The sequence below is a fragment of the Bemisia tabaci genome, chromosome 1 (assembly GCF_918797505.1).
Source record: "Bemisia tabaci chromosome 1, PGI_BMITA_v3".
NCBI lineage: Eukaryota > Metazoa > Arthropoda > Insecta > Hemiptera > Aleyrodidae > Bemisia > Bemisia tabaci.
The window spans coordinates 27997812-28113649 of NC_092793.1; the positions used below are offsets into that span (position 1 = coordinate 27997812).

The 115838-nt window shown below is 38.1% G+C and overlaps 6 protein-coding genes across 10 annotated transcripts; 3 read left to right on the plus strand and 3 right to left on the minus strand.

Moving 5' to 3' along the window:
- Positions 1-1224: 1224 nt before the first annotated feature.
- Sas10 (UTP3 small subunit processome component Sas10) lies at positions 1225-11393 on the minus strand. The gene is made up of 9 exons (XM_072299167.1): positions 11111-11393; positions 10060-10213; positions 8720-8903; positions 7740-7861; positions 6452-6596; positions 4999-5116; positions 3822-4031; positions 2448-2793; positions 1225-1415 (listed from the first exon to the last, which is right to left on the minus strand). Exons 1-9 carry the CDS (start codon positions 11125-11127, stop codon positions 1323-1325), a joined length of 1389 nt encoding a protein of 462 aa, XP_072155268.1. The 5' UTR covers positions 11128-11393; the 3' UTR covers positions 1225-1322.
- A 1019-nt stretch (positions 11394-12412) lies between these two features.
- On the plus strand, positions 12413-34802 carry Su(z)12 (Polycomb protein Su(z)12). The gene is made up of 12 exons (XM_019057524.2): positions 12413-12591; positions 14599-14645; positions 15521-15710; positions 17047-17138; positions 18386-18563; positions 19916-20175; positions 21973-22147; positions 22743-22987; positions 24074-24318; positions 25901-26086; positions 28329-28654; positions 29371-34802. Exons 1-12 carry the CDS (start codon positions 12492-12494, stop codon positions 29403-29405), a joined length of 2079 nt encoding a protein of 692 aa, XP_018913069.1. The 5' UTR covers positions 12413-12491; the 3' UTR covers positions 29406-34802.
- A 3609-nt stretch (positions 34803-38411) lies between these two features.
- On the plus strand, positions 38412-66676 carry LOC109041275 (uncharacterized). Of its 5 annotated transcripts, XR_011899682.1 has the most exons (13): positions 38412-38564; positions 39974-40267; positions 41693-45456; positions 46525-46605; positions 47772-47979; positions 48433-48485; positions 52006-52074; positions 52987-53083; positions 54006-54145; positions 54913-55015; positions 56909-57081; positions 57712-62971; positions 63022-66676. XR_011899682.1 is itself a non-coding variant. In XM_019057558.2 (12 exons), exons 2-12 carry the CDS (start codon positions 40063-40065, stop codon positions 57808-57810), a joined length of 4992 nt encoding a protein of 1663 aa, XP_018913103.2. In that variant the 5' UTR covers positions 38412-38564; positions 39974-40062; the 3' UTR covers positions 57811-66676. The 5 variants fall into 5 exon arrangements, 4 of the variants coding, with proteins under 4 accessions (XP_018913103.2, XP_018913106.2, XP_018913105.2 ...); XM_019057558.2 differs by having other exon boundaries at positions 57712-66676; XM_019057561.2 differs by having other exon boundaries at positions 52990-53083; positions 57712-66676.
- A 458-nt stretch (positions 66677-67134) lies between these two features.
- On the minus strand, positions 67135-80159 carry LOC109041149 (DNA-directed RNA polymerase I subunit RPA1). The gene is made up of 8 exons (XM_019057360.2): positions 76531-80159; positions 75647-75766; positions 73886-74170; positions 72852-73185; positions 71585-71694; positions 70109-70270; positions 69195-69522; positions 67135-67418 (listed from the first exon to the last, which is right to left on the minus strand). The coding sequence occupies exons 1-8, from the start codon at positions 79914-79916 to the stop codon at positions 67149-67151; spliced, it is 4995 nt and encodes a 1664-aa protein (XP_018912905.2). The 5' UTR covers positions 79917-80159; the 3' UTR covers positions 67135-67148.
- Positions 80160-80345: 186 nt separating this feature from the next.
- Positions 80346-85158, plus strand: ubl (Ubiquitin-like protein 5). Its single transcript, XM_019057361.2, has 2 exons — positions 80346-80729; positions 84091-85158. Exon 2 carries the CDS (start codon positions 84281-84283, stop codon positions 84500-84502), a length of 222 nt encoding a protein of 73 aa, XP_018912906.1. The 5' UTR covers positions 80346-80729; positions 84091-84280; the 3' UTR covers positions 84503-85158.
- Positions 85159-87808: 2650 nt separating this feature from the next.
- Positions 87809-114893, minus strand: LOC109041148 (uncharacterized). The gene is made up of 10 exons (XM_019057359.2): positions 114573-114893; positions 111861-112405; positions 105847-105960; positions 96662-96756; positions 95570-95726; positions 94686-94831; positions 92997-93108; positions 90329-90568; positions 88898-88959; positions 87809-88553 (listed from the first exon to the last, which is right to left on the minus strand). Exons 2-10 carry the CDS (start codon positions 112324-112326, stop codon positions 88431-88433), a joined length of 1515 nt encoding a protein of 504 aa, XP_018912904.2. The 5' UTR covers positions 112327-112405; positions 114573-114893; the 3' UTR covers positions 87809-88430.
- Between the last annotated feature and the right edge of the window lie 945 nt (positions 114894-115838).

Consider the following 115838-nt stretch of genomic DNA (forward strand, 5'->3'; position numbering starts at 1 on the left):
TTTTCGGCTATAATCAGTATATCATCAGTGAAACTCCTAAACGACGTATCTCCTTGGCGGTGTTTCAAATTCTCTATTTCGATTTTATTTTTTTACAAGGGAACAAATCAATATCTGTCCTTGAAGTTTTCACCGAATTTTTTTCGAACAGAGAAGAAAAAGGACAAATTTCTTGAGTGGTTTCTCATTTTAAAAATAAATTATGACAGGGAGTCCGCAACGTTGCAAACCAAGATATGTGGTTTGGGAGTTTCACTGCCGATATGTCTCTTTTTTTCTCTCTATAAGAGTGTATTTACTTTCCTGATGATGAAACTTTTGGATCCTTTGCTCTCAAAAGTCTACCCTCATCCCACTTATTCTTTCGACACACCATAATCCTAAACCATAGATTCTTTTTGAAGCCCTTCAGTTCTAATCCTTCAAATCATACTACATACTAGAATTTATTATAATCCCTTGTAAAAAATCGTTTTATTTACCCTGTAATTGTCATTAAAATACTATTTACTTCCTCCATTTCTTGTACTATTCACAAATTCCTACTCAATATTAGATCAAGAACTAGAAGAGCCTTTTCACCCTGCCGTTGGTATCCATTTTTGAAAGGATTAAATACCTATACCCTGTATGACGGCCTTATGGGTCCAAATGACATGCTCCCATAACATGGCCTTAGTAGACCCATGAACATCGATAGCCCTGAAACTTCTTTAAAAATCATTGGAAGCGATATTAAATATTCAGCCATTCAGTTGGTCTACAAACTACCCTTTAACCTAAAGCTCTTGTTCAAAAATTCGGATTCAGTGTCATTTATCTCTTCTCTCCTTTGTTTTTTCCTTTTTAAGCAAAGGGCAACATTAATAAATTTCTGGAGGAAAAAAATTAGCTATTTCCATTTGGCATCATTCACATTCTCTCTCTCATTCAGATCTCTGCCATCTTTGTTTAGTCATTCACAGAACCTTATATATGACTTATGCCATAGGTGCTCTGCGGCTGCAATGTACCAATTTGCAAATGAATAATAATTGATAATAAAAAATCTCACCACATAAGACCTACTCCATACCTGCTGCAGTTTTATACAATAGGAATGCTCCAATTGTTCAAAGTTTTTTTTTAGCATTGCACACAATTCTGAATATAATGATCTTGCATTCTCTGCACTCCAAAATATTATTTACCAGAGGAAAGTGAGAAATTTCTTATAACAACTGATTTGAAAAATCATTATCTTTTATTGTAACAGAGCTTAATAAATAGACCAAAGAAAGACGCAACAACCAGCGAAAACTATCAAGGATAACAGTTGCACTTTAGTATTTAATTTTGATGCTCTTGGTGACTGATGCTTTGATTCCTGACGCCTCACCACCATATCTTTTGATTTCTCGTTTGACTTCTCGGACCTGTAGATAAATTTGAGAAAAACATTAAAAATCTTTTAGTTCGCAGAAAAAAAAAAGCTATGCTGCAGTTTAGGATAGAATTCCGTCATCAGATGGAATAAAGTGGAGCTCTTACAGCTCCCCAATTTCAGCTAGCTTCACCAGGCGCCTGCGCTTGGATTTATGGCAGACACAAATTTCCCAGATTTATTTAAATTATATTGATCAACGAAAAATACCTCAAAGTTGCATGTAATGAGCTCCTGTTTAAATGGGAACTGTTGAGAAAGTCAAAATGACATTAAAAATACTGTGGCACTACTTTTGATCATACAGTGCCACTGCATGGTCCATACTGCAGTTGTCAATGCACAGCTTCACAAACCATGAATCGCAGTTGAAAGTGACAGCATGGTGGCAGGGATATTTTCAGACACTATATGGCTCTCTGGATAATGCGCCCTTACATGAGAGGTCAAAATGCTTGAACAACTTTGAACTCGTTCTTTTGTGGATTATTATAGTTCAAACAAATTTGGAAAAACTCATTTACACTAGGTGCCTTCTTTACTTTTTAAAAATGCAAGATTTAAGAGTTACTGTTATCAGGATAATTTAGCTTAGAAAATGAGAGGTTCAAAACTTTGCACAGTTTTTGCTATTTCCGAATCATTTTTCGATTCAAATCAAAGTTTTGAAAAGAACATGATGATCTCAGCTTACACGAAAACAAGACAAAGCATACAACAGTTATGAATTCAAGTGAATTTATCTTGCTCTTAAGTAAGAAGTTCACATCCTAGAATTCCATAACTGCTGCATTCCTAGTTGGGTATTACTGGCAAGATAGTGCCGCTCTGACAAGATTTCATGGAAAAGTTAACTCCCGATACACCTATTGCCTCTAATTCCCTATGCTGAGGGCTTGAACACTTGCATAAATAAAATTAAACCTAGTATGATTTTCCTTTTCAGGTAATAATTGTTGTTGAGGAAAATCGAAATTATTTGAATTAGTTAGATGATCAACAGGGAGATTAGAGAGTAATTTACCTGTCCTTTCCTCCTGATTTTTGCTTTACGAAACTTATTCTTCAGCTTGACCCTGGGATTCCTATTTTCTTTCTTCCTGTGAGGTGTCAGTCCTTTATTTTTAGCAATTTGATAGGTGATTCCTCGTTTGTCATCGGTGCTGTTCATTTCTTCGTTGTTCGTCTCTTCAGTTCTGATTCCTTCATCTGCTGAATCTCTACCACTTTCAGCCTCACTTTCTTCAGAGTTCAGTGAATCATCGGCTGTTTCTGCTTCCACTGAATTCTCTCCTTCCTCCAGTTTTTTCTTCTTACTTCTAGAGCTAGTCAGAGGAAGTAGGTTCAGGAGCTTCCGTTTCTTTTTAGATCTATGAATAAAAAAAATCATTTACATCAGAAACAGAATACTTCAGAACATTTAGATACTTAAGATGCCTTATGACATGAGGGATTTTTACTAAGCAGTAGAAACCGCTTATAACGACACACCTTTATAAAAGAATCCCGCTTGTATCGTAATTTTTGCAAGATCCCGTTTTTCTGCCCATAAGGACAATGTAAAATAATCCCGCATACATCGGAAACGCTTATATTGGAAACCTGCTTATAACAGAGAGAATTTTCGTCCCAAATCGAAAAAATTCCGACATAAACGAGATTTTCCCAAAAAATTTCTGTGCCGAGTTTCAGAACATTACGCAGAATCGCAAACTTCAATCTTATCAGATAAGCAGAGGGTCAAAGGTTATGTTAATGAGCCAGCGATACATGGTTCATTGGCCGGTGCATCAATCATCTGTTGACACAGCGGGTGCATTGTTGTTTGATTGGCTATTGTGTTTACGTCACGCGTGAAATCGCAGACGCTAGTGCTGCTTCCTAGGCACGCGACGTAAACAATACCGATGAACCCTGAGAGATTTTAACCGTCCATCATTGTCGTATTCACCTAAAATTTATTAACATTATTTCACGTCAGTTTTAAAAAAAATGACAGCTTGTTGCATGGATTAGTTTTACTGTTTTGTATTTGATAAGAACAAATTTATATCTTCCGCTTATCATAAAATTAAGTACTGCTCGCGATAAAATTCAAATCGATCCCAAAAAATCGGGTATGTAGCGTCACGACACGGCATCGGGCAGTGTGAAGACGGACCAGACGGACCCAGTTATCGCGGAGAGGGGCGGGCCGCGCTGTAGGACTCAATATTTATGCGAAAACCGCTTGTGCCAGAATCCTGCTTAAAACGTAACATTTAGCCGATCCCGATGCGTTGTTATATGCGGATTCTACTGTATTTACATCTGAATTTAAGAATCTCAGAAGCAAGCAAGGGAATTAAAAGGAATTAGAAGAAGTCAATAAAGGAACCAACACATAATGACAACTTACACATCACTGAAACAAGAAATATTCTCCATTGACATTTCTGAAATTTTCGTCATAACTAATTCCAGTTCGGGCTGAATTTGATTCTTGTACATGGGCTCCATTTCCTTGATCAATTCTCTGCATTGCAATAAATGTTTCATGACAGGATGATTTTTGATGGTTGAATTTTGAGCTTTCAATAACAAATAAAAACTAATGTTTGTAACATAACTGAAAATAAAAAAAAAGAGAAAGAGTGAGATTGGAAGAGCATGATTAGACAGTTTTAGAGCGAAGTTAGTTTCACACAAAAGTAAGCCATGATGGGAGCTTCTAAATTGTTTGACAAATAAGATGGTTTCTTCAATGAGATGTAAACATAATCAAAAGAAGAATTGGTCAGTTACGCTGGTCAAAGAATCGTGTTTGTATGCTTTATTCTTGTAGATTAGATAAAAATTATAAGGTCTGTTTAAACAGCTACTTCCTACGTTCAATGTTAACAGAGATATCACATTTTAAAAAGTCAGGTTTTTGGCGTCATCCACCGTGGTAGTGACACCCTTGGTTTCTTCCTCTTTTGTTTGATCAGTGATTCAGAAGGTGCAACGCAAAACTTAAACAGCATAGAATATAATCAAACTGTGGTGAACTGACTGACCGGCTAACCTATCTGTGTCGTGTGCATCATCTCTTGATACAAAGATCCTTGGAGTGCGAATCCGTCTGTTTCTGGAGTTTGCTAATGTTTGGTGCTGCTGAAGTTTTGCGTTGCGCCTACTGCATCACTGATCAAACAAAAGAGGAAGAAACCAAGAATGTCACTACCGCGGTGGATGACATCAAAAATCCGATTTTTTAAAGCGTCATATCTCTGTTCATATTGAAAGTAGGAAGTTGCTGTTTCCTTACTATTTCTAGCTTGTCTACACGAATAAAGAATCAAAACTTGATTCTGTGACCGACGCAACTGACCAATTTGAATTCATCCACAATAAAGAGGAGAAAAATTAAAAATAAAGATCACTCAATCATAAACTTATATCACACACATTAATTAACACTCTGTCAGATTTTCACATGAATGCACTGGATTGTGAAAACTGTTGTGTTCAAAGATGTTTTTTAATCATTTTACCTCTATGCTTTTAGTTTAATTTCTCATTTTAATCATCTCTCATTGTGCCTAATTACTTACTTCATGATTAACTGAGTCATCGACAAAACAAATTGGGTGGCAGGAGTTGAAGGTAATTGATTGGCTTTCAAGGATGTGACTACACTGAGCAGGTTGTCTTGAATGCAATCTAAATAACCTTGAAAAGACAAACAAACGCATTACATATTTGTAAATAGAATTGACTTAGACCCGAGGCATAACTAAGAGCAAATGACCCTCTGGAATGCAGATTATTTAAGAAACAATGACTATAGGGCTATGAGAGCTTGTTTAGTGTAGGAAATGGTTAACATTTACAGAAAATATAATCTAGTTGTCTTTATTTTCTGTAAAATTTTGTTAAACATTTTACTGTATTTTCTATTTTTTTGTGGAAAATTTGATCTTAGGTGGAAAAAAAAGTTTCTCTTTTCTCGGAAAAAATGTATTTTTCTTTCAGACTGAGAATTTGTGGTTGCAATGACAAGAGGCAGTGATACAAAATAGACTTTATTTTCTACAAGTTCCTTTTACCTGAATGATCAGTATGGGGAGAAGAATGAAAAATTGCGTTTGTGCTTTTAACGACCACTTGTTAATAATCATTTTACTTGAACATAGAATAATACTAGCTTTGCTACAACAGGTGCCCTGGCAGCTGAGCTGAAATAGGCCAACAAAAAACCTTCAATGCTTGCATGCAGGGATCGGGAATCGAGTTTGGGGACAAATTTGATGGTTAGAGCAATCTCATGTCGGTGAGTCTGGGTGCACACCTTGCCGCGGCAGACCAGCACCTCGAGTTCAAGTCTGCCCATGTCTCGACTGCTGATCTCACTCTTTGAGTCTCAAGACTGAGCAAATCACTGCTTACATGTCAACCCTCTTCGTGATATTCGCGATTTGTGAATGGTTCAAAGATTTAGTCAATGAAAGCAAAGAATGCGGAGATTGTACACTAGACCAACAAATTCAAAACAAACAAAAATAACATGCTTAGCCTAGTTCCCTGAATTTCTCCAAGGTTAACTGAGACTAAACACTTTTGAAAAGATTGCCCTCACATTTCTTGGAGCAAATTTTTCATTGAAATGTAAATAAAAGTATTGTTTCAAGACTTCAATCGAGCTTAAATGACCATAAAAGTATTCTATTCTAATGGCATAAGTACCTCTACCTCTGATTGCCAAAGAGACAGACCTCAGTTCATGCTTTCCCAAAAATGTACTTGAAAATTTATTTGGTTAAATTTTCCCCAATGAAAAATAAAAGGTAACTGGAAAATTCTCTTATTCTCAGAATTACTTGAGGTAACCTATTTCAATTTCAGAGAAAAAAGCAGGATTGCTCCATTAAAACTTATGAACAATTTGCTCCACCCTATTGGCAGTACTTTGCCACTCATGCTTTACAGTTTCCAATACTGGTCAGTCCTAAGATACAGCAGTGAAAAAACATTAACAAAAAACATTCGGTAAATGAGAGAACATACTTTTAAAATCAGCGATGAAACCTAGAAACTCGGGAGATTCTTTTTGTAATAAAGTTATTCGATCTCTCTTGTTCATTTGACTAAAGTCAGTCTCAATGATTTCTTTCTTGTCATCAGCATCATCAACTACTTTTGTTAAGTCACCCTGTAAAAAAATCAATTCAACCGTGAATTAAACTTAGTGATATGCACTGCATTTTGACTGAAGTTCAAGATTAGTTTAGTTAGGTAGTTTCAGACCTCATGGAGAGGGGCAAGTAGCAAAAAATGGCAGACTTTTCATCTACAACCCCCCCCCACACTCACACACAGTATAGGGATAGCAAAGTGAAATCCTTGGGGGCCCTGAAAAATCGGGGGAGCTGGGCCATTTTGGCGCCTAAAAGTTTATTTACCCTGTCAATTTTTTTAAATTTGCAATTTCATGTACCATACCATGATGCATTATGCAAAAAGAAAATTTGGCTCCATAAACCAGGGCTTTCTGGCCAAAGGGGCTCCTAAAATTTTAGGGAAAAGACAGATCACTGCTTCATAGGGTGCTCATGTAGTACCATAAAGCCAGTAACCATGACTTACTCTTCTCAATCAGTTGGATCCATAATGTAAATTTTTATTTCTCAAATAGGCCTTTGCTGCTTTTTTTAAAAAATGAAACATTAGACTTCACTTTAACCAATATCTTGTACATGCAAAAAAACATTTCTACAGCACAACCCTCTTTTTTCATAATGAATGTATGTAGAGAAAATAGTTTTATGTACTCATTATTTTTTTGCATAAGTTTTTGGTAGGAATGCGTAAAGGTCAACCTATCTTGGTTGATCCCCCACCAATTTCTCCTCTTCTCTCATCTTTGATTGATCTGGCCCTGCCTTTTTTCTCCCCTTCTTTGACTATCTTCAGAATGGAAGACTAATTGAAACACCTTTGGATGAGCAACTACACTCCTGCACCACTCACTGCACATTCACGCTTCTTCCTGATTTTTCTTCTGAAAATAAGACCATGCTTAGAGCCTTCATATTTTGCTTCATTTTGCTGGTGCAATTTCTACCTTTTTTCCATGCTCCTTTTTATGCTTTGTACTAGTCCTGTATGTACCTTTATGGTCTTTCTGTACCATTGTTCTGAGTTCATGTGCATGTGTATGCAGTGGAAACAAGAAAGAACTCATAAGAACAAATAATGAGATTTAGATAAAGCCAAATCACTTTATTTGACGTACACGGTCCTCCTGCACACTTACTTGCATTCAGTAAAGGTATCTGTAAATTTAAACACTTACCAAGGTGGCAAAAGTGAGGACAGGGTCAAGGTCATCTAATTGTTCAGCAAGCCTTCGCTGAATTGCTCGAGCCTCTTCTTCCTCCATCAATGCTGCTTCCTCATCTTTCTCATTCTGGAACCCTGCAAAAAAATCAAATATGTACTTATTTGTATCCATGAATAATTTCATTTTGAGGTTTGTGGTTATCTGTGCCTATCTTTTCAATAATGTAGAAGTGACGCTGTATAATATTTTCATATCCACCTATTCTCAACCTGACTTTCTGGTTTTACGGTCCTGGTTAGTTGAGCTCCATAGATGTTTTCTTGGAGCTGTCAGCTGGTCATCGTTAGTACTTATGCAATTGATTGGAGTTTATAGGATTATGAGCTGAGATGCCATACTCAGTCTCCTGCTGGACACAAATCTCGCTTAACCCTGCCCCCTGCTGGATGCAAGTCTTATTTTTACTTGTATATTTTATTACTATATTATTATTTTCTCATGTTGCTAACTTCAAGAACTAGTTATAACTAAACTCAAGCTGGATATTCACTTGAGCATTTCTGACCTACGAGGCAAAGGAGCGGTTGCATATGGGTATACGGTTAGTGGGTACCCCTTCAAGCACAACTTGAGCGCCTGTCTTGCACAAACTGCATGAGCCGAACATAATTGAAAGCTTTCAGTGGTATTTGACAGATTCATGCGCCTTTGAAAGCAAACAAAAACTTCAAATGTTCATTTACAACTTTAAAATGCAACTTCTGCTATGCCACATGATGCATCTGTCCCTAGTAAATGATGATCCATCATTAACTATATTTTCAAGTTTTTGGTGCTTGGGTTTTTGCATAAGAAAGAAACACTAAAGTCCACTGAGAAAAAAAAAAGGTATAGTATTAGGGGCTACAGAAATAAATAACCTGTGAACATGTGAAAGTACTGTAAGTCCAGTGTTAAGTCGGTAATTTTTTTAACTGAGATGGTGCACTCACCGCCAAAATCTTGATCTACGTAATCGGTGTCATAGTAATTTTTCCGTTTCCGTCCCCATGCTTTTGGGTCAGGCAAGTCCCCTTCATCATCCCCAAGGACATCTTTGTCCTCATCTTCAGAATTTTCTTCATCATCGGAATCATCACTGTCTTCTGAAGATGACTGTAAAGGCAGAACTTCTTCCTGCAAAAGAAATTTTGATTGAGTTAGTGTTACGGACATTTTATGTTATTCCAATGTAGAAGTGTAACTGCTTGTGAATATGATCAAGTAAAATTTTGGCTTTTTAACATTTAAGAAATTGACCTATGATAGAATTGATTACAGTGATCTTATAGTGTGGTCGCTTAGTTCAAGAATGCACCATGATACATGGTTTCCAGCTATCAGTATAATTTTAGTTTTCAAAAGACCATTCTCTCCTATTTCAGAAACCATTAGGAACCACCAACTTTGATGATTATCTTTATCACAAACAGCAATAGGTCCGTTACTTTGTAAATACAGAGACCATGGGAAATTTTAGAGCTGGGCTTTTAGGAAATCATAAACCTTAGCAATCACCTCCATTGCTAGACAATGATACAATTTTTGAGTGCTGCTCCACTACACGTGTAATAGCTTGAAATAAAAATTAGACCCAAAATCTTATAAAGCAACCTCCAATTTAATTGGATACTTACTTTTAGCATTTTTTTGCCTTGAAAAATGCAACTGTGATTTGAATTTAATTGTAATTGATTAAAAATTCAATTACTTTTTGGTAAAACGTACTACACAGTAACGTTCAAGAAAAAAAAATTTCATTAGGAGGAAAATTTGTACATTGCTCTTAGTGACGGACATAGTTAAGCGCATTTAGTTTTGGTGAGGAAATTGAAGATGTTCTTGAGCACAGGTTTATCAGGCGCATCAATTTATGTGGGGAAAACTGTCAAGCCAATTACTTTAAGCGCATTAAGTCCTTCAGTGCCCTGCCTTTTTCTTGTGAAGAACACTATTGAGCACACTCTTTGATCCACAACTCTGTCATGAAATGGGCACTTAATGCAAAAGCAAAGAACTTTCTGGTCCCTGGTTTGGAGAGAAAAGGAAGAAAAAAAAGAGTTCTTGTAAACGTGATGCGTTTGGGTCTACAATCCATGTTTAAAAATTTGCAAAAAATGCGGCATGGAGTATTACTTACATTCAACTTGGAAATAAATTTGTTACCCAGTTTTCGAAAGTATCCACAAAACTGCTCACGCCACGCAAAGATTGAGGAAAAAAGTTAGATAGGTAACAAAACTGAATTTATGAACTTCAATGTGAACAAAAAAGCCGAAACAATTTGACATACCTCGCTGTCAGAATCAGTATCATTTGCTCCATGCAACTGCTGTCTTGTTTTCTTTAAGATTGCTTTGTCATCTTCATCCAACTCTTGGTCAGAATCTGGTAGCTGATAATCAATTGATAAATTATCTTCCTCATCCGAGCCTAAAGGCTGTTTTCTGCAAATGACAGAAGAACGAATAAATTAGATGGAAAGCTTCATCATCAAATTCCCAATGATTGAAGGTAGATGTTTTTTTCAGTGACATGAAAAAAGTAATAACAGAGATGTAAACTTGAAAATTAAGGAAAAACAGGGACATTGACATGCTTGACTGGTGACTTCGGCCAGAGATATATTCACGTACATACGAATTTCTTCTTCAGTAAACAACAGTGCAAACGACCTTGCAAACTGCTTGCTGAGATGTGTACTCACACCAATTCCCGGTTTTTGTTGTTGTATTCACCGTACCTATTGATGCTGCTTGAGAGTCATTTTGTGCTAAGTTTCTACAGGCCATTATTTTCGTACAATCTGTCAACAAAGTTTCTGTTATTTTCTTAATGAATAAATGCAGCATGGCAATATGGAGTCGAATAGATCACTTTGCCTTTCAGCACTCGAGAACAGGCTAGCCGTAAACAAGGGAGAACCTAGCATGGGAGGTAAGGAAGTCAAGAGGAGAAAGAAGGAAACTGTTTTGGAAGAAGAAATAAAAAGGCATGCGGAATCCAAGGTGAGACTGCCGCTCAGTGGTTGTGGTTTTTGATCACAGTACACCTAGACGGGCTAGGTTGCTCTTAGTTTACAACCAGGTAACTCAAATGACGTAGTATTTAAAATCAGGTGATTTCTGTTTTAAACAGTTCCATAAAATTTACTTCACTAGTGCACTTAAGATATTTAACGAAATTTTCCAAATTAAATTGTCACATAATCTGTGATGCGAGTCAGAAAATGAGAATAATCGTGGTAGATAGTAGGTTCAGATACACTTGACAGTGTTGATTGTGTTTGCTAAAGAGCACCTTCTTCGCTATCTTATAAAAAAGAGTGCAAAAATGACACTTACCTCCTTGCACCCTTCATACTTGAGGACAAGATCTTCCTTGGGCGTACAATCTGCGATGTGGATTACGATGAAAAATCCTGTAGAATAAGAATGTGTTCACATTATCAATAGGTATAATGCCTGAATACGAGCACTTTCCTCAAGCCATCACTTCATCAATTGACAAGTAAGAGCAATGAGACAGTTTCGAGCAACAAACTTACAAGAATACAGACAGGAATCGAGACCACGACCACGTTGTTTTCACAGGAATATTTCTTGCTTGGTAACCTAGAAATCATCCTAGAAATAACACTTACATAGAGGAGGACCAGACCACGGACTAGAAGTAAAAAGGACTCAAGTCATATGAGCCGTTGTCAAATTTCTCTCAACAAGATGTTTGGAAAACTGACGTACGGTTGATTGGATTCTTTTGGAAACTCATTAGCAGTAGCTCTACGTTAAAGGAAAAATCTTCTAAAATTTTTAAAAGAATCTATCCTACCATTCTGACGGTAATAAAATAAAAGCTGATGAAATTAAGCAACAGCCAATGTGACTTGCTTTCTTTTTGCACTTGCCGCACTTGCGACTTTGCGGGTCTCTTGCAGACTCAGTTACCGCTTAAATTATAGAGAGAAGAGAAGGAGTTGGTGGCATTTCAGGCATCTTGGATTTAGTCGATGACGTAGAGTGGGTACTGGGTACAGACACTTTATGTCATTGTTTTAGTACATATTGAAATTGAATAGACTCTATTAGTGCCACGTCACAGTCGGTATCGATTGTATCGAACTGGATCCAAACAATCAAACATAACCTTACTATTCAATATGAAACTAAAGAATTTCAGAGATAATTCGCCCAGTTTGAGAAAAAAGTTGTGTTAGAGACAGCTCTTTTAATCGCGGAACGTTCCCGCATTGTTAAGTTGACGGGATAAAGCAGTTTCAGAAAGGTGAAAATACCCACGAGGGCCACCATGATTTAGGCCACTCCTATGCCACTCCAGTTTCTTGGCTTTTGACAGTGAAATTCTGGGAGGGAGGTGTCAAGATGAGGTTATGTTTGATTGTTTGGATCCAGTTCGATACAATCGATACCGACTGTGACGTGGCACTAATAGCGTCTATAAAGATTTAGTATGATTTAGCTGCTGGAAACCTTTTCAAAAAGTGTTTTATGAGTTTTTTTTTTTTTAACTTCCAGATTACCACCAAAATAACGGACCATTCCGTTCCGGTTTTGCTTTTGCCGGGTACTCTAGGTTCAGGAGTCCTGAATCCATATTTGTATTCAGCTACGTCACAGTATAAACAAATCAGACACTGTCACCACTGTCTTCTTCTCCTGAATTACCTTACCTGTAAGAGTCAGTCCGTTATCAACAGTAATTAAAATGCCTCACAAAAAACGCGAAAAAGAACTTTCTTGTGCAAAAAATTCCAAAAAGGATAATACCCAAGCGGATCATGAGCTGTTTCTGCAAGCTTTCGAAAGTAAGTCTCGCATCACGTTTGTTTATTCAGGTTCTCTTGAGGTTACCAATGTTTACAACCTCCTCTCGCTTCCGAAGGATTTTTCTGTCATTTTATCACTAAATCCCTCATCTGACTACTTTTATACCTTTAAACAGCTTTTATAACAGTCATTGCAACTCATTAATTTCCAATTGCCTCCGCTGTTCCTGATGAAGATGATGACCGAAGCTTCCATTGTTTACTGAACCGAACATGGTACTTAGGGGCCAGATATCATCGGGGAAAACAGGCATACTTCCAGACACTTTTTATGAGTCGCAACTATACTTAAGTTGCTCTAGAGCCTCTGATTGGCTGACAGTTTAGTTGCAATTCATTGATGTCTGAGTGCTGACAGTATTCGGCCCTGTAGTCATGCCTATGTTTCCGCTTCCTGTAAACCTTCAAATTTTCATTTTGGGTGTGTGCCCATCAGTTATCATCCAAACCAGTTATGACTTCAACGGTCATTCTAATTCAGCTATTGCAGCTAACAGTTACATAACCAAAAGTCATCTTTTAACTTTCGTTCCTGGATACCGTTAACTTACACTGAGTTGTACTGTATGCTGGTCTAACTGAGTGTGTTCAGTTAACCCCTAAATTGTCTATTCTGTATCCTCTCGTTTGATACAGAGGCACAGGAAGCTGATTCTTAAGTCACATTTTCACGACCAATGAGAGATAAGTCAAGAAAAGTGTGGTTAGAAACTCAGCCACAATGTTGGTAACAATTTTGGGGGAAGTTCACTGTCACGTTCCTTTTGAGGCTTAGGCATGTTATGATCTTGCCTCACATCCCAAGATTAGCCTCACACCGTAGATCCGTCTCTTGCTCTTTATGATCTTAGGATTAAGAGATCGGGCATTTGCTACATCCTTTGAACTCTGGATGGCTTGTGAATAATTAGTAGTAGCAAGTACATCAGAGGAATCAATGCCCCAGTCATAACAAACAATTAGCCCTTCGTACAAGTGGAGTATCAAGGCCAAGATACACAATCAGCCTGAGTTGTAGTCTGGCGTCAGTTTGATGATCGGTGCTGAAAATACTGAGATGAAGGCGGACGTCCAGGCTGAGTGTCTCAAGAGATGATCAGTGTGAAACCGTTGCTGGACCTCCTGTATTACTGCTCTATTCACAGACACTCCTATATGGTATTGTGTGTGAGTCATGCACTGGACAACAACTCTGCAGGGCAGACCTGTCAGATTTTAACCGAAGTATAACTTTGGTTGTTTTTGCTTCTCATAGGTAACTCTAATTTATAAATACTGAAGCAGCAAGGAAAGTTCTAGACTTCTGCATTTTTAAAGGTGTAGAGGATGGAACTCAAAAGAAAAATTGAGAGGAATCAGATCAACTGAACAGTGTCATAATGAGCACACTCTGAAGACTTCCTTTTCATCTTACAGTTGGCCCTTGTCATAACAGCTCTCTTTATAGCAGATGAATCGCTATAGCGATAAGATCAACTGGTTCCTTGACGTTCCTATATTAATTAAAATGGATTTTTTTGTCTCCTTTATAACGGCAATTGCTTAATAGCAGCGAAATGCTCTGGTCCCTTGATATCCGCCACAGAGAGGGCCAACTGCACAATAATGTAGGCGGTCAGGGTCTCCCTTTGCCTGGTTAGACTATTTTAGTTTATCCTTTTGTATTTTTTTATATTGTAAAAATAAATAATTGAATCAAATTAAATTGCATAGCCGTTACTGATTTAAGGGTTGTCCATAGTCATTCTGTCAAAAGAGAAAAAAAAGAGAAGGTATGAAAGAAAATTAGGCAACTATGAAATGCAGGTAAATTCGCCTGTGGTTGAATTCGTCCAATTGGTCCGATGTCATACAAATCATACATTTTTGATGGAATTCATGGTCTCATTTTTAGTTTTCACAACTTCAGAAGTCCACTAAAAACTCTAACGTTCATTCTAATCTCTTTGCCACCATTACTAACCTTTGTATTCAAATTGATTTCAGAACCAACGCAGATTTATAGATTCTTGAGGAATAGGCATGCAGAAAAGGTAATTTTATCATTTCGTAACTCATATTTTACATCTACTCTGTATCATGTTTTAAATGTTTGGGAATTATTGCAATTATGAATATCAAATACAATGAATACTGAATTTTTCCCAAGGTATGAAGGTTCTACTCTGGGTCCTGTACCTAATTAAACACCAGTTCTTTTCCTGATTGATGTTACTTTCTTTTCCTTCCCTTAAGATAATGAAGCATTTATTGCAATAAAAGCATTATGCTTTTTTAATGATCTGCTTTTGAACGTTTAAGTTGTCATAGAGTCTATGTACCCTTGAAGGTTTCACCCTCTGATTCCTTTTCATCCAAGATTGTGGAGCCAGCTTAGAGAAATATTTTCTGATAAATTTTTTCTCAGTCAATGAAAGTTCCAGAATTCAACTTTTTTTACAACTTGCATGACCACCTACTTTTTCTAAATTTTCATCGCTGTCAAAAGAATTTGCTCCTCCAAAATTTTTGCCTGCATTTCTGATTTTTTTTTTTTTTTTTTTTTTTTTTTTTTTTTTTTTTTTTTTTTGAAGACCTAAAAAATTGGGAGAATCCTTATTATAACGTAGAAATACATGTAAATGTGCTAATGCCTCATCAGTCCTCTTTTCAAGAAATTCAGGTGGAAATTTCGGCACATCCCCCTCCACAGTCTTTACTGTCAGGTGCCTAGTAATTTTTTCAGTTAAAATTTGATATAAAGGAAAACTTATCAATGATTAAGTCATTAGTTTTCCTAGTTTTTAGCTGCTAAACAATATCTCGTCTGGCATCCTAGGTTTTAAATTTTGTCCTGATTAATAATTGATTACCTCTGTCCTTATCGTCTTTGCAGTCTATCTAATTAATTTTTCTTTCCATTCCTTAGCCTCTGTTTCTGAATCGCACTTTAAGTTATATGAAGCAGCGAATGTCTCGAAGTCATGCTGGACGCAAGAACTTTCGTGTTGACTCCTTACTGAAAATTGTAGAAGCTCGAAACAAGGTTCAGGCCTTGCTGCCCGTAATGACCCCTGGTTTCATGGTCCTCACATTCCTGGGTTTCTCTAATGCTGATGGTGTGTTCTTAGTGTTTCGGTTCATTTTGCAGATCACTGAATTTTCCATCTGAGACAGAAAGAAAGAAGAGGTCTAGGGACCCAAACTTTTTTTCAATATTCTTGAATTGTAGATGTAAAGACGGCCATCCAAGTATTTTTAACTCAGTTTATGGCCCTGAAACTTTGAATTACCTTTTTTCTAAAAAATTTTGATCTGCTCCCTGCCATGTTGATCTATTATTTTTTTTTAAATGAAGACTAATTATTTCCAAATGTGCCTCCAGCCTTTACTTCAAATTTTTGGAATCGATTTTGCAAAATGTCTCTAAATTCAATGGGTCACCATGCAGGGGATGGTATAGAACTAGGTCACATGTGCCCACTTCAAAATCTCACTCAAGAAACCATTCACACAACAGAAAATTCGAAAATTAACTCCTGAATAAGGTATCAAAAAGTTTTTATAGAAGTTAGATCACAGAAATGACATAATTTGTATTTTTGCCATTTAGCTAATGTTTATTGTATTCACTTAGATCTTGTTCAGGAATTGACATTTAGCTTCCCCGTTGTGTGATTCGTTATCCCTGTGAAATTCTGAAGTGAAAGTATGTTGTAACTTGCTTGAATTCATACTTTGTGTTGAGACTCAGTCAGTGCGCTGGACAATGAAAGAGTTAAGTGTGGATACTTTCAAATATCTCTAAAAACAGTCAAGATTTCTTCATACATCGTGAATAAGATTTTTTTAAATGGAAAATCGGAATTATTTGTCTCAAGGAAGGCGTGACATCTTGCTTCCCAGAGAACAGGGGCAGGATTCAACTTCTGTATTTTAAAGAGGATCCTTTTCTTGTTTGATATATCGGTGCAAAGAGCATTAACAAGAAAAAAAATTTGCACACATCTAAGGCTGTTGTTTTGCTCTGATTTTTAAATGGCAGCCGGTTATGATCGAAAATTAAGGATAATCAGTTGTTCACTGGTAGATTTAGCTGGAACTTCGTTTACAGGAGCCCTTTATACCAAAAAGCAACATAGCAGATGTTTTCTTGTCTGAAATGAATAATAAGATTTGTGCAACTCGTCAAATTTCTTGATCCTTCATCTTTGGCTCCACATAAAAGGAGTGTATCTTCGGTATAGTTTGTTTTGGCATTTTTTTTTCTTTCTGAAGGGAAAATTTATTTTTCTTTTAAAGATTTTCTTCTTCTGTACCTAGATCAAAATTTTCTCACAAAAAGTAGAATAACTGTGGATAGCAGTTACCTACTGGAGACATTGACTTGTACATGATCAAGTGCCTCTTGATTTTTCACATGGCTGAATTCTTAATCTCTTTTCTTCTTTGCAGGTATTTTTTCAGAGGAACCTGTAGAAATTGAGACACTGTTATTAAAAATTTGCCACAAGAAAAGAAAGGAAGTGTCCTGCCCAGTAAATACGGTAATAAATTTGAAATATTTTTGTCTCTTGCCCTCCTAGGTAAAATTATTTTAAATGAATCGAAGTCTTTGTGCTAAAATAAGAGGAATACGATAGCTCTTATACTGAACATGTGCGTCTGTCATTTCACACACTTTTAGTAAATGGAATTGCATCTAGCTTATGAGGTGATCTACACATTACACCTTACTAACCAGACAGTCATCAGCTTTAATCGTGAAGTTTTGTTGAATCCTGATCTTTTGTCAGGGCTTATTTTGATCATTGAATTTTTTCTGACCTTATCCTGATTGCTGACTACATGTTATGTTGAAGTTATTGACGATCGTTATTTTGGGAGCTGGACTAGAGTCAGTCAAAAAAAAACTTGTTTTCCAAAATCAAAACACAATAGTGCAGAAAATTTGTATTGGCAACTTTTAAAAGCCTACTAAAGTGTTATTTGTTTAAAACAATTTTTCAGGTTGTGCTCCCCAGGTTTTGTGAGGAATAACTTTTTTAATTCATGTGCTTTCTCTCAATCAAATTTTACTCTTTAAGTAGCTCTTTTTGTCTTTTTCAAATGACGACAAGAGACTTGTGATTTTAATCTCTAACTGGTGCTCCAATGTCTACCTCAAAATATTAAAAGCCATGAAAGCTATCAAACCACATCTTGATTAGTCGAAGATTTTTGACACAGCTACCAAGTTGCTTGGCAAAGAGCAAGGGTGCGGCGGAATTTGGGACTGTGCTAAGTTTCTAGATACCATATTTAGCCAACACGTTATTTCTTCATGTCGTCACCTTCCAGGCAAAGTATCACAAGCGCCATGCGACGTTTAAAAATTTCCGCCGCCATTATATTTTTTTACAGAGAAATTGTTCAACGAAGCTGTCCGAAAATTTCACTGAATTTTCTTTGTGCTGCCGATAAAATTTGGAGAAATTTCCAAACAGATTCAACCAACAATTTCTCAGTAAATAAATAAAATGGCGGCGGAAATTTTTAAACGTCGCATGGCGCTTGTGATACTTTGCCTGGAAGGTGACGATGTACTAAATCTTTATTCTTGGGCCTGTTTTACATCGAATGCCAAGTAAAATCTATCGAAATGCTGTCCTTCACAGTAAGCTGTTCTAAAGTCATTGATGATTAACATATTGTATCACTGATGTTCATTTATGTAACACCACCAGGGTCTTCAGTAGGGAATTTAAGTCCTTGTAGATATATGCAAATAAAACATTATTCTTTCGTTTTTCAGGATCCCTTAGGGACATGCTCAGTTCCTCTGAATGTCTCTTCCTTCAGACCATCCAAGGCTGCAACAGTTTCTATTCCAACCGAAGCTTTCACTTTATCAAACGGTCATGTAGTCAAGTCATATCATGTTTTAATTAGGATAGCCACTAGATTATCTGAGTTGGATACTATGGATATTGGTAAATTTCTTTACATCATATTCCTTGCTTCTTTCTCGCAGGGGTGCAGACACTTCCCGACTACATAACCACCAACTGTAATATGAAATGGAGGTACTCCTGCAAGGAAAGAAACTTTATTGCAGTACTTCAGCGGTGAAAAAGTCAAATTTTTCCCAAAGAAAGGTGTCATTTTTTTCCTAAAATACATATGTAAAAGGAATCGATCATAAATTTTTGTTAAAAATCTGGGAAGGTAAATTATATTTGGGGGAAGGCAAAGAACATTCTGCATCCCTGCTTTCTTGTCTGTATTGAAGTGATTGTTTTTCAATTTGGCACCATCAACTTACTTGTATATATCAGTACTACTTATAAAAATTTGTCCCTGAAGAGCTCTTTTACAGTGCAGGAATTTTAATATCCACCAAGAATTCTTGATCCGAATGGACAAGCAAATGTCACTATACGTTATTGTTATCTGGAGAAGATTTAACCCATTGACTTAAACTGACGGCTCCCAGCCATCTGCGCTGCACTGGGCCAAATCTGAAGAAACGGCTGGGAGCCGTCCATCGATTGTTTCCGTTACTTCAGCGGTTCACTTGTACATTACGTTCTCATCAATGTTTATATGAGTAGCGTGACCAACCTATGTCTTATTGTGTACGGTAATTTCTTGCTTTGTTATAGGATTTTCATGTTATTGTACCTTTGAATATGAAACGGCATCAAAATTGTCTGATTTTTGCTAATTTTGCGATTTTTGTGACTTTGACAGCGATATATATCACTAATCAAATCATTTTATTTCAGGTTTTCACCATTTTCCTCAAATTTTGTATTGAGAATGCTTATTATATCGATGTTTAATCTCAGAGGAGTTTCAGGATTATTTTAATCACTCATTCGGACAGCAAAATTTAATCGATAAGTCAATGGGTTAAACAAAATAGGTAAAAACTGCTTTGTATAGAATGCTGCAGTTATTAGGGTATAACAAATTAGGATTTGTCCCAGCTTTCTTTTTTCTAAATTCCAAAAAACACTTCAAAGTGACCAGTTTCACCTGATTCATACCAGCTTAAAACAAGAGTAAACTCATCATTCTATCCCTCTCTAATCCTGTAGCAAGTGTCATGCAAAAGATTGAGGTAATGGAGGTTAAAAAAGTAGCTTCCATAACGATTTAGTGGTTAACTTTTTTATTTTCCGTCCAAAATATGTAATTCTAGTGAATTAATTTGTATTCAAGAGCATCCTATCATCTTATTCCTAGGTTATTTTGCAGCGTATTGTGTTTTGTCTTTAGAGTTTGTAGTTTTTTTTTTATGCACTTAATTGTTTGTTCTGTTTTGTGGCTGGTTCATCAGGAGAGCCTGCTGAGAAAAAAATAAAACTCTCAAAGCCAGACAATCTGGAAAATGGAGCAACCACAAATGGCAAAGAAAATGGAGAAAAAGGTAGTGAAAGGTGCTACGCCTGGGGTGGAGATCTTACCGTGTACGACAAACAGAATCGTTGTCTGCTTGAGGATGGTGAATATGAGTTACCGCTGGAGCCCCTTGATGATCCCCACAAGCCAAATCTCCAACCAACTACTTGGGAGTTTATTGACCCTCCACTTCAATTGGTAAGTTTTTTTGCCTTTCATTACCTCGTAAAACATTTTCTTAATCAGTGACAGTTGATTTAAAATGCTGTTGATTTTCGCTTTTCTTTTCATTTCTTTAAAAGCCGTTATTTCAAAGTTAGATCAATATAAAAAAATACATAAGTGGAGCATCTGCTTCCTATTCATGCCTATCAAAAATCGCTCTCTTAGGCTTTTTCGAGGCTCTTTTAGCCAATTTTCACTGTCTCAGATCCTGAAATGCTGGATCCATACATGGCTCATCTGAATTAAAGGTAAAAAATAAAGCTTTGTTCAACTCAGTTTTCTTTGAAGTTTGGAAGCGAGATGTAAAGAATAAAATTTAAGCTAATCTTAAAACATACTATTGGCCTCTGAGAACTAAATCAATATTATGTGTTCTGGAGGCTAAAATGGTCTCAACGACTTTTTGATAATTATTAATTTTTGCCATACGCAAATCTGATTCCACATTTTTCTTCAAATAATTGATTAGGTGGTGTCCCAAACAGCTCTGGGGCTTCCTTATGTGAAGCACAGTGTTTTTTGGATGGTTTTGCCCTTTTTTTCTCAATCACGGTGAAAAATATCATCAAAGATATAATGTTCATAGGTAATTTTGGAAGAAGAACCAAATTCACTCTATCCTCAATCATTGTAAATTTGTTTTTGTTGAGATTGGCTATTTTTTGGCTACCTTAGAGCAGGTTAGTCATTTAATGGTCACTCAAAGCTGATTCCTGACTTGTAGATTACACAGATTGCAATTTCCTCTCAAGAACTACGTACTTTGTTCTCCTGAGGTATTTAAAGTTTTGCACTAAAGTCTATAGGAGCTATTTTGATGTTCCTTCCAAAAATGTATCTATGGTATACGTGCCCCTACTTTTTTTTTTCTTTTTTACAATTTTTGTCGTTTTCTGTCATTTTGTGATCATGTAAGGTTAAATATGTCACGTTGGATATCGACTCACAGGTATTTCCTTACAATGAATTTTAAGGCATTGATGCAAAGTTGATTGCTGATATCCTTCGATATTTGTTTTGAGGATTCATCATTTTTTTACTTTCAAAAGATCCTTTCCGCCCAAAATTAACAAGACTTTTTCCAACTTCCTGGTTCAGGAAGATAAAATGAGATCTTTCAAAAAAGAATTCAAATGGAAGCAGTCTCTTAAGAAAAGAAGGTTGTTGGCTTTCATTTTAATTAGAATTTTGATTGAAAGATCTCAGAAGTAGTTGTAAACTTCTTATTAGATCACATGATACATTTTTCAGAGTTGTATTTCAGATCCAATTATAAGTGGTTTTCTCACATTACAGAGATGTTTAGGATGAGATCTGGGGAAAAAAAATTTCTTGATAAGATACATTCGCCTGCCCCAACAATATTCTTTTATTTTTATTTTATGGACACAGTAACCTAAGCCACATTCAGTAGGGCTATTTTCACCCGCTACTCAAAGCGTGTAGTGCATTTTTTTTACCGCTGAAGGCTAGCACATACTTCTTTAGAAATAACTCAAATTAAAATGAATGCGGTGAGAAATTCAATATTTTAAGAAAGTAAATTAATCATAATTATTTTTTCAATTGGATCACGATTATGATTAAGAAAAAATTAATTGGGATCATAATCAATGTTTGATCATTTGTGCAGCTTCTGTGGATACCTTTAACACTCAGACAGAATGAACTGATGCTAAAGTCGATCAAAATTAACTTTCTTTGTGAAGTATATTCTTGAAACTTCATTGGTCCAAAATATTTTCCTCATCTCTATTATCACTTTTATAGGAATTGGACAAAGCCATGGAGATGAGCGGTCATCCGAAACTGAAGTTTCGATTAGAATGGGTCAAAGCCAAAAACAAAGATGGAACAATCGTCTATATGGACAAGGATCTCGAAAAACCATTGGATGATCAAATCTCCTTAGATAATAATAGCAATAAAGAAAACAACAAACCAGGTAAGTTCATAGTTTAGTAGATCTTAGCAATAAATTGGCCTAATCAAAAAGAGAGCTGTTTTTTTGAAGACATAATTCGGTTTCTGCCATTGACCTAAAAGTCATGAACTGAAAAAGCCACCCTTATAGTCCTTGTGTCAAAGGAATTGGGGTGCACACTCTGCAAAGGTTACTATGAGAGAGACGGTAATCTAGCATTTCAAGGTCATTCATTATTCTGTTGTGATTTACTACTCTGGCACTTTTAACAGCAATGTTAATATAATTCCCTGTCAGAAAGCGCACTGATATTATGGCAAAAAAGCTCAGTGAGAAGTATTTTGTTCTCCATGAATGGGCGCAGTATTCAGCTGTCTTTACAATCAGGATTGTCTCTTATAATGTGGGAATGGTATGTAGCCATGAAGACACAATATCTGCGATCGCTGATTTGAAGAAAGGAGTAACTAAAGTAAGCATGTTTGGTTCATCAAGAAATCTAGGCTCATTTTCATTAAGATATATTGTAGTCTAATAATAAGCTAGAAATTATTTATTAAAAAGCTTCCTTCAATACCAAGACTTCTTTTTCTGTTTCATTTGTTCTAATTTCTAGAACGATGTGTTGTCCGCCACCGGAAATCAGAAGACATGAAGGTCACATCACAGCCTTCTCCGGGAGTGGTGCAACCAAAAAGGCTCCAAATCGTTTATCAGTTCCTGTATAACAACAACAGTCGGCAACAAACCGAAGCGAGTGAGGACCTACACTGCCCATGGTGCTCTGTTCACTGCCGTGTTCTCTATGCACTTCTCAAGCACCTTAAACTCTCTCACTCCCGCTTCACTTTCACTTACGTTGTACGTCACTTTTCAACATTTATCATATTTTTACTTTTCTCCATGGTGTCTAGGACTTATTATATTTGGGAATTGCAGCAATTCATCCAGGAACGAAAAGTATCGAGGAAAATTCAGGAAATCATTAGAGAGTGAGGCTGTTGCTTGAATTAAGAATTACCTTGAAAGTAGCAGTTTTCTGAGTACATTTTAGCAAGAAATGCCTTTTTAAAAGCTCAAAACAGCTTCTTTCAACTACAAATAAGAGGCAGAAACTCTTGGTAATGAAAAAAAAAATTTCATTCGCCTGAAATTTATGACATTATATGAAGTGGCAATCCATGATTTCAACCACCGTGAATCCAATAAGACATAGACATGGCTGCTGTATTAGGTCAGGGGTTCTCAGCTTTTTCAGCTTGCAGGCCCCCTAAGCTCTCCCTGCTAGTTTCCTAGCCTCCGTGTGCGGTTAGTCCCTTGTAAGACTTAGTTTTTTCCGATTCAAATCTTAGAATTCTTTTTTTTTCAATCTATTCTACCCTTTTTTCAAGATCCCTCCACTTGTTCTTGGCAGCCTGCAGGTCGAGAATTGCTGCACTAAAGTACCATCTTTACTCTTGATTTTATAGCAAATTAAGAAAAAATTGTTTGTGTTTCGGAATTTGGGGGTTTTTTGCCCCTTTGTAGGTCTTTGCTAGGTCGAATTGTTTGATTTGGTCCAAATGTGTGGGACTATTGCTATTTTTTGCCTAATCTGGCAAGCATATACGTATTTGGAACCTTGAATTTTAGAGACTGTTTGTAGGATTTTAAGAGTTTATGAAAACTATTTAGTGAGAAGATTTTGGGATTGATAGATAGGAGATTGATTTTGTCTCTGTGGAGCCTATGACATAGTCGGAAAACAATTTTTTTTTTGAATATTCAAAGATTTACAGCAACTCTTTTGACTGACTTGCCAAGCATGCCAAAAATAGAACCTTCGATTTTAAAGACACTTTTCATAATAGTTTAGAAAGTTGTAAAAATTCTTGTATTGTGGATCGCTTACATCTTCTGAATATCAAAAAATGATTCTATGTTCATTATTTGATACTTTTGTTGCAGCCTACACCGACAGGAGCCCGAATCGATGTGGCAATTAATGATCAGTATGATGGGTCTTTTTCTGGATCTCCAGCAATTTTAGGGTATGCCTTCTCACGCAGTGGTCCTATCCGTAGAACATCTTGCACGAGTCTAATGGTCTGTCACCCCAAAAGACCTCGCCGCCCCTCTCTGTCTGAGTTTAACAACGAACTTGACGACAATGAGTACGATGGACAACGTTCCTTCATGACAGGTCACAGTAGGTGAGTAGAATAACTATTTCATCTGATGGGCCTACCAGTAAGGTTACAAATTAAGTATATTTTTAGATTCTCTTTATCAAAATAATAGCAAACTCAGCCCTAATTCCAAAATACTACCAATAAGAGCCTAATATTATCCTTGCAAATTAATCTCCTGCATTGTCTGTCATCTTGCTCAATTCAATGATGCTGTGCGCTGTACCGATTGCATTCGTCTTTCCTGCTCAAATGAGGTATACCTTTTAGTTTCAACTTGAGTGCGTTTTTTCATGTCTGAAACCCCAATTATCCTTTCTGTTTCACAAGAGGGAACTTGATGGGGCTGGAGACAAAAATGTGCCTCCTTCGATTTATCGGAAATTTGACTTATGAAAATTCCTTTTCAGTAGAAGTCACTAAGTTTAGGTTTAAATTAATTGTGAAAGACCTAAAGTTTTGATAAGTATCACCTTAATGAAAAATCTCTCTAAAACAAGTACAGTAAAACCTGCTTATATCGGATCGCATCCGGACTGGCCGCAATCTGCGATGTAAGCGGGTTCTGATAAAAGCGGGTTTCGATGTTTTTCGCCCGAAGTTGCGGAAATAATGGGTTTTTACCCAGCCGACCGTTAACTGTGTATCAGGCGTACTCCACCACCTCCACGCACGTGGGAACTGAGTTCCTCTTTCAACACATTACGCTACTCTGTGACGTACTGCACCACGGGACGAGAAAAACAGGTGTGGAATGACGGGAGGGGGAAAACTCGGGAGTCTGTGTGTGTGTGCGTGGTCTCGCTCCTTGTTGTCGCAGATCAGAGAGGGAGGAGGGGGAGGGGAATTGGGCAATGGGCCGCGTGCGCAGAAAGTGCAGCGTCTGCATTTCACGCATGATGTTAACACAATAGCCAATCAGATCGAATGCACCTGTTGTCATTTATGTAAACAGATGATTTACGACATATGACAGATGACATACGAATCAAAAATCTATCACAAAAAACCGTTCCGTCAGATTACTCAACTGACTTTTGAGGCTATGCTTTTGTTTTGAACCAATCGATATCATTACAATCTCACTTGTTTGATGTATCGAATACGATCTATTGAAGTCTTTATCAGTCACGTCTCACATGGCAATGAGGCATGTGACCGATTCGTGTGCCCCCGGTAACGTAATGGCATCTCCATTATCTTGATTCTTTTGAATAATTGTTGACGATAAAACATTGTAAGTTTTGAAACTCTGTGCAGAATTTTGGGGGAAAACCCTGTTTATACCGGATTTGGACCGAAATTTTGTTACGATATAAGCGGGTTCCGATATACCCGGGTTTTTTCTTACATTGTTCTTATGGGCAAAAAAACGGCATCGCGCAAAACTTCCGATATAAGCGGGTTTTACTGTAATGCTTTTCATTTTCAACTAATGTTCCAAACAGAAACAGAAAAAAAACCTCTATTTTCGCCTTACCGATTGACGAAGATGATTTTTTAAAACTATCATCAAATATTAATGGACATTGTAGTGTTGTAATTTTTAATCAAATTTCTCTTGTTCAAAGTAATGACAGCAGTTTTTTTCTTCCTTGAAATCCAGGTGTTACCATCACACAATTACTTGTCAGAAAGTTCAACCGAAAGATCTTGACGTTGACAGTGAGGATGAGACCGATCCCAAGTGGCTTCAAAAGAAAACAATGATGATGATTGATGAATTTACAGATGTAAATGAAGGAGAAAAAGAGCTCATGAAGATGTGGAACCTGCATATTATGAAACATGGGTGAGCATGAATATTTCAGTACCCTAAAAACAAAGTTTTCAAGTTCTCAGATAAAATTTTACCTAACCTGTAACCTTTTCTGAAAAAATCATTTGCAGTCTTTTAGGTGATCATTTTGGAAGAAGGAAAAGAAGTGAAGAGTGTCAAAATCATCACTTTTTAGGGCCTCTTGCAGAATGGGGTGTAATCATAGAGTACATAGAGTCGTAATGTAAGTGGGAGAGCTGGCGCCACCTTTAGGCATTTTCCATGTCCCGAATTCCGAGACTCCTGTGTGACGCCGGGTCACTTTTTCGATACATAATCGATTGTTTGCGATACACGGGTACCCAGCCATCCGATGACAACAACAACAACAACAACAACAGAGGAGATAGGGATTACCACGTATTCCACACCGCCATTTTGGATCGAAAATGTATCGAAAAAGCGACCCGAACTCGGCGCACGCCGGGCTCGGAATGCGTCGAGCAGAACATGGCGCCAGCTCTCCCATTTACATTACAACTTAATGTCCTCTATGGGTGTAATATACAGGTTGTCTTAGACTACTAACACCAGACTTTTTTCTTGGTTAGGTCAAGCTAGGTTAGGAGATCCAAGACCTCATGGACAAATATAGAGAATTGATCCCCAAGAATCCGAATTTAATCTTTCTGAAGCCTATCTTCCCCCTCTCTGAGTATCTCGGGGGGGGGGGGGGTGAGGGAAAGGTTTTGAGTCAGAAAACTGAGGTTTCCATCATAATTTCGAAATTATTTTATAAAAAGCAGAGAGTCCGGAAAAATTTAACCTAAATTGACATCAATACTTCCTAATCGGCCCATTCTAAATCCTGATTCTTGAAGTCGGAGGACTGAGCACTCCATGATAAAATGCTAGGTCGCTCAATTGAAGTAGAAGCCGGAGAAAAAATAAGTTTTCACTAGTAATTTATATCAATGAAACCAAATCGGACAGTCCAGAAGCTGAGGATCGCTTATTTTTGGCTGAACGAAAGTCAGTTTTCTAATTGGCCATCTTATTTCCTAACTAACGAGTGGTCGTGAGTTTTGGGGAATTATGAAGAATTTAAGTTGAGCCCACTGTATTGTCGAACAAAGAACTCAAAAATGCAATCGTGGCAAACAACTGACTGCACCCCAGCTCCCCCTTCTACTTCCTCCTATGCAGTCAGTGACTCTTGCCGATACTTGAGGAGTGTGGAGAATCTCGTACTAAGCTTGTATTTCATTGTTCCTTGTCGAACTGTCATGTAGTCTCAACCTAAATTCTCCATAACACCGGAATCGTTTTCCTTCCAGATCCCTCGACTATTAGATGTAGAATATGATAGCCAATTCAAAAACTGGTTTTGGCTCAGGTAAAAATTTGCAACCTTTGTCTCAATGTATAAGTTCATGAATGGGCAAGATTAAGAGGAGCAAAATAGCTGCCAGTCGGTGCTAGCATGCAAAACTTCAACTATAAGGTGTTCCCTGTATGAGTCCACACCCATCTTTTTCGCCCACTTCTTCCTTAATCTCAACATTAATATTTACGTCTCCTTCAAAGTTAATCCTTGATTAGTCATCTGTAGCATCCACTCAGATTGCTTTGGCAGGAGTGAAAGATGAATTTTTTTCTAAGGATCAGACTATTTGAAGTTTGAGTTGTTAAAGCCTTAACGGCTCATGCTAATCACAAAAAAGTAATGCTTTGAATGATAAATAGAATAATAATTATAATATTATGAATTGCGTAGAAAGTTCCAGAATTTGCTTTTCCTGCTTTCTTCCTTTTGAAGTTCTTGTCCAAGGTGGATGGTTTATCCAATTTCCTCCCAAAAGTTTATCATGAAAAACAGTCCTACTTTTTTCCCTAACTGAAAGAAAGGAAAACACTATTTGAAAATTCTAAAAAAGACAAGTTTACTTTTAAAACACCAGAAAAAATATTAAACATAGATGCAGCATGGAATATTCATGCAAGTGGGAAAGGAAATAAAAGATACACAACTTATGAAACCAAAACCTCCTCTTTTTTAAATTCCAGCAGTATGTCCTATCAGGAAGCTGTTCCATCTCCGATGATTCACTGCTGCCTGCACAAGGCTGCATGTGTATGAAAGTTTTTAAATTCTTTAAGATGCATTTCCTTTATTATAGTGCACTATTTGAAATTTTAATTTGAATGAAAAAAGGGAAGTCTTGTATTTATTAAACGCAGCATATCCATTTTATAAAATCATTTTTTGCTACAGGTTTGTTGGTGATTGCCAGATACCGCTGGCATGCTCGATGTTTCTTGAAGCTCGCGGCAAAGAGCTCCTGATGAAGAATTTGTACCGAAACTTTGTTTTGCATATGTGTAGTTTATTCGATTTTGGTTTAATTAGTCCAGTAACAGTTTATACGACTATCCAAAAACTACAGCAGATGGTGAACAATGATGACAAAGCTAGCAGCAAGCTGTTTGACTCATGCCGAGCTCAGCAGAAATACTGGCTGGAGGAAGGGATTAACAAGCCGTCAACCTCACTTGAACCAAGGAGGCTCCTTCAAAGTCCTCAAAGTCAAGAGTTAAGAGGTAAGTTTTTTCCTTCTTTTTTTTCTGATTAATTTACCGTTTAGAGTTGCACCAGGAGCTCACCAGGGATATTTTGTCAGGAGAATTTATTGAAATTCAAGACAACAAAAGAGGACTTACAACTGGTCTGAAATAAAAACCTGATGGATGTTTTTGAGATTTACTTTTCTCATCTAATAGAAAACGAGCGTGTTGAAAATTTCAGTCCTTTACAACGTTTCTCTTCTATTTAAAAAATACCTGTTGTTTTGTTTGCTACATATTTAATGAACAAGCTGTTAATCAAACAATGTGTGAAAATGTGTGTGGTTTCTGGTTTCTGTTTTGATTTAACACAAGTCTGGCCCAACAGCCAATCAGCTTCATAACAAAAACCAAAGAAAACACAATATACCTGGCCAACCCAGTAGATAAGGGGAAGGAGTTCACCCTCAACATCAATCGCTAATTCTTTCCCTCAAGCATGGGCTTTGAAACAGGAGGTGAGGGGCCGGGAGTGAGGAAAAATTACGGTTCAATTGTGACAGATCTAAGCATTTTAAGAAGTGATGGTGTTCTTTTTTTCTCTCATTGATTCTGAAAGAAATGAGGTAGAACCGCCAGATTGTGGCAAATTTTCGGCATTTTGGAACTTTTTACACCCCTGTTGTCCATGTCTGTTGAAGGCGCAAAATCTCTATTGGTTTTTCCTAACATTTGTGCATTTTTCTTTGCAGAAGGGCGAAGGATGTGTCAGAAGATTTCAAAGTAGAGGAGCTAGGAGATCAGACTTAATATGAGGTATTTTAATTTGTCTCAATTCCCGGCAGACTCCCTGGATCAACCTGTCAGCCTTGAAATGAAAAACAGACAAGATTTTAAGATTTTTATTGGGGGTTTAACATAACGTCTTTGACAATTTTTACGAATTTTAAATTAATTTGCTTGAAGATTTTATATTTTTCTGTTTACTTCCAAGAAGATTACTACATGATTGATCCCTCTCTTGTTCTCCATTTCAATCATTTGTTGTTCCCTTATAAGTTTTTCCCCTTACTTACATTTTAAGTATTTTACTTCTGTTTTATTGTAAGATCAGTTCTCTGTCCATAACTTGTGTTAAATCGATTTTTACTTGTTAGGATCTAGCTAAATAAGTCAGGAAAGTCATCTAGTCTTGGTACCTTAATAACAAGGGATGTTTAAACTGTCCAACCCGGAAGGTGTCAATCAATTACACCAAATGGGTTTTAAATGTCGATTTTTTTCTTGCAAGTACATGTTTATGAGCTTAGCTCATCTATCTAGCTAATCCACTTAAAGGCAACTTTTGCTTGACATTTTACTGTTATGGAAAAGAAAAAATAGCTAGAAGGGGAAGAAAATGTAAGCCCTGTAAAGCTCAAAATGCCAAACCAACCGTATGAAAGTTCTTTGCTTAATATATCAGATAAAAATAGAAAAATAAGTCTTGTATTACTATGTTTGGAGAATATTTTTTCTCTGAAGATCTGTCATGAAGAATTAGAAGAATCTTAGAAAACCGGGGGGTTAAACGCCCTGACTGCTGCGCAGCTCAACTTTCCCTGGGCGCTTTGCGGATTCCTTGTAGGTTAATGTAGCATGCAACAAGACAAAGCTCTAATATTTAACAATTTCTATTGGCTATCATCTTCTTATTAATGATTGTGGGGCAAAGCGGTTCATTCATTTTTGGTAGGTCCTGCAGAAAGAGATGGTAAATAATAAGAATCGATAATAAGCGATCGGAATTGTCAATAATAATGATATGTTACCATGAAATAGAAGACAATTTTGATAAGAGTACCTCACTAATTACTAGAAAAATCACTGGAATCTTCAACAAAAGTAATAATGGAAATCAGTGATCAACATTGAAATTACAGAAGGAATTAATTGAGAGCGCAAGATGGTACTAAAGAACGTGTCGCAAAGTTGCAGAGAAAAATGACCTGAAACGGTCGGAGGAGAAAGTGGCCTCAAGGCAGATAGGAAAGCAGCAAAAAGCCAAAAGGGAAGTGGAAGTAGAGTAAGACCTCTGTATGAGAAGTTAAAGCAGATTGAGAAGGCGCAGGAAAGGGTGATACAGTGAAAGGGGTAGTGGACATGCTCAGCGTTAGGTGTGATGTATTACACCTATGATTTTATATTATCGAATATGATATGATTTGCCGTTTGACCTCTTAAAATAAACAAGAAATACAACACTGCAAGACCTGAAAAAGTTGACTCACTCACATCTCTTCATATAACTCTACAGAAAGTTTCATCTGTAGTATTTGCAGTTGTCAGGGAATATTTTAATGGTCAAGGAAAAGTACTAGTGGCTCTGAGTGGGAACTGAAAACTCAAGGGAACTAGATTGGAAAGCAGATTAGAGAACCTGGAGAGACAAGCATTCTTATATGGTAATCCAAGGCTCATTTGAAAATTTTGAGTGAATGGGATTAACCAATCCTTCCAAATCCCCATGAAAGTCGTCACCACGGTTGTGATTCTCCTATTTTTCTTTGGTTTTTCTGTATTGAATAAAGAGACGCAATTTTCCTGCTTCCGTGTCTCATGTATGATTTTTTCACTGGCTGCTAACTTGCTGTTTGCTATCGTCCTTTTGATTTTTGAGGCAAAAGCTTCCAGTATATTTTCCATCAGAGGATCTTCATTAACCTAATTCAAGATGTGACTGAATACTAGTACCATCGCCAGTGAAGAGGTAGAGAACAATCGAAACTATTCTAGTAATTAACAGAAAAAAATTATTTCTACACAACAAAAAGCGTTGTGAGTAAAAAAGTTGCAGGGCAAAATTTCCATCCAGTTTTCATATGGAACCTCCAACTTAACTTCAGGAAATGATGAAATTGAATCCAGAATTTTTTTTGTGACTGTTGTGGTTAAATTGTTTTCAAAAAAAAAAGACTCTGTCGTAAATATCTCTGAACGAAAGGTGAATTCTGAAAGAATCGTATTTTGTAAAATTGCTCTGTCTTAATGTTGTTATTAGACTAATCATTTTTAAATATCTGACAGATATATACGTTCACAGGGTGATCCAAACCACCTGCATCAGGATTTTTTTTTTTTGGTTATTTCTCATTGGAAAAAAATTGGAATCGGCAAGAACGAATTGAGAACTGACCCCAAGAAATCTAATTTTCATTGCCATGAAGCCTCCTCAGCATGCCTTGGGGGCTGAATTATAGGTTGTGGTTTCTAAATTTGGGATCCCGGCAAAATGTTAATACTATTCTATCAAAATTAGAAAGCTCAGAAAATTTTCACTTGATACTTCATCCAAATGTGCAAAACTGGCTGATTTTTCTCCAAAATACGGATTTCTGAAGGAGAGGAACAGAGCCACCCTCCCCAAAATGCTAGGTCACTAAATAAACGTTAAGGTTTGAGACAAATTTGTCTTTCCAGGCAATGAACCCTTGGAAATTCGACTTCAACGGTCCTGTAGCCCCCTTAAGCTTTGCTGATGCGGTACAGGAGGATTGTAAACTCTTTGAACTTGCAAGTACAGGGTCCCTCTGTGCCTCATCAGGGAAGCCATGAAGGGCTTTTGGACTGTAAAACTCGAATTCTTTGGAGCTAATTACCACAGGAAGCACCTGTTTTTTGAGCCTTACGTCAATGAGTCTGTTGCATGCAGGAGATACGGCCAAGAGGATAAACAATCAACGCTTAAAATCGCTTGAAAATCACGTTAGTCACATCCAAAAAGTCTGAAACGTACCCCTTAGTGTGCTAATTGCTTAGTTATTATCACGCTTTTTCGAATTTACCAAGTCTGCGGGCAGTTTTCTACAGTAGCTGATAGTCAGGGTTGCCCAGGAAGAAACTAACCTAAATAAACAAACAGTTTTGCCAACTTTTCCCAGTTCATGCTTTTATTCGTTTTCTGGTATTTGTTTCCCTCCTCTTCCTTTGTTTTGCAAAATCAAAAGCCCTAAATCAATTGAAATATTGCTCAAGGAAAGTTTTTAACAAATCGCATGACTATTTGTTTATGTAGGTTAGGTTTTCCGAGTCTCTCTCTGGGCAAACCTGAGTGTCTGCCACAATGTAGAGTGCGCACTAGGGAGTAGATTTCACACTTTTTTATGTGCTCAATGTGATTTTTGTGTGGATTTACATGTTGAAAGTCTACTAACTTGGCTGTATCTCTTACACGCAGCAGATCCATTTACAGACCAAGCATTTTGTGGTGGACTGGAAGGGATCTTTGCCCACACCACTAGGAATCAGTATTCCCAACAGGGGTAGGCCAATTTTGGACTACTTTATGCAGTTGATTGTTAAAATTATTCGTACTCTCTGATTTTGATGGAATGATATGAGAAATTATGCTGGGAACTCTAACTTTGAAAATCAGGACCCCTCAGATTCCTCAGACTTGATTCTATAATCATTTCTGCGGTACCCAACTTTGTTTGACCTAAAATAACGAAGGTATAAGCCTGGTGTGGGTGGTCTAAATTACTCTCCCGAATTTGACCCGCTGAATGTGGTTTTTTAATAAATTACTTAAAATAAAGTGGAAAGAAAATTAGCATGAAAGGTTTTCTCCTAAAATAGTATCTTTACACATATGCTTTCTGCCAATAAGTTCACGATTTAAAAGCAGTAACAACTGCTCTTCTCATTGACTAACTGAATTAATTTTGTTCGTGTAGCTATCAAGTCTGGGTATAATTTAAGTTTCAAGTACATTAAATTCAATTTTTTTTTTTTAAACATGCATGAAATGATTTATGCTTGTGACTACTTTCTTTATTCTATAGCTGCTTTCAGACTTTTCTTCACACGGGTAAACAACATATGGTATCTAAGATAAAGTTTAACTTCATTGTATCCCAATGATTAATTTTAAACAAAATGTATGAGGGCCTTTTATTTAAAGATTTCTCCTTTCAAAGATAATAAATATAAAAACTATAAATTTGTTTAGTTGAAATGAGAACTTCATAAGAAGACAAACCATTTAGTGAAATCGTAAGGGAAGAATTTCATAGAGGATTTCTTAGAAAGTGTATTAGAGGAAAGTACTTCAGCTATCTATTTGTCCGAAGAAATGTGTTTTCCTACACTTAGCTCTGGAGTATTTATTTTTTTTTTTTTGTGTAAACTATATTTTTAAGTTTTGTCTTGAAAGCTTATCTCAAATGTATTTTTCCATCAATATCATGATCCACTGACTTACAAAATCTTAACTTAGTTTTTTAATGAGAAGTATGTTTTAATTTTTGATTTGTTTCATCACTTGAGTGACAAATATATTTTTATTTAAATAGTAAAGTAGATTAGGAATTGTTTTATTTAATCGGTTCCTTAGTTTAAGTCAAGTCATTGTCTCTATCATCACATCTGGAGTCACCGCGCCCTGTATTTTGGTGGCAGTTTGAATATCAATTAGTAGAAGTTTTTCTCTTACAGCAACACTGCCAAGTAAAAAATAACTTAATGAACATATTAAACACTAAGTAAACCTAACCAAGTCCAATACACACATGTCAGTCATTGCGCATATCTTTTCAAAATCCACACTCCTGCACAACCCTCACTTGACTGCAGCTAGTATGACACAGTCTTGGTTTCTCCTTTAAAAAATGCATTGCATTTAAAGTTTCTGCCACCAATGTGCATTAGGGATCAACTTAAAAAACATCTACAGGAATGACTGACCTTTGTGAATTGGTCTCGTACTCAACAAACACAGAAAATACACCAAGCACAACTAGCACAGTGAACACATTTATTCTGATTTATAGAAATTCATTCAGATTGAGCATTTATTCCTCAATATATTTTAGTTAACAGTATTTGTCAAAGGACAGAGAATATCCCATTATGAAAAGAAAACATGGTGTGTTCAGTTTCCACAAAGCACTGAAACATACTTGATGCAGAAGTTCCAGCTACGTCCATTTTGAAATTAGAGTACCTCTAATGCCTATTTTGCAGTTGTAGTGTTTTCTTTTAAGCCTTTTATCAACGTTCTTATGTAAAGAGTCAATAATTTGTGTCCTTTGTACTACACCCATGCCACTTATGGAGTTTTCACAGCAAATGTATCACGCACTATGTGAAAGATAATTGTTAGTTATGTCTGTTTTAGAATAAATGCGTCTTTTATGCCAATTTATCACGAAGAATGTTTAATTTATTAACTTGAAATGATAGGCAATTGATGCTCTCCGACAAAAATGAATAAGTACTTATGAATGTAAAAACAGGATAATCGTGCTTTCATGTCTTACAGGTCGTAAATTTCAAAAATGATACAGGAATGAGTCTAATATTTTCTTACAAGCCCAAAAATCCCCAAAAAGAGGCCTCAAAATCTGTACAGTAAAAATTTCTGGGTACTGGTAGCGTAAGTGGTCTTGACCAACGTTAAGGTACATAGGTACCTAAGTTGTTAAAAGCACAGTTGTCACATGATGGGCTTATTGAATGATCATATGGACTACATTTTGCAATATGGAACTATAAATTCTAGCCCGGTTTAAAAACAACGTATGTGCTATTAGTTTCCCTATGCACATAAGTGTTTTCTCCAGAGGAGCCAGAATTTATAGTTCCAGATTGCAAAATGCAGTTCATATGATAGTCGTCTAGTACAATAGAGTCGCCATGTACTGGAGCGCCGCTGAGCTGAAGTTAATCCTTGAACGGTGCATTCCGAGTCTCCTGTTCGCCGAAAGTGGGAACCAAACGGCATTTTTATCATGGGCGGCTTATGGAAGAATCGGGCCGCGAGCAGTGGGGATTTATTAATTGAAATCGACCTGAATTTTCGCGAGTTTTGGCAAATTATGTCGACCGAAATCATAAATAACCAAGAAATGTACGAAACTCCCGATTTCTATGAAATAAATTTTACAATTATATGTACTTCCTGAGCCTGAGCGAAGCCCGGAGCTGGAACCTCGCGATTAAGGCATTATCAATCGCCGCACATTAGTCTAGTCTCAGAAGCCCGGGCCGTAACAGCCTCAAAAAGTGACTTCATCGGCGCCTCCATCTTTATTTATCTAACGGAAACCCCCTTTAATTCCTCGTTGGAAAGAGGATAAGGACAGTAACATTTTCGGGTTCTTCTTCTATTTAAATTATTTGCACTCCTTCCGCCCTGGTGCCTCAGCCTCTGACGGAAGCTGAGAGGAGAATTTCATGAAAAACACGAATTTGAAATTTCGCGCCAAACTCCATGAAATAGGTACTCCAATGAAAGAAGAGGTTGTTCCAGCTCCCTTATCAGATTTGATCCCTTATCAGTTATGATCCGCCTTTTTAGGGACGATACAGCAGCTTATGAAAACGTTCAAATTTTTGGTTTGGGCGGTTCTTAAGAGGGGGGGGGGGGGGGGGAGCGAAATGAAACCGTGCTAAAAAGAATAAGTACGTTATCAGGTCAGAAAATGCGATCTTGTAGTGAAATCTTCCATTTTTAAGCATACATGGTGAAAATAGGATAAAAAAATTGACAAATTAGACGGGAGGGGAGGTGGGAGGGGGTGCTCAGGTTCTCATCAGGGCGCGATACAAGTCGAATCTCCTCTCCGGCCTCCCCATTCGGATCGAAATATTTTGGCCCCTACACCCTCCCTGAGTATTTGTTAGATAAAATATGTAAAAAGAAGGGGGAAAATGCCCGAGAGCCATCATTATTCGGGACTTCGCTGCTCAGAGAATCCTATCATTGACCCCGACCTCAATATATCGTCACCTTCCAGCCGAAGTATTACAAGCGCCATGCGACGTTTAAAAATTTCCGCCGCCATTTTATTTTTTACGGAAGGTGACGCACTGTAAAAAAAAAACGGTCGCAGCAACTTTGACACTGTAGAACTCCTGAGGTCTTAAGTAGAAGCGTTGAAGGGCCCAGCAGGGTGCTAGCGAGTGCACGGGGCCTGGACTTTTGCGGGTTGCATACCGTCTAAATTGAAGGCGGTTTTTGTTTCCCACTAAAATAAAAGCTCCTCTCCCCCGTGCCAGCCCCCGCCGTCATTTTAATTAAGTAAAAACATTAAAATAACCTTCGAATCAGACATGCCATGCATGAAATGTCATTACCTAGCTGACACACACGCATGATGATGAAAATGAATCGGGAGTTCGGGACTCCTAAGTATCGTCTTACTCTGCCCGATTGCCGCATTAAAGAAAACAATAGCATCCACGTGTATGGAGGAGATAACTCTCGGCTGATGTCAGGAGGACTCCAGGTACTAAACCAAATCTTAAAATTTAGGGCCCCACATGGCCAAATCCTAAAACCTTTTGGCCCTAAATCCTAAAACCTAGGGGACCCATCATCCCCGAACCCAAAATCCCAGTCTTAGGGCCTCTCTGAATCTGTCGTTTATACTCCAAGGGCCCCTAGAGAATCTGAAATTAAAATAAAAATCGTCCAGGGGGGGGAGGGGCACTGGGGCCGGGGGCCAATTAACGGGCCCCAAATTCTAAAATCTAGGAGCCCCATTACGCCCGAACCCAAAATACCAGTCTTAGGGCCTCTCTCTGGTCTGAAAGTTTCTTCAACATGCGATCCACTTGAACGATGCCAAAATATGGCAAAATTTAAATTTTTGCACCCTTAGAAATCGAAAAATTATTGCTAAAAATTTGCACTGCAGCGAATTGTTTTCCACTCTCAATGTAGCACGTGCAGATTGATCTTTCTGAGATCTCCTGAAAGTTTGAAAAAAGTTCAACTCAATCCGATTTATTCGATTATTATTCGTTCAAAAGTAATTGACAGTTAATGGTTTTGTCTTTGACCCCCCCCCCCCCCCCCCGCCCTACTTTCAAGGGAGCCCTGACCATAAAAGCCGCCATATTTGAACGTCTCACAAGCTGCTGTTTGCTGTTTCGCCCCGGTCATCCGGTAAAGATGAATCATGGGTACCTATAATCTGAGGCCTACCTAAGGGGCCTAATATAATGGGCGATGGAAATAACACAACCTTCTCAGATGAATCACTTAAAAATTGAAATTTTACGGGAAATTTCAAGGGCGATCTCTGGGCGGGGGCGGAAGAGGCGGCAAGAATCGGCCTTTGGCCTATAACCCTAACCTCAACCGACATGAAAAATCCATTAATGGAAGGGGGGGGGGGGTTGAGTCCTCACAGAGGAGTCTCATGAAGACGGTCCTCAAGACCGTAAGTTCCCAATTGTTTCCATAATTTTTTGACACTCCTCTATCTTCTGAAAGATCCAAACTTGAACTTTTTATACAATCGGCGATCCTGGTCCTAACCGAAAAAAGTCGGGACTATTTTTTCGTTAATAACAGGGAAATCCCGGACAGGCCAGAGTCGGTTATTTGTGCTTGATGAGAAATGATCGCATCTTTAATACAGATCGAAGGTTGCTTCTGTAATTACCCTAGCACTCTTTTATTACATGGATGTTCAAATGCAAAGTATATATATTTTGTACTTTGGGCCAGTCTTACTCGCTCGAGCGAGGCAGAGCTCTCGGGCTTGGTGCTAGTGAGAGGGGAGCGGGGAGGAATGCTATTTTAGATTAGTCAATTGAAGTCGGGGTTACGGTTAGTCATAATAAATTCATTTTTACAGTCGAATCCGAATTTAAACTGGACCAATTTATAATTATCTATCATACGATATGAAGATTTAAAGATTTCCGTCTCGTTAAAAAAATTGTGAGACTCTCCTGCCATGAGAACACATACGAAATAGTGCCGCGGAATCTTTGAATTTTATGGAAACTGCTTGTATCAATGCGCGGTGTGGCCTCTCATGCATTTTAGTTGTTTTGGAAGTGCAGGTCCTCTCTTTCTCACTCCTATGCTTGATTCTATTATCATTATTTAAATTTCACGAGTGTTTTCGGTGTGAGTCCCAGGCAACTGACTTGATTTTAAAACAGCAATGTAAGATGTGAATCAATTTTGTTTTTCTGTGCTTTGATTAGTCCGGTCCTTGGTGTTTGAGTGGATCACTGAGCAGTTTTTCTGATCACTTCTACCTTCTACCCCAAAGTGGCCGAATTTTTAGGTTACTTTTCTTCCAGCCGAATCTTTCTGAGTATGTTCACCAACCAATGGATATTTTATCACCTCTTTGCCAAGGAAATTCATTTTACTTATAATGTATGTGCGATGATGCACTTCTTGAAATTTTCCGTGCATGTTAGTCTGTTGTTCTACAATGCTCACCTCTGTTCCTTTGCCACAGTTGGTCAAACGTCACTCCTGGAATACTGTATGATTTGCTTACAGTGTTATCGGGCTCAGAAGACCTATTGAAAATGTAGGAAATTTAAATTACATTTTGGGAAAAGAACATAAAGTACCAGCATGCCAGTGTCTAAGTAGCCGCATTGCTTTAGATTATCATATCGTCTTTTCGTCCTCCTGATTTTTTATTCAGTGGAACACCTGCATGCCAGTGATTTACAATTTAAGTTCTCTTTCTTCCATCAAATTTTTCAAGAAACCAAATGGTACCACTGGTTTTCTTGGTAACAAACTCCTTATTTCAATAAAAGTGCTCCAAGTTAAGGCTGCTACGGAAGGTATTCTGTGCGTTATGGAAGAGTCCATCTACCACTATATTTTGGTAATCTCTCCATGCCCAGATAGGGAGCAAATACATTAGTAGGGTTGTCACTTTGTGTGGAGCCTCTGAAGCTCCAACCACTGAGCACTGGAACCTCGCCTAAGTGTTCTCTCCCTCTATGTGCATGGAGAGTTTGCTCAGATATACCGGGAGACTATCTCACAACGCAGAGCATCCCCTCTAAATATCACTGCCGCAACTTTGCAAAGGTTTCTTTTGTGCTTTCAAGTTTGCTTTAGAAAGGACAAGTAGAATTATTGGATACAGAAGAAGTGTTATGAAGGTAAAAGAACCTGTAGCTGGAAATCCCTGAGGTATGCAAGAGCTGCATTCAGTCACCTCATTTCCTCCATTAAACATACCTATTCCTCGCAATTTACTTTTCCAATCTGCATATCGGAGTATTTGAGCTCACTGTTTTTATGTTGAGACTTAGGTCAGTTTCTGATTGACTCCTAATCAGAACCACTCAGAAGATCAATACATGCAATCTGATGGCACCATTGATGAGTAGTGGCACAAACAGTACTTAATTTATGTCTCTGCCTATGGTGAGTGAGCTCTAATTAATAGTCAAGTCTATTCTCCTCATTATTTCCTCCCTCTGTAATCAAAACAAGAGTGCTCAAATCGCACATTGAGGTATAAGACAAAGCTTTACTTGCAGTCCATAAGTCATGCATACTTCTCTAATTATTTTAAATTTATACGTTGTTCACAGGTCTTTAAAACATGGAACTCCAGAAAATGAGATGAAAGCCAAGATGTGGAGAACACATATATCATCAGCCAATCTGTAGGTATTTGAAAATGACCCTGATTGATGGCTGTTTACTGGTTGGGGCCAATGATAACCGTCTGGTCAAACGGACAATACCCATCATGAATGGAGAAGAAGCAAATGTATTGTCAGCTTTCACCTATCCTCTCCCCCTAACAAATGCAGTTCCTGATAATGGCATTGAAAAGGACCCAACAGACTCAAGCGACAATGTTGACACAGAAAAATCAAATGGTACAAGAATATTTTTCATGCTTAACCTCACAACATTATTAGTTCTTTTTTTGTTTGTTACAGTGTATTATTTTCTGACAAGTTATGAGGGACTAAGATGCAGGTTATTTAGGTCATGTTGGTAAATCGAGCCGCAATAGGTGGCAATGGATCAGTCGTGCTAGTGACAGTATTGCGGTTTGGTGGTTTAACGTTGTATACTCTCAAAATTGAACAAGATCTGTGCAAACACCAAGTATATCCAATATTGAAAATGATATAGCCTGTCATAATACATGGTGTATGGCGCCATTTACCGTGCTGGTGCATACCATGGTTTCTTCTACAATGGTGTCATCCGTGTTCTACATTGAGCCACCAATGCAAATGTGTGTATCCCTGATGAATGAAATCAAGGTTAAAAAACCACGGTGTCCACTAGTGCAGTGAATGACGTCATACACAATTACACCATGTTTTTCAATAAGCGATATCTTTGTTATTATTGGACGTAGAAACTTGGCATTTGTTTGAATGTTATTTTTTTTGGTATTCTATTAACTTAAACCTCCAAAAAACGATTCTATTACCAGTGCAACTGACCCACTGGCTCTATCTATGATAATAACAAATTATCGAAAACTTGAGCCCATTCGAAGCACTCTTAGGTACCCACTCCTCAAAGAAATCTAAATTTTGGACAAATTAATATTGGCTTAAAAAGAAAGAAAACAGGCTGATTCGTGGAAGTGCATCATTTTGGCTACCTATAATATGTACTTAACTGAAAAAAACCATCTCTTGAGGAGGCATCGAGGGTCCTATTATAAAGGAGATAATTACATAGCTATGGTATCACATGGGGTTGGAACGGGGCAGAGTTCCCCGTTTCCGCCATTACAGAACCGTGTCCTCCTTGGCCTCAGCAAACCTTAGGATAAAAATCTGTTCTTGCCATTTTGTTGGTTGCCAGTCAAACTTGCAAAATCATGAAAAAATGAGATTAGGTTAAGTAATAGTGCACATAATACAATAAAACCAAATCATTGTGGGGAAGAGATGAAATATTGTACAAACATGTATTGGGTTAGTTATACTTTCTACTTAAGTGTGGATGAGTGCTCTGGTGTCAAAAATGAAGAAGTATTGGAAAGAACGCAGTCAGGTCCCATGATAAAATATATGGACATCTCGGATTTGTCTTAGCACAGCGGTGGAATGTATGCTTGCCATTTTAGGTGATAGGTGAAAGCACAGGTTCCAAGGAGGTCCAGGTGGAGGATTTCCTCCAGGTCTATTCCTCAAAATTTTTTTTTTTTGTCAGGTCTTGAAATGAACGAAGTCGAAACTTGTATCACAGGCTGCTCAATATATCTTAGTTTTATAAATGGATATATTTCTATTTAAACGTTTTTAAACCAGTGTCTTTTCCTGTTTTTCTTTCAGATCTCAAAATTAATTTATCGAATGAAGTTAGCGGATCAAGTAGTGATGAAGCAGATGCTGATGCAATACCCTTACCGAAACCAACTAAACATTCTGAAGCTCTTCAGCCAGAAGATAAAGAATTAGCTAAAGTATGTAAGATTGTAAATAATATTTGTAATAATGTGATTCAGCTAGCAGAAAGTATAAATTCTCAATCTGAAAGCTCTCATGCCGGTCCAGTACATTCAGTGGAAAGTGCAACGAGTACCTGTGTAAATGCCTGTTTCAAAAGGACAAGTGAAATTTCTTCTGTTAGTACAGTCACATTGAATGGAACTGTAGTTTCACCAACAGAATTAAATAGTAAACCTGATAGTGACTCATCATTGAGAATCAATCAAAGATTAGTTCAAAATTTAGAGAATAATGGCACTGAAGGAACGGAAATAGATATTTCTGCTTCTGTACTCTCCAAAGAACCGGAGATCTTCGACAAAACGAACAAAAAAGAAAGTTCCTATCTTACTGAAAGCAGTGAAATGCTTGAAAATACATCATTTGAGTCTGCATCAGAAGAAATGATTTTACAAATTGATGAGGAAGAACTTTTTGAGACTGATAATCAACCCAAACTTAGCAATGAATGTATAAATGAAGTAGAAAATGCTGATGAACTCAGAACTGTAACTACTTCTCAAGCAGGAAGTAGGGAGGATTCTTCATCATCAGCTTGTGCTCTTAGTTCACCCATAGATGAGAAATTATGTGCTGTGTCAAAGACTGACGGAAGTGTTGATATTCAACAGACAGTAGTCAGTGACCTGAAGCCTGTTGATAAGGGAAATGCTGAGGACCAATCTGTCGGCATTGACTCTCTTCATACAGAACAAAAGTCAACCAATGCCTGTTCTAAAGAGAGATCGGAATCATTGAACAATGAGATGAAAGTTTCTGAAGCAGGAGAAGCAAGTCTTTCTAGCTCTGGAGCGTCATCTGCTTCAGTCTTATCTGGGACAGAAAGAGATTTCACAGAAGTTTTACCAGAACCAATTTCCAAAGAAAAAAATTCTATTGATTATGAAGTGCAAAGTAGAATTTGTGGAACAGAAACTTCGGGCAAACTAGTATGTGAAGAAAAGTCATCGAACATACCAGACAACATGTTTGAGGAACAATTTTCTAAATTGTCCGACTCAAAAAGTATGCATACGGACAAAGTGGTGTGTGAGAAGGAAATAGTTGCCCTCTCCAACACTGTAAAACCGGTGTCTGATATTGCCTCATGTGCCAAAGCAGAAGCAAACAGACATGCTTCAGGTGAGGGAAATTGTTTAAAACAAGCTGTAGTAAATATATCAGATATATACCTGCCGAAGTCAAACAAGTATAAAATATCTCCCCCAGTTTCAGAAAAAAGTGCACGGGAGAAGGAGCAAGAAGAAGATTCTAGTGGATTTGAAGGAATCAATGTTAGTAATTTGGCTTTTCATGACAAAGAGCCCATCAAAAGTCCTGAAGATGTGAGCCATTCTCATAACAAAAATTCGAACCAGGAGTGTGAAAAAACTAGTTCTGAACAAATTGATTTTGAAAATACGTGTCAAGTTTCGGATGCAATTAGTTCAGTCCACAGAGAAATTGTCAAAGACTGCACTGAAGACTGTCCAACTGAATTGGTATCTAACAGTATTTGTAATCCAACAAATGGATCCTCTCAAGAAATTGACTGTATACAAAATCATGAAGAGAAGGATTCACTCAAAATGTTGGGGAAAGAGAGCAAGATTGTAGCTGATGTAGACCCAAATGCTGTAAATAAAAGTATCAGAAATGAAGGCGTAAGCAGAGAATCCCAAATCGTGTCACAATCAATGAAGAACAACAAAAAAGAAGATGATCTGAGTGAAGATGGTTGTGTAGCAGTTACCGGTAGTAAAATAATTGCTGAAGCTGAAAGTAAATGTTCTACTTTCCGGAATGAAATCGCTCAGAGTCAAGATATCATCGTTAATGTCTCTGATAAAGATTCAAATGAAATAAACGCCAGGGAAAGAAACGTGTCCAATAATTTTGAAGAAGAAGATGGTAGTAAATTATCTCAAATTGATGAAATTACTCCTAGCCTAAGTGATAGTAAAGATGCCGAAACCAAAGAATCACGGAAAACCAAAAAATCTACGGATATTGAAGACCCAGCACTTAAAAGTGCTAAGACAGCAGAAGAGGAAAAGGAAACAGAAGGAAGCTATGGAGATCTTTGTACCGAAGAGCTCATTTTGGATGATGAATGCTCTTTAGAAATGGGAGGCAGAGAAGAGTATCAACTGTCTGAGTCCTCAAGTCCCCCTGACTCATCAGTATCAAGTCAAAGTGATGAGGATGAAGAAAATGACACCCATGATGATCACACTTATAATGACGATTCCTGTCAGCCTCAAGTCTCAGAGGAAGACACTGTAATGAGTAATGTCTCTGACGATGCGGTTTTTGAAGGTGAGCCCGTGAAACCTGTCTTAAAACCTGCTGATGAACCCATAATCGAAAAGTATCCAGGAGAGGTCAATGATCCAGAAGATGAAGGAACCTCAGATGCTGAGAATGAAGTGGAAGCAAATGATGGAGATAATGTCGAAAACAACAAAATGAAGGCAAGAGAGAAAACAGATGAAAAAGAGGCAGTTTCGAAAGTGTCTGAAGTTGTGTCTAAAGAAGTTTCTGAAGAGCCTTTGTCTGCTGAAACATTCTTTGAAAGAATGAAATCGGTTGAAAAGATTGAAGATGAGGAATCAAAAGATGCTGAATATATCAGCCAAAATGTTTTAGACCAAATGATAAGTTTTGTGTCTAGTAACCATCCAAGGAAAGAACCTGAACTAGCAAATGCGGAACTAGAACGTAGCCTTGAAAAGGCACCTAACTCTCCTTTAGACAAATTGTCACTCAGTGATCATATTTACTCAGCTTCTGCAAAACCTGCAGGTACACTTGAGTCCTCCAGTTTAAAAAGGCTTGCCTCTGTAGAACTTGAAGAAGATGAGTCACAAATTAAGCGCGCCAAATCAGAGAGAATTCCTAGCACAGGGAAAAGAAAATTAAGTAAGCCTAATGAAAGTGATTCATTTTCTGTCTCTGCAAGTAGTTATAAGAAGTCAAGGATCCTTGACTGTGCAAACTCCAACCATAGTTCCACGGAAGTTTCTGCGGAGCATGACCTTGATGAAGCTTGTAGTAGCATGAAAACATCAGCTGTTACGGAAGGAACAAGTGTAAGTTCAGACTCCAATAACTCAACCACTAAAGAGGATATTGAAATCGGGAGGTTTAATAGATTTCAGTCCAATCTGCGCAACTTTAGTCGCCAAGATTTGGAAGAACTTATTGTGTTAAAAATGCTAGAAGTCATGAAATACAAAGGAGTAGCTGGTGATCAGCAAAAAATGTTAACTTGTCTTCAAGAGCAGTGTGATGCCCAGAAAAAGCTTTTGGCTGGCGTTCAAAAGCAGTATAATGAGAATTGCATTATTATGAGGAAGTTCATTGAGCAATCTCAGTCGCAGTTGAATAAGAATTTAGTTATCCCAATGAAAGCAACACGTTCTGTAGGACTGCAGGTTGCATTAGCAGATTCACCTGCTGTAATGAAATCTACTGCTGTTTCGAGCGGAGGGAAAGTTGGTAGCCCGCAGCGGCCATTAGCTGTTACCATTCCCCAAGCAAGGAGTTCTGTTTTTGTCCAAAAAGCGCAGCCCATGACGCAGTCTGTTCCAACTTCTATTCAGTCGGTAAGAATATTATATGTTCCACCCTAATATATAGTTTTTTTCGGCCCAAAGTGATGTTTGGATAATCTCAAACACAATGTTTCTTGGCCCTGCATGTCTAAATATGAAGAAAATAGAAAAGTTTGGAATTACTACAAGCACAGTTCACGTACTACTCTTGAATGACTCCTACAAAAAATTATTTAACTGACCCACTTCTGAGTGGATCTTGCAAAATACATTGAAAATGCTGGCCAATTCCATGTAGAATGATGTCAAGAGATTTGTGAAGCACCAAGTATAAGGTGCAAAGAGTAAATTAATGAGTAAAACGTATTCAAGAAATGTCTGAAATTCCCAGACAATCCTGATTAGTATAGTTTTCAACTTGATCAAAGAAGAAAGAATTTCCTAAGTTTTCTCATTGTCCTCATTTTCGGACTTGCAAAACCAAGAAATATTGTGCTCGATATTATTCAAACATTACTTTCATGAGAATACATTCTATGATGAAATAGCAAGTGAGACTGGGAGAAGAGGTTATTTCTGAATCTCTACCTAAAATCTACCTCTGTTACAATTTTGCTCCTCCAAATACAAAGCTGAAAGTCTGAAAAGGAGTATTTAAAATTTTCTCTTTGTATCCATTGCTGTATCCGTTAAAAACATGAAAAAATCCACAGAAACAGATAGAAATCAAATCTCATTCAGAAAGTGTCTTAAATGCTGACTGTCTCTAGTGATCTGGCAACTTGCTCTCTTGGTTTCATGGTACCTCCTTCATTTTTTAGGCTTCTTTCCAACCTGCAAACTTTCTCTAATAGGATCAGAGATGATAAAGTGCCTCCTAAAGAGATGGCATGTACCATCATTTTGAATCCTCAGAGCTGTATGTTCAAGTATCAGTTATAGTTATTTGGGTAAAGTTATCATTTTTCTCTAATGTTCTTATTCACTCTCTTTCCTTTCCAAAATTTTCCTCAAGTCTTTCACGGATAACTTGACAAGGCATGTTGTACTCTTTCGTTGCAATGAAGGTTTTTTCTGTAACTCACTCAGTATATCAAAGTTAATAATTTTCCTTCTTAGGCAACCGCTATGAAGACCAAATTTGTGAAAACTGTTGTATCTCCACAAAGCACATCCTCGCCTACAAGAGCACCCGGACCTGTAAGTCCTGTAAATTAATTTAATGAATTTTAATTTAATTAATTTAAATTCAAACCCTTAACAGGAGGGTGGTAACAGAGAATAGAATAGATCCTCTTTACAAGATCATTGCCCAGAAGATGTAAATGACTGAGCAAAAAATAAGGGCTGTAGAGGGTTTAAAGCCTCTGTAAGGTAGGGCTGTTATATCGGTTGACGGTAAGCTACCGAAAATGTTCCGTTAAGAAAAATTTACGATAAGAGCGCTCTTGCCGATAGCGATCAGAGTTTTCGGAGCTGGCGAAAATAAGCTGTTGCCATGTGTACATCTATTTCATGCGCCGCCGCGCCAGGCAATCTGATAAACCGACACAAGGGGCAACAATGCATTGAGTGCGAGCTCTCAAAAATCCGATAAGGCCGGCTGTTGTCGATATCATTGCCACTGTCGGTACTGCCGCCAGTTTCAATAAGAGACGATATCGAAAGAGTTCCGGCAAGAATTCGTTTGAACACCCCTACTGTAAGGTGCCAAACTTGCCAGGAAAAGGCCTTGAACACAGTGGTGTCCATAAGCAAATGTCACCACTCAGCTATACCTATATGTCTGTCCTTGTGAGAACGAACATTCCTGTAGTTAATCCAAGATTAAAATGAGACAAGTTGACACCATATATCCACTGAAGCATATATCAACGGTGATATCCTGATTTTCAATGTTGTAGGCTTTCTGTCATACTTCTTTTTCTAGATGGAGAACCACTTAACGTCAATTCTTATAAACTTCTGTGATTTTGAATTGTTCTCCTTTAACAAGATAAACTAGAAGTGGATATTTTTAAACATTGCAAACAAGATACATGGCTCGGGATTTTCACCATCAACTGTATATTTTAAATGAAATTGTGAATTTCAAATATGAGGATTATGATACTTAAAATATGATAAAAGCATTGATGAATTCTATTATGCAGCCATTGACAGGTGCCCTAATGAAGCCATTAGCGCATGTTCCGATGCCTCTACATATCTTTCAATTTGATATTTAGGTTCCTTGCGAGAGGCTCCTCTTTTAAGTGTAACTGACATTAATTACTCTAATTAATATTCTCATTGCTTTTAATTATTCAATAACTTATTATCATCAAGTATTATTTATTTATTATCAGTTATTTTACTAATTACAGACTCTCAAAGTTCTGACTCCAGTTGCAAAGTCAAATTCTGTAGCTTCAACTGCAGGAGGACCTACAAGACTGATACAATCATCAAATTCTCAGATTCTTAATGCAGCAACACCACAAAAGTCAGTTAAACTTGTTGGAAAAACACCCAACACAGAAGTGATAGATCTTGTAGAAGATTCTCAACAGCAAGCAAGAGCTTTTGGCATCCGTAAGTTCAGTTTAACATCATACCCTGAATTACTAGTTTCTTTGTAAATTCTCATTTTGTCCTTGATATTTAGATAGTGGGTAAACAAAGTTTCTGAAGTTCAATATCTCCTATGCATCTTAAAACTGCCTCATCGCCTTTAATTTGTAACGCTGAAAGGCATTTATATTAATTGTATCATACTTTACGTGTTTACCTGCACAGTGCATTAAAGCTCAATATTGTTGTTTTTTTTCTCTCTAGTGAGCTCTCTGCTCCTCAACATGACTGCCTTTTAATGTGCCAGTTTACCCTAATTGATGACATGATCAGCAAAAAAAAAAACAAACAATTTACTTTTCTATAGACTGTCACAAAACTGTTCAGAATACCTGTTTGAAGCTTTTTAGTTTGAAGGACACTTTGAGAAACCTTATTCATCTGTTTTTCTCTCTTTTCCTTTCTTTCCCCCAGAAAACTTTAATAACAAAGGGGTAGCAGTCCCTCAATCTTCTCCAGGGCAAGTGGTAAGTCATATTGTTTTCTTTGTGTAGAGCTTTGTAGTTAAATTTTAGTTTTTAATTGAATGGTACGAAGTCTCTTATTCCGTTTCATTTCATCGCTTTGCTGACATACGGGCGTAACTATATCACAGATGAGCCCAGGAAAGTATTGATTTATATGGGCGATAAGGTTCATTGCGAAGTGTAGTTATGTCCTTATGTCCGGAAGGCAATGATTTATCATGAGTTTGTTGTCCGCACACATTGAAACCATTCCTGGGTCATTATGCCTTATTCAAACCTCTTATCTTTTTGTGAAAATAGCATTTTACATTATTTGGTTTATGTTGGATGACGAGAGAGCATCCATTTCTAGAGACTTAATATTGGAGAAACTCTAAGTGGGAACACTAGGAAGGTACAATGTAAGTTCAGATCAACAGGAAACATTTTATTACAGTGCTTTAGATAGAAGGTCAGCAAGCTGTATCACTGGATTGCTGACAGCTCTGGCAACCTTACAAATTAATGTTGCACCCTAACTAACGTGGACACGACCAAGTCTAAATTTCCCTATGGTTTATTTTTTTCTGAAATGGAAACATTAATGTAATTTATTTAGCATTGATATCCCCCCAGTGGGTCTATTGCACGATTGACTGAGTAGCCACAATAGGGGTAAAGCCGCCTAAAAATCATGACTAGCTCATGACACGAGTCTGGAATCTGGACTCCTGAATTCACAATTTGCATTGTTTCTACTGCAAACGTTCCGCATCTGTGTGTACTTTTTCCTTCACTGTTTTCTTTCTAATTTGCCTGAAAAGAGATGCAAGAAAACCAAACCTAAATACTCAAATAATCTTGCAAACTCATTTGGAGCTTTTACACTTGCTTACTGACTTAAATTGTTTTGAAGCATTTGATATTTTATCTGAGAAGAATACAAATGCCAACCGTAAGTATATAGTAGTCACAAATAGTATAAAAGTTACAGATATTGATTAAAGGATACAAATACCTCTACCGAGCATAAATTAATGCAGCTAATTATCCCCATAAAACTTGATTTTCTACCCCTCCCTTTGCCCTCCTACCTTTAATGTACAAGGGTGAGGTAGGCGCCCAATGGGCCTGTTGCACCAATTTTTTTTATTGCTTTAATCGAAAGACCTAAGGCTCCTGATGTCACAGGAATTTTCCCGGAGTTTTTTGATCACCGGAAACCCACAAAAAATCAACTTAAAAACGCCTCAGAATTTGGATTTTCAAAACGGTCGTTTCGGGTCCGCCATACTTGTGACGTGAAATGATATGACAGACCTGGTTTCTTCATCACTTACAATGTATTTTCCCGTAAGGAAATGGCAGCCGCTTTTCAAATGCAAATATCGAGTCAATCGCTAATTTTTTGATCAAAATTGAAAAAGAAATGGATTCCTCGTACGTTTAAATGGTTAAAACCTTCATTAGATAAATAAGAACCGACGGGATAAACCCTATTTTTAAGGAAGACTGTAGTCAATGGGCGATTGTTTACATCTGCTTAGTGATAACAGACATGGACATTAGCTCAATATTTGGTCATTTTCATGAGTTTTTACTTGTTTGTCACTATATGAAGGTAAGTTTATTTTGTAAATCAATTGTCTAGTGTCTTAGGATCATGTTAAAAGCTGTAAAGGTATACTTTGTTACTTATTAATTCAGAACACACTCCGGCAGTCCAACGCTCAAACCTGGATGTAGCGAGTCAGTTGTTATATCTTACTATTTCACCCTTTAATGCTTCACTGAAGACACCAAAATGATAGTATCAATCATTGATGATAAAAAAAAAGTAAAAACTTACCTTTGACAATACTGATGAGATGAGGAGACCGGTATGTTTTAGCTGGAGGCAAGGAAAGTAGACGTAGGATCCTTCTTCGATTACCAGACTTTATCGATAAATTTTTCTGTATAGTGTTACATTTAAAACACACAGGATTTTAAAATAACATAAGTTTATAAAACGTGGGAACGTTCTGAATGATATTGAGATGTTTGTTGAAGAGTTAAGAATGATTTACACGCATTGAGAGAACATCCAGGGTTTGAGCGTTGGACTGCCGGAGTGTGTTCTGAATAAATAAGTAACGGAGTATACCTTTACAGCTTTTAACATGATCCTAAGACACTAGACAATTGATTTACAAAATAAACTTACCTTCAAATAGTGACAAACAAGTAAAAACTCATGAAAATGACCAAATATTGAGCTAATGTCCATGTCTGTTATCACTAAGCAGATGTAAACAATCGCCCATTGACTACAGTCTTCCTTAAAAATAGGGTTTATCCCGTCGGTTCTTATTTATCAAATGAAGGTTTTAACCATTTAAACGTACGAGGAATCCATTTCTGCTTTCAATTTTGATAAAAAAATTAGCGATTGACTCGATATTTGCATTTGAAAAGCGGCTGCCATTTCCTTACGGGAAAATACATTGTAAGTGATGAAGAAACCAGGTCTGTCATATCATTTCACGTCACAAGTAGTCACACGCATAGAATCCACCAATCACAAGAATGGCGGTTGAAAAGCGACCGTTTTGAATGGGTCGGTTTCAAAAACAGCTTTTTTTTGAGTTTGAGAGGTCATTTCAAGGTTTTTTAATAGCGCCATCGTTCTTTTCGTGAAATTTGCCATAAGAATCAGGCATCAATTTGCAAATCCCCGCACCTTGCAACAGGCCCACGTTGCTGTTGCATGGATTTCAATTTTTTGTAGGATCAATTCAAACAGGTTAATCACCATACATATCTTTGAGATCCACTTCCTTGCCTGAATTTAACCTGTTGTATTATGTAAAACCGGCTCATCCTAAAAAGATCCCTCAAAAAATGCTCTGCATTTAAACATCTCGTCAGCACTGTCAGGGTAGCTTTAGTCAGGGAAAACCAGGAAATATCAGGGAATTATCGTTGAGTCATCTTTATTTGCTCTCTAGAATGGGTTTGACCTTTCAAACAACAAATTTTGCCGGAAAATTATTTCTCATTATGTCTTTTTAATTATCTTGTATATCCTCAATTGTCAGGAAAATTCTTTCTCTAAATTCTGTGGCAACTCTGTCTGTGCAATACTGTCGTTCTAAAAAAGAACACCATATAATCCTTCAGTTGTTGCCACATTTCCTTTTATGAAAATGGGGTGTACTGGGAAAATAGTTCTTCAAATTTTTCAGATAATTTTTTTCATGATGATTCAGACGATTCACTCTAAAATATCTGAAAGTTATAAGAAGAAATACCCATAATGTTCCCAAATAATGCATGTTCTATCTAGGGAAATTCGGTTGATGACAGGGAATATTCATACATGAACATTTGAGAGCTAGGAAGAACGCTATAGCGTTCTTACGTAGCTAGGCAGAATAGGGTCTCAATGCTGGTCCACAGGATTGATTGACCTGTGTGGATTTGTCTGGATTTACGTCCGTTGTAACAGTACTTTATCAACTCTTCTCTTAATAATTCATTTTCTGTAATTTATTTTCAGCAACAGCAAATTTCATATGTTGTGACTTCCGGTACTCAAGTACCGCTTTATATTTCCCCCACATCAAACGTAAGTGTAATCATTTTTCGAAGCTCTTACTGTAATAAGGAATTATTTAGGATACATTTATTTAATTGCAACATCAGGGGAAGGGTTTTTTCAAAAATTTCATGCATAAAAAATGCTAAATAATATGAAAAAATGCGCAATGGCGAACAGATTTTTGAAGCAGAGTCTTCAATGAGTTTAAGCACCATAAAATGCTCCAAATATTTTGCCAAAATTTCTCTGGCCAGCAGATGAATATTCATTTATTTAATTAAATTTCTCAAATGAATTTTATACTGAAGGCTGCCTGCGAGGATTCAATGTCAACAAAAAATTTGTCAAGTCCTATCACTGCTGGAAAATCGCTCATGTTTTTTGAAGATAGAAGGTCAAGCCGCTTCTCTTATGAATATTTATGTAATGCCTTGCCCAATAATCATCAAGTAATAGCTCTTTAATGGATGAATTATTATGAATTGTCCTCTTCAAAAAACGCACATGGTGTGTTTATGTCTATAAAAAATCTTTTCACCGATTGAATTGATCCACTACATCACTCAGAGTTTTTTGAGCAAGGTCTGAATCGCAGACAAGGAAACGATTTAATGCAATATTCAATTAAGACTTTTTTGAAAAACGATTGAATTTCAGACAAGAGAATGATCCTGTGAGGGAATGAAACCGTCCGACAGCTATAAAACAAGCAGGAAGAATGCAAAATAGGTGACATTAATGTTGCAGCTATGAAAATTCAACCAATTACATTTCTCTGTTGTATTTGTTAAAAAAATTATTTAGACACCATGCAGATCTGATGCTCTAAGGTTTCCCAGCAGAAGTTGTCCTTTGTTGCCATAATTTTCACATTCCTTTTTTTTCAAAGCTATAAATGGAAGAAATTAAAGATGTTTCTCGTTGTTTTTTTCTTTGCAGCAGGCAACTCGGATGATAACCTCATCAGTCGGAAGTAGAGGAGTACTCAACACACCCCTTAAAAATGGTCAGATTATCCAGCTTCAAAATAAAAGTGGTAAGGTTTTTTTTTTTTTTGTGACTTGAACTAAAGAGAATATGAATAGATGAATTTAGGCTGATGAAAGATTTTACAATTTTCTCATTATGCATTCAAATTTTTATCATTTCTCATCATAATCTTGTGGAAAAAAGACAAAAATGAAGTAATCTTGTAGAAAAAAGACAAAAATGAAGTTAGGATAGCTTTGCTCTGATTCAATGAAGTATTGTGCAATTTCTGTCTCTCGCAATCATCAGTTCTTGCTCCTGAAAATTTTAATGCAGATTGTCCAAAATGTCTTATGAGGGCTTCCTCCTTTTGGGTTTATAGAAATGACATTCTCATCCCACATAGTGGCGCATGGCACAGTGGGAGGGGGCGCATAGAGTTGCCCATAAAACTTTTTTTTTCCGAAAATCAAAACGCAATAGTAGGCTTAAGCATGATAGAAATCGTCCAGACCCTTTTTTGGAGTTTGAGTCAACAATTTTTGGTAGCTTTTTATGTAAACTAATAGCTTTTTTGGATCAAAACAAAAGATGCTCCTAGAGATGCTAAAAACGCAATTTCGATTGGCATGTCAACGATTTTATTGATTTTTTAAGTAACTTGTTTAATGCATAGAGACCAGCCTTTGGTTTTAGAGAAATTTTAATGATAGGTAAAGAAAAGGTGAATGTGAGGGTCACTAACAACCGTTTCCGTCCCAGAAAACATAATGCCATGCTATGCCACTAATTTCTTACTTTTGGAGACCTGAAGAATATTTAGACCAAGTATACTTAGAGGGAATTAATTCACATTATTGAAAGTTAAGACACAAAAAAAGTCCTTAAACAAGAAAAAATTAATATCAGAATCTTTTAACGTAGAGGGTACAACTGCTGTTATTCTTTTTGTGCAATTAAGGCTAATTGTTTTTTGGGAACTTTTTTAGGTGTAATAGCTGGTAACCAGTTTATAGTGGCTAACTCGTCACAATTTAAGCAAGTTATTCGACCAGTCATGAATCTCAACTCTCCACCAAAGTTACAGCAACTGAAACATGTGCCAAGAATCCTGGAAACAAGATTGACAGTACGTTTATTTTTATGATAACAATGAAAAACCCATTTGGGTAGAGTATTTTATTTTTATGTATGAACATTTGATGCTGCCTCATCATACTCTGAACATCACAAATATTTCTATCAAAATTCAATTCAGAATGGATTTGAATTTCTCGCTTTGAAAACTGCCAAACTGGGAGAAAATGAAAATTCTGTTTACTAAATTTTGAAAACTTTGTACAAAATTTTGGAAAAATATGCCCCCTTGTACACTCTTCTGAAATTTCCGAAATCAAAAAAATCCATAAGGTGGGGAAAGAATGCCAATTTTGCTTAAACATTTGTCACATTTTTGGAGGGAATTGCCTTTTTTTTCTTCTCTTTTTCTCAGAAAAAAAGGCTTACCTCATTTTTATTCATGTTTTGCAAAGCCTTCAATACTTCTTTGAAAGAAGGTTTTTTTCCGAGTAATGTGGTCTAAACCGGGTGTCAAAATCTTCAACTGCCTCGAAGACATACATTTTTTAATTTTTCAACTTTGACCCCCCTACCATTCGGACTACCCTTGCTGCAAAATTATTTGAGGGGTGGGGGGTTGATGTTTTGGGAAGTAATGTTTTGCATGTTTTCTATCAAAATTCGAACTCAGTTGAAAATCCACAGGTCGGTCGGAAAAACTTAATTTGGAAGGACCCCTCTGTAACCTAGCGTAGCATACTTCAAGTTGGGGTTCCCCCACTAAATGTATTTATCAATCCATCTTCAGCCATGTCTTATATATTTTTTTTTTTTCAGCGGCATCCTGCACCCTTACCTGTTGGAGTAACACAAGCATCAGACAAATCATGGAAAATGCGACCACCTAAACCAACGTTACGAATAGGCAAAAACGGGAGTGGTAAGTTGCACCACTACTTTCCAGTTCCCCTTTCCTTACTTTGTGTCCACAAGGATCAGCCACAGCATAAGTTTGATATTGGAAACATGAAAATTTTATACCAAGAAAAGAAGTATTTTTCTATCCCATGAGACTGATCAAACTGATCAAGGAAATTATTGAAATCATGAAAAATTAGGCTTCCTATCAGCTCAGCATTATTCATCACAACCTGTCTGTGGACTGTTTACTACAGCCATCCAGTAGCTTTTCAATAAAATTTCTTTTTCCATGTTTTCTGTAGTTATGATGGCTGTGCATGAAAGTTTCAGTTTTCTGGAGTCATGATTTTCATGCTCTCACTATTTTCTACGTTTTCTGTTCCTTCATTTTGTTATCCTTACGGTTGCTTCCCATCATTCTGTCAACTTGCAATGGGTTTATTGCATGCAAGAGATACAGCCGACTAAGCACATTTTTCAAGGGTAAATTCCCTCGAAAATCAAGTTGGACTTGTCCAAAAAGTCTGAAATCCATCCTTAGCTTTTACAACATCATTGTGAGGAGTATTGTGTCTTACGGGAGTGAGGACTGGCAAATGAAGAAAAGAAGTGAAGATATGCTCAGAGCAACTGAGATGTACTTTTGGCGGAGGTTTACTGGAATCTGGAGAAGAGAGTGTATCCAAAATGGATAGGTGCATTAGATAATGGTGATGAAGAATGACATCTTGCACAATATCAGGTCCAAGCAGTTGGTCTGGTAAAGACATGTGCGGAGGATGGCAGACCGGCAGACGATCGGTTGCCCAAGCAGGTTTTCTGTTGGGTTCCTCCTGGGAGGAGATGGCCTGGGCGTTCTGTGAAAGGTTGAAAACATAGAGTGGAGGAGAAGATCAAGAGGTGTCAACTGCCTGATGATCTGTGGGAGGATAGGGGGCAATCGCGATTGGGTGTCACTGAGTGCGAAGCTGTACTGTTAAAGCGGCTGTTATGTATTTATGACTGTTTTTGCTCCTCTTTTTCTAAAATTGAGGCAAATTGATGATATTTCTGCAAGGTAAAAATTGCCGGATTGTGGCAAACGTTCTGCGTCTTAGAACTTTCCTTTACCCCTGAATGAAAGAACAAGTTCCATGATCCTAGCAATATTGGTTACTAATTTTACATGTTCATACAGTGACCCTCTCAGTTATGAATACGACACAGGGTTGTCACAGTCAGGGAAAACCGGGAAATGTCAGGGAATTTTAAAAAGTCAGGGATAACCAGGGACTGCAGGGAAAATGACGAAAATGTCAGGGAAAATGTGTTAAATCATCTTCATTTGCTTTCTAGAATGGGTTTGAGGTTTCAAACAACAAATTTTGCCTGAAAAATATTTTCAATTATGCCTTCATAAGCATCCGTCACATCTTCAATTGTCAGGGAATTTCACCAAAATGTGTCAGGGAAATCAGAGAAACGTCAGGGAATTTCATTTTCTAAATTCTGTGGCAACCCTGACTAAAGCTCTCAGGACGTATTCATTTTTGAATGTCAAAGATCATCAAAAGCACCTAGGGAACTACTCATGATGAATGTTGAACAAATCATCTATTTGTGTATCAGGGAAAACAAAGTCTATTGCTTGCACAATGAAAAATGTGTTTAGGTATGGGAATAGTCAGGAAAAAATGATAGAAAAGCAAGGATTGCAAACTTTCAAATAAAGGAATTTTGAGGGAAAGGGAAAAATAGCAAGGAAGAGGTAATACATTTGAATGATAAGATACCTGCAGACACCCTGTATATTCCTAAATCCTTAAACTAAAAGTAAATTTTATGTAGCCGTATGCTGAAATTTCAAGGTGGAAGCCCTCAGTTCTCCTACACTGCATGTTTTTCATTAGTTATTTTCTTTTTTTCCTGGTAGGTATAACACTTTCATGGACTTTGAATGGATATGACAAGGAAAAGTATGCTGAAATAGTGAGCTACCAGTTATTTGCATATCAGGAAGGTTCAGAGCCTCCCAACACTGATTTATGGAAAAAAGTAGGAGACGTGAAAGCATTACCATTACCAATGGCATGCACACTAACAAAGGTAAGTTTTCTGTTTGATACCCTCCCCTTGGCTCCTTTTTGTATTGGTGTGTATTAATTCCCAATTTTTTTCTTTAACACCATGGAATGTGCTTTGTGATTTTCCAACTAACAAGGGGAACTTCCCAAGCTGCTGCCTCCGATTGGGCTAAAAAAATTCGTACAAACTCTTTGGGTGGATCCATTAGGACCGTGTGTTTTTGTTTATTCCAGGGCACCCTGAAAAAAACAAAAAAAAATACGGTCCTAATGGATTCATCCAAAGAGTTTGCACTTATTTTTCCAACCCAATCGGAGGCGGCAGCTTGGGAAGTTCCCCTTTGTAAGAAGAATAAATTCATGGTAATATTTTAAGGTTATTATTGGATTCAGTCGAGTAAAATACATGGAGTTCATCAACACCATGCTTGAGAATCTTCACTCCGGTCAAACCCCTACTCATTCATTAATTCATTAAAAAACGTATATTCTTTAAAAGAAAATGCACATTTTCTAAATTGACATCAAATACAAGTGTCTTTCTTGAGTTCATGAAAAAGTACCGCAACAAACAAGAAAATGATGGGTTCAGTTAGATTTCAACTGATAATTTGTCTTAATTTTACTACAACAATGTCCAATTCTGTTTCAGTTTGTTGTTGGACATAGATACCATTTTGCTGTTCGAGCGGTGGATGAACATTCTAGAGTTGGTGAATACAGTACACCTGATAATATTATGTTGAATTGAGGTTTAATTTTACCTATTAGTTAAGTGACTAAATATGTGCAAAGCCTTGTACAGAATGTAGAATTTTGTAAATGTTTTTTTTTTTTTTTTATTTCCTAGCTCTTCTTACAACTTTTGTAATTGATTTTATGGCTATCTTTTTTTTCTTGACATTGGTGGTTTCCCCTCTCAATATTTTAATTTTTACAACTGAAGTCAAAAAAGTCTCTTTTTTTCTGTAAAATGAAATATGCCTCATGAGTACCCAGAAATGGCGCGGAAGCTCTAAAACTGAGCCACCAATCAAACTGACCTTCACTTCATTCGAAAAAAGTTTAGTACTGTTGATTGAAAAGAGAATCAACCTGATTTGAGCAATCATTGATGAAGTTATGGTAATTTGAAAATAGAGTGTAAACCATTGGACCTTGGTTCTTTTTAGGAAGGTTATGTTTTCTTAAACTAGCATAAGTAACTTTTCGATGCTCCTTCTAATAAATCCACTAGGAAACACTGGGTATTGGGTGAAAGATTTTTGAAATGTTTTACCAATTACATGTGTTGATGCACACTACTCAGATAATTTGTAGGGGCCAAGGTCAACCTGCTAGATTTCTGCAAATTTTACAAAATGGGTACTGGTGGAAAGGAGCATCTGGTAAGTTTCAAGTGCTAATTTTAAGACAAAACAATTCTTTCAAAGAATTGTGAGTGACAAGCATGCATTTCATTTTTGAACTACCGTATTTTTGTAAATTTTTGCTGGAAGGAGTTCTTTTTAATTTGAATCAACAGCATTTTACATCTATTCTTGAATGAAGTGAAGATCAGTTGGATAGGTAACTCAGTTTTTGAGGTACAGACTGTACCTCGAAGTTACTCATAGCCGCAGCCATAAGTAATATTGTGGCAATTTTTGCAACTTTTTTGGCAATTATTGCCAGGCGGGAGGGGCATCTGGGGCACTTATGTTATGGCTTTCTTAATTTCATTTCTTCTTTGATGATGAAATAATTGGTTCATTCAAAGCTTATGAATGCTACAATTTTTATTTATATCCATAAATATGATTAAGCAGTGCATCTAGTTTAGCACAATTTCTCTGCTGCCAGGAAGAAGTATCAGTTTCAGATGTAAAAATGAACCCTTAGAGGTGCAAAAAAATGTTGACAATATTCAATTAATAGTCCGGTAACACCACGTCCGAAATACCTGTAAAAAAGTAGGCAGTTCCTTTTGTTCCTACTTTGGAAAACTATCTTGCTAAATTTTGGACTCAAAAGCCAGTGTTTTCAAAGTGTGTGCAACCTTTTACATGGCAAGAAGACCAAATTATCCTTTGACTTCCTCAAACTGACTGCTTCTTCCAATATTTTTCTAAGAAACCGATTTTTGTTGTCAAAAAGTGGAAAAAATACCATTTTAAATTAAATTCAGTTTAATTTGAACTCAAGAAATTGTTACTCAGAGAACATATTTCCAGAAATGTGGCAAAATTGGGGTTCATATTGAAAACTGTTTGTGTAATAATTGATTCCTCTGAAATTATTTGGGCCAAGTCCTAAAATGACCTTAGTTTGATCCCTTGACTCTCAAATTTTCCAGAGAATAGAGATTAAACCTCAGAAAACAGGATGAGCCAAAGTCATTCTTGGATTCAGCAGTGACAAATATATAGTAAAACAAGTATTGCCTGCCTGAGCAGGTTTTCTTGTTGTGTCTAATATGGAGATTTCAGGTCATAATCTGACCATTTGCCAACCCGTAAAACTGATCTGTGTCTCTTGCATCGGAAATGACCGGAACTGTATTGTTCTCAAATGTTTGAGGGGGCTGCCCCTAGCTTGCTGCTAAAGTCAAAAATGAACTCCGTCTTTTTCTTTCTCCCACCGATTTACCAGAGAATCGAATTTTTTCCTTGTCTTCAGATTAGTTGTGAAGGAATTTTTGTAAATTGCCTAGACCACATGGTAATTTTAATATCAGTAGCAAAAAATGGAGGAAACACCAAATATTTCCGCTCATCCAGTCGCCTCTCATGAGCGTATTGGCACACATTTGACATTTAATGTGATAACAGTGAAAAATAATATTCTTTTTAAGGGCTCAGTAGCTCAACCTGACAATCATATCTTGTTTCAATAAAAAAAAGTTGATTTAATGCAAAATAATTTTGGCCTTTTATGTGAATAAATGAACTTAGTTCTATTCTTAATCAGTTACCTTCTTTGTTGAAAAATGAAAAAGAGGTTTCCTGCAGTGAAACTGAACAGGAAATAGGTAAATGTTTAGGATCTGCTACTAAAGTATCTTGCAGTGGCGTGGCGTGCTTTGCGATATATCGATTCATTGGCCATTTAAACCTATGGGAAAGGATCGATAGACAGGGTGTTCGCAGTGAACACCTTAATAATCGATTTTTTACCATGGGTTTAAATGGCAGAACAATCGATATATCGCTTGAGGGAAAAATTCCAGGAAGCTTTTTTGTGGGAGTGTTTACGATTTGTAAATTATTTACACTGTAACACAAGCTTCTTAGATAGTGTAAAACATTTGATGTAAATAGTATCAATGCACTGAATAAAAACTTATGTTTCAAGGAAGAAGTTTCGGAAGACATAAATTATCCTATGGAATCATTGAGCCACGACAAGGCAACGTTAAAGTTCAGTGTGCACTTCCACGGACAGAGTGGGCAGAAAGTTCCAAGACGGCCGGCTAAATTTTGAATGAGTGCACTTAAAAAGATGAAATTTTAAGAGTATTTCTAGGTCATCAGGGGCGACTTTTTTGTCGTGCAAAATCAGAGGGTCCGCCCCTGGGTGTGTACACGGACCCCAATTAAAAACTTTCAAATGGCAGCCCCTCTTTCCGGATGTGCTATCTAAAGAAAGATAGAGAAAGAAAAAACTTCAGCGCTGATTGTAGGTCTTTTTAACTTTCTGTTCGCTAGATATTCAGTTTAAGTACAAAATTAACTTATTTTCAAATATTCATCAGTGTCATTTAAAAAGTCAGAGAAAAACATACAGGGATTTTAAATTACTCATCCTTAAGAGTATAATTTTAAAGAAAAATAATGTGTATATATAAAGTCGCTTTTAACGCACTCTGGCGTCCTGCGACACCCAAATGCCACATACAAAAAATAGTAACTTTCACATTTATTTGATTTTAAGATGGCATCAAAGGCCACAAAAATTTTGAAAATTTAAGCCTCTATTGCTTTTTCTCTGGACCCTGTCTCTGTTTATGCTGGAATTTCCTGTAAAATCTCAATGAAAATTTCAAAGACACCGAATGGTACCATCTCCCCCCTCCCCAATGACCTTTTGATTTCTCGCGAGCTAGAAATGGGCCTTGACCCAAAATTGGAATCAGCAATCGGGAGTTCACGGGGGAGGAGGTAGTATTATTTAGGCACCTTTATAATGTCAATGAGTTTTTTTCATGAAATTCCAATACCAATTGGCCCACGTTAAACAGAAAGGAACCAAGCCACATCAGCTATTGCCAAATTTTATCGGGCAATTTAATCTTTTACATGAAAACGGCTGTGCGGATTTTTGTGCAAATTTCTATGAATTTTTTCCATAGTTCAAAGCAAATTTCTTAAAATTTTCAAAGAAATCCGCACAAACGTTCTCTCATAAAAAATCAAATTCCCCTGTTAGATTTGGCAATAGCTGATGTGGCATGATTCCTTTCTGTTTAACGCGGTCCAATTGTCAAAACAGGGTCTGCTCTCAAGGAAGCAAAAGAGGCCTGAATTTTCAAAATTTTCGAGGCTTTTGATGTTGTCTCGAAATCAAACGACTTCAGAAAACATGAATTTTCTTCAAAAGAACTCTTAATGATAAGTAGTCTAAATCCTCTGCTTGTTTCTCTCTTATTTTTAAATGGCACCCATGAATTATTGAAAAAAGGTCCCTTTTGTGTTATGACCAAGACTATTTTGAGAACGGAAAGTTTAGAAGACCTCCAGTTCATGGTAACAGTCTTCCCTCTCAAACAGTGTATCAAGAAAGGGGGTTGTCATTTGAAAATTCTTAGTCAGGGTTGACCCTGAGGGGAGTATCTAGAGAGACTCTCAAAATTTTGTTTGCTAAAAAGAAGCCTCCAATGACCTACAAACACCCTCAAAATTTCATCTTTCTAGGTCCACCCATTGACAGGTTAGCAGGTCCTCCTGGAACTGTGTGCCTACCGAGTAATATCAGTAGAGAATGAGAGGTACCCAATCACCCCCCCCCCCCCCAATCACATAGTCGTCAGGGTGTGCACCTGATGATATGTTGATGGATCCTCATTCATTCCCCATGATAATTGCCAAAATGAACACTCAAAAACATGGTATTGTTCATATGAAATTGGCCTCATTGGCCCACGCTGTTGTGTTAAGGAAGAATGCACTATTTGAGCTTTCAGATGTTGCTAAATTTTTTCTGACAAATCACGAAGTTTCGAGAAAGCTGGTAGGTTAATATTTTTCTTCCGATTTCTCAGAGAATTTGGTATGTAACTTGATCTCAAGTGTCTACAAATGTGTAAAGTGAAAATTTCACCGAAAAATACTTTGAACTTTTTTTGAAAATAAATTTTCCTAAGAGAAAATATGGCGAGGTTCGAATGTTCATACGGAGTTTATCTTTAGCACGGCAGCACATTTAAGTGCCAACAATCCAAAAAGCAGGTGAAATGTGTCACCTTCTCAATGATTAGAGACAAAATTTTCTATCGACTACAGAAATCAAAGATTTTGTAGACAGATTCCATCTGAAAATTTCATTCTTTTTAGTGTTTTAAGCTTTATTTTTATTTCACTAATATTTAAGTCAGGACTGTGTTCATGTAGAAAATTTATTTAATTCAATCATGTGTACAGACTAAATCAAAGGGGTCAATACATGTAATGATCTGCAGCTGTGGAAATCTTTTTTTTATTTATTTACCAAAGAACTTAATTTTTATGTTTAAGAAGCGATTTTTTTATTTATGCTGAAAGCTCGATTGTAGAAACTTCTTACAAACTTAAGAAGTTGATTAACAAGTTAACTGCTGGGGGTATTCATCTAAAATTACCCACCTTTGTTGCGGCTTAAAGCCTGACCCATTGTTTTGCACAGGTGTTTCCGTAGAACCTAAAGATTCACAACCAACATATAGTTTTGTTTTGGAGGTTTTCCATCTTCAACTTCTGTTGTTTAAAATGTAACAACTGTACCATAGGTTTTCCATCTTCAACTTCTGTTGTTTAAAATGTAACAACTGTACCATAGCTGTTGTCTACAGAAAGGTTGCAGTAACTTCATTCTAGAATTTTCCATTTTTTCTTTAAGAAATATTCTATCAAAAGAGGATTAGCAGATTTATGTATCATTTATCAAAATGACCACACCATAGCACCAGAAACTCATGCTGAAGATATTAAGTATGGCAGAAATCAATGTTTCTTCTACGGAATACAGCATGTTGTTTTCAGGAAAATGTAAAATCTAGAATGGAGCAATGGCATTCTTGCATCACTGGCAGCACTAATGACTGACTGCACTATAAATTTTAACTTTTCTACTTACCTGGGAAATGCAACATTCCTTCAGAATTGGAGAGTGAAAAAAAGCATATTCTTATCTTGAATGAAATTTCATGAATCAAAAGACACAGAGCAAAGGGAATTCTGAATTAAATAGACAGTATAAATGAGTCAATGCTGCCATTGCAATACACTCTGATAGGTACTATCATTGAGAAATTTATTCTTGCAAGCCTTTTAACCGTGAGGAATTTGGGTTTAATCTTCTTTTCCATTGGAACTTTCTCGATTTATTGTTTAGTTAAATTTTAAGACATTATCAACTAAATTATGATGGCCTGCCAATTTGTGGATATGTAAAAGAAATGCCCATCATTTAACTGTATAAAATGGTGAAACATTTTGCATTAAAATAACTACCATAAAAAAAAAAGAAAAAGAAAAAAGACTCCCGTCTTTTTATTCGACTGCTGCTTGCTGTCTCACTGCACTGTAAGTCATAAGTAGTTTCTAGTTTCTAATATTGGAGCTCATTCGTAGCAAATGATATTTGAATTCATAGTAACCTAATGATTATTAACAACCTATTTTTCTGTGCAATTGAACTCAAGCCAATGGAAAGAAATTATTTCACAACAGCTGCCCATTATAGATTAAGAGAATGATGAGAATTGCCATTTTCAAAAATACGAAGGAAAATTTTGTCATCTTTAGAGCTTGAAAGAACAATTTAATCAATTTTTTGGTGGACATCCTAGTAACTTCGAAGTACCAAAAAGGCTCAATTTTGCTCTGCCTTGATTCCTTGGTTTCCAAAAAGTAGAATCATAATTTCCATGAGGAAATTTTTTTTTTTTCCTCATTGCAAGTTTCGAGAAGATTTTACCCTATCCCAATATCTAGGCCATTCTTGCAAATTTCCTCCGCTCTGTCTTACATATTTTCAGAGGTATTACTGTAATTCCTCTGTGATCTCTATTTCAATGATTAAGTTTTATATTTTTCGTGTAATTTACCTTCTAACTTGGGATCTTAGAGAGAAGCGTAAAATATGCTAGGATTAGCAAAAAATATTCCAGATCGACCGAATTGTGATACATTTTGTTGAGATATTCAGATAAGTGTCACTAATCGGTTTTCTCACTGTGCTCGACTTCAAAGCCCATTAAATAAAGTAGGATACTTAAGGATTCACAATTATTATATTCTAGAAGTAAGATTTATACCCTGTAAAGTTTCAGTTTTTGTACCGAAGATTTTTATAGCCCATACCCAAGATAAAAATATGTTATAATATTGCAATTCCATCTAGTAAAATAACAATGAGACAGAATAATTTAACTATGTTGTAGATTGCAATGTATTTATCGTAAGTTGAATTTTTAACATGCAGTTTGTCATTACTTTATTATCCAATCTGATATAATATAAAACCCTGTGGGAAGAGCATTTTGAGCTAGAAGATTGTTCTCTCATGATGCTCAATGGTCTTGTCGCACACAAGCGGTCCAGCCAATTGAGTAGACACTCTTGTGATAGGGACATACTAAAATCTTGTTGAACATCTCAGAAATGTCATAAGTATACTTCGAAATATAAAATTTTTGAAGCAGGTGTGACAAACTTTCAGCATTTGCAGACACTTTTTTCGTAGTTGCCAAGAATTAGGTTTGGCCCCAGAGAGATGAAAGAAGCCCTGAACTGAACGAACAAACAACTCTGCCAACTGTTATCAGTCTTTCTCGTGTATGTTTTATTGAAGATAGTTTTGAAGAACTGGTCTTGGTTTCTTTTTCTAGATATGCTGACAGCTTGTGCCTTTAGAGCAAATGAAATCACTTGCGTGAAAGATAGATAACAGTTAGTGAGATTGTTTGTTTACTCACAATCAGTCATGGTTTCCTTGCATATCTCTCTTCTAAATCTGATCGTTGATGACTAGGATAGAACAGAGCACAGACAAGGTTTTGCAAAACGCATTAAGGTAAAAAATAATGCTAAGGAAAGACTAAGGAATTGTGCATTTTGGAGTGCATTAAAAAGTGCCCCCTGTGTTTTTTCAAGTTTACTGAAGGTCAAGTTCTTAAAAATCTTACCTACAAATAAGATTGATTTTTTTGTGTTTCATTGTTCTCCCTCATTCTTAATAATTTATCCTTAAAATCTCATAGAAAACATTCTGTCTTGCCCTGCTCAGAATTGAAGAAAATCCACAATTCTGAGCATGTAGAAGTAAAATAATTGGTGAATCATGTGTAAACTTGGAGGCAAGAGTATCTTTCCTGCCTCTAGAAAAATTAGATTTTCTTGTAATTATAGTTGCATTTGTATATATGTGCAGATCATATTTTTAGCAAAAAAAAGAATACCTGTAGGTGCTAATTTAACAAGTTTTGAAATTCTAGAAGGAATGGAAGATTTTCACTTAATGACTGTACATGGGATGGCTTAAATATATTGATACCTACTTATTAATATCTCAAAAACTGTTGCTGATATTGACATGCCTCTCAAAGCAATGGAAAAATCTGTTTAAAAGGCCCCATCACCTCCCACCTCTCAGGCAGCAAAAGGCAAGGGGCAACTTGGGATTTTCATACAGGAACCTCCCAGTGTTAAAGACCTCGTTGGAAAAAAATAACATTTTTTGCATGGGGAGAACAAAATAGGCGTCACAATGTAGCATCAATCTAAAATGCTGTAGCCTTAGAATTGGTGTGCAGTGGGTTGAATCAAAACGTTTTGAATTCCGATCCCAAATTTATTTGTCGCATCTCAAAAAACCCCTGAACCAAGTTCATCCTAATCCACCAATAAAATACCATGATATCTACTTGCTGCTATTTTCAAGACCGCCATCTTAGAAACAGTGAACAATATTTAAATTCTAATACCAGATGTATTTTTTACGTGCCATAAAACCCCCAGGGATCGAGTTTCATCCGAATCTGCTAGTAAGCAGAAAAGATAACAATTTTTAATCAGTTTGAACTTTAAGCGACCATTATTTTAAAACTGTGACAAGTAGCGGTTTTCTCAAAGACCTTTCGTTAAGATTTTCAAATAATATGGGTTTCTGCTTGAATGTCTCAAGTTGCCCCTTGCCCTTCACCATCCAACGGCGTGGGGTTGTCGGCTCCGCCAAAGAAGATTTCTACTTTTATTTGAAGAAATTTCGTTCAAACTACAAGTCAATATCTACAACCATTCCAGAGATATTAGCAAGTATCCATACTTTATTGCTACCCCATGTTATGCTGAGTAAATGATAATAGCCTATTTGACACACTGTTTTTGAAAATTGTAATTTTTATGTGGTTCAATCATAATAAATGTATCATACCTTCAGCATTCTACTTGTTTTTCAAACCCTCCGATACCCTAAGACAATTTAAAATTACTATCATTCATCCATTGGTAATTCAACGAATCTGTGGCCAAGACCAAAGTAAATAGGGAAATCATGAAACTTTTTAAAAACTCTGCATCCAACCCCCTATGTAACCGCTGACTGAAAAATTCCGTTGGAGGAAAGAAGGGGGTTTGAAGCTGAGTGTTTTGCTGCTTGAAAAGATGCATTGTTGAGAATGGAAGGGATTTAAGGAAAACGAGCTGAGTGAAGGTTTTAGTTCTTAAAAATAATAATCAGAATGATTTCAATTCCTTGCCCTATTAATTCAGGTATTTTGTCACCCTTAGAACACTAAATCTAGTGAAAAAAATTTAAAATATGTATGATAAGTGGGTCTCTTGTCCTGCAAATTAAGTTTTTTTTCTGGATTGTAATTAACGAGCTCACTAACCAAAACTTACAAGCTTGAGGTTAAGTTTTTATTAGAACATCCATCATTCCAGTTCCTAACCGACAATGTTTTCCTACAAAAATACGACTAGACGGAGATTGTAACAAATCGGCTTTGCCTTGAAGAGCTGCGTTCTTTAAGAAGTTGAGAGAGCATTCAAAAGACATCTGTTGGATTGGAGAGGAATTTTTCTCAATGCCTTTCCTATTCATGGGAGAGTAAGTGCCATCATAAGTCATATAGTCAGCGACGAGCAGAAGATGTCGTGGATCTACCGTAATTCCATAAACCTGAAACAAAAATAATTATGAGAAGGTTGTCCCAAAAATGGCGATTTTAGCACCCACTTGCATCAGATTAAACTTTGTTTCGATGTTACACTAAAAGTCCCCGACGCCCAAGCAAAATTTCACATCTTTCCTAAGCTTTGAAATTTGTAACTCCAGAAAGGTATGTGCGTAAGTGTTGTGGTTCGCTTTAAGAAAACGTCAACAAATATCCTCTACGAGAAAATCTATGCTGGCCCGATAGTTGCTTAATTTCTCATGGTTAAAACTCGACTTTTTAGTTTAAGGTGATACAATTTTTTTTCCTTCTTTGTATGCTGCACTTCAGCAATCATTGCTCCTTGAACAAAAACTTATTGACATGATTTTTAACAAAATTCTGTTAACATCTCACCGTATTTGACCAATGGGAAAAGACTCATCTTCCAGTTAAAGCGCCTGACCGGTTGGTAGTCAATACAGGCACAAAAAAATTTTAGTCTGCAATAGTTGCACAACCCTCTTTGAGGAGTGTTTCCTAAGTGCCTCTTATGAGTAGACATCGAATATGCGGCCACAGGCCTTTGTCGCGACACTTTTTTCAAACTCTTTTTAAAGGGTAATTTTGTTTTAAAAAATCCTGGGAAATTCTTGTAAACTAACTGCACTCTCTGCTTTGCAAAGATGCAAGAATTAGAAATTGCAAATCAAACTCATACACGCTGTGAGGTATTCTCACATTGAAGATTTCAGGTGTTATTCACGGAAACCACAGGAGTAAGAGCAAAGAGAAGAATGAACAGGAGAATTTTCTCCAAGTCGCCATAAGCACAAGGAGACCTTTATTACTCCTCTCCAGAAATTCCTAGAATTTTCCCTGACATTCGGAAGGTGTTACGAAGTGATTGACAATGGTTTTTGTGGAACTTTCTAGAACTCTCTCAAATTTTCTATGAGTGATGTGTAAGTAAATTGAGGCCCTCCTCACGTTCCTTCGCGTTTCTCATAATTTCTTCTTCTAGGACTTTTGAGAGTGTCACAAGGCAATGAGTGGTGATTGCCACTGGGACTTTTTCAAAGGTACCCAAGTGTTGATAAAAGGAATGTGGTCGATTTTCCAAGCCACACTCACTAGCAGAACGAGTCATGGGGGCCCAGGGGCGAAACCCCTGGTTAGCCTGGCAACTGGTAAATGCAATATTTTCCTACACTTAAGGACAGTACAAGCAGAATCAGGTACATTTAGTAGGGTGCCATTATCAAGAATCCACCCAACCATTTCAACAACAGATATCTGTTATCTGATAGATGTAAAAATGTTTTTGGATATTCCTACAAGGCAGTATTTCTACAATAGAGCAGATAAAGACTATTTCCGGTTCAAGGATGTTGCTAGAGGAGATAAACATAATTCAATTAAGAGCCCAGGCAGGATTTTCGCAGCACTCCTGCCTTCATCGTTCAGTATGTTTAAGAACTACCATTAACTATTCCTATGCTTTCTGTTCTCCAGGTAAGATTTTTCTTAATTAGAATGATTAATTAGAGAGAAAGTGAATCATGTAGAAAAGACCAAGGTGCCGAACTTTGCTTCAAAGTCTGTTGATCAAATTGCAAATATATCTAAAATATCTCAAATTTTAAAAATTCTTAGAGGGGTTTCAAGACTATACCTGACACAATTCAGGTTTGAAAACACATTAAAAAATTTCTTGTTTTTCGGTTTCATAAGCCTTCAGTACAATCCATGTATGTAATAGCGCATAGATTAAAATGTTAATAAAATACTGATAAGATTACCTGGAACACATTTTGCACTTCTTTTACGATGACTCTAGCTGCTGCTTCAATGCCATACTTTTCTGCTACACAATGAATATCATTTGAATACAATTTTTTGATGTCTAAAATATCACAGTAACTAAACATTTCACTAAGGTTGATTCCATCAGTCTTTAAAAATGTTCGACCATCATTTTCATAAGTGATTGCTCGTTTAATGTTTGGGATCTCATAGATCACAGATGAGGAAGCAATCTTCCTAATCATGGAAGAGAAGTCCATATGTTGACAGCTGAGCGGCAACCATAGTGTAACCTTACACCACTGACCATCAACTGTGTCGTACCTGGGAAAAATGAACATTACATAGAAAAACTTTGATTTTTCTCAATATATTCTGAATCCTCATTACTACCGGATTTGTCTTTTTTTTTTTTTTTTTACAGTATTTAATTGTGGATGCTATGATACACTTCAAACGAAATTCTCACAAGTTCCAACTTTTTTTTAAGCATAAAATTAACACATTTACTGCCAACATGTTCTTGCATGTTCGATCCTCTCCAGCCATATAAACAGGCAAAAAATCAGCGACATGCAAATGCTTGAAACCAAAGTTATTACAAATCGCTGCAATGCCAGAGCATCCTAACACAAAGATAGTGCTCTACAGTTGTTACTTATTAGCACTATAACTATCTTGGCAATGAATGCGTTAATTAATCAACCAAGAAATAAACATTTTTGTCGATGAAAATTTTTGATGAAAGCAGAAAATCGTTCTTTCAAATAACTTCAACATGTGACATGTTCTAAGAGCTGAACCACTTTGATGAAATTGATTTCCTGGGTGCTCTTGAAACGTACCTTTTTGTAGGTATGAATGGTATGAACATATAATAATTTAATTATAAATGTACGGTGACACCTACTTGTATTCACTAACGAATTGATACTGTTCACAAACATTGAATTCTCGGTCTTGTACTTCAGCACTATCATCTTGCTCTAGAACTAGAATGTCATCTTCATCTGCAGGAGCCTCTTTTTCTCCTTCTTCTGGTTCGTCATACTGCTGTTCCTGCTGCTGTGTCCTGTGAGATGAAAAGTGACAATGATATGGGAGCAGGTACATTTTTTAAAGAGACTCTGGCAGTATCGATGGTTCGCCAAACACTTTAATTATAATAATTTAAACTTTGCTTGACTGTCAGGTCACTTTTCTAAGGGTGCAGCCAATTCAGACTTTTATTTGGTATCACTACACAATAATCATACTGAGCACATCCGAGATATATAGAATTCATTCTTTAATTAATCTGTAACTCAGATCTCTACACGTCGGATTTACCTTGTTTGCAAACATTTTTTCTTAGTGGCCAACAACCGGGTTTGCTTAGAGGCAGACATAAGAAAAGTTAAACTAAATAAATAAAAAATTTAGGAGACAGTTTTTCACACGATTTCAATACTTCTCCAATTCTACCTCTTGAAGTGCATGACACCAAAAAGAATAGTGATCATGAAAGTTTCTTATGCACAGTGTTGCAAATTCGAACTCCCATCAAGATTTGCTTTGTTAGTATAAATCTGTAAGATATGAATGAGAGTGTGAATGGAGTGCAAAAGGAAGAATGTTAAGTAATTAAACTAGTAACTTATATGTTCAATATTTTTTTAGAGAAAGGCAAATAATTATAGAATTCCTGTTTTTAAGATAATGGTTTTATATTCTAATGTTACTTTGTATATTTAATTAAATTAATTTAGTTAATCGAAATCATGTAGATACATACAAGACATATTCTTGTTGTAGTTACGTTTTATTAAGATAAAATTTGTTTAAAAAAAAAAGAGGTTGCAATAATACCAACACATGCCGAGAAGACTTTTTTTAAAAAATACAACTGTGGGTAACAAGGCTAGGAAACAACACACTCACCAAGACGTTTCGTCTGGAAACACCACAGCCTTCTTCAGTTGGATAAAAATATATACAAAAATTTAAAAAATGGTGCCAGGTTGTACCTTTTTGAATGAGACGATGTTATGGACAAAATTTTAGCATCTAAATTACTTAATTTGACTACATCATAGAATTGCTTTTTGTAAATTTGACACAATTTTTTGTCTCTTCTGAAAAAAATGTAGCTATTCTTAACATGTGCCTTTTTATGGATGACCCTTCATAAGCTCAGTTGAAGACCTACTATAAGGTTCTCTTTCAAAATCAGGTGACCAATGTGTTTTGGACACATCATAGATCAGATTTTGAGATTCTCGAGGAATTTAATGCAGAAATGATTGGGAAATTAAAGAATTAATGCCAGTTTGAGAGCCCCGGTTTGTGCGTGGGACCAGCGCTCAAGTTATACTTAAAAAAGGTAAAACAAATTTTAACCTCTCACCTTCGTTTTGAGACCGTTGCATCCTCCTCATCTCCCTCATTTTCAGATCCAGAGCTATCGGAGTCCAAGTCTAGCTTCTTTTTGCCGACCACTTTGGCACCTTCCTCATCCTATTCAATGAAGAGACAATTGATGAGACATTTGTATACATAATCAACAGAATGGCGATTTTTAAATCTTTTTAGTGATATGAAACAAAAAATAAAGAAGAACGAAGTGACAGAAAGAAATGCATAAAAAAATGAATACCTATTACTGTTAAATCCTAATTCAACAGAATGAAAGATTATAAAATAAAATAATTTTTAACGACTGAATAGAAATCCTTATGCGTTTCTAGTGGCATCATACAGAGACAAGGAGATAAAAAGAGATACATAAAATCGTTGCCTACGAGAATGCCATACTCCATTCTCGTAGGCAACGATAAAATCTCTGCAGGATTTGCGTACTATGAAGACGGTTTTGTTCCTAGGAATAAAAATTCAGAATTGAAGAGATTAGATAAGAGATTTTAGATAAGATTTGGATTCTACAAAATAGACAAGGGCAATAGAATTATTCTGACCAGTGAATATATTGACTGATTTGAATTCAACGCCAAAACTTCATCAATTTTCAGTCGAAAATTTTCAACAAGTTCATGGTCATAACCTGCAGTAGTTTGCTTACAGTGACCATACATTTATGGTTGATACTGCTGAGAATTTTTTTCCCTGCAATCTTTTTGAATCGCAGATAAATTGAGAAATTGAGGACAATGAGGTCTTTCTTAAAGAAACCAAAAGTCTATTACTTACCAAAGCCTGTTGCACTGTAGATGAATTTTAAACAGTTAACTTTGACACAAATAGTTGTGAACCCTCAACTACCACCATAAAAATGATTCTTGTTTACTTCTACCAATTTATACTAATTGTAAATTAAATAATTAAAATACAGTTTTGGAGTTTACTTGAAATAGCTTGGGCGGATCTATTAAGAGTCGATAAAATGTAAAAAAATATTACGTACAATGCGAGGCAACAATATCATAAAAAACAGATTTTATGGTCTTAGCCAGCCATACTATAAAAATTATCTAAGATAAAGAAATGATACTAAAGGATCCACTCTCCTGATCTCATCCTCTATAACTCTGAATAGGGGAGAGGGGGAGAAAGAGAGATATAAACATCTGCCCCAGCAGGGTATCTTTTGGCAGGTGGTGAAGCTTCAAATATTATTTTATGGATACTATATAGTGAGCGTTGATCATTATTGTTACCTTTTCTTCTTCTTCTCCATTTTCATTGCCTGTTGTTTTGTTCGATTTGCTAAAGTTCTCGTGAGTAAAAGCAGCTTTGATTTTTGAAACTTTCATAATATTAATTTGCAGTTCTCGCAGGAAGTATTTCTCTACATGTTTCAAGATTTCGTTTGGTTTCACATTCGTTTTGTCTTTGTACGCTTGACAAGGTAAGAACTGCATGTGCAATTCATACACAAGATGTCTGTGTGGTTCAAGGTCCAGCCTCTCTGAAACATTTATATATTCCAAGACATCTTCTAAAGTTATCTTCATCATGTTTTTCTTGAGTTTTTCTGCGCGCTTCTCCAACCTGTAAAGTAGATCAGAGGCTTTAAAATGACATTTTTTCTTGTTTTATGATCTTGCACTAATAAACCTCCCATTTCCTACCGAATTTTAGAATGATATTTGCACTGGAGGATGTGACTGCCAAATTATAGCCACAGACTAGAAAGTCTATCATATCAAAATAAACACTTTATTTGTATTCAAAAAGTGAGAGACACTTGTCTCCTGAAACCTATCTTGAATCTTCAGTCCAAAAATCCACGCCAACCAGCCGCCTGACTGTTAAAATTTATGGCAGCATGATAATATATATAAGATATGGCCATGCCTTGTCTAATCTTGCTGACAAAGCCAGATGAAATTCAGCTTTCAGGCTGCTGGTTCTGAGGAAATTATTCTGACTTATTGTTCAGGATGCTCGCCAGCAATGAAGAATGGCCGGACAGAATCAACTATAGAAACTCCAGGCAGACTTTAGGGGATACATATGAAATACATGGATGGATTCGCAACAGCCAAGTGGACCGTGTTTATACTTGATGTTATGACAAAAGCTTTGTATATCCTGTTTAATTTGTAAATAAACCCCTCCAACATCAAATAACATTGACAATTTCCTGAAAAAATAATCTCTTAATTTTACCACAGCTAGTTTGCAACAGACCCACTTTAATGGTCTAAGCTATTTATTTAGACTTATTTAGAATGGATTAAAAACTTACTTTTTGGGAGTATCACAAGGCAAAAAAGGTACGTCTACACATGGAGTTTTGAGTTTCTTGGTTGCAACAGTGAGAATTTCCCTTAAACGCGGAACTCCTAGAGTGACATTCATTTCTCCTCGACCAGCAAAGTGAAATGTGTTCAGGGTCATCTGTGTGGACGGCTCTCCTATTGACTGAGCGGCAAGGATTCCCACAGGCTCTCCAGGCGGACAAATGGAAACCAAGGCTTTGTAATTGACCATATCTCTGACTATTTTCTGCCTACCTTTGGACAGTCCCAAGCTTGCAAACAGAAGAAAGTTAAGATAAATTTGGATCATTTTATGTACTATCGCCGAAATTAGTTTCGCGCATAGGCAGCTCCAAATCAAATGTAAACTGTGCGACACTCACAGAGGAACGAGTGCGTCTTCATGAGAGCGTTATCAGGCAACGCGCCGCGCCGTCGCTAAACAGTCATCAGAGACTCTGCGCAAAACTAAATTCGGCGATAGTACACTGACTGCACATTTTGAGAAATGTACATAGATGGCCAAAGTGTGAAACCACATATCTCTGTTTGTAACGTTGCAATATTCCTGTCATACCTACTATACTTTTTCTGTAAAAAAATATTCAATGCAATTTCTTGAAAACTTCCTTGCTGTACAGTCTGTTCGAAAAATATTTTGTATACATTCCAAGCTGTAGAGTTGGCTTGTTCGAAAAAAATAAAATGGGAGCCGAAATTTCGAAACATCGCGATCAAGATACTTGGTTATGCACTTCAACCATCGAAATATCTATAAGTATATTGATAGTGGATTGCAAAAACTAACTCCTTTAAACTCATGATCCTTGAAATTTATTATTAATAATGGCTCTAGTAAGACTCAAAGGTTTTCAGAGTTCCTCATTCCCTGTACGCCAAAAAATTTAACTTAGTTTGAACATTTTAGATGCAAAAAAGGAGAGGTATAAGCTACAGTAGACACATTTTAAGACCGATGCTAAGGCTCTTGAGTTTTTGGACTTACACCTTTTTCACATGCCTACATTCAATTTACATTTGAGTCATTCCTTTCCCTCTCTTTCTATTAATTCATTGCCTTAAAATGACAAGTATATTCATTATAGCAGTGCAGAAATCTTGTCATGACATTTTACAACAATGATTTTGTTGGCTCCGTTATTTTATTACATAGGGCCTTACCCTTACACATTTGCATTGTTGTTAGTTCTATCTTTTTTTACATAGGGTATTACACTTGTGTTGGAATAAAAACCAACCTAACACATCTCTGTACAATAATTTTTTCTCATTGTGCCTTATTACTTTGCCTCATGTTTTACATGATTTGATGTTTTCTGTGATGTAGATGGTTGGAAATATGTAAAATAAAAGCTTTTGAGCAGCTGTTTTTGGTTTTTTCCTGACAGAGTGTATTTTGTTTGTTAAGTATCTCAATTTTCAGTGGCTCTAGATTAATTTTAATTCTTTTCAGTAGTATTCAAAGTTATGGATTTTATCCAAATTAAATACTAAAGCCATGCACTGAAGGCAACAAATGATTAAAAGGCAATCGGTTAGGGAATTTTTTTTCCCCTAAGAATTTTTCTGTGGTAAGTAAGAGCTGCAAAAGACACCTGCAACATTAAAACGAGTAAGAGCTGCAACATTAAAACTGAGAGCCGTTATTGAATGAGGAGAATTCCTCAATATTTTTAGGATATGCAACCTATGGACTTAATCAACCATATCAAAATAATGAATCTCACCTATTTTCAATATAATTTTCTACAATTTCGTCTAGTTTTTCTGATATGGATCCAAAGTAACTTCCGGGTGCATATCTTGAAAGAGCAGGGTCAGGACAGACTAAGTTGGAATCTTGATATCTGTAAGAAAGAAAGATGGAAATAGAGATAGCAATTAGCAAGAATTCTGGTCAAAAGTATAACGGAATAAATTTGCATAGGTGATCCTCAGACTTGCTTTGTAACGGAGGCTGTTGAGAATATTTGATCAAAATAACTTGGAAACTAAGAGCAAGGACATTTCAAGAAGATTTTTTGACAAGTTCAAAGTATAAATTCAATCTATTTGAAAGAGCTTTATATAAATACTCATATTGTGCTTACCCCTAGATTTCTTTAAACCTTTGTCTATTGATTGCTTACTTGATCCCTTTTTTCCCACATATCTAAAAGGCCTCTAGAATTATAGGTCCAATATCTTTACATACTAGCAAAGTCAGGAACCAACGATGGCGAAAAATTGAGTTATGACAAAATCGGGAAATTTTGTGGTTGGAATGGATAAAGGAGGTGCATAGACTAACTAATAGGATCTCTTGAGAGATGCTACGGTTAGTCCATCATTTTTTTTCTTAGCCTATTACAACTACCCATTTTGATCGATAGGCTTGCTCTATTCTCCGGCATTTTCTTTGTAAATCCCTTTGTCAAATTCAACATAGAGTCCACAGCACATATTTTCTCAACTTAATTTCACGCAGATCTTTTTGAACATACCCAAAACTTTTTACAGTTAGCATTAAAAAGAGCCACTTAATAGGAAAGAAGCTGCAAACCAAGCGACAGGCTTTGAGGCAACTTTCACTTTTTGTAGCTCTTCTTTGAAAGACACCAAGGAGGCATACCTTTCTTTAGTTCCTTTGTCCAACTCTTCCCATTTTTTACACAGCAGCAAGTCAAGATGTGATCTTCCATATGCTGGATTGATTTGCCCAGGAGCATCGATTCTAAAGCTGTTCTTCATGTCTGCAGAAAATCTCGCAAATGAGCGTTGTGTTTTCGACCGCTTGGCACGACTTCTTTTCCTCCATAATTTAACTTTATCCATGTAAGCAATGACTTGTTCAACATCTGCCTGTTTCTTGAATTGTCTGATACATGCTTTATCGACAACTGATTCCACATTTTTCTCTAAAAACTGTAATAAATTCGGTTTGAAATACTGAGACTTGCAAACATCCAGCCCATCTTCTCCATATAAAAACTGAATGACGCTACCGTCGCTATCTCGGACAGTCATATCATAATTTACGACCAATCCTTCCAGATGCTTGATGAGACATCGCTGGAGATAACCACTACGACTGGTCTTAACAGCAGTATCAATTAAACCTTCACGACCAGCCATACAATGGAAAAAAAACTCTTGCGGCTGAATACCTGTCATGAATCTTCCATCGATAAAACCACCAGCCCTTGGTGATGTATCATACGGCTTGAAACTAGGCAAAGAACGTCCTGATGTCATTAGAGGCGGGCGTTTTCCCTCCAATTCAATTTGGCCAAGCAGACAGGAAATTTGCATAGTGTTGACAGTGGAACCTTTCGCTCCTGATTGTACCATGAGTTGTAAGTTATTTCTTGGAAATTCCTCTAAAAGGCCCCGAGGCAAACACGTTGAGTTGATTGAGTTGGTGAGTGCATCTAATGCTGACTTGTATTCCCGATCCACAATTGCTCTGAAGTTCGGAATTTGTTGGTGCGATATTTCTAATTCTTTGGCAATTGCTTCTGGATCGGTGTCCGGTGGGAGATTCATTGCACAAGCTGCTACTAGAGACCCTATGCTCCTAACTTCTTCAATTATTTTTGAACGTTCCTCATCTGCTTCAGGCTTCACTAAAATATCTTTGACATCAAGTGTAAAGCCTTCAAGCTGTAGAACGCATGTGAAAAGCTTAGAAAAAGAGCTTAGCAACCGGCTTGAAGCCTCACCACCATATAATTCGTAAAAGCTATGAACTAAGCCATAGGACGTTGCTCCACAGTGAGTTTTATCAATAACACCAGATAGTAACTGTCCATTCCGAATGATGACCTCAGACTCACTCATCGTCTTTGGGTTTTTCAGCAGGTAGGCCAATTTAGAATAGGCCCAGGCTTTAACTGGTATCTTTGAAGAGGAATTCAAGTTCAGAGGGAATTTACCTCTAGGTGTTAAGTTAATGATTACTGTTGAAACTACCTGCTTCCCAGACCAGAGAGCTTTTGGTTTGATCATGCAAGGTGGGAGCACTTTTATGGGCTCTCGGATGAATGACAATGCTTGATAAACCAAGTGCATGTAGGTTACTCTGTCAAAGAAGGATCCTCTGGTTGTCAAATGTACAGCACCGATGACATGATCTTGAATGAGTCCACTTAGAGGAGTACCATCTTTTGGTACTAGATATTGTTTGGTAGAGTTCACTATGCTGTAAGCTTCACTTCTCGCAACTTCATTTTGCGCAAAATGGGTATTCATTTCATCACCATCAAAGTCCGCATTGTAGGCTTTGCAGTTGGCATAGTGTAAGCGTAATGTTTTCTCCCCTTTCAGAATTCTTGCCTTGTGAGCCATAATACTAGGTTTGTGCAAGGTGGGTTGACGATTGGCTAGAAGAATGTCACCATTCATGAGGTGACGTAAAACAACTTTCCCACCTTTAGCCGTTTCTTCAGGAGTTAACAAGCGTTTGGCAAGACTTTCTCTTTCAACAGGTTTACTATCACTGATGCGATATACTGTTCCATTTTCATTGACAATCGCAACAGCTCCCGGGTAAATCAAAGGTCCATTTTTGACTAGTTCCCTCAACTCAACAACATTCCACGGTGTTACTGGCACAGGATAAGTTAAAACCTTGGCAAACGGTTCTGGAAATCCAATTTCATTGATGTCTATATTTGGATCTGGAGTGATAACAGATCGTGCTGCAAAATTGACACGCTTCCCCATCATATTCATTCTAATTATACCTTCTTTCTTTTCGATGACCTGCTTTAAGCCAGGGATTACATGGTTTCCAGAGCTTACCTTTCCCAGTAAGAGAACGTCGACGTTGGACTGCAGCTCATGCCATGCTGTCTGTAGCTTTTCCTCAACAGTTAGACCACGCGCCCGATTGGTGATTGATATAATTTCTTCCGGTATAGTTTCATCATCTTTTGGATTAGCTAAAAAAAGAATACTCTTCAGCAAAAAACAATTGGCAAGGATGGACTTATACACAGTATTGTTTGGATGTTCAACAGGGGAATTTCGAACTATATTAAAAGGTCTCATTGCTGAGGGAGTCACAAGAATGGCATCTAGGAAAATAATGTCAGTTGGAACTGAGCAAGTGCTCCGCTTTAGGACAGGAATTAGCTCTTCAATAAATGTTCTGTCATTTGTCCAGATGCTATTGAGATGGTTTTTTAGTTCGGTCGGGCTTAAAAACACTTGCCCACTTCTAACTCTTTCGACGGACTTGCTAGTACTATCAGTTGACTTATTCAAGTCAGTTCCCTCGTTAGTTTTCCTTCTCCGCGGGGCAGACAAAATTTTGTTTCCAGAAAATGTTAGAATAGGAGTATCATATTTGCAGAGAGGGCATACTCTGTTCTTTTTCACTTGATCAAAAGCTAATTTGAAAAAGCTAGATCTCTCCTGGTCATACGACTTAAAAGACTGGTTTGTTTTCGCCTTACAGTCATTATTATCATGTGATTGCTTTAGGCTTTCAATGTATTGATCTAGCTTACTGGTTAAGAAATTAAAAAATACCTCCGGTGACTCGTTGTCGCCACAAGAATTGTCATTTCCAATTATATAACGCTCAATGTTGGCTGCTTCGACAATAAATCCAGCATCCAAGAGCCTCAGCTGGCATTGGAGTAATGACTTGGCTTTTAGCGGCAATAAGACATTGTGACATTGAAGGCAAGAGACTGATATGATTTCAAAGATTCGTTTGTGAAACAGCGGATTAATTACTTCGAATGGTAGCTCTATATGACCGGTGTGACCAGGGCATTTCATGGCCATCCAGCCACAGGTGGTGCATGATAACATTCTGTCACATGGCCCTAGTCTAGGGTCGTAGAGTCCTCCGGGTAGGGGATGGCCGAGAACATTGAAAGAATTCGTCGTCACTATCTTTACCACACTCATATTCTTCACTTCTTCGGATGAGTAAATGCCAAAGAAGGCCTCATCGGAGTATACGCTACGTAGATTCCCATGAAGACTGTTCGGTGCTCCGTACATTTTGGCGATACCCGGATAACAGTGCACTGATCACTTTCGAAAAGCGAAGACTAAGGCTACTTTTGAACGTTTGTAACTGATCCGAAAGGGTTCGTGAAACACATTATCAGAGGAAAAAAAAGTACTGAAGCTTTGGGGTTCAGCAGGAATTCAAGAAATCACACGTGCTCTACGTTGACATTGGGTAACATAACCTTAAACAAACACAAACAGTAGTATAGACAGAGGAAAACAGGAGAGGAGGTAGCGAGCGGAAAAATTACAAGTTACTATGTCACAGCAAGCAAAGTCAGGACTGAAGGGCAACTGACAGGAACTGTGACAAAGTTGGGTCATGATGGCGTGAAGTTGCAAAGCTGCGTAGCTGTAGCCTTACTCTCATTGGCCAATAATATACCCATGTACTTTTCTAGGGTCTCAGTCTACGTCACGTCTAGGATTTCTTCACTTCCTGTGTTCTCACCGTTTTCACGACTGTTGTTTCGTTTGTGACCAATAGTGGTGAAAAATATTATTCGTTTTTCTTCATTTCTTCACGTCCGTGAAGATTTCGTGTACATGGTCATGTTGGAGTGAATCAGGAATATTAGTGCCCCGTACTTACACTCAGCACTCTTTAGTTTTCTTAACCTGTACCTACGCACCTTCCAGAAAAAAAGTGCAATATTTAATCGCAGAAGGTTGTTCCGGATTACTTATCACTATCAGTCAGTTCTGTGTGTTAATGAAATAGCTTTGACTGTGACCTGTAACTCTGGTAGTTCTGGCTGTCGGAAGGCTGGAAGTTTTCTTTGTGCAGTTCACCAACCGCAGGTATTTGTTGCTTACGATAGCTTCTCATTTTTTCCTTCTATCGAGCTCCCCTAAGGTCATTTTTTTTTTTCTGTGTAAGCTTCCTAGAGGTATCATCAGCTAAGTTGGTACTTTTTCACACTCCGTTCACAAGAGGTGCAGTTGTCCATTAAGGTTTGAGGGTTGACATCGCTCTCGATCGGGCCGCGTTCAATCCTCGATCGCCATTGCAATCGCTTGCAAGCTGAATGTAAAAAAAATGCGAGCCCAGCTAAGGATACCTGTTCTTCCCAGCTACCCCATGGTCTTTGATTTAGAAAATAGTAAGCAGGGATAGAGCGGAGTCATCGTACGTTAAGATAAAAGTCAAGTATCGTTCATGTCACCATTCTTTAGTTGTGCCATCTAACTGCACGTATTAATCTGTTAAGTGGTGCAGATTCAGAACTAATCAGAGATTGGCATTTGCCTCAGCGTACGATCACTTTGCTCTAGTATCTTTTTGCCAGTGGTAGGTTGCTGGTAGAGGGAGATTTTACTTTGGGCGATATTATCTGGAGGTGTCATAAGCTAAGTTAGCAGTTGTTTGGCGCGGGCAGTAGATAGCCGCCTGGCCAGGCGAGAGAGGGCAAAGCAAGCCCAGAACAACCATTATAATATGAAAGTCTTAAGATATTGCTGATTATTGATTCATCACCAGATTTTTGGATCCAGATTCTCGGTCCAGCTCAATTCTATCACTTTAAGAATCATCGAATCTAATATTGCTTATAATTATAGATTGTAACAAGGTGGAATTTATGTAGGCAAGATGTTTTAAGCTCTAATGAGTATAAGGACAATACTAAAGGGGGGGGGGGATTGTTCAGCTTAAGCAGATGCATTTGAATTCATGCTTTTTTTCTACCACCTTGTTAAGTACTTACAGTTTGGGCTAGAGAACCTGTATAGCGAGAGTATAGACGGATGTGAAACTCAGAAAATCCATCAGGCCTTCACCGATGCCTCTGTGAATAAAGTTAGGGCCCAGAAATGCAGCCAACCTATGAATTTCAATTATCCAGAGCGATTTACCAGTACAATTACCTATAACGAACCGTCGTATATAAAGCATGTATTGACTTAGTTTTTGCATAAATTTACTAATTTTTGCAGTAGAATGCTCATTAATGTACATTCTCAGCCATCTTGGTTAGAATCAGAATCTGCAGACTGGCAGTGAAATTTTATGCTTTAGAAGTTGGTTAGAAGGGTGGCTGCACTTTCGGGCCCTAAGCCCTCCATGAAGCGATCTGTCTATACTCTCGCTATATAGGTACTCTAGTTTGGGCCACATTTTTAGTGTTTTCTTTTGTTTTTCAAAACTTAGTTTCGGGGTTGCAAGTATCGGGTAAAACCTGGAAAAGTCAGGGAATTTGAACATCTTGGGAAGTTACGGAATTCTGCTCTTAGTCAGGGAAATTCTATGGGTGGTAGCTCAACAAAAACTTCCATCATCTTGGATCTTTGAATTTTGAAAATTCGACTGAAATTTAAATTTATAAGTCAAGAAATATCCTCTGACACCAAGTCTCACAAAAATCGATTAAACAGGAGCCAAAGTAGCACTTCAGACTACATCCCTCATCCTGGATTTTAGAATTTCAAAAATTTGAGTTGAAATTCAAGTTTACCGTAAATAAATGCTACCGAGTGCCAAGCTTCACAAATATCGTTTAAACAGAAGCCGCATCGTACGATCAGTAGGACTCAACACAGTGGTTAACGATACCAGTCTATTCACAAACGTTAAAAACGCCTTCATTTCCGCCTGATACCGTGCAATACTTCCGAGATGGAATAGTTGCTCTGAGCGCCTTCAACAGTGTAGCTTCGATCTGATGGCAGAAGATCGAGATTGTCGCTGATTATTATATTCTAGCGCGTGCGCTGTTAGGTACACATTTACTCATCATTGGCAACGATGAGGTAAAAAACATTCATACTCGACGTTGCAAATTTTTCACTGGCATTTTTTACGGGCAAACGAACGGGAACTTTATTAATCTGCCATGATTTTTCCAAATTCCAGGTATTCTAAAACCGAAAATTGCTCAATTGTTGCTTTTATTGTCAGACTGTTGTTGCTTTTCGATTATTTTTTATTTTTTACTAAACAAAAGTACGTACTATAAACGCTTAGCGATGCACGGGTACTTAGGCTAGGTATCTGAATGATGGAAAACGGGAGTGAGAAATCAAGTTCGCCTTCAACTAGATTGATGCAACGTTAGTGACTCAGGAGTCAAGAACAACTTTGAAATTAAGATACACTGCAAAAGATGGAGGACAGCCCCGCTCTCGTGCTCAAATCTGAATAAGTAACTAAAAACGGTCCGAACGAGAAATCAAGTTCGCCTTCAACTTTATAGATAAAATGCGGCTCAGTAGTTGAAATAGTTGTATCGCGCGTTTTGATCTAGCAAGATGTCCGAAAGGCGAGTGACTTCAGTCGTAATCTTTGTGTTATTAGTGATTCCCTTAGAGGAACGTCCAGTAACTTTTACTCGATTTTCCCGGCAGAATAATAGTTTGATATTGACATTGAGATAAGTTGCAAAAGTTAGAATTCTAGCGTCTCTCCTAGCGTTATGTGTTTGTATTCAGGTTATTTGCAAGTTTGACCGCATACATACATTATGATTGTGAGGTTTCAAAGATTGCATCGCTGTTTTCAAATCAACTCTTTTCTTTTTTCTTTCTAACAAGTTAGGGAAAAGTCCGGGAATTTCGAGGCCACTGGTCAGAGAATTTCCCCAAAAAGTCAGGGAAAGTCAGGGACTTTTGAAATTGGATCAAACTTGCAACCCGGAGACCGTTATTTGTATCAGTTTATAATTTTAATATCTTGAAATCGTAACTTCCAATCTTCATTATTCTAATGGTGGAATGTGTTCTCCACGAGCTGTTTTTTAATGGGGAGTGAAAGCTTTTTTATTAGCTTCTTGATCATACTTTTTTGAGAAAAAATCGTCATGCATGGAAAGTCATTTATAAATGTCATATTTTTGTTTTTAGATTTCTGTTGACGCTCTGACAAAAAAAGTTCAGATCTTTCATTGAGGGAAATGTTTTGTCTCCTGTCTACATTAAAACTAGAGTTATGACGAAGTGAGGGAATTTAAAAAGATTCTCCCGGAAATGGAACCTTTGTAACTTCCGTTCTAAGTATTATAAATAGGAGGCATCAAATGGCAGGCTTTCATTATTTGCTCAAAATTTAAACCCCCACCGCTTCTCATCAAAATTTAGTGTTATGAAAAATCCACGTCTCATTTGACATGGACCGACCTCTGTTTGATTTTTACGTCTCTGATTTTTAATTGGATGTATCTTTTTTCAGATTGGTTGAAAGAAAATAGTAACGGAACATCACCTTTCAATCAATAGAAGTAACGATTGAAGATTCCTGGCATCAAACTTTGCTGAATCATAAGAAACTGTAAGCACTGACATTCACTTTCTAACAGGAGGTAGTTTCTGATTGTCGGTAAATTTTCTTGTTCTCGCGTTCTTCATCCTCAAGTCTCAAAATGATGGAAGTAACGTGCAACGATAGGCTGGGGAAAAAAGTACGAGTTAAGTGCAATCCTAGTGATACTATTGGTGATCTAAAGAAACTGATCGGAGCTCAAACTGGCACACGCTGGGAGAAGATAGTTTTAAAAAAATGGTACACAATTTTCAAGGATCATATAAAATTGGAAGATTATGAAATTCATGACGGAATGAATTTAGAGCTGTATTATCAATGAGGGTGGAATTTTCTCCTCTCAGGAACATTCTTCAAAAGGCCCAAACTAAACCAAGACATTCTATGTTGCACATGTAATTCAATCCTAAACTCGATGGATTGCCATCATGTTCTTCTTTCATGCTGAAGTTTCATGGTTTGTAAATAGGTTTCTGTTTCCTTACGTTCTAAGTTTTGTATTAACTGTGTACCTACTGACGATTTTTGGAAAATTCTCTGTGTAAAACAATCTGAATGGATCAGAATTTATCCTCGAGCGGTTAATTGTTGAATGAAAAGTCACGAAATCTCCAAGTGTTTCAATACCTCTATGCTCTCTTCTAATTTGGAATCTTTCTCTATAATTTAATGGGAACCTAAGTCTTCTCCAAAAGAAAGGATAGACATATTTTTTTGAAGAGGCCCCCTTCTCTTTTTTATAAGTAAAACAATCCTCTGGAAATCCTATTCAATTTTCTCTCTTGATTATTGCCATAGAATAATGTAATGATGATTATTGTCAGTCATGAACTACCTTATTTTCATCGAACACACAAATCCTTAAATGAGACTACTTCAAATAAATTTTCAGTGAATTAATGTATCTTTTCAAAATATTCATGTAACGATTGATTTATACTTTTTACTTGAAAAATAAAAGGAAAGAAAAGAAAAAAAGGAAGTTTTATTTGGATGGAAGGGGGGGGGGGGAGGGTTCCATTCGTTGGTGTTGCCAGGGGTGCAGAAAGTTCTTTGACCTTTGTAGTCTAATCAAGCAACCGGGGACTCAGCCTGCGCCTTGCGCTCTGAGTCTTTGTTCGTTCGCAGAGGCGGATCCAGTGATTTGGCAACACCGGACTTCCTCCCTTTAAACCTGTGTTAAATAATCGATTCTTGGAGGGGCACCTGGCCCCTCCAAGAATCGATACATTTCCATAGGTATAAATGGAGAAAAACAATGTTCGTTCGCAGTAATTTTCTAACAAAAACAAACGCGGTCGCATTAAGTTTCTCAAAAATTCCACGCTTTCGCACTCGTTTTGTAAAAATCAATGCGGTCGCACTAATCTTTACGAAATATCAACATTCCTGTCATCAGTGTTCGTAAAAAACCGTGCGTTAAGTGTTCCTTCAGAATAATAATAATAATAATAGTAATAAAGAATAAAACAAATTTAACATAAGTCTGAGACAAAGACAAAGTACTTACACAGCTTTCAACAAATAATAAGAATTTTTAATTTGGTAAAATCAGTCACATCTTCACAGGCACAATATATTGTTTTATACTATGAACTTCGCGCGAAAAACAATCGCGGAAAGCGCCTGCAAAACTGTAGGTATACTTCAAACGTCATACTGCGGTCGTTTCTCCCGAGACCGCTGCGCAGGGTGGCGAAGTTTCTTGAAATTTGAAATCATGGAATCTTTTTTGAAATATTTCCGGAAACCGAAATTTATGAATTATAAGTAATGTATAATTGAAAATTAGATGCCGTATACCAAGGTTTCAGGCATTTAAGTGCGGGTTGCATCCCTAGCCCCTTAAAAAAAGAAAAGTTCATAAAATGTCATAAATTTTATATTTCACAAGCCCACTTTTTCAACGGAAAGTTTCTGTGTTTCATATCTTTCTTACGTTTCATGAAACTCTGTCGCTGCGGAACTGACCTCTAATCTCGTTCTTGGCTCTTGACTCGTGAATGACGCTAAAGTTTCGAGATGCGTACGCTATTTGGTAATGCGCAGGCGCACAGTGTAGGGCAGCGCGCATTCACAACTTCGGAAGGTGTACGCAAAAATGGAGCGCATTTTGATCAAACTGTAATACTTTTTATTTCCTTCATTTATTCAAGGCTGCAACCTACGCAATTTTCCCACCACCTACGAAGTTTGCGAACGACTGGTCGGTCGTTGGTTCATAAACGTCCTGCACCCCTCTGCCTCAACGTCTGAATTCCTCATCAGTACCGCACTGATATCTAAATCGTGACTTTTCTAAATCATTGATCGTCCGATCAAATTCGTATTGATAAAATCAAGATCTCCACGCGATTGCCCTGGTAAAAATTGGCAGTAGAATCTGTGTTCCACAATACCATAGACCTAAAGCCGGCTGTAAGATTTCCAATAGCTTCTGTAGCCGGCTGTACAATTTCTTTTAGCCTTTTATAGCCGATGGCGATTAAGCAACAGCCAGACGATAAATTTTATGCCAAACGTTACGAAATACGGATACTACGACTTAGTTAGTTTTTGGACCACGCCGCTCTCTTTTTGTGCCGTAGTATCTTGATTTATTTTGCGAGGAAAGCTCCGTTTTTTTGAAGGATGCCTGTCATTCTTAATATGTTGGAGCGCCTTCAATTCCTTATGATACTGTGCAATACCTCTGGTGTGAAATAGTTGCTTCAGACGCCGTGGCACGCTGCGGCGCGGCGGGCGGGCAGAGAGCGCGAAACGCGCTTTGGCGCCTTCAAACCTAACAGGGATACTTCACGCATTGCGCAATGCGAGAAGTATCCCTGTTAGGTTTGTAGGCGCCAGTGCGTCGCCGCTCCGCTTTGTGTTAGGCTCTAATATTTAGTCTCAAGGAGTCAGCGTTTTTCAACTCATGATTTTGAAATGTTTGCACTCTCTGTATGGACTATTCTCATTTTAATTGATGAATAAAAAAACGTTTTAAAGGAAAATATGATGTGTGTTTTGTAAATATTAAGGTAGTTCCGTATCAAACCTAATGATTTCCAAAGCACACGAATTTCTACACAATTTCTTATAGCCTTTTATAGCCAATGGCGATAAAGTGTAAAGCCCGGCGATAGGAACTATAGCCCGACTGCATATTTTTTTACAGCTTCGTATAGCCCGGCTTTATGATTTGCTCCGCTTTCTACAGCCAGCTATATGATTTTCAATAGCCTTCTTTAGTCGGCTTTAAGAACTCCTATGGTATTTTGAAACGCAGCTCCTTTCGCCAATTTTTACCAGGGTGATTGAATGAATAATATTCTTTTCGGAAAAAAAAATTGAGATTGTCCTAATATTGATGATCCTCGCAATTTTCTCATGTTAGAATTAAAATTTCATCCTGAGAAAATCTGGTCAACATTTTCTTATATTAATGGTCCTAGAAAATTTATTCCAATTAAATGAAGGTTTTATCTTGATAAAATCGAGGGAACTTGTACTGAAGTATTGATACCGTAGACAAAAGACAATATTCACGTTGGTGCGGTACCAACACATAACGACTTAGGTATTGGTATGGCACGGATGTATGGTCCTCTGAAAATACAGAGCGAAGGAAAAAATACAAATGGATCAATTATAATTGAGAGAGTATTTTATTTGAACTAACAATGAGAAAATGTTTCAGAGACGGGTTTTTTTTTTTTTTTTATTATTATTATTAATTTTCTCGATCACAGAATTCACAGAGCAACTATCATGATGTCATTAATAAAAACTTAATAACTTATCATATCACAAGAAAAAATCAAAGCACGTTTTCTAAAAATGGTGAAGCTCATAATTTTTGGGGTCTTAAAATTAGGCCTTAAAGGCTAATCAAATAAGTAGGCACAAGATGAAAAATAATTAGAAATTAACATAAATTAGAATTACTGAAATATTTACCATCACTAACTAACATCATTCACTTATCAAATATATAGGCACAAGATGAAAAAAATGATACATTAAAATAAGTTGGAATTACTGAAATATTTATCATCAACGAACTGAATACCGAGGAAGCTCTTTACTTCACGTGTTTCAAGTCATGCATAAAATGTTTAAAAATCAATAAAAAGGTACTACAAAAATGCACACATTTTTTAACAAGTGTAAGGGACAGGTAACGTAACAATATAAAAATGGTCTTCGCGGAAAATGTGATTTGAGGAACAAAATGTGCCACCAGAAGGTAGATACTTATTGAGCCAATTTCATTTCGAAACATTTTCATCCGAAACTGAGTTTCTCGGCCTTCTTCGCAAAGTGCCGAGAATATTTCTCATTTCTTGGACCACTGCGGGAGGTTCACCTTCTTTCTTGGGAGTAGTTTGTTTCTAGAATCAGAAAAGAGAGAAAAATATCCACATAAATGTCATGTTAAAAAAGTATTCCATAGCCTTTAATTTCACTGATGTTTTTCACGGTGATGTACGCAAGTCAGAGGAAAAATTGGTCTCTTAAAGTTTCGAGAGACATGATTGTCAAAATATTTTTAAAATCCGAACCATATAAGTACCAATAAAAAAAAAAGAGAGAAAAAAAATCTAGATTTTCGGTTGCATGATTATGAATACAAAAGCATGGAACCAATATAAGTTAATTAATTTTGTAAGTTTTGTTTGAAAGTATGCAACTTCATCATAAAATCCTGTACGATCGATAAAATTGTACAACTTACCTCTGTCGATCTTAAATTAAACTTCCCTCCTTTAATTTCATTGATAAGATCGTCGATTGCAACTGAAACAAAGATAACAGACCATGTTAGAACAATTCTTGAAGCTGAATTATTAATTTCAACATCTGCTCAAGACTAACTGAAAACAAAAATTCTGCAGGTTCTGCAGAACCCAATGCACCTACTGCAGTTATTACTTATAATTAGCATTTAAGTGCGCAAAAATCAGTAACTTTGAACACTTCTAAATAGTCTTAAATTAATTTCCTGTGGTCGAGAATCGTGATACTGAGCAGTACGCAGCTCACGAAAAGAAGCCTGCTACGGCTTTTTTAATGGTTGCTTTCATCATTACACGACAAAGTGTACTGTGCAATTGTGCATGCTGAGACTTTAATCAGCATCATTGAATGTGTTTAAGGGCTATTCAGAAGTATCCATAGTTACCGATTTCAGCCTAATTAGTTCGTACTCCTAGCTGCGGAAGGTGAAGAAATGTCAGCCTAAACGGAGTTGGGGCGTTCCACAGCAGGAAGGCTCGAAGAATGCGGAAGAAGGTTTCATCTCTAGCAAAATGAGGCCGACAGTGTTTTTCTGATGGAACTTTTCTTCCTCGTCTCAAAATCCGTTGTCGGCCTAGCTGGAGCTTCGGCGTTTTAAAGCAGTAAGATTCTATAGATGGCGACAATGCCGAAGAAAACTGTCTCATTCCAAAATGAGACGGATGAAGTATTTACAATGTAATTGAAACCTATTTGCTCCCAAAAACGCTGTCTTAAAGAAGTAGCGTCAAGGGAATATCCATCGGAAACACTGAACATTATGGAGTTAATTGCATCAGATGATCGCCGGAAACGCTCTTTAATTGAGCGAAAGTTATAGGTACAGCGTCAAGTTAATATTTCCGGTGAATATTCATCTGACAGAGACAGTTTATACTTTTGCGCGCAATTAGAGAGTATTTCCGGTGATCAGTTGCTGTAACCGTTAGTGCTGAACATTTCAGGTAAATATTTACTCACGCTGTAGGTATATACTTTCGCGCGCAGTCAGAGAGTATTTCCGGCAAACCACCGGTGTAATCGGAAATGCTGAATACTTCCGCTAAATATTCACTTGATAGACGGAAAGAAAGAAGGAAAGAACTGCCATTAAGCCATTTGTTTTTCAAGCGGTCAATTTTTCTTCTAATTTATATGTGTACCTATCTCAATTTGCGGCGTTGCAGATTTCTTTGGCACATTTTATTTTTTTGGAAGCAAACAGACGAACGTTATTTCTTATGACTTCGATTGATTTTCTTTGACCTGCAATTAGTACCCCGTGGAATTTTGAGCCATGATACTACTTAATTTTTCTTCAAAAAAATAAAACTATAGGGAAACTTTGACAAATCGCTATCGAGATGAGCATTTTGCGATTTTCACTCACTTCCTTGGATAGGTTTGACAGGTTTCTTTTGGATGCCTAGGAGATTCGCCATTTGCAAGACAGCACTTTCATCGCCATTTGAACCTCGATCTGAAGTGGTGCGATTTTGGATCCTTAGCGGGGACATACCAGGAGGAGGGGGCGGAGGTGGTAAAGGGGGTGGAGGGGGAGCCATCAATGGTGGCGGAGGGGGCGGACCCGACGTTTCTAGTTGTTGCTTCTCAGCGGTCAGCTTTTCAACTGAAAAAGAAGAAGCAGAAAATTTAGATTTCCTCCTTAACTCCAAGACAAAAAATACAAGACGGAATCAGTTATATAATCCCGGATTCCAACATTTCCATCCTTACTTGAAACTATTCTATGTGTTCAAGTACCTTCATACGGAGAGTACGCGCCACTGCGCTGCTGCACTAAGGAGGAACGCTGTATGAACGCTCGGAGTTAACAATTTTAAGTAATGGACCAATTTTAAAAAACTTGGGCTCAAAATCTTCCTTAGGATATGCTGAGTTCAACAAAACAAATCGCAACAAAATCGGACCATGCGCGGCTGAACGCGAGCCGTTTGAACGCGCCGAGGTGCACGCCGCTCCCGCCGAATCCGCGGAGATTTGAAGTCCGCAACAAGAAAAGAGCTTCTCTGCCAACGCTTCAGTCGTTCATCACTGACGAAAAATCAAAGAAGTTTTTGTAGAACAAGGTGCTTACCTCACCTCTCCACTTAACCAGCTCGATCCAAGCAGGCCTGAGACTGATTGTGAGACTAAGAGAACAGCTTTTGAATACCGCGCCTGTATAGAAGTCTTTCAACTGGCTGGGGATGAAAGTGTTGAGAGCTTGTTTGACCTCTTCCACTGATTCAAAATGAACTCCCCCGCGTTCAGATACTAGATACGGTAAGAAATGGCAAACAAGACCACCATTTATTCCCCTTTCTATAATCTGAACTCGGGGGAACTCATTTTGAATCAGTGGAAGAGGTCAAACAAGCCGTCAACACTTTCATCCCCAGCCAGTTGAAAGACTTCTACAGGCGCGGTATCCAAAAGCTGTTCTCTTAGTCTCACAATCAGTCTCAGGCCTGCTTGGATCGAGCTGGTTATGTGGAGAGGTGAGGTAAGCACCTTGTTCTACAAAAACTTCTTTGATTTTTCGTCAGTGATGAACGACTGAAGCGTTGGCAGAGAAGCTCTTCTCTTGTTGCGGACTTCAAATCTCCGCGGATTCGGCGGGAGCGGCGTGCACCTCGGCGCGTTCAAACGGCTCGCGTTCAGCCGCACATGGTCCGATTTTGTTGCGATTTGTTTTGTTGAACTCAGCATATCCTAAGGAAGATTTTGAGTCCAAGTTTTTTAAAATTGGTCCATTCCTACCGATTTTAGAGAGGGGGATACTTACTTATTGAACGCCCCTCGTAAATGGAGATAGCCTTCATGCACGCTGGGCGTGTTGATTTCCTTTGACATTTTTGCAGTGGTGAATGCATAGCTGAAATACGCTCCAGCTAGCATTGTATTTAGCAAATGGGTGGTTTTTCTACCAGGATTTAAAATAAACGAGTGGTACGGAATATGACAAAAGAATATGAACTATACAAAACGAAAGTCCGGGTATCGGATCCTGGCTGATTTGAAAACGCCTTCAAATGCGGCGTGATACCTCTTGCATTCCGGAGAGTTCAAATAGTTGTATCATTGCGCCTTAGAAATGCGACGGAAGATTACAATTGAAGTAGCCTTCATGCACGCTGGCCTTTTCGATTTCCGTTAACATTTTTGCAGTCATGAATGCGCTTAAGTGCGCACCAGCTAGAATTGTATTTAGCAAATGGGTGGTTTTTATAGGAGGATTATAATTAAAAACAAGGTGTTAGAAATGAAAACAAAATACTATGAACTTTGCAAAACGATTATTCAGATATCGGAACTTGACTGTTTTGGAAACGCCTTCAAATGCGGCGTGATACCTCACGCATTCCGGAGAGTTCAAATAGTTGTATCATTGCGCCGTAAGAATGTGACGGAAGATTTAAATGGATATAGCCTTCATGCACGCTGGGCGTGTCGACTTCCTTTGACATTTTTGCAGTGGTGAATGCATAGCTGAAGTGCGCTCCAGCTAGAATTGTATGTAGCAAATGGGTGGTTTTTCTACGAGGATTAAAAATAAACGAGTGGTACGGAATATAACAAAATAATATGAACTATGTAAAACGATAATCCGGGTATCGGAACTTGGCTGTTTTGAAAACGCCTTCAAATGCGGCGTGATACCTCACGCATTCCGGAGAGTTCAAATAGTTGTATCATTGCGCCGTATGAATGTGAAGGAAGATACAAATGGAAATATCATTATTTTGAGGATATGCAGTGAATGCTTAGATAGGAATGCCTCGGTGAGGGTGAGGGCTTTATAAATTTTCCGGCAGGGCTTTTTGGAGTCCAAGAATGAATCACATTTGGACTGCATTTTGCAATTTGGAACTATAAATTCTGGCGCGGTTTAAAAACAACATATGTACCATTAGTTTCCCTATGCACGTAAGTGTTTTTTCAGATGAGCCAGAATTTATAGTTCCAAATTGCAGAATGCAGTTCATTTATCGCTGAGCCATCACGTCTTAAATATAGATGACAGGGTTTATTACTAGTTAGGAGGTGGAGCTTACTTTGTTTCTCAGCTATTTCTGCACGCTGGAGGGCACACTCCAGCTCTGTTTCGGCTAGACGTAATTTTTCTTCTAGTTTCTCTAAATTGCCATTTTCTGGTCCAAGACGTTCCTAGAAAAGAAAAGTTGCAGTGAAATTGGAAGATTATTAGTACCTACTGCTGGGTATTAAATGATTTTGCATCCCGATTTACGTGCAGGAATGAGGTATATAATATACCATCGATCAGTGAAAGGTGTTTCGCTAAGTAATTTATGTTAAGAACCCTTCACTCCATTCCGTTCAAATTTAAAACAATCAGCCTAAAGACTGTATCATTTTCGGCGGTTACAAGAAATTTGACAGCCGAAGAAAACTTTCCAACTGATAAGCAAAAACTCAGGGGGGGGGGGGGGGGGGCTTTTGTAAGAAAAGACTCAAAGTTTGAATCCATACCTCCGAATCGAATATAAAAAAAAAAAATTCATAGCGGATAAGGGCCCCTACTGCCATGACAGCCAAGAGAGCAGTAAGTGTAAAAATGAAGTTTTGAGTAAACCGGCTCAGAAGCATCTGACCGGAAAATTTTATTGAAAAAAGCTTCCGTTCTTTCTCAAATTATCTTTAATCGTCCGAAAGACTCCTGGGAATCGTTTGGATGATTAAAAATTGACTGACTTTATTTCAATTTCATAAAAAGGGTATTTTTAATTTTCATGCTAGGTTATATTGTTAGGCAAGACAGTCGTAATTGCTATCTACCTACTGCATTGCGTTTTGGACACACAACAAAGACATTTTCAGATTAGAAATTGGCAGAAGAGCGGCGGCACTTTACTTGTAAGCATTGTTTTCATTGGCTCTCTGGAGGAATATTGTCATTTACTGCTGTTTTGCCTGCGAAACTACGGCTTTTTTTGCGCACTTACGACTTCTTCATATGTCTCGTTTTAATGAAAATAAGATGAATTTTGTTGTTTTAGTGATTTCATATGAGAGATTAGACGAATTTAAGGAAACTCGATTTAGAAAATTCGTCCCTTACTGCTTTCTTCGCTATCATGGCAGCCTAGGCGTCTGCCCCCCCCCCTTCTTGCACAGCAAGATCTGCGGGGTGACCGTTGGGTGCCCCAGTTGCCCCACTGTATGTGGAGAATAATCAGTGGCGTGGCGTGAATTGCGATGTATCGATTGTTATGCCATTTAAACTTATGGAAAAGGATCGATAAACAGGGTGTTCGCAGCGAACACCTAAATAATCGATTCTTTACCATAGATTTAGACGGCATAACAATCGATACATCGCAATTCACGCCACGCCACTGAGAATAATATCCAGAGTGGAGTGCGAATAATACAATTTTTCACGGTTTTTACCAAAACCCAGCTTGAATGGTTTCAAGTACAAGCGGGTTAGTAAATAGTTTTCCAAATAGGTGCCTAACCCGCCGTACATTGCTCCTGTGACCAGGTAAGATAAGATGGTTCGGGCTTGGACTTTTCGAACAGGAAAACTTTCCCCTCGCTGGTATCGCTCCTTCTTCGCCCGTGTTCTTTCTCCCATAGTTTTAAGCAGATTAAAACGTGATATCCAAAATCTATGCTCAGATTCGGATTTTTCGTCAAAAATCAACGTCATTTCAATCATACGTTTGCATAGCATAAAGGAAACATTCCGAATTTTGCTTCCTCGATCGAAAGATACTGACTTTTAATTTTTCCTCCGCTTCGATTCGCGCTGCTCGTTCTTTTTCCAAGTCGATGGATAGTTGAGTAAGTTGCTCTTGAGCTTCAAATTCTTGCAATTTGGCTGCACTCAATTCAGTCTGCAGTTTTGCGATGTCTTTCCTCAGCCCTGCATCAAAAAAACACATTCTTATTTACTGAAGGTGAAAAACGTTTTTGAATCTCTTACTGATTCACTAAGAACCTACTCATACTGTTCACTGGTCCAATATTATTGCAAAAATATAGTTACTTTTGGAAGCACCTTATCAGATGAAAAGTACTAAAAAATTGCAAAACTTTTCCAATAGCTCGTAAGAAAAAATCACTGTGTGCTAAAAGGTGGTCGCGTGGGGCTGAAATTAGGTAAAATAACTCTCAATTACCTAGGTACCCGTAGTTTGGTGCTCGAATTGGAAAAGCTACAATATGAAACAAGGCAATATGAATACCATTACTTTCAGGGCACCTTACAGTAAAAACACGAACAAAACAATTTATTACAGAAATGAAATATTATCTATTTTAAAATGTATCTAATAAGGATGAAAATTGAGTTAACTTCGGTACCTACACCGAGAAAAAAAGATGCTGCAGTAACATCCCGGATGTTACGGTTGTTTAAAAAAATGTGCGACAACTCATGGATGTTGCTATTAACACTCTGGCAGTTAAGGTAGGATCATAGGATCTAAAAGTAACATCCTAGGATGTTACTTTAACAGCCAAAGTGGTAATGACAACATACAAAAGTTGTCGCACATTGTTTTAACATCCAGGATGTTACAGCACCTCTTTTTTTCGATGTGCCGGCAATGAATGTAGAATGGGATAAACTGACAAGCAAGGAGTTAACATGAATACTTACCCTTAATTGTTTCTTCGAGTTCAGCCATTTCATCAGCTTCTGCATCATTATTATCTGTTTCGTCACTTATTGTTTCCATAGTGTCAGGAGCATATTGCATAACTTTCTCCAAATAAATTGTGCTCCTACGTTTGAGCTCACGATTTTGTTTATACCACTGAAACAAAAGAAGGGTAAGAGGTCTTCTTACGGGTGTTTCACAAGAGGGGGGGGGGGGAGCACAGAGTCGGTCGGAATACCTTACGTAATACTCGAATAACCCTTAAATTCGGAAAAATTCAATTTTTGTGGAGACTTTAACGCAGAATAGAACAAGGAGTTATGATATCAATGGTAAAATAGGTATTTAAACTCAATCAATATTAGGCCTGGAGTTTAAAAAGCTCCTTAAAAATTTGTTCTTTTTAAATGTGTTCAAATGTGTATCCTATACAAACCGAACTCTTTATACCCAAGGCACTCCCTAAAATATTCCAAGTCCGACGGACGTAAGAGATTTTGCATCAACCTATTTGATTTTCCAAAGCTTACCAGAGTTTGACCAATAGTACATTGTCATGGTAGGCTTTCAGGAGATCCGCACATGAATTATATTGAGCTCCTGGGGTACGGATTTTTTTTTCTCAGTAACCTGGACAATAACAAAAGGGTGATAGGTCATAGTCCTATGGATGCGTTCATAAATTACGTAACGCTCTAGGGAGAGGGAGGAGGGTCAGTGCCAGCGTTATGTAACCCTCTCTACTGGTAAAAAATGCACCAAGTTCCGAACGTATCATCATAATTTCTTTGGCATTATTTGTTTTACCAATCTCAAAAATACTTCAAATTTTACCTACTCGTATATTCAACAGCTTTCTCCACAATTTTTGGGTTTCTAAAGAAGGAGGTCCGCCTTGTGTTACGTATTTATTAAGGGAGATCCAAGGTTAGCGTTATCCATACAAAGCGTTATGAGGGGGGTAAAAAATGTCGAAAAAATGTATGCGTCTCGTAATTTATAAACGCTCCCCTACCTGTGGACTGATTATTGACATTTATGGACAGACATTTAAGACACACCTCTACATCTAGAGGAAATTGCATGCGTACCTGATGAGCTTTCTCCATTGCTTTTTGCATGGCTCCAAGTTCCATGTCATACTGAAGTTTAAGTTGATCATATTCTTTGTATACACCTTCAGACACTGAAATTTGAAAGAAAAGCAAGAAGGTTAAAATGCTACATTTCATGATTTTCGATGGCACTTATGTATTGTTCTTATTTTTAGGAACCATGCTAGTTAGCAGACATTTTGAACGATTGAATGATTGACAGTGTGATTTTCTCTGTAAAACATTATCTACAGGACGTTTCATTTAAATGGTTCTGAGAGCGGTGACACGCAGCCATTAAGAAGCCAGGGGGACCCCGCCCCCCTTGAATTTTAAATAGTATCACACGGCACCCCCAGAAAAATAGGACTTTGCAAGAAACCCTGAATTCATTTACTACAAAGAAAAATGAGACAACAAATGAAAAAGTAAGAGAAAAATTAAATTGCTAAATGGTTTTTTGCGTGTTCGGTACCGATATATTTCAATACACTCTTGTTGTAACACACCTTTCCATAGCTACTGCAGCAAAATTTTTGTTTTGCTATTTTGCGATTTCAAGGGCCGGCAAATGTTTGAATACTTTTAAGTAATGCATATCTCGGAAAATTGACAGTGTCGCGGTAAGAATCAGTAATTGTTAATGGTGGATTGTCAAACCATCGGCCCAATAATCAACGCTGTAATTGAGTTAAGATGGAAGAGAAACAATAAAAGCTTCAATTGGTATTGCATGCGTTGGATACTGAACAAATTTCATTATAACGCCCAGATGCAACTATTTGAACTCCATGGATGTCCACGTTGCATACGAACGTAATTGAAGGCGTTTTGACTTTAGTCACTAACTGCCTCACCAGCGGCGCTCGAGGAAAACACTGAACGCGCTTGTGCCCTATCGCAAGTGGACAGATCTCAAATTTCGCCCGCAAAATTTAGTGTAAGCAACCCGGCCCATCGCAGAGTTAAAATAGTTACATTATGGGTCTGAACCCTACTGGGATATTCTTCCATTGCTCTTTGCATTGTTTTAAGTTGAAAAAGCGTTTCGTTATCGAAGATGTTGAAAAAAGGCTCAAATTTTATCGCTTAGATTTTTAGGCTGTATATAACTATACTTAATCGTTTTCAGTTCATTCACCTGAACCGCGAACTCATAGAAGTGCTTATTAGACAGAACATGCAAACTTGCAGTACGAATGTGGAATTTGGATGTTTGAAAATTGATTTCGCTTGAAAAGCGTCAAAACTTTATCTGAGCCGTGGGAAGGAAGGAATAAAACAGAACTCTTCAATTTTTTGTCTTTTTTTGTTTTGTTTTCTATTTTGAAAAAGCACCTTCGTGTGAATGCAATTGTACTTATTGAAATAGCGTTTCTTCTAGCGGTGCCGATTTATTTCGATACTATTTCATGCTACTCTAAGCGGTTTTTTTCATTGAGTTAGGTCAGTCTTACGTATAATTCGTAATTTTTGATCAAAATATTTCTTTGAGATTTTCTATGAAAATTTAGCGTGGATGGAGAAAATTTCAAGAACATTCAAAGATAAGTGTTTGTTATCTTACGTGTATGTATAAAAATAAATAAATAAATAAATAAAACAGATCGGAGACTTGCAACGTCACAATCGGAGTAACGCATTTTTCGAATACGGTAACAGCAGACTGCAATTTTAAGTAGCTGCACTGCACAACGGACATTTTCGTACGAGGCCGGACCAACCTATGACCCGCCTCAATGTATACTACATATCCCGGAAATGTTATAACGCATGGCAGCCAACATCTGAGCTCAGATTTGGATTCCTCGTTGAAATTCAGTGAGAAACCACGTATCATACGTCTGAATTGGACGAGGGAGGGATATGCACCGGTTCCTGTACATCCAAGTGGGTGGTCACTGGGTCAGGAGTGATGAAAACAGATAACAGACATCAGTTCTCGGAAACGAAATCAAATGCTCCAGTCCCTGGCGCTTCAGCAAATTCCTCATCAGCGATTGCGGCGCGGCACAAAGGATTTGAGGTAGCGCTAGACAGTGTGGCGACAGGTGCCACGCGATGGGCATTCGATGAGTCGTGCGGGAGGGGAGGGAAGCTCGGCGCGACTTGTGGTTCACTGTTGTGCCACCAGATAGCGATCATCGTCGGATATTATACGCAAGTGCATAATTTTAGCTTTTCTTTTTGCTACTTTTTCTACTCTACACTCTCATTACACGTTACAACTATATTCTACTCTTCCTGGCTCAACCATAAAATCACGTATCTGCATAGAGGAAATTGAAGTGGGGGGGGGGGGACATTCAAGGAAAATAAGGAGCGGAATATAAATAGACAGATCAAGAGGAAGAACAGATTGAAGACGGGAAAGAAGAAAAAAAGGAGCAGAAGAAGAGAAAGACGAAAATAAGGAGAGGAAAAAGAGAGTGAGGAAAGGGAAATAAAATTGAGTAAAATGAGAAGAGAAGGGAGAGAAGAGGAAGAGGAAGAGGAGGAGAAAAGAAGAAGAAGAAGAAGAAGAAGAAGAAGAAGAAGGGTCAAAAATGCAGGTAAATTTTTAGTAGTCCATTTTTCTCTGGTTTCTTCTTGTAGTAGGATGATTAAAAAGCACGGGTAGCACGTATAAAGAAGATCGTATATTATGGTACCACTATTTAAACTCTTGAGAGCGCATATAGCCTACCCTCTTAAATGAAGGAAAATTAATTGCAGGAAGCTGCATCGAAACGAAATTTCCGGTCCGCTTTCCTAATACGTCGGCCCGTCCGGTGTCCTCAGGACAACGAGGAAGGTGTGCGAATCACTCGTGGATTACTATGCCGACTAAATTCAATGATCGATAGCTGACGCGACGCGACTTGCTGCTCCACAACAGTATCCGGATCCGATTTGATGATATATCCATCGAAAATTAATACATTTGGCTCACTATTGGCGTCCCCTGCAGCTTCCACCAAGAGAATACATATTTGGAGAGTAGATAAATAATAGATAGATAATAGATAGAGGATAAATAATTAGCGAATAAATGTTTCTTCACTTGGTCCATCCTTACAGGTGGAGAGGTTGAGAGAATCCGCGACACGGTCCAATCAGCGTCCATCAAAACTACCACCTGCCACCTGTTTACCTGCCACTCTTTCTGCTCTCCTAATACTCGTGCGATGAGTTTCAATATGCAAGCATCTTCGAATCCGCACCGATGAGTGGTTGCTCGAACGCGGAATATCTGCTAGTTTTAAGAAGGAACAAATTCTTCGCGTTTCATTCATTCTAATTTTTTTTTGTTGTAATCTTTAATTAGAATATTTACAAAAAGTTATGAACAGTAGAATGATCTATTTTATTCTCTTGTTATTTTCAATGCCTCTGGTTTAATTCCTATGGATTTTTGATCGCCAGCGACTGCAAACAAGCTCTCGTACATGCGGTAAATTCCGTAAATTTGAGGATTATAGTGATTTAAATTATCCAAATTGGCGTGTGATTGAAAATTCATAGTTGGGCGTAAAGACTAACATTATAAGATGCGATTATCTACTGGATTACATTTTGCAATAAGGAACCACTATCTCTGGCTCTTCCATAAAAACACATATCTTTATAGGAAACCAATGGCATCTATGTTGTTTCTGGAATGGGCCAGAAATAGTGGTTCCTTATTGCAAAATGTAATCCAACTGAACTTCATTTTATACATTACCGCAGTCCAATTGAAATGTTAGTCTTTACGACTAACTGGGCACTATACGCGAATTTACGCGATCGAATTTCACCGTTGAATGATTTTCGACGATTGTGCATTTTTTTAAAATGACATTTGACTCCTTCGTTGGTCTCGCCGGAGACCGTCGAAATCCATCAATTTGAAATTTCGAATTCACCTCGGGACTTGAATTCGATTTTTGAATTGATGCAATCGATGCCAGAAACTTCATCCTTCACCAGAATTTTTCTGCCTCATTTCTTTCTGTTTTTGTGTTTTGTCAATTAAGTCTGGTGTTTTTGCAATTTGCCATGTTTTAGTGTTCCGTATTTTCTTAATTTCTTCTTAATTTCATTAAAAAAAAAAAGAAAAAAAGTCTGAACTCTGATTGGCTCCTGCTAAGTATCACCGATCACCGGCATCGCTCTGCTCTGATCAATTCGTTTGTTTAACGATATTCGATCGCGAAAATTAGCTTTATATTCCCAATTTTTATTTGTTCTTTCGTGTCTCCGGCTCCAAAAATTGGAATATTGAGATCATTCATATAGAGCAGCATCCTCACAATGATATGTACAATTTGCAAACGATGATTTTAATCAGTGGTGACGGGTGTCGGGTGGGAGATGGGCGGTCCCCCTTTGGAGTCATGAGGAGCAGGGAACTGGGGTGTAGGTAAATTAAAATCGAGCTCGAGTAAGTTCCGCCAGCCTCTCAGTGATGTCGAATTTGACAGGACTTGTTTGGGGCTTGCATGCCTATCCTTGCATTTGCGTGCTCAACTGACAACACTAAATTGTGCAAAATTTAATTTACCACAATTTCACGGGCTTCAGTTGAATTTTAAAAAAAAAAAATTCCTCATAGTCCATTTAGTCATGATGAGAAGTGTCTTAGGGTGAGATCTGATTGACGCTCCGCAGCCCGTGACAAGATATACAATAAAAAAACAGTTTAAAAAGCAGTAACAAGGCTAAAATTGCACGAATAAAACTAAAACGGTTCAGCTGAAAACTCAGCCTTCCTCAGTTGGATAAAATACTAAACAGAAAAATGGTAACAATCTAAAAATAGTACCTGGTTGTACCTTTCAAAAAGCGAGAATGTTGTCATGAAAGAAAGTTTGATAACACAGTCAACAAGAAACACAGCAAACGAGCATCGGTGAAACCAATCCAGCGCTTAAAGTTTCAGCCGATAGATAGCGACACCAACCAAGCGCGTACCCGGGTGAACAGTACACAAAATTGCAAATAGGCCGCGCTACTCCTGATTTCGGAAGAACTTGTGGTAGAGAGCACTGATTGTGAGTCAACTCACGTCCGCGCGGGAATTACAAACAGATTCACCATGCTTCAAAACAATCATTTTCTGCACCAACCTTGGAAATAGCTTCCCTTCCCGACACTGGAAAAAAAACACATTGGGAGTCCAGACTTTTGAAAACATTGACAAGTAAAAATACTCTGATTGAGAATCAGATTTAAGCTTAAATCAAAAGGAAATCTGCTCAAATTGAGAGGCTTGGTTCTTAATTTAAGCAAAAATCCGATTGAATCAAGAGTATTTTTTCTTGTCGATGTTTTTTTTTTACAGTCTGGACTCTAGATACAATGTGTTTTTTTTCCAGTGGACGTAAAATTTCAACCCGGTTAAAATTGAACTGGTGACCGTGCTCTCTTTGATGATTTTTGAGAGCTGTCAACTCTCCACCGTCATTCTTGCGACACACGCTTGCGCAGAAAGTGTTTAGTTTGTCCAATGTAAGACACATCGCAATTGAAGCATGTAATTTTATACACCAACCCCGACTCTTGTAAAACCGGGGATTTAGCTTTTAAGCGGGGCATCAAGAACTGAAGAGTGTTATATCGGGAATTACCACCTGGAACCTGAACAATTTTAGAATTGACTATGCAAAACGATAATCCGAGTATCGGAACTTGTCTATTTTGAAAACGCCTTCAAATGCGGCAATTCAAATTTTGGGTGGTTTTTATAGGAGGATTATAATTAAAAACAAGTTGTTAAAAATGAAAACAAAATACTATGAACCATGCAAAACGATTATTCAGATATCGGAACTTGACTGTTATGGAAACGCCTTCAAATGCGGCGTGATACCTCACGCATTCCGGAGAGTTCAAATAGTTGTATCATTGCGCCGTATGAATGCGACGGAAGATTTAAATGGAAATAGCCTTCATGCAGGCTCGCCACATCCCTTTCTCGGGCCCTGGTACCAGTTTTAAGGTCCGGGCCCCAAGCACGGAGCGGGGGGTCAGAGGGGCATCCCCCGAGAAATTTTAGAAGCTTCCATAAAGAATTTTTCCATCAATTTCTGCGGAATAATTATGTTTTTTTTTTTTCTACTTTCAGCACAAAATACTTGCGAATTGTTGCATTCAAAACATTTGGAGAATTTTTATTTTTATTTTTTTTTTGGTGGGGGGGCTTATGATAATATAGTCAGTTCTAAGAGGGCCAGGCCCCCCTGGACTCCCCCTTTGTTTGTCTATGGCAAGGGAGTTGAGCCATGAGCCATTGAAGTCGAGGATGGAGCCTCTTAGCATCTGACGGCGGAAGAAATTGAAACGCAGTTACTAAAAATATATCCCTCTGTACTGAAAATCTTGAAAATAGATAGAAAGTTTCCAAGAAGTATACTTCTATGAAAATTTAAGAAGAATTCTACAGTGCCCCAGCGTGTCTCTGAAAATCTATTCACCATTTGCGAAATTTTTAGGGTAAATTTTTCATTTTTTCTTACGAAACAAGGGTTGCATGTGAATTCGTAGTGGTTTTTCACGGGTAACACGGGCGCCCTCCGGGGCCCGGGCCCCGGTACCAGGAACCCAGTATCCCCCCCCCCCCCCCCCCCCTTGTGGCGGGCCTGATGATAGCTCGACAAAACTAAAACGTTACTGGTGTGGTCCAATCGACGGTGAAACTACCACGTATCTCGTTTGCGGTTTTTATAAATCTCCCTATCTTTTTCCTATTTTTAAAAGAATACAAATAAGTCGACAGTGTAAGTCTGCAACCACTTTCTCGGTTTTTGTCGTTGCAGGCTCTCTGTCATACTTTATTTTTTGAATAAAAAACTTCTCAACGGGGATTTTCCAAAACTGCCGTGATTTTTCTCCCCTGTGCAAAAAAAAAAAAAAAAAAAAAAAAAAAAAAAATCCCGCGGAAACTTCAAGTAATGGTGTCGATTTGTTCTCCTTAAAAAATAAAATAGGAGCGGAGATTTTCAAGCGCCTCAAACGAGATACGTGTTCGCGGACTTACACCGTCGAAATATCATTCCTTGAAGTTTTCACGGAGTTTTTCTCGGCACAGAGAATAAAAAAATTCGGAAGTTTTCACATACCCACGTTGAGTAGTTTTCTTCATAAATAATAAAGTATGAAAAGTAGTCTGCAACGTCTCAAACCGAGATACGTGGTCCGGAAGTTTCGCAGTCGATATGTAGTGAGATGGATATACTAGCACATCACGGAGTTGGATCACGGCATTGTTGTGGTAGTCTACGATGACGTTAGAGCGCGTAAGTCATTGCTCTGGCAGTGTTTACGCTATGTTTGCGGTTCTGACGCTTGCTTGCACTCGCCTTCAGCAAGAACGTATGTATATAAACACAGCATTGCTCTAATAGAGTCGCGATCATCGCCAGCTCAATCAGGCTCCTCTCCTGTTCTAGTGAGGTCTGATCCGACGAGGTATATCGATCAAGAAACCGACAAGCTATCGCCGCGTTCACTTACCTACACTGCCCTGCTAAGGAAGAACGCCGTATGAACCTTCAGGCGTTGCCAAATTTCCTTCGGTAAATCATCAATTTTTGTGAAAATTTGTAAAGATTTTTCCTTCAATTTTTCCGATTATTTTGTTCTCGATTCCAACTACACGGAAAAAACGAGTTTAGGGCTGGTACCTGCACCGAAGGTCCCAGCCCTAACCGGGTAGGTAAAATTGCTTCACCTCCACCGCCATAGGGCAGGCCCGAGCGCGCGTAGAGCCCAAATCTACCTACTTCAGGGTTCAGCCCTACCTGTAAGAGCTGCACCCTGTCCAGGTAGGGCTGGGCCTTAACCCCGCAGGGCCTGCCCCTGTGGCGGTGGAGATGAAGCAATTCTAGGGCCCAGCCCTAATCTCGTTTTTTCAGTGTAAAGTTCCTGAAAATTTCAAGGAGAAATATTCATGACTTCCTTCAAAAATAAATATTTTCTAAGAGGAAATTTGGCAACTCTCGAATGTTCATGCGGCGTTCTTCCATAGCACGGCAGTGCAGACATTAGTCGCATAATCTGCGGAAGATTTCTGCCGTGATAGCGAGGAGAGCAGTAAGTGCATTTCTGTATGAGCCAGGGTTAGCACATGATTTATTGATTTTATCAATTTTATGTGTCTTGGGGTTCATCCCAGCATGCTCTTACTGCTCTCTTTGCTATCACGGCAGACCTCACAGATATAGGACACGATGAAAAAATGGAGGGTAGTATGGTACGAAGCAAAAATGGTGCCGATGGTTTCGTTCACGATTAACGCTACAACTCTTTAATGTTTGTCTTAATTTTAGGTTCGAATGGCCGCTTGATGCGTTTGATGAGAAGCCACTTTAAGTGGTAGTATTATATAAGTAGAAGTGAAGTGCAACTGAGGGGCTTGGAGGACAAGGCGCATAAGTGCGGTTTTTGCTATTTCGAGAAATGCGTGTTTGAAGTTTCGAAATTACAAGGATCCTTATGGCGGAAAGAAAGTTCAAACTGACTTTTTGATGCTTAAAAACTAGAATTTGGGAACGAATTTTTCACAGAATATGCGTTAAGAGTTTTATTTGAACTTATTAACATATCAATTTTTTTAAAAAACTGCACTTATGCGCTTTATCCTCCAAGCCCCTCAACTCATCAGCAATGCCCATTTTTTGCGTTTCTGCTAAAATGAGCAGAAGAATTAACGAGAATCTCAGGAATCCCCCTCCCCCTCATACACTACCTAATTGAAAAACAAGTGAACTTTTAATGTAAATCCCAAACTGTAACTGATTGTGAATAGGAGTTTGAATTCAAAAAGTGAGATCTGTGACGGATATCTGCCTTGATGGAATATTAGATCAAATATGCGGAAAAGAGCAATTAAGAGAGTAATTTTTCTTTAAATCGAAAGTTGCAACCTCCATTTCTTATTACTTTCTCAAAAATAAATCCTTGGTTTTTTTTTCAAACTGATATCAATACGCAACTTTTTACACGCATTAAAATTTGATTCACTAAGAAAAAGGCTGTCGCTCGGAATATCCCGCTTAATAACCTCGTGATTAGTATAGAAGGCCAGATCCCCCTAGACAAATGCTCCGGCTACGTTTTTTGAGCACGGAGCAAACTTAAACCTTGAGGTAAATAATTTAAACTATATATAACAGAAAAAAAGGAATGAACTGTGCATAAATAGGTATAGATATACTTACGTTTTGTGAGTTGAGCGAGTTGATCCTCCTTTCGCAACAATTCATTTTGCGTTGATTTGTACTGCTCTTGTAACTGTTTGAATTTCTTTTCTAAACTATCGTAATCCGGCTTAGCTGAAATACAGAGGAAACTTTGCAAATTATAAGTGAAAAAGAAGAAGAAGAAAAAAAAATACACAAGAATAAAGACCTCGTTCCATGAGGTTGGAATCGCTTGCATTAATCATGCTCCTATAATTTTGCAAAAATTCATCTTATCGATTCCGATAACATAGAGGGTTATTCAAAAGTCACGTACCACTGGTCATGAGGGGGGTGGTCATTTGAAATTTTTGAGGTACCCCCCGCCCTCCCCCCTCCAAGGGGATAAAAAACTGGAAAGTACCTAAAAAAGTTTCCCCTTCGATATGAGGAAACACGTCTTAAACCGCTAATCGATATCATAATTAGAACTGAAGTTATGGCCAGTGGTGCGTGACTTTTGAATAATCCTGTATCGACCGTAAAAGTCCGCAACCACATTTGGTGGTTTTGATTTTGCTGGAAAAATGGGGTGCAGAAGATGCCTTTTATCCGCTATCCATATATTTTAGACAAAAAACTCAGGAATTTACCTAAAAACGTATACCTAGAGCGAAAAACACGGATCTCGGGGTTATGATACTAATGACACACATCTTGTGCCACCGCGCAGTATTGACTTAACTCGCGCTCTCTCGAGAAAAATCGTAAAAAAGAAAAGTATTTTGGTCCATCTACAGTCTCTTTAGCTGAGAATAAGAGGAGCAACCGCACAACTCCGTCCAAAAAATGGAAGGCAAACCAGCATAGGTCTTTTTTTTCATACGTACTGATATGCGTGGGCAAATTTCCTAATATGGATATTGCCTAACGACTGTCAAAACTCAGTTAGCCAATCTTGCTTTAAAAAAAGGTAACTGGAATCATGTCTGTAACGGTTGAATGGGAAGGGTATATAATCTTTTGCTCTCAATGTAGCATGCGTGCGAATTTGAAGGTGACTGATTACTCGGGAGGTTCCCGGAAGAAGATTTTGACAATGATAATACTTTTGGAGGTGCCTGTCTCTTTTTCATCCATTCAGTTTCGTGCCGGTGCAATAATGGATTGTGAGTTTTTTTATGGCATCCATTAATCCACATTATTCGCAACGTACGATGTTCCATCCAGCTATGGGACCAACTGAGTCTTCTATGAAGCAAATTAAGGTAGGTATACAGTCCTCTTAAACTCTAGTTTGAATCTTCATTCAGTCATAATCGGTCAAAAATACTTTTGAAACATTAATTCTCAAATCAAACCAGGTATCTGGAATTTGTTTGAGATTTTAGTTCCAAGCACACGTGTCTCGGGTTTTCGGTAATTTCTCCTGGCAGACGGGAACATCAGGCATTCAAAATGCTAATATATTCTTATGAAGCATCTTATCCATGCCATCTTCAAGAATTATTTCCCTTCTATCTTCAAAGATGAGGAATGTAGACAGTTTTTTTCGCCCTCCTCGGGGTTTTTCGAGATACGTGGTTTCTATTTAAACTTAAATGTAAAACTTTAGTCTAGAATGTAAAATTAATGCATAAAAAGAAAAGAAATATTAAAAAAGAAGAAAAAGATAGAAAAAGAAAATTACGATGAGGAAAATAGAAAAAATAAGGAAAAAGAATGAAGACTAAGGAAGGAGATAATGAAAATTAAAAATGGCAGAATTAAGAAAGGAGGAGAAGAGAAGAGAAGAGAAAGAAATGAGAAATAAGTGGGGGTCGTATGGCATCATCGTAAAATTGCACGCGTACTCGGAACAAGAACAAAAACTAGCTTTTAATTACCAAACGAGGAAAGTTTCCATTAACGAAATGCCAGTACGCCTTCAATTTTAGCATAGGCAACACAAGCTCTCATGTGGTCGAATAGTTGTATCATCGTGAAATGGCACACTCTCGGGACGTACATAAACTCGAGATTTTAACCAAATGAGAGGAGACCACTTTAAGGCCGTTTCAGTTTGCCTCGACCAGATTCTAAACCCCTGAACCATAACTTCCTAACGAGCCTTAAACTAAAGACTTGCGGCTGAAATTGGTAAAAAAACCACAAAAATTCGCTGGTTGTCCTCAGGTTATACAGATTGTTGTTCTCCGTACAAGTATCATTCAGGTGGGGAAAACAAAATAATGAAAGCTCACAGCTCGATTATGATTCTTCATAAGAAATGCCATGATTTGCATAAAATGGTTATAAATCTCTCGCGAGTTTTTTTTAGTACACGCATTAGGTTTGGACAGGGGCGGACTGGCCCTAAATTAAGTATGGGGCGGGCCCCTAGGGGGTCCGGGGGCCCTCCCCCGGAAAATTTTGAAAATTAGGCCCTTTTAGAATGAATTTTACGCTATTTTAGACCCTATTCTTTAATATTATTTTTGAAACATTATCCAAAAAGAGACCAGAAGCCCAACGTTACGTAACTCTTTTTTGCCGTAAGACCTTTTTTTTCCCTGTTAATTTAAAAAACTGACCAAAATAGGGGGGAGGGGCGAGGCTTGTGTTACGTATTTATTTATTTTTTTGAGGGGGGGGATGGTTCGAGCTTGCGTTACGATGCGTTACGGAGGGGGGATGGGGGTAAAAAAATCGGAAAAACTGCGTTACGTATTACATGGACAGCCCCCATTATGGATTTCGCTAAAGGGGGAAAAATCGCCGAAGGCCCCTACGAAATCCCTTGAGGAAGGTAGGAAAGGTTCCCTACTAGGGGCCTCCAAAGTTCAAAATTGCATAGAAATGCGCCCTCGAGGCCTCTCTGAATCAGTACCAAAGGGCCCCCGGCAAAAAGGACCCTTTTGTCGAATCGGCGAGAAAGAGCCCGGTGCCTTGAAGGTCCTTAGAGGCGGTATAAAACCGCATCAAGGCCTCTTCAAATCGGCAATAAATGGTCCCTTGGAAACGGCAAAAAAGGACTCCTTCGAATCAGATAAAGGGGCTCTTTAAGGTCCTTAGAAGCGGCAAAAAAAAAGGCTCCATCGAGTCTTCTTCGAATCGGCAATAAATGAGTCCTTCAGGGCTCTTCCGAAATGACAAAAAAGGACCCCTTTGGACTTATTCGAATCAGAAAAAAGGGCTCTCAAAATGCAACGCCCTTAGATACGGCATAAAAAAGCTCCTTCAGGGCGCTCTCCGAATCGGCAATAAAGTGTCCTGTCCTCTCAGGAGTCTCGGGGCCCTTTCTCGAGGACGAACCGAAAAAGCCCTCGGGCGCTTCTTCGAAACGGCGAAATACGGCCCTTCAAATGGGCCAAAAGAGGCCCCCCCGGGGCCCATTTTGGCCGATGAAAGTGGGGCGATCGCCCCATCGCCACCCCGGCCAGTCCGTCCCTGGGTTTGGAGTTGTAAAGAAAAAACAGTTCGGAGCCCTTTTTTGAAATTCGCCCTCGGTTTCAGCTGTCGTTTTGAAAACATGCTATTTGACCATTTTCTACGGCGGATGGAATTTTTTGGTAAACTTTTTCTCCTGTCTTATTAGGATTCTGAAGACCCCGCATACAGAGAGAAACGTTTGCGCTGATTCGCCCGAGATAAAATGCAAGATTTTCTTGACTCTTCCTCAAAACTTCATGTTTTAGGACTTACTGATCAACGATACGTGAGCTCGGCGTGGTGACTCATGACTCACGCTCTCCAGTCAGTGCCCGATCAGTGAGTGAGTCACCGCGTTGGCAAACTTATATTCCGCACGTTTCCGGGGCCTGGTCAATGTCAGGTACTTGAACGCCACCGTGTGAAAATTCACCCTCAATCGCGGATCACTCGTGTTTGCGCAAGTTCGGCCGGATAAATATTGGAATAAGACCAACAATGAGCTTCCTTATCTTGTTTTCTTGAAACATAAGTATTAATATTTTTACGGCAGCCTCAACTATCACTTCTCCGCGCAAAAGTTCAATTTTTCACTTGGAAAACTTTGATCTGTGTCAGAAATTAAACTTAGGGACAAGACAGTTACCAAACGCGCCACGTTTTAGCCACTCAAGCGACGAGAACTATAACAGGAGGAACCTATACATCACTTTCGGGAATCACTGCCGAATTTCGTATCCTGATAAGGGAAAATGATATCAAGCGCATTTTGATCGCAATTCAGTTTCCTCAATTTAGGTATCAGATTCCTCAGATTCTTTTACACGTACAATTATTCGATTTTTTAATACTTAAACCTTTAAACATTTAAGCGAACTGTTAAAGTTGTCGACGATGCGTATCAAATACGAGCATTATGCCCTCAGGGAAAAAGTAACGACAAGTGTCGTGTCTATTGAGAAACAGCATGACATCCCAGTCAGCACGTAGAGGATAAAATTACGGAGGCTCTCCCTGGAAATTTTCGTAGAGCCTCTCTTGGATGCATTTTAAGGCTTTATTCTCACGCGCGAAATTTGGCCGTGTGCAAACGTATTTGACTCCACCAAATAATCCTCGAAAAAATCTCAAAATTGTTCCATTTGCCTACCGTTGATCGTCGAGTCCTAAAACATGAAGTTTTAAGGAATAGTCAAGTACACCTCGCATTTTATCTCGAACATATCCAAATCTCAGCCGAAACGCTTCGAAACACAAAAAACCCGATCCATCGCGTTTTGTGGATAGAAAAAAAGCCATGAGGATGTATATGGGCATGGGCACCTTTACTCGGAGGCTGCCTCTGGTGTCTAGTCTCCTTTGGAAAAAGGAGCGCCATCTGGTGGTACCAATTCACGGTCGACTATCGAGGCGATTGATAGTATCTCTGTAGGAGCTTTCGGAGTTGTGCGGCGCGGCGGTGCTGAGCTGGACGCGGATAATGGCCCGCGAAGAAAGAAAAGCTCAACTTCCGGCCGCGCGGGTCACGGCTCGAGTTTGACGGGAGCTTTGTGCTTCGTCAATGGCAAAATTATCGGTGTAACCCTCACACGAGCATCGACGATCTTCGTGTGCAATCCGCCAGCTCTGTGTACTTGAGATTACAATCGGAGCGATTTAAAAGCCAAGCAAACTATGTTGCCGCTCCAAACTCGTGAAAAAATACAGTCAATTCTTACTCGGTCGAATTACGCGGTTAAGTCTAAAGCCCGCTTAGGTCGAAAATTGCTCATTGTTAGAGCCCTAGACACCGCCACAGGGGGCTGCACAGTGGACCGAATCAGTAGGAGAGGTCGGACAAAATTTGGAAACTTGTAACTCCGTTTATACAAAACTTTGAGGTTCTAAAAGTGGTTCCACTGGTTTCCTCGTAAAATTTTCTCCTATGAGCACCCCTTGAACTTTAAAATATGACAAAATAAACATCATTTGCAGTATTAGTCGCAAATTTCATGTCCGACCTTACTAACTGACTCGATCCACTGTCGGCCGTCCCTAAATTACGTAACGCACTTTTTCGGCATTTTTGACCACCACCCCACCCCTCCGCACAGGTAACGCTTTTGCGACGTAGGTCCCTATCTTTTAACACGTAAAAACAAAATAGCGTAACGCTCTCCTCGACCCCCCTCCCCTAGAGCGTTACGTAATTTATTAGAGACGGCCCATCGGAATGTGAAAGAACTACGATTAAAACGAATTCGAGACTTCTATCGGGGAGGAAAAGCTGCTTTAGCAGAAGAAAATTTTCGGGAAACCCGATAAAAATTTGACCGTACCGGACATGAAAACAGGAGAATGGAGCAGTTTAAACAGAGAGAAGCGAAAACGCAGCGCAACACAGGCTCATACCCCCCCTCCCCCACCCCCCACTAGAGCGTCACATAATTGGATTAAATTTTGCAATAAGGAACCACTATCTGTGGCTTTTCCATAAAAATGCATATCTGCATCGGGAAACCAATGGTACATATGTTGTTTCTAAAATGAGCTAGGCATAGTGGTTCCTCATTGCAAAATGTAATCCAATTCATGAACGCTCCCTGAAACCCTCGCTACGGCCCTGCTGAAAGGTTATAGACAATTGAAGAGGTTGCACTTACATCTGTGATTTTCCGTAGGCAGGAATTTCCTTCTCGTATGGGCCCCCTCGTCGGTGGCGGAGCATTTCTCGGGGGGATCCGTGGGAGGTCGCTCGGGACTGGGTCGGAGCTTGAGCGATGACGGAGGGCCAGACGCGGCGGCCGAGATCGGGGTAGCGTTGCCGTTGAGCAGATGGTCGCTCGAGAGTCGCGTCGTGAACCTCGAGACTGGGATCTGCGTTTTCGTCGGGCTCCCTGCCCCTCCCCCTCCCGCCGCGGCTCCGTTGGGGACGTGGTTCTCGATGTGGTTGACGGTGGTGCTGGGTGCCCTGTTCGACGACGGGAATTTGAGGTTGGCGTTGTTGTGCGACGGTGGCAGAGTGCTCCGGAGCTGAGCGCGGTGCTGGTTCAGGAAGCTCGTCCCGGGGGAGGCCAGCGGGGCTCCTGCTCCCTTGCTGAACTGCGCTTTCAGGTTCTGGACGCTCATTTCGGACGGGAACTACGACTCCAGGTGAAACATTGCCTGATGCTTGGGTTCCTCGTGGTTGTGCCGCCGCTGATAGAACCTGCGACAAAAAGTAGGAGGAAATCCTATTAGTGCCCTGCGCAGCCCTTCAGACATAGGCGGATCTAGACACCTCGAACGAAGGTTGAATTTTTGGAGCATCTGATACCTACGAGGGGCTTGGAAGACAAGACGCATAAGTGCAGTTTCTGCTATTTCGAGAAGTGCGTGTTTGAAGTTTCGAATTATATGGAGCCTTATGGCGGAAAGAAAGTTCAAACTGACTTTTTGATGCTTAGAAATTGGAATTGGGGAGCGAATTTTGCACAGAATATGCATTAAACATAGTTTTACTTGAAATGATTAATACCTCAATTTTTTCAAAAATTGCACGAATGCGATTTGTCCTTCAAGCCCCTCATTCGCAGTTTGAGTCAATTTCGTCATGAATAATTATCAAATGTGGCTTACATTTCCATCCTCTTTTCTATTTTCCTAGTTTCTTTCTCCCTTCTTTTTTTCTTCCTCCTTTTTCTTCGAGTGAAAGGGAGGGGGAGGAACTTACGCTCTTACTCCCACTCCCCCCCCTCCTGAATCCGCCTTTACCTTCAAAGGGTATATCGACGGGGAAACTACCAAACCACTTATCTCGGTTTGCGACGTTGTATGCAGACTTCCTTATACTTGGCTTTTAAATGGACAGCTAGGCACTCAACGACCATTCTTAAAAAGTTCTGTAAATTTTTCTCTCTGTGCGAAGCTGATTCCGAGAAAACTTCAAGGTGGGTTGATTTTTTCTCCTTTAAAAGAATATAACAGAAACGACGATTTTTAAACCCCTTAAACGAGATACGTAGTTTGGGTACGTAGTTGGACTAGTATAGTTTGGAGATAAGTAGTGCTCAAGCTCTGTAGTGAGATATCAGCTTTATGCTGAATTTTACGCTCGTTGGCTAAAAAACTCCAAAATACCGATTTTTCATTGTATAAAATATGCACGTGGATCGAGTTTATCTGCGAAGAGCACAAAGGGTGCGTTCATCGCGAGAGGATCCAGAATAATCGCTTATGCGTTGATGATCCTAGGGATTTTATCGCCGATAATTTGGAAAAAAAATCGTAACTCAGAATTTAATTATACCACGACTTTTCCATTGAAAATGCTTCTTAGGTAGAGTCAGGGTAAATTTTAAGAAAGGAGGAGCATCATAGAGATATGAATAGGATATCCAAATATAAGGCATTTTTTCGACAATTTTTCATCAAACTACCCCTTAACCCCCTTCCATCACTCTACTTTAACCATCTATACTTGGGTGGAACTAGGAACTTTAAGTGAGGTCCAAGGGGAGCACTATAAAAATCCCCCCATCAAGCGGGATCTGCAGGATTCCCCCAGCTTCAAACAAGCATACTAGGGATTTTCCCAACTTTAAGGGGAACGGGGGGCACCCCAGGAAAATTTAAAGAAGTTGAGTGGTTTTGGGAGCAATTTTGAGCTGTGACTATTTCAAATGCTTACAGGGCCTTAAAAAGCATCATATCTTTGCTATCTCTAAGACTTATTTCCCTCTAACTTCAGGGATGAAGAGTGTAAGCCAGTTTCCTGGTTCTCCTGAAAAAAAAAAAAAAAAATGAATTTTCCGAGATACGTGGTTCGCGACGTTGCAGATTTCCAATCATACTATATTTTTTAAATGGAAAGCTACTCAACTGTAATTCTTGGAATCTGTCCGGAAAAACTTTTGTGAAGACGTCTAGGAATGATGGCGATTAGCGTTTCGTCAAAGCAATAAAGTGAGAGGGGAGATTTTGCAACACCGCAAACGAGTTAGGTGTTTTGGAAGTTACACAGTTGCGTCGCGTCGCGTCGTCGCCCCACCTTGTCCAGCGTAGCGAGAACCAGACAAAGGTCTTACAATTAGCGACGTTGCCTGCGCGTGCAAAAAAATACCACGGTCCAACTGCACTGGTATGGCGTAGAGGACCCACCGTTACGCATTTTATAAACGGTCTCATCGATATTCAAGGACTTTTCCGAGCGTCACGAACCTTATAGGTAATATTATTATCAGCTACGCAGTAGAGTCAGGATTTAAAACTCTTTGGGGGAGAAGACATGGTTTCATGAAAAATTCCGTCAGAATTATTGCCCTGTTGCTTTCCTCGCAACCCTGCACTTCAGAATAAACTGATAATGTATACGTGATAGAATCACATCTCCGTACCTTTCAGTCGGTAGCATTCCCAAAACACCGCAGCAAATCGTTCAGCCCACACGGATGAAATAATTCACCCGATCGCACTGCACCATCCACCAAAACACCACGAACGATTCTGCTCGACCGAATAACGGCTGGCTCAAACTCGCACTGAACCACTAAAAAATTCCGCAGGGTTTAATGGTGGGCGAGAATGCCACCGCTCTGACTCACACTCACGGATGACAGGTTAAGCGCACTATGTGTTGTTTCCGGCGTAAAAACAAGCGATGAACTGCCACGGGTTCGCGGCTCACTGCTTCCAGCTGATTCTAGAGAGCGAGAGTTGTCGCGGATGGGATGACCAATCTTTAAGACTTGCAGAGGTGGGAGGGCGGGTCGGGGTGGGGGGAATTACGTCAGTGTGTTCGAGGAATTACTTGACACACTTCACCACACCGCAGCCAGCGCAGTCGGGTACGGCATACGGCAACGCACGGCCGCGGCATCGGCATGGCATCCGCGGGGCAAACAGGCGGTTACTGGAGTGCCTTGATAGGGAGAGTATAACAGTCCGACTGTCCAATCAAATTCGCCCCACGACATTCGCATTTCGCGGGCTGAATGGACAGTCGGTAGTGGCCTACCGCCGACTGCTCAGTCTCTGCGCATGCGCAAACTTTAAAACTGTGAAGTCGGGACCGGTAGATTTCACGCTAAATAAGTTAACGCACTTTTATACTGCGGCAAAATGTCGTCGAACGTCACTTTTACGTGTCAAGATTTTCAGTCGCACTTGATGGATGAAGAGGGGTGGTCGCACTTCGAGTTGAGCCGCCATTTTAAAGGTTGTGAGGCGCAGAAGGCAGGTACATGATTTGGAATGCAATCAGGATGCACCCGAAATGTGCCCGATGCCGTCTGACTTCAAGAGAATACAACTTGCAACCGGCATTACCATTATCGCGCCTTGTCTATCGCAGTCTAAAAGTGCGTAAACTTATTTGGTGTGACAGTAGCTTATGACCATTGTAAGATGTACTTCTGATTGGCTCAGTCATCTCCGGCGTCATGGCCATTTGACATAGAAATAAAATGGCAAAGGTTTCTTGCAGTGTGGACGATTCAAACGTGCAATCAATTAGGTTTTATTCATTTGCATCATCTGAAAATGTACGCTAATTACATGATTCGACGTTTCAACACGGGTTTGAAACCAATTTTGTGTATTACAGTCAGAAAAATATTTTTAACTTGAACCTCTGCTATGGCAACGTTGGCAATAGGTAGAGC

Bases quoted from the DNA above. Each gene is read 5' to 3' on its own strand.
- LOC109041275 (XM_019057558.2), top strand. From the start codon at position 40,063: ATGACCCTGATTGATGGCTGTTTACTGGTTGGGGCCAATGATAACCGT. The intron at 40,268-41,692 runs GTACAAGAATAT...TTTTTCTTTCAG, and splicing joins TGACACAGAAAAATCAAATG to ATCTCAAAATTAATTTATCG. The intron at 55,016-56,908 runs GTAAGTTGCACC...TTTTCCTGGTAG, and splicing joins AATAGGCAAAAACGGGAGTG to GTATAACACTTTCATGGACT.
- ubl (XM_019057361.2), top strand. From the start codon at position 84,281: ATGATGGAAGTAACGTGCAACGATAGGCTGGGGAAAAAAGTACGAGTT.
- LOC109041148 (XM_019057359.2), bottom strand. From the start codon at position 112,326: ATGAGCGTCCAGAACCTGAAAGCGCAGTTCAGCAAGGGAGCAGGAGCC. The intron at 96,757-105,846 runs GTAAGTATATCT...TTCAAATTTCAG, and splicing joins ACTCGCTCAACTCACAAAAC to TGTCTGAAGGTGTATACAAA. The intron at 93,109-94,685 runs GTCAGTATCTTT...TTTCTTTTCTAG, and splicing joins AAGCGGAGGAAAAATTAAAA to GAACGTCTTGGACCAGAAAA.
- Sas10 (XM_072299167.1), bottom strand. The intron at 6,597-7,739 runs GTAAGTGTTTAA...ATTTTTTTACAG, and splicing joins TCCTCACTTTTGCCACCTTG to GGTGACTTAACAAAAGTAGT. The intron at 4,032-4,998 runs GTAAGTAATTAG...TTTTATTTTCAG, and splicing joins ATGACTCAGTTAATCATGAA to TTATGTTACAAACATTAGTT.
- LOC109041149 (XM_019057360.2), bottom strand. From the start codon at position 79,916: ATGTACGGAGCACCGAACAGTCTTCATGGGAATCTACGTAGCGTATAC. The intron at 74,171-75,646 runs GTGAGATTCATT...TCTGTTTGCAAG, and splicing joins GAAAATTATATTGAAAATAG to CTTGGGACTGTCCAAAGGTA. The intron at 73,186-73,885 runs GTAAGTTTTTAA...TCTACTTTACAG, and splicing joins CCTTGTGATACTCCCAAAAA to GTTGGAGAAGCGCGCAGAAA.